Genomic DNA, 144179 nt, shown 5'->3' with positions numbered 1-144179 from the left:
AACAGTTTCCATCCGAAACACATCTATAGAGGATTAGTGAAGTCACAATTAATGAGATTTAAAAGGATTTGCACGAAGGACAAGGACTTTCGGGAAGCTGTAACCATTCTCTTCAGGGCTCTAAGGAGCAGGGGTTACTCAAGGCCCTTTTTGAGAGAATGTCTTAAAACCTTCCAGGTCTCTAAACAAAGAGAACAGAAGAATATTATTCCATTAGTCACTGATTTTGCAACTATGACTGGAAGGTTTCATCACAAATTTAAGAACAATTACCAATTGATCATCAAAAATTCGGGTCTATTACAGGATTATTCGGTTATTTCGGCATATAGGAGACATCAAAATTTGAAAGACATTCTGGTAAGAGCAAGATTACCATCTGTACAAGCATTTCAGAAAAGGAATACCCTTTCGGGAATGTTTGTGAGACTCAAATTTGTGCGAAATAGGGTGAAAAAGACTATTTTTGAAATCAAACAAGTTTTTTCACCGCACACAACCAATTGCATTTATCTCATATTTTGTGCGAGATGCGGTAAGCAATACATTGGACAAACCAAAAATTCAATCCTTCTTAGAATGACCCAACATAGATTTAATGTGAGAAACCAAAAGGATGTTCACATTCCGTTAGTTCATCATTTTGTTTTGCATGGCTTACAATCAGTCAGAGTGTCGGGAATCCAAAGCAACTCTTCCTGGACGGAAGTAGAGAGAAAGAAATTGGAAAGGCGTTGGATCTATTGGCTAGATACCAAACAGCCTCATGGATTAAATATTAAAAGCAATTGAAATCTGAAGGTAAATTAAGCCCCACCCAAACACTGAATCCTAACCCTAACCAATTTGGCCCTAATCCCACCCACTTGAATACTAATTTGTCCCAAAACCCTTAAAAAATGAGCCCCAACCCATATTCTGGCCCTAACCCTAACCACTCCATTAATCTGGCCCTAACCCTAACCTAATTAACCAAAACCCTTAAAAAATGAGCCCCAGCCCATATTCTGGCCCTAACCCTAACCACTCCATTAATCTGGCCCTAACCCTAACCTAATTAACCTTAATCTGGCCCCAACCCTATTCCTTACTTTAGCCCCAACCCACGTGACAAACCCTAACCACTTGATGTTCTGGCCTTAACCCTAATTAATTGGGTTCATAATTCATAATTAAATATTTTTTGATTTGGCCCTAACCCTAATTACTGGATAAAAATTACTTACAATTAATTAAAAACACTCAATTCATGACTTACAACAAAATACTACATACACAATAATAAAAAAATACAGTAGACATGGTTAAATGTGGTTAAAAAATTGTTTCTACGATTATAAATTATTTACATGGTTAAAAAGTTAAAATCTTTCTAAAAATATGTTTTTGCCAGTGAGGAGTGATTAAAAAATACATTTGTAAAAATTCTATTCGAAAAATTAAAAGCGAAAGGGTAAAAACACTAATTTGGCTTTCTAAAACTAAATTCAAACTGAAAAAAAGTGGGAGGGTATAAATAGAAGGGGATGGCACTCGCTGCTCATTTCATTCCAAACTACCGGACAGAGCAGACCTCTGAGAGCAAGCCTGTTTCCCATTTATTTTAGTGTGTGCCTGGCCTGAAGAAGACCTTCACAGGTCGAAACGTTGCCACATAGGCACACAAATTCATTTCTTTGGCCTATTACAATTTGATTTCTTTTTTCTTTAATAACTAAAAGGTTTTTTTCAAAACCAATTCATTTTTTTATTTTATTTCTTTAAAAATTTAAGTTAAAAATTACATATTTAAGTTAAAGCTTTAAAAATTTACTTTAAAAATTTAATTTAATCTTTGGTAGAAAAACCAATAAAAAAAACACTTGCCTCCATCCAACTCACCATGGTTGGGTGGACTTATGACTGGACCCTGGTGCGCCATGGCGGACGCCGTGGACAATCCAAGGTCCAGGCCCCTTACCGAGGGATGGCCCGTGCACCGCCCGCCTCCAATTGGAGGAGGGGCCCAAACACTCATCCTAACCGGCCTGCGCCTCCCTTCGGTACCTCAGCTAGATATCTGGGACCTCAATCACGGTCCTACGCTTCAGTGACCCGACACGGAACTTTTGGTTCGGTTGCCGGACCTCAGCGCTTGAACCAAGGCCGTCAACGGCAACCCACGGACCCAAAATTTGCCAAGTTGGTCAGACAACTTCATTCGGTCATCAAAGTGGTCCACCATTTACAGAACGTTTCCCAGGAACCAGGGAAACCTGAACCTGTCATGATCTCTCGCATGGTCGAGACCCTGTCCACCATGATTAAGCCTGCATGCCCCAATCGAACAACAAGGGACTTGATTGACGGCAATGCCAGGAATTGGGGACATACCACACTCATCATTCTTGAGGATCATTACACAACCATATTGGAAGACGTTTTGTTAGAACTCAGTGGGACTCTGCCATCTGACTGGCAAACGGCCTTTGAGGTGGCCACCAGATGGGCAAAGAAAAACTTGCCCCGAATCACCCAGGAGGTGATCGACCATGCGGAGGCATTGGTCGCAACATGTACCGAGGTGGAAATGGACCTCGAAACGCAACCAACACCAGTTCCCCTGGACACGGAACAACGGTCAGGAGACGTACATGAACCACCACAACGGGTACGCCCACAGAAACGACCACAAGTGCGTCCTCCACGGGCTAACTTTGTCACCATCGATGCCCCACATGTCCAGAAAAACCGGACAGTGGCAACTATGACTGGTGATGTGTCTGAGGGGACACCAGAGCCCCCCCAGGATGGACAGGCTGAACCAAGTGTTCAGGCTGCCCCACTTATGGAACATAGCGACCCCAGGCCCGAAAGACAGGGGAGGAGGGCCCGTCGGGGGGTAGTGGTACAGGACGACAGTTTTGACTTTGACATAGTGGACATGGAGGGGGAGATAGACGGACTGGGTGCCACTGGTGCACAACGTCCATTGCCACAGTTTGAGCCCCTGGATGGGGTGGAGGGCAATAGGCTAGGCGGCACTCCTCCATTGGTCCCCGCTGTCGCTGGCACACGTCCCCAACCGGGAAACCGAGATAGCATTCAAGTGTCGGCGATGGTGCACCTGGACCCCACTGCGCACCAGGATTCACCTGACCTGGAGTGGAGTCCATTGTTTGATAGAATAGAAGATGGCTCAGGGGAGGTGACGAGTACCCCACTGCAGTTCAAAAACAAAGTCACGCGACACATTAACACTGATAGGAAAATGGTCGACTGGACCTTGAGTGTCAACAAAAAATGGTTGATTGTAGGGGATTCGAACCTCGCCCGGATTCCCCCATTCACAATCCGTGACCTTCAGGTAGATAGTTATCCTGGGGGTAATTTCAGACACGCACAAGCCTTTATCTCGGCCGCAACATCCCAAGTGACAGTGGAAAAGGTGGTCCTCGCATTTGGGATCAACTGTAGGTTGCAGAAACCGAAACAGACTGCCATCAAACAGATGCAGGCGGCAGTAAGGGCAGCCAAACGGAAGTTCCCTTACTCTGAGATATGGGTTCCGGTCATCAACTTCTCCACTCTCTTGTCCAGTGAGGAGCGGACCAATCTCCGGATCTTGAATGGACACATTGAACGGAATATGCCATTCATTCCAGCCTTGGACTACAACCACTTCCGCACCGAAAGTGATTGTGTGCACTGGACTAGGGATACGGGCCGGGCAATGTTGGACCATTGGGCGGCTTATTTAAACTTGAACCCCCGTTAAGCCCCTTACAGGACGGGAATGAGGGAGTAATGCCCCTTCTCTCCCAAAATGTGATGGTCTTAGCCAAAAACTTTACCTTGTCGGACACGCAAAGGTCTCTCCTAAACAGGGGGTTGACCTTTGTTCCGACGATGGACTTTAATTGGAATCAGAGAACTAAATTTGAATTTGACATGCAAAATTACCACCGGAGACTCAAATTGGCTGCATACTTCAGGAATTCGACAAAACAGCATAAGGTCTCATTTCCCATGGCTACATCTCATTGGACACCACCTGCAGAGAAGCTGCCGCCAGAAATCAATTTCTTGGTTAAAAAAGATCAAAAGGATTTTAATAAACACTTTAAAAACTATACAGAGAAACCGAATTTGTTACCAGAGGAACAAGACGAATTACAACAATTGATGAAAAATACGCACATAGTGATCAAGCCCGCGGATAAGGGCAGTGTGGTGGTGATCCTCGATCGGGATCAGTACATAAGGGAAGTCGATCGCCAATTAAGTGATAAAATATATTACACCAAATTAAAAGAACCAATTTATTTAAAAACTGTTCCTGAAGTTCATAGGATAATTGATGATTTGTACAATAAAAAATACATTAATAACAGACAACGACAATATTTGAAGGGTGATTGTGAACCCCGGCCACGTAGATTTTACATCCTGCCCAAGATTCATAAGGATCCAATAAAGTGGACAGTGCCCTTCGAAATTCCTCCGGGTAGACCCATCGTCTCTGATTGCGGAAGCGAGACATATCAGACCGCCAAATTTATTGATTACTTTTTGACTCCACTGTCGATGAAGCATCCGGCATACCTCAAAGACACATATCATTTCATCAGCATAATTCATGGATTAAAAATTCCAGTGGAGTCCTTCTTTTTCACCATAGACATAGACAGTCTATACACGAATATAGACATCAGGTCAGGACTGTCTACTGTCAAAAAGGTGTTCTTGGAGTATCCAGATCCGGACAGACCGGACACGGAATTGTTACAGCTTCTAGAAATCAATTTGACCAAAAACGATTTTGAGTTTAATGGGGAGTATTTCTTACAAATTAAAGGCACGGCCATGGGCAAAACTTTTGCCCCGGCCTACGCAAACATCTTTATGGCGGACTGGGAGGGGAAAGCCCTAGACAAGTGCCATAAGAAACCTCTCCATTATCTCAGATATCTCGATGATATCTTTGGAATTTGGACTTATTCAAAAGAGGATTTTGCAGATTTTATCCAAATTTTAGATGCCCATGATCCGTCAATTCGGGTAAAGTACGAAATAGGTGAAAGATCTATCCATTTTCTGGATACGACGGTGTATAAAGGGGAATCCTTCAATTCGGACCAGAAATTGGACATCAAAGTTTATTTTAAAGACACTGATACACATGCATTATTATTTAAAAACAGTTTCCATCCGAAACACATCTATAGAGGATTAGTGAAGTCACAATTAATGAGATTTAAAAGGATTTGCACGAAGGACAAGGACTTTCGGGAAGCTGTAACCATTCTCTTCAGGGCTCTAAGGAGCAGGGGTTACTCAAGGCCCTTTTTGAGAGAATGTCTTAAAACCTTCCAGGTCTCTAAACAAAGAGAACAGAAGAATATTATTCCATTAGTCACTGATTTTGCAACTATGACTGGAAGGTTTCATCACAAATTTAAGAACAATTACCAATTGATCATCAAAAATTCGGGTCTATTACAGGATTATTCGGTTATTTCGGCATATAGGAGACATCAAAATTTGAAAGACATTCTGGTAAGAGCAAGATTACCATCTGTACAAGCATTTCAGAAAAGGAATACCCTTTCGGGAATGTTTGTGAGACTCAAATTTGTGCGAAATAGGGTGAAAAAGACTATTTTTGAAATCAAACAAGTTTTTTCACCGCACACAACCAATTGCATTTATCTCATATTTTGTGCGAGATGCGGTAAGCAATACATTGGACAAACCAAAAATTCAATCCTTCTTAGAATGACCCAACATAGATTTAATGTGAGAAACCAAAAGGATGTTCACATTCCGTTAGTTCATCATTTTGTTTTGCATGGCTTACAATCAGTCAGAGTGTCGGGAATCCAAAGCAACTCTTCCTGGACGGAAGTAGAGAGAAAGAAATTGGAAAGGCGTTGGATCTATTGGCTAGATACCAAACAGCCTCATGGATTAAATATTAAAAGCAATTGAAATCTGAAGGTAAATTAAGCCCCACCCAAACACTGAATCCTAACCCTAACCAATTTGGCCCTAATCCCACCCACTTGAATACTAATTTGTCCCAAAACCCTTAAAAAATGAGCCCCAACCCATATTCTGGCCCTAACCCTAACCACTCCATTAATCTGGCCCTAACCCTAACCTAATTAACCAAAACCCTTAAAAAATGAGCCCCAGCCCATATTCTGGCCCTAACCCTAACCACTCCATTAATCTGGCCCTAACCCTAACCTAATTAACCTTAATCTGGCCCCAACCCTATTCCTTACTTTAGCCCCAACCCACGTGACAAACCCTAACCACTTGATGTTCTGGCCTTAACCCTAATTAATTGGGTTCATAATTCATAATTAAATATTTTTTGATTTGGCCCTAACCCTAATTACTGGATAAAAATTACTTACAATTAATTAAAAACACTCAATTCATGACTTACAACAAAATACTACATACACAATAATAAAAAAATACAGTAGACATGGTTAAATGTGGTTAAAAAATTGTTTCTACGATTATAAATTATTTACATGGTTAAAAAGTTAAAATCTTTCTAAAAATATGTTTTTGCCAGTGAGGAGTGATTAAAAAATACATTTGTAAAAATTCTATTCGAAAAATTAAAAGCGAAAGGGTAAAAACACTAATTTGGCTTTCTAAAACTAAATTCAAACTGAAAAAAAGTGGGAGGGTATAAATAGAAGGGGATGGCACTCGCTGCTCATTTCATTCCAAACTACCGGACAGAGCAGACCTCTGAGAGCAAGCCTGTTTCCCATTTATTTTAGTGTGTGCCTGGCCTGAAGAAGACCTTCACAGGTCGAAACGTTGCCACATAGGCACACAAATTCATTTCTTTGGCCTATTACAATTTGATTTCTTTTTTCTTTAATAACTAAAAGGTTTTTTTCAAAACCAATTCATTTTTTTATTTTATTTCTTTAAAAATTTAAGTTAAAAATTACATATTTAAGTTAAAGCTTTAAAAATTTACTTTAAAAATTTAATTTAATCTTTGGTAGAAAAACCAATAAAAAAAACACTTGCCTCCATCCAACTCACCATGGTTGGGTGGACTTATGACTGGACCCTGGTGCGCCATGGCGGACGCCGTGGACAATCCAAGGTCCAGGCCCCTTACCGAGGGATGGCCCGTGCACCGCCCGCCTCCAATTGGAGGAGGGGCCCAAACACTCATCCTAACCGGCCTGCGCCTCCCTTCGGTACCTCAGCTAGATATCTGGGACCTCAATCACGGTCCTACGCTTCAGTGACCCGACACGGAACTTTTGGTTCGGTTGCCGGACCTCAGCGCTTGAACCAAGGCCGTCAACGGCAACCCACGGACCCAAAATTTGCCAAGTTGGTCAGACAACTTCATTCGGTCATCAAAGTGGTCCACCATTTACAGAACGTTTCCCAGGAACCAGGGAAACCTGAACCTGTCATGATCTCTCGCATGGTCGAGACCCTGTCCACCATGATTAAGCCTGCATGCCCCAATCGAACAACAAGGGACTTGATTGACGGCAATGCCAGGAATTGGGGACATACCACACTCATCATTCTTGAGGATCATTACACAACCATATTGGAAGACGTTTTGTTAGAACTCAGTGGGACTCTGCCATCTGACTGGCAAACGGCCTTTGAGGTGGCCACCAGATGGGCAAAGAAAAACTTGCCCCGAATCACCCAGGAGGTGATCGACCATGCGGAGGCATTGGTCGCAACATGTACCGAGGTGGAAATGGACCTCGAAACGCAACCAACACCAGTTCCCCTGGACACGGAACAACGGTCAGGAGACGTACATGAACCACCACAACGGGTACGCCCACAGAAACGACCACAAGTGCGTCCTCCACGGGCTAACTTTGTCACCATCGATGCCCCACATGTCCAGAAAAACCGGACAGTGGCAACTATGACTGGTGATGTGTCTGAGGGGACACCAGAGCCCCCCCAGGATGGACAGGCTGAACCAAGTGTTCAGGCTGCCCCACTTATGGAACATAGCGACCCCAGGCCCGAAAGACAGGGGAGGAGGGCCCGTCGGGGGGTAGTGGTACAGGACGACAGTTTTGACTTTGACATAGTGGACATGGAGGGGGAGATAGACGGACTGGGTGCCACTGGTGCACAACGTCCATTGCCACAGTTTGAGCCCCTGGATGGGGTGGAGGGCAATAGGCTAGGCGGCACTCCTCCATTGGTCCCCGCTGTCGCTGGCACACGTCCCCAACCGGGAAACCGAGATAGCATTCAAGTGTCGGCGATGGTGCACCTGGACCCCACTGCGCACCAGGATTCACCTGACCTGGAGTGGAGTCCATTGTTTGATAGAATAGAAGATGGCTCAGGGGAGGTGACGAGTACCCCACTGCAGTTCAAAAACAAAGTCACGCGACACATTAACACTGATAGGAAAATGGTCGACTGGACCTTGAGTGTCAACAAAAAATGGTTGATTGTAGGGGATTCGAACCTCGCCCGGATTCCCCCATTCACAATCCGTGACCTTCAGGTAGATAGTTATCCTGGGGGTAATTTCAGACACGCACAAGCCTTTATCTCGGCCGCAACATCCCAAGTGACAGTGGAAAAGGTGGTCCTCGCATTTGGGATCAACTGTAGGTTGCAGAAACCGAAACAGACTGCCATCAAACAGATGCAGGCGGCAGTAAGGGCAGCCAAACGGAAGTTCCCTTACTCTGAGATATGGGTTCCGGTCATCAACTTCTCCACTCTCTTGTCCAGTGAGGAGCGGACCAATCTCCGGATCTTGAATGGACACATTGAACGGAATATGCCATTCATTCCAGCCTTGGACTACAACCACTTCCGCACCGAAAGTGATTGTGTGCACTGGACTAGGGATACGGGCCGGGCAATGTTGGACCATTGGGCGGCTTATTTAAACTTGAACCCCCGTTAAGCCCCTTACAGGACGGGAATGAGGGAGTAATGCCCCTTCTCTCCCAAAATGTGATGGTCTTAGCCAAAAACTTTACCTTGTCGGACACGCAAAGGTCTCTCCTAAACAGGGGGTTGACCTTTGTTCCGACGATGGACTTTAATTGGAATCAGAGAACTAAATTTGAATTTGACATGCAAAATTACCACCGGAGACTCAAATTGGCTGCATACTTCAGGAATTCGACAAAACAGCATAAGGTCTCATTTCCCATGGCTACATCTCATTGGACACCACCTGCAGAGAAGCTGCCGCCAGAAATCAATTTCTTGGTTAAAAAAGATCAAAAGGATTTTAATAAACACTTTAAAAACTATACAGAGAAACCGAATTTGTTACCAGAGGAACAAGACGAATTACAACAATTGATGAAAAATACGCACATAGTGATCAAGCCCGCGGATAAGGGCAGTGTGGTGGTGATCCTCGATCGGGATCAGTACATAAGGGAAGTCGATCGCCAATTAAGTGATAAAATATATTACACCAAATTAAAAGAACCAATTTATTTAAAAACTGTTCCTGAAGTTCATAGGATAATTGATGATTTGTACAATAAAAAATACATTAATAACAGACAACGACAATATTTGAAGGGTGATTGTGAACCCCGGCCACGTAGATTTTACATCCTGCCCAAGATTCATAAGGATCCAATAAAGTGGACAGTGCCCTTCGAAATTCCTCCGGGTAGACCCATCGTCTCTGATTGCGGAAGCGAGACATATCAGACCGCCAAATTTATTGATTACTTTTTGACTCCACTGTCGATGAAGCATCCGGCATACCTCAAAGACACATATCATTTCATCAGCATAATTCATGGATTAAAAATTCCAGTGGAGTCCTTCTTTTTCACCATAGACATAGACAGTCTATACACGAATATAGACATCAGGTCAGGACTGTCTACTGTCAAAAAGGTGTTCTTGGAGTATCCAGATCCGGACAGACCGGACACGGAATTGTTACAGCTTCTAGAAATCAATTTGACCAAAAACGATTTTGAGTTTAATGGGGAGTATTTCTTACAAATTAAAGGCACGGCCATGGGCAAAACTTTTGCCCCGGCCTACGCAAACATCTTTATGGCGGACTGGGAGGGGAAAGCCCTAGACAAGTGCCATAAGAAACCTCTCCATTATCTCAGATATCTCGATGATATCTTTGGAATTTGGACTTATTCAAAAGAGGATTTTGCAGATTTTATCCAAATTTTAGATGCCCATGATCCGTCAATTCGGGTAAAGTACGAAATAGGTGAAAGATCTATCCATTTTCTGGATACGACGGTGTATAAAGGGGAATCCTTCAATTCGGACCAGAAATTGGACATCAAAGTTTATTTTAAAGACACTGATACACATGCATTATTATTTAAAAACAGTTTCCATCCGAAACACATCTATAGAGGATTAGTGAAGTCACAATTAATGAGATTTAAAAGGATTTGCACGAAGGACAAGGACTTTCGGGAAGCTGTAACCATTCTCTTCAGGGCTCTAAGGAGCAGGGGTTACTCAAGGCCCTTTTTGAGAGAATGTCTTAAAACCTTCCAGGTCTCTAAACAAAGAGAACAGAAGAATATTATTCCATTAGTCACTGATTTTGCAACTATGACTGGAAGGTTTCATCACAAATTTAAGAACAATTACCAATTGATCATCAAAAATTCGGGTCTATTACAGGATTATTCGGTTATTTCGGCATATAGGAGACATCAAAATTTGAAAGACATTCTGGTAAGAGCAAGATTACCATCTGTACAAGCATTTCAGAAAAGGAATACCCTTTCGGGAATGTTTGTGAGACTCAAATTTGTGCGAAATAGGGTGAAAAAGACTATTTTTGAAATCAAACAAGTTTTTTCACCGCACACAACCAATTGCATTTATCTCATATTTTGTGCGAGATGCGGTAAGCAATACATTGGACAAACCAAAAATTCAATCCTTCTTAGAATGACCCAACATAGATTTAATGTGAGAAACCAAAAGGATGTTCACATTCCGTTAGTTCATCATTTTGTTTTGCATGGCTTACAATCAGTCAGAGTGTCGGGAATCCAAAGCAACTCTTCCTGGACGGAAGTAGAGAGAAAGAAATTGGAAAGGCGTTGGATCTATTGGCTAGATACCAAACAGCCTCATGGATTAAATATTAAAAGCAATTGAAATCTGAAGGTAAATTAAGCCCCACCCAAACACTGAATCCTAACCCTAACCAATTTGGCCCTAATCCCACCCACTTGAATACTAATTTGTCCCAAAACCCTTAAAAAATGAGCCCCAACCCATATTCTGGCCCTAACCCTAACCACTCCATTAATCTGGCCCTAACCCTAACCTAATTAACCAAAACCCTTAAAAAATGAGCCCCAGCCCATATTCTGGCCCTAACCCTAACCACTCCATTAATCTGGCCCTAACCCTAACCTAATTAACCTTAATCTGGCCCCAACCCTATTCCTTACTTTAGCCCCAACCCACGTGACAAACCCTAACCACTTGATGTTCTGGCCTTAACCCTAATTAATTGGGTTCATAATTCATAATTAAATATTTTTTGATTTGGCCCTAACCCTAATTACTGGATAAAAATTACTTACAATTAATTAAAAACACTCAATTCATGACTTACAACAAAATACTACATACACAATAATAAAAAAATACAGTAGACATGGTTAAATGTGGTTAAAAAATTGTTTCTACGATTATAAATTATTTACATGGTTAAAAAGTTAAAATCTTTCTAAAAATATGTTTTTGCCAGTGAGGAGTGATTAAAAAATACATTTGTAAAAATTCTATTCGAAAAATTAAAAGCGAAAGGGTAAAAACACTAATTTGGCTTTCTAAAACTAAATTCAAACTGAAAAAAAGTGGGAGGGTATAAATAGAAGGGGATGGCACTCGCTGCTCATTTCATTCCAAACTACCGGACAGAGCAGACCTCTGAGAGCAAGCCTGTTTCCCATTTATTTTAGTGTGTGCCTGGCCTGAAGAAGACCTTCACAGGTCGAAACGTTGCCACATAGGCACACAAATTCATTTCTTTGGCCTATTACAATTTGATTTCTTTTTTCTTTAATAACTAAAAGGTTTTTTTCAAAACCAATTCATTTTTTTATTTTATTTCTTTAAAAATTTAAGTTAAAAATTACATATTTAAGTTAAAGCTTTAAAAATTTACTTTAAAAATTTAATTTAATCTTTGGTAGGAAAACCAATAAAAAAAACACTTGCCTCCATCCAACTCACCATGGTTGGGTGGACTTATGACTGGACCCTGGTGCGCCATGGCGGACGCCGTGGACAATCCAAGGTCCAGGCCCCTTACCGAGGGATGGCCCGTGCACCGCCCGCCTCCAATTGGAGGAGGGGCCCAAACACTCATCCTAACCCCTAACCCTAACCCTAACCCCTAACCCTAACCCTAACCCTAACCCTACCCTAACCCTAACCCTAACCCCCCAGAAAAACAGAAAAAAAGCCTAAAAAATGGAAAAACAGAAAAACAGAAAAAGAAGCCTAAATAGAGTGGTTACTAAAGATGGGGGTGCCAGAAATATAAAGATGAAAGAAAGAGTGGACTAAGGAATAGGGGGTGCCATGAATAAAAACAAGAGAATAAAAAGGAAAAATGGAAATAGATGACAAGAGAGTCACAAAGGGTACACAGAGAAGAAAAATAGAGAAAAACTAAGAAAAAAGTACAGAGAAAGCTAAGAAGAAAGCACATGAAAGAAAAGCTCCCCAAGTAGGGTTGAGACAAACAGGAAAATAGAACTCCCCAAGCAGGGTTGAGAAAAACAGAAAAAAGCACAGAAAAAGCTAAGAAAATGCAGAAAAAAACCTAAGTAAGAAGAAACAGAGAAATAGAAGACAAGAAAGTCACAAAGAAAACCTAAGTTAAGGGAAACATATAAATAGAGGACAAGACAGTCCCTACATCATTGAGCCCAGCCTGATGAAGGCGAAACAACGCCGAAACGTCGCGACGGGCTCAATCACAAACAGCTAGCAACTATAACCCAAGATGGGTAATTTTTTGATCAGGGGGCATCAATGCCCACTCCAGTCGAGTGAGAGTGCACCAACAGGGGACCAGCAATTGCTGGGACCCTGTTTCCTTTTCCACACCCTAACCAGCCAGGTCCCGGTGGAGTGGGTGATGCCCCTGCCCATATCTCCTACCCTAATCCTAACCTATCCCCCCTCCCTCCCCCCCACCCCCCAGAAAAACAGAAAAAAAGCCTAAAAAATGGAAAAACAGAAAAACAGAAAAAGAAGCCTAAATAGAGTGGTTACTAAAGATGGGGGTGCCAGAAATATAAAGATGAAAGAAAGAGTGGACTAAGGAATAGGGGGTGCCATGAATAAAAACAAGAGAATAAAAAGGAAAAATGGAAATAGATGACAAGAGAGTCACAAAGGGTACACAGAGAAGAAAAATAGAGAAAAACTAAGAAAAAAGTACAGAGAAAGCTAAGAAGAAAGCACATGAAAGAAAAGCTCCCCAAGTAGGGTTGAGACAAACAGGAAAATAGAACTCCCCAAGCAGGGTTGAGAAAAACAGAAAAAAGCACAGAAAAAGCTAAGAAAATGCAGAAAAAAACCTAAGTAAGAAGAAACAGAGAAATAGAAGACAAGAAAGTCACAAAGAAAACCTAAGTTAAGGGAAACATATAAATAGAGGACAAGACAGTCCCTACATCATTGAGCCCAGCCTGATGAAGGCGAAACAACGCCGAAACGTCGCGACGGGCTCAATCACAAACAGCTAGCAACTATAACCCAAGATGGGTAATTTTTTGATCAGGGGGCATCAATGCCCACTCCAGTCGAGTGAGAGTGCACCAACAGGGGACCAGCAATTGCTGGGACCCTGTTTCCTTTTCCACACCCTAACCAGCCAGGTCCCGGTGGAGTGGGTGATGCCCCTGCCCATATCTCCTACCCTAATCCTAACCTATCCCCCCTCCCTCCCCCCCACCCCCCAGAAAAACAGAAAAAAAGCCTAAAAAATGGAAAAACAGAAAAACAGAAAAAGAAGCCTAAATAGAGTGGTTACTAAAGATGGGGGTGCCAGAAATATAAAGATGAAAGAAAGAGTGGACTAAGGAATAGGGGGTGCCATGAATAAAAACAAGAGAATAAAAAGGAAAAATGGAAATAGATGACAAGAGAGTCACAAAGGGTACACAGAGAAGAAAAATAGAGAAAAACTAAGAAAAAAGTACAGAGAAAGCTAAGAAGAAAGCACATGAAAGAAAAGCTCCCCAAGTAGGGTTGAGACAAACAGGAAAATAGAACTCCCCAAGCAGGGTTGAGAAAAACAGAAAAAAGCACAGAAAAAGCTAAGAAAATGCAGAAAAAAACCTAAGTAAGAAGAAACAGAGAAATAGAAGACAAGAAAGTCACAAAGAAAACCTAAGTTAAGGGAAACATATAAATAGAGGACAAGACAGTCCCTACATCATTGAGCCCAGCCTGATGAAGGCGAAACAACGCCGAAACGTCGCGACGGGCTCAATCACAAACAGCTAGCAACTATAACCCAAGATGGGTAATTTTTTGATCAGGGGGCATCAATGCCCACTCCAGTCGAGTGAGAGTGCACCAACAGGGGACCAGCAATTGCTGGGACCCTGTTTCCTTTTCCACACCCTAACCAGCCAGGTCCCGGTGGAGTGGGTGATGCCCCTGCCCATATCTCCTACCCTAATCCTAACCTATCCCCCCTCCCTCCCCCCCACCCCCCAGAAAAACAGAAAAAAAGCCTAAAAAATGGAAAAACAGAAAAACAGAAAAAGAAGCCTAAATAGAGTGGTTACTAAAGATGGGGGTGCCAGAAATATAAAGATGAAAGAAAGAGTGGACTAAGGAATAGGGGGTGCCATGAATAAAAACAAGAGAATAAAAAGGAAAAATGGAAATAGATGACAAGAGAGTCACAAAGGGTACACAGAGAAGAAAAATAGAGAAAAACTAAGAAAAAAGTACAGAGAAAGCTAAGAAGAAAGCACATGAAAGAAAAGCTCCCCAAGTAGGGTTGAGACAAACAGGAAAATAGAACTCCCCAAGCAGGGTTGAGAAAAACAGAAAAAAGCACAGAAAAAGCTAAGAAAATGCAGAAAAAAACCTAAGTAAGAAGAAACAGAGAAATAGAAGACAAGAAAGTCACAAAGAAAACCTAAGTTAAGGGAAACATATAAATAGAGGACAAGACAGTCCCTACATCATTGAGCCCAGCCTGATGAAGGCGAAACAACGCCGAAACGTCGCGACGGGCTCAATCACAAACAGCTAGCAACTATAACCCAAGATGGGTAATTTTTTGATCAGGGGGCATCAATGCCCACTCCAGTCGAGTGAGAGTGCACCAACAGGGGACCAGCAATTGCTGGGACCCTGTTTCCTTTTCCACACCCTAACCAGCCAGGTCCCGGTGGAGTGGGTGATGCCCCTGCCCATATCTCCTACCCTAATCCTAACCTATCCCCCCTCCCTCCCCCCCACCCCCCAGAAAAACAGAAAAAAAGCCTAAAAAATGGAAAAACAGAAAAACAGAAAAAGAAGCCTAAATAGAGTGGTTACTAAAGATGGGGGTGCCAGAAATATAAAGATGAAAGAAAGAGTGGACTAAGGAATAGGGGGTGCCATGAATAAAAACAAGAGAATAAAAAGGAAAAATGGAAATAGATGACAAGAGAGTCACAAAGGGTACACAGAGAAGAAAAATAGAGAAAAACTAAGAAAAAAGTACAGAGAAAGCTAAGAAGAAAGCACATGAAAGAAAAGCTCCCCAAGTAGGGTTGAGACAAACAGGAAAATAGAACTCCCCAAGCAGGGTTGAGAAAAACAGAAAAAAGCACAGAAAAAGCTAAGAAAATGCAGAAAAAAACCTAAGTAAGAAGAAACAGAGAAATAGAAGACAAGAAAGTCACAAAGAAAACCTAAGTTAAGGGAAACATATAAATAGAGGACAAGACAGTCCCTACATCATTGAGCCCAGCCTGATGAAGGCGAAACAACGCCGAAACGTCGCGACGGGCTCAATCACAAACAGCTAGCAACTATAACCCAAGATGGGTAATTTTTTGATCAGGGGGCATCAATGCCCACTCCAGTCGAGTGAGAGTGCACCAACAGGGGACCAGCAATTGCTGGGACCCTGTTTCCTTTTCCACACCCTAACCAGCCAGGTCCCGGTGGAGTGGGTGATGCCCCTGCCCATATCTCCTACCCTAATCCTAACCTATCCCCCCTCCCTCCCCCCCACCCCCCAGAAAAACAGAAAAAAAGCCTAAAAAATGGAAAAACAGAAAAACAGAAAAAGAAGCCTAAATAGAGTGGTTACTAAAGATGGGGGTGCCAGAAATATAAAGATGAAAGAAAGAGTGGACTAAGGAATAGGGGGTGCCATGAATAAAAACAAGAGAATAAAAAGGAAAAATGGAAATAGATGACAAGAGAGTCACAAAGGGTACACAGAGAAGAAAAATAGAGAAAAACTAAGAAAAAAGTACAGAGAAAGCTAAGAAGAAAGCACATGAAAGAAAAGCTCCCCAAGTAGGGTTGAGACAAACAGGAAAATAGAACTCCCCAAGCAGGGTTGAGAAAAACAGAAAAAAGCACAGAAAAAGCTAAGAAAATGCAGAAAAAAACCTAAGTAAGAAGAAACAGAGAAATAGAAGACAAGAAAGTCACAAAGAAAACCTAAGTTAAGGGAAACATATAAATAGAGGACAAGACAGTCCCTACATCATTGAGCCCAGCCTGATGAAGGCGAAACAACGCCGAAACGTCGCGACGGGCTCAATCACAAACAGCTAGCAACTATAACCCAAGATGGGTAATTTTTTGATCAGGGGGCATCAATGCCCACTCCAGTCGAGTGAGAGTGCACCAACAGGGGACCAGCAATTGCTGGGACCCTGTTTCCTTTTCCACACCCTAACCAGCCAGGTCCCGGTGGAGTGGGTGATGCCCCTGCCCATATCTCCTACCCTAATCCTAACCTATCCCCCCTCCCTCCCCCCCACCCCCCAGAAAAACAGAAAAAAAGCCTAAAAAATGGAAAAACAGAAAAACAGAAAAAGAAGCCTAAATAGAGTGGTTACTAAAGATGGGGGTGCCAGAAATATAAAGATGAAAGAAAGAGTGGACTAAGGAATAGGGGGTGCCATGAATAAAAACAAGAGAATAAAAAGGAAAAATGGAAATAGATGACAAGAGAGTCACAAAGGGTACACAGAGAAGAAAAATAGAGAAAAACTAAGAAAAAAGTACAGAGAAAGCTAAGAAGAAAGCACATGAAAGAAAAGCTCCCCAAGTAGGGTTGAGACAAACAGGAAAATAGAACTCCCCAAGCAGGGTTGAGAAAAACAGAAAAAAGCACAGAAAAAGCTAAGAAAATGCAGAAAAAAACCTAAGTAAGAAGAAACAGAGAAATAGAAGACAAGAAAGTCACAAAGAAAACCTAAGTTAAGGGAAACATATAAATAGAGGACAAGACAGTCCCTACATCATTGAGCCCAGCCTGATGAAGGCGAAACAACGCCGAAACGTCGCGACGGGCTCAATCACAAACAGCTAGCAACTATAACCCAAGATGGGTAATTTTTTGATCAGGGGGCATCAATGCCCACTCCAGTCGAGTGAGAGTGCACCAACAGGGGACCAGCAATTGCTGGGACCCTGTTTCCTTTTCCACACCCTAACCAGCCAGGTCCCGGTGGAGTGGGTGATGCCCCTGCCCATATCTCCTACCCTAATCCTAACCTATCCCCCCTCCCTCCCCCCCACCCCCCAGAAAAACAGAAAAAAAGCCTAAAAAATGGAAAAACAGAAAAACAGAAAAAGAAGCCTAAATAGAGTGGTTACTAAAGATGGGGGTGCCAGAAATATAAAGATGAAAGAAAGAGTGGACTAAGGAATAGGGGGTGCCATGAATAAAAACAAGAGAATAAAAAGGAAAAATGGAAATAGATGACAAGAGAGTCACAAAGGGTACACAGAGAAGAAAAATAGAGAAAAACTAAGAAAAAAGTACAGAGAAAGCTAAGAAGAAAGCACATGAAAGAAAAGCTCCCCAAGTAGGGTTGAGACAAACAGGAAAATAGAACTCCCCAAGCAGGGTTGAGAAAAACAGAAAAAAGCACAGAAAAAGCTAAGAAAATGCAGAAAAAAACCTAAGTAAGAAGAAACAGAGAAATAGAAGACAAGAAAGTCACAAAGAAAACCTAAGTTAAGGGAAACATATAAATAGAGGACAAGACAGTCCCTACATCATTGAGCCCAGCCTGATGAAGGCGAAACAACGCCGAAACGTCGCGACGGGCTCAATCACAAACAGCTAGCAACTATAACCCAAGATGGGTAATTTTTTGATCAGGGGGCATCAATGCCCACTCCAGTCGAGTGAGAGTGCACCAACAGGGGACCAGCAATTGCTGGGACCCTGTTTCCTTTTCCACACCCTAACCAGCCAGGTCCCGGTGGAGTGGGTGATGCCCCTGCCCATATCTCCTACCCTAATCCTAACCTATCCCCCCTCCCTCCCCCCCACCCCCCAGAAAAACAGAAAAAAAGCCTAAAAAATGGAAAAACAGAAAAACAGAAAAAGAAGCCTAAATAGAGTGGTTACTAAAGATGGGGGTGCCAGAAATATAAAGATGAAAGAAAGAGTGGACTAAGGAATAGGGGGTGCCATGAATAAAAACAAGAGAATAAAAAGGAAAAATGGAAATAGATGACAAGAGAGTCACAAAGGGTACACAGAGAAGAAAAATAGAGAAAAACTAAGAAAAAAGTACAGAGAAAGCTAAGAAGAAAGCACATGAAAGAAAAGCTCCCCAAGTAGGGTTGAGACAAACAGGAAAATAGAACTCCCCAAGCAGGGTTGAGAAAAACAGAAAAAAGCACAGAAAAAGCTAAGAAAATGCAGAAAAAAACCTAAGTAAGAAGAAACAGAGAAATAGAAGACAAGAAAGTCACAAAGAAAACCTAAGTTAAGGGAAACATATAAATAGAGGACAAGACAGTCCCTACATCATTGAGCCCAGCCTGATGAAGGCGAAACAACGCCGAAACGTCGCGACGGGCTCAATCACAAACAGCTAGCAACTATAACCCAAGATGGGTAATTTTTTGATCAGGGGGCATCAATGCCCACTCCAGTCGAGTGAGAGTGCACCAACAGGGGACCAGCAATTGCTGGGACCCTGTTTCCTTTTCCACACCCTAACCAGCCAGGTCCCGGTGGAGTGGGTGATGCCCCTGCCCATATCTCCTACCCTAATCCTAACCTATCCCCCCTCCCTCCCCCCCACCCCCCAGAAAAACAGAAAAAAAGCCTAAAAAATGGAAAAACAGAAAAACAGAAAAAGAAGCCTAAATAGAGTGGTTACTAAAGATGGGGGTGCCAGAAATATAAAGATGAAAGAAAGAGTGGACTAAGGAATAGGGGGTGCCATGAATAAAAACAAGAGAATAAAAAGGAAAAATGGAAATAGATGACAAGAGAGTCACAAAGGGTACACAGAGAAGAAAAATAGAGAAAAACTAAGAAAAAAGTACAGAGAAAGCTAAGAAGAAAGCACATGAAAGAAAAGCTCCCCAAGTAGGGTTGAGACAAACAGGAAAATAGAACTCCCCAAGCAGGGTTGAGAAAAACAGAAAAAAGCACAGAAAAAGCTAAGAAAATGCAGAAAAAAACCTAAGTAAGAAGAAACAGAGAAATAGAAGACAAGAAAGTCACAAAGAAAACCTAAGTTAAGGGAAACATATAAATAGAGGACAAGACAGTCCCTACATCATTGAGCCCAGCCTGATGAAGGCGAAACAACGCCGAAACGTCGCGACGGGCTCAATCACAAACAGCTAGCAACTATAACCCAAGATGGGTAATTTTTTGATCAGGGGGCATCAATGCCCACTCCAGTCGAGTGAGAGTGCACCAACAGGGGACCAGCAATTGCTGGGACCCTGTTTCCTTTTCCACACCCTAACCAGCCAGGTCCCGGTGGAGTGGGTGATGCCCCTGCCCATATCTCCTACCCTAATCCTAACCTATCCCCCCTCCCTCCCCCCCACCCCCCAGAAAAACAGAAAAAAAGCCTAAAAAATGGAAAAACAGAAAAACAGAAAAAGAAGCCTAAATAGAGTGGTTACTAAAGATGGGGGTGCCAGAAATATAAAGATGAAAGAAAGAGTGGACTAAGGAATAGGGGGTGCCATGAATAAAAACAAGAGAATAAAAAGGAAAAATGGAAATAGATGACAAGAGAGTCACAAAGGGTACACAGAGAAGAAAAATAGAGAAAAACTAAGAAAAAAGTACAGAGAAAGCTAAGAAGAAAGCACATGAAAGAAAAGCTCCCCAAGTAGGGTTGAGACAAACAGGAAAATAGAACTCCCCAAGCAGGGTTGAGAAAAACAGAAAAAAGCACAGAAAAAGCTAAGAAAATGCAGAAAAAAACCTAAGTAAGAAGAAACAGAGAAATAGAAGACAAGAAAGTCACAAAGAAAACCTAAGTTAAGGGAAACATATAAATAGAGGACAAGACAGTCCCTACATCATTGAGCCCAGCCTGATGAAGGCGAAACAACGCCGAAACGTCGCGACGGGCTCAATCACAAACAGCTAGCAACTATAACCCAAGATGGGTAATTTTTTGATCAGGGGGCATCAATGCCCACTCCAGTCGAGTGAGAGTGCACCAACAGGGGACCAGCAATTGCTGGGACCCTGTTTCCTTTTCCACACCCTAACCAGCCAGGTCCCGGTGGAGTGGGTGATGCCCCTGCCCATATCTCCTACCCTAATCCTAACCTATCCCCCCTCCCTCCCCCCCACCCCCCAGAAAAACAGAAAAAAAGCCTAAAAAATGGAAAAACAGAAAAACAGAAAAAGAAGCCTAAATAGAGTGGTTACTAAAGATGGGGGTGCCAGAAATATAAAGATGAAAGAAAGAGTGGACTAAGGAATAGGGGGTGCCATGAATAAAAACAAGAGAATAAAAAGGAAAAATGGAAATAGATGACAAGAGAGTCACAAAGGGTACACAGAGAAGAAAAATAGAGAAAAACTAAGAAAAAAGTACAGAGAAAGCTAAGAAGAAAGCACATGAAAGAAAAGCTCCCCAAGTAGGGTTGAGACAAACAGGAAAATAGAACTCCCCAAGCAGGGTTGAGAAAAACAGAAAAAAGCACAGAAAAAGCTAAGAAAATGCAGAAAAAAACCTAAGTAAGAAGAAACAGAGAAATAGAAGACAAGAAAGTCACAAAGAAAACCTAAGTTAAGGGAAACATATAAATAGAGGACAAGACAGTCCCTACATCATTGAGCCCAGCCTGATGAAGGCGAAACAACGCCGAAACGTCGCGACGGGCTCAATCACAAACAGCTAGCAACTATAACCCAAGATGGGTAATTTTTTGATCAGGGGGCATCAATGCCCACTCCAGTCGAGTGAGAGTGCACCAACAGGGGACCAGCAATTGCTGGGACCCTGTTTCCTTTTCCACACCCTAACCAGCCAGGTCCCGGTGGAGTGGGTGATGCCCCTGCCCATATCTCCTACCCTAATCCTAACCTATCCCCCCTCCCTCCCCCCCACCCCCCAGAAAAACAGAAAAAAAGCCTAAAAAATGGAAAAACAGAAAAACAGAAAAAGAAGCCTAAATAGAGTGGTTACTAAAGATGGGGGTGCCAGAAATATAAAGATGAAAGAAAGAGTGGACTAAGGAATAGGGGGTGCCATGAATAAAAACAAGAGAATAAAAAGGAAAAATGGAAATAGATGACAAGAGAGTCACAAAGGGTACACAGAGAAGAAAAATAGAGAAAAACTAAGAAAAAAGTACAGAGAAAGCTAAGAAGAAAGCACATGAAAGAAAAGCTCCCCAAGTAGGGTTGAGACAAACAGGAAAATAGAACTCCCCAAGCAGGGTTGAGAAAAACAGAAAAAAGCACAGAAAAAGCTAAGAAAATGCAGAAAAAAACCTAAGTAAGAAGAAACAGAGAAATAGAAGACAAGAAAGTCACAAAGAAAACCTAAGTTAAGGGAAACATATAAATAGAGGACAAGACAGTCCCTACATCATTGAGCCCAGCCTGATGAAGGCGAAACAACGCCGAAACGTCGCGACGGGCTCAATCACAAACAGCTAGCAACTATAACCCAAGATGGGTAATTTTTTGATCAGGGGGCATCAATGCCCACTCCAGTCGAGTGAGAGTGCACCAACAGGGGACCAGCAATTGCTGGGACCCTGTTTCCTTTTCCACACCCTAACCAGCCAGGTCCCGGTGGAGTGGGTGATGCCCCTGCCCATATCTCCTACCCTAATCCTAACCTATCCCCCCTCCCTCCCCCCCACCCCCCAGAAAAACAGAAAAAAAGCCTAAAAAATGGAAAAACAGAAAAACAGAAAAAGAAGCCTAAATAGAGTGGTTACTAAAGATGGGGGTGCCAGAAATATAAAGATGAAAGAAAGAGTGGACTAAGGAATAGGGGGTGCCATGAATAAAAACAAGAGAATAAAAAGGAAAAATGGAAATAGATGACAAGAGAGTCACAAAGGGTACACAGAGAAGAAAAATAGAGAAAAACTAAGAAAAAAGTACAGAGAAAGCTAAGAAGAAAGCACATGAAAGAAAAGCTCCCCAAGTAGGGTTGAGACAAACAGGAAAATAGAACTCCCCAAGCAGGGTTGAGAAAAACAGAAAAAAGCACAGAAAAAGCTAAGAAAATGCAGAAAAAAACCTAAGTAAGAAGAAACAGAGAAATAGAAGACAAGAAAGTCACAAAGAAAACCTAAGTTAAGGGAAACATATAAATAGAGGACAAGACAGTCCCTACATCATTGAGCCCAGCCTGATGAAGGCGAAACAACGCCGAAACGTCGCGACGGGCTCAATCACAAACAGCTAGCAACTATAACCCAAGATGGGTAATTTTTTGATCAGGGGGCATCAATGCCCACTCCAGTCGAGTGAGAGTGCACCAACAGGGGACCAGCAATTGCTGGGACCCTGTTTCCTTTTCCACACCCTAACCAGCCAGGTCCCGGTGGAGTGGGTGATGCCCCTGCCCATATCTCCTACCCTAATCCTAACCTATCCCCCCTCCCTCCCCCCCACCCCCCAGAAAAACAGAAAAAAAGCCTAAAAAATGGAAAAACAGAAAAACAGAAAAAGAAGCCTAAATAGAGTGGTTACTAAAGATGGGGGTGCCAGAAATATAAAGATGAAAGAAAGAGTGGACTAAGGAATAGGGGGTGCCATGAATAAAAACAAGAGAATAAAAAGGAAAAATGGAAATAGATGACAAGAGAGTCACAAAGGGTACACAGAGAAGAAAAATAGAGAAAAACTAAGAAAAAAGTACAGAGAAAGCTAAGAAGAAAGCACATGAAAGAAAAGCTCCCCAAGTAGGGTTGAGACAAACAGGAAAATAGAACTCCCCAAGCAGGGTTGAGAAAAACAGAAAAAAGCACAGAAAAAGCTAAGAAAATGCAGAAAAAAACCTAAGTAAGAAGAAACAGAGAAATAGAAGACAAGAAAGTCACAAAGAAAACCTAAGTTAAGGGAAACATATAAATAGAGGACAAGACAGTCCCTACATCATTGAGCCCAGCCTGATGAAGGCGAAACAACGCCGAAACGTCACGACGGGCTCAATCACAAACAGCTAGCAACTATAACCCAAGATGGGTAATTTTTTGATCAGGGGGCATCAATGCCCACTCCAGTCGAGTGAGAGTGCACCAACAGGGGACCAGCAATTGCTGGGACCCTGTTTCCTTTTCCACACCCTAACCAGCCAGGTCCCGGTGGAGTGGGTGATGCCCCTGCCCATATCTCCTACCCTAATCCTAACCTATCCCCCCTCCCTCCCCCCCACCCCCCAGAAAAACAGAAAAAAAGCCTAAAAAATGGAAAAACAGAAAAACAGAAAAAGAAGCCTAAATAGAGTGGTTACTAAAGATGGGGGTGCCAGAAATATAAAGATGAAAGAAAGAGTGGACTAAGGAATAGGGGGTGCCATGAATAAAAACAAGAGAATAAAAAGGAAAAATGGAAATAGATGACAAGAGAGTCACAAAGGGTACACAGAGAAGAAAAATAGAGAAAAACTAAGAAAAAAGTACAGAGAAAGCTAAGAAGAAAGCACATGAAAGAAAAGCTCCCCAAGTAGGGTTGAGACAAACAGGAAAATAGAACTCCCCAAGCAGGGTTGAGAAAAACAGAAAAAAGCACAGAAAAAGCTAAGAAAATGCAGAAAAAAACCTAAGTAAGAAGAAACAGAGAAATAGAAGACAAGAAAGTCACAAAGAAAACCTAAGTTAAGGGAAACATATAAATAGAGGACAAGACAGTCCCTACATCATTGAGCCCAGCCTGATGAAGGCGAAACAACGCCGAAACGTCGCGACGGGCTCAATCACAAACAGCTAGCAACTATAACCCAAGATGGGTAATTTTTTGATCAGGGGGCATCAATGCCCACTCCAGTCGAGTGAGAGTGCACCAACAGGGGACCAGCAATTGCTGGGACCCTGTTTCCTTTTCCACACCCTAACCCCATCCACGGGATCCCACCTTACAGCTCCTTTGAGTGAGGTTGGGGTAATCCTGGACACCCGAGATGGGAACAGGTACGGTCTGTGCATTGGAGCCCGGCCCCCTTCGGGGTCCGTGCTCCCAATTTTGATCTCCCCTAACCCTAACCCTGCTCTTTCCCCACACCCTAACCAGCCAGTGCCTCATGGGATTGGTGGTGCCCCTGCCCATTGCCTCTCTCCCTCATTGTGGGGAGCCCCCCACCCACTACCTGGACATGCACTGGCTTCAGCAGCGGAACACGTCTGGCACTGCGGGATTTGATTCCCTGCCGTTGTAGTGTGTTACTGATGGTGACCTTTGTTACTTTGGTCCCAGCTCTCTGCAGGTCATTCACCAGGTCCCCCCGTGTGGTTCTGGGATCTTTGCTCACCGTTCTCATGATCATTTTGACCCCACGGGATGAGATCTTGCGTGGAGCCCCAGATCGAGGGAGATTATCAGTGGTCTTGTATGTCTTCCATTTTCTGATGATTGCTCCCACAGTTGATTTTTTCACACCAAGATGCTTGCCTATTGTAGATTCACTCTTCCCAGTCTGGTGCAGGTCTACAATACTTTTCCTGGTGTCCTTCGAAAGCTCTTTGGTCTTGGCCATGGCGGAGTTTGGAGTCTGACTGTTTGAGGCTGTGGACAGGTGTCTTTTATACAGATGATGAGTTCAAACAGGTGCCATTCATACAGGTAACGAGTGGGGGACAGAAAAGTTTCTTACAGAAGACGTTACAGGTCTGTGAGAGCCAGAGATTTTCCTTGTTTGAGGTGACCAAATACTTATTTTCCACCCTGATTTACGAATTAATTCTTTACAGATCCTACCATGTGAATTCATGGATTTTTTTTTTTCACATTCTGTCTCTCACAGTTGAAGTGTACCTCTGGTGCAAATTACTGACCTCTGTCATCATTTTAGGTGGGGGAACTTGCACAATCGGTGGCTGACTAAATACTTTTTTGCCCCACTTATGTGCAGCCCTGGTTATTTAGCTCGTCATATTGCAGCCACAGAAATTCTTTTGTCCATGAAACCATAAAGCTGCACTTTCTTTTTGCCTTATAGTCTGATTTGTCATAACTTCTCCGTTTTGTGGTAAGCTTTTCTTTGGCTGTCACTTCTTCACCCTGAGCTGTCTTATTTGGCTCAGCAGAACTAAAATATATATCTGTCTGTGAAGGTTCTCAGTCATCCAGGTCATCGTAGTCAAATATATATCCTGCTGCTTTTACACACGCACTCACATAAGCTCAGTGATTCTCTGCGCGATCAACCTCTCACATGTTTAAGCTTGCTGCGGGAGATTTCACTTGTCATGTTTGCATAGTAAGCTAACGATTAATAAGACGATGTCAGAGGAATTGGTGCACAAATTATCATCACTCACAGATCAGTGCTGTCGCTCTCTATACACAGTTTGCGCAATTGCAAAGTGAAAGCAAAAAAACAAGCGCAAATTCAAACGCGATTTCAATATGTCACATATTGACAGTGGCTCACCAATGCCAATGAAATAATTACCCAGCTACATTTCCGAAAGAATGCAAAAGCATTGACATATATTTTTCCTTCCTACAAAAGCCAGACGGGCAGGGCAGAGATAGATTTTGGTACCCCGACTGAAAAAATCGCTAGCCCCGGGACGTCGGGCTAGCGATATTGCGAGCCCTGTATCTGATTGAGGAATCACTCATCTTTGGAAAAGAGAGTTTATTACAGAGAAATGTCTCTTTCCAAAATAAAAGCTATACTATCCGCTTCTTCTGGGCTATATTCTCAGCAGCATATTAAACATATAAGGAGAATCATGTGCTAACAGCTGTCTAAATGACTCGGCTAAAGTTAGTAGCATGCGTGCTTGTTTTTTTTCTGCTTCCACTTGTCTTTGCACTAGGATGATGTCGGCGTAAATGTGCAGTCATATTCGTTGTGTTCCCACTAGTGCTTTCAGGTTAATCTCGTTGAAATGACCTTAACGCCACAACACGGCAAATCTCCGTTAACGAGCTACCGCCGATCGCCCCGTGCATGGGGCTAGACGGCCAACACGTTAACGAGCTAACTGCGCTAACACACTAGTTCCCACCCATGTAATTGAGCATTGCATGGCACATCCAACATACTGTTTTACTTTAGTCCATGACTCGCTTACCTTCAGGGTCATACGTCACATGGAAACCAAAATAATTCCAAACACCAGATCTGAATGAAAGTGGGGAACGTCCATGTTGTAAGGAGAGCTTAACTTCTGTCTCACTAGCTTGCCCTGCGCTCTTCCTTCTGACGATGCTGTCTGTGTTGAGCGCTCAGAGAATCTGCGTTCGACTACTCCGCCTAGGCTGCACTGTCGACCCTAGGCGGAGCAGTCGAACGCAGATCCACTGAGCGCTCAACACAGACAGCATCGTCAGAGGGAAAGTTGATAAAATAAATTACAAATTTTGTATTGTTCGATACATATGCGTACCGAACCGAAAGCACTGTATCGAACGGTTCAATATCGATACGAATATCGTTGCACCCCTAATATATATATATATATATATATATAATATATATATATATATATGTCCATAGGTCCCTCATCCTATTCATGTAGCCCCTTCCGCCAGGGTTACTTGCCATCTTCCCAATACATTGGGAAGATGGCCCCAACTGACCGAGTGCTCAGTGAATACCTCAGGCAGCAGAAACCCAAGAAAGAGGAGGGAGACGAGGAACCATCATGGAAGGACAGGCCCCTGCACGGTATGTACCACCGGCAGATAGAGGAGGTGGCTGATATCCAGAAATCCTACCAGTGGCTGGACAAAGCTGGACTGAAAGACAGCACAGAAGCACTAATCATGGCAGCACAAGAACAAGCTCTGAGCACAAGATCCATAGAGGCTGGGGTCTATCACACCAGGCAAGACCCCAGGTGCAGGCTGTGTAAAGATGCCCCAGAGACAATCCAGCACATAACAGCAGGGTGCAAGATGCTAGCAGGCAAGGCATACATGGAACGCCATAACCAAGTGGCCGGCATAGTGTACAGGAACATCTGTGCCGAGTATAACCTGGAAGTCCCGAGGTCAAAATGGGAGATGCCCCCAAGGGTGGTGGAGAATGACCGAGCTAAGATCCTGTGGGACTTCCAGATACAGACGGACAAAATGGTGGTGGCTAACCAACCGGACATAGTGGTGGTAGACAAACAGAAGAAGACGGCCGTAGTGATCGATGTAGCGGTTCCGAATGATAGCAATATCAGGAAGAAGGAACACGAGAAGCTGGAGAAATACCAAGGGCTCAGAGAAGAGCTCGAGAGGATGTGGAGGGTGAAGGTAACGGTGGTCCCCGTGGTAATCGGAGCACTAGGTGCGGTGACTCCCAAGCTAGGCGAGTGGCTCCAGCAGATCCCGGGAACAACATCGGAGATCTCTGTCCAGAAGAGTGCAGTCCTGGGAACAGCTAAGATACTGTGCAGGACCCTCAAGCTCCCAGGCCTCTGGTAGAGGACCCGAGCTTGAAGGATAAACCGCCCGCAGGGGCGTGCTGGGTGTTTTTTATGTTCTTCCTCTACACCCCCCCCCCTCCCCAATTTTTGCACATGTCGAGGAGCGTGTCAGGCTACATTTCACTGTGTGTTATACTTGTATAACTATGCATGTGACAAATAAAGAACCTTGAACCTTGAACCTCAAGACGGCGGACAATTCGCCACGCTTTTAGGGTGTTGATTGTTACAGGATTTGTACAAAGGGCCTTAATTCCGTTAAAATCATTACAAAATAATAGATCGCTCAGTTTGCATTGTGACAGAGCTGTCTCAATATCCGACCAGATTGAGGTTTTACCCCTAACCCAGTCGCTCACAAATCTTAAATGGGCAGAAAGCTGATACAATCTAATATTAGGTAGATCCAAGCCGCCCCTGGAGCTTGGCAGATGCAACACTGCCATCTTGAGCCTGGGTCTGCGCTTGTTCCAGATGAAAGAGGTAAACCAACCATTTATGTCCTTCAGTACTCTCTTAGAGAACAAGACGGGGATCATTTGGATAGGATACAATAGCCTGGGCAGCACATTCATTTTGATCAGGGCAATGCGTCCTAGCCAGGAGACAGAAAGTGACGCCCACCGCTCTAGGTCCTGTTTGAGTTTGCCAAATAAGGGTGTGAAGTTGGCTTTGTACAATTGGTCGAGAGACGGGGTAATAAAGATCCCCAAATACACAAATCCATTAGGAGACCATTTAAAAGGAAAAGAAGGAACAGTAGCCGGCATTGTGAAAAGAGTAGCGAGAGGCATGGCCTCTGACTTAGCCAAATTGATTCTATAGCCAGAGAAACGGCTAAACCTGTCAATCACCTCAATGAGACTGGGTACGGATTTTACAGGGTAAGTCAAAAGAATCAAGATGTCGTCCGCGTATAAGGTTATTTTATGACACAGCTGTCCAATCTCTAAACTACGTATTGTGGGCGTCGCCCTTATGGCCTCAGCAAGAGGCTCTATGGCCAGAGCGAATAGAAGGGGCGATAAGGGGCAGCTCTGCATAACTCCCCTATGAGTGTTGAAGTAATCAGACCTAAGTCCATTAGTCAGGACTGCTGCCTGTGGATTATTGTAGATAACTTTGACCCATTTTATAAAATTCTCCCCTAAGCCGAATTTGCCTAGAGTATACAACAAATAAGACCACTCAATTCTGTCAAATGCTTTCTCCGCATCGAGAGAAAGCACCAGGCCGTCAATAGATTTTTGCTTGAAAGCTACAATAGCGTTCAGTAAGCGTCTAACATTGGTGGCTGAGTTTCGGCCTTTTATAAAGCCTGTCTGGTCCTCCCTTATCAGCACAGGTAAAAAATTTTCTAAGCGGGAGGCCAGAATTTTAGAAAGCAGTTTCCTATCCACATTTAAGAGGGCTATAGGTCTGTAGGATCCGCACAAATCAGGACACTTCCCTTTCTTTAGAATTAGGGAAATGTTGGCTTCCTTCAGTGTCTGCGGGAATTCACCCGTAATGAAGGAGTGGTTGAACATATCAAGAAGCGGTTCCACAATAATATCTCGAAACTGTTTATAAAATTCACAACAGAAGCCGTCAGGCCCTGGCGACTTTCCACTTCGTAGTGATTTAATAGCCTTAAACACTTCGGTCTTAGTTATAGGGCTGTTAAGGGCAGTCTTCTGTTCCTCTGACAAATTTGGTAAGTCGAATTGGGTAAAGAAATTATGCATCAGCTGCTCCCCCTCCGGGACTTGTTGAGAAGAGTACAAGGCTTTGTAGAACTTCTTAACACAGTCGTTTATCAGTTTGTTTTCATATATCTTGTGGCCACCTTCATCAGATATCGCTGCAATGGTATTAGATTCTGCGCGCTTCTTAACATAGTACGCCAGACATTTACCGGCCTTATCTCCATGCTCGTAGAACCGCTGTCTGGTGTATTTAAGTTTCTTCTCTGCATCTCTGGTAAGAAGGCAATTCAGCGCTGACCTGAGTGCGGTTATTTCTTGCCATAATGGTGGTGATGGGGAGGCAATATATGTTTTCTCCTTATCCATCAATTCGCTCTCTAAAGATTTTTGTTCCTCCATCCGTTGTCGCTTCTTTGTCGCAGAATACGAAATAATTAGGCCCCTCGCATAAGCTTTGCATGTTTCCCACAAAACAGAGGCAGTACTAGCTGAGGAGGTGTTGATATCCAAAAACGCTTTAAATTCGGCAGAGAAGTGAGAGGTAAATTCCTCGTCCTTAAGAATAATGGTATTAAGCCTCCAGTGACGGGACCTATGAAGCGCAGCTTTAAGATCGAGATCCATGATTACTCTAGCGTGATCTGAGATGATTATACTTATGTCGCACGATACTACCGAACCCAAGTCAGTTTCCGGGAGAAAAAAGTAATCAATTCTAGTTTGGGACCTATGCGGAGCCGAAAAAAATGTGTATTGCTTATTGGAGGGGTGAGTATATCTCCAAGCATCAACAAGTCCAAACTCGTCGCATAGAGCGTGAAGCCCTTTGGCCTGGGGAGAGGGAGTTGCAATGCTATGTGGAAATCTGTCCATAAGCGGATTTAACATTAAGTTGAAATCACCACCAATAATAACGGTAGAGTTAGGAAGAAATGGGGCTAATTCCAGAAACATTTTGGTAAGAAAGGTAGTCGGGTGGGCAGGTGGAAAATAAACATTCAGTAATAAAATATTTTGGCCTTGCAAAATCCCTTTGACTATCACGTAGCGGCCCTTCAGAACTTTAACGCAATCAGTTACTACAAAAGGTACATTTTTCCTAATCAACACTGCCACTCCCCTACTTCTTGTAGTGAAGGATGAAAAAAACACTTGTCCATATAATCCTTGTTGCAACTTCAAGTGCTCATTATTATCAAGATGTGTCTCTTGTAACATAGCAACATCTACACCGTCCTTTCTTAGACAAGTAAATATCTTCCTCCTCTTAATAGGGCTGTGAACCCCTCGTACATTCCAGGTGCATATTCGCAGCCTACTCATTATTAGACTCATTCATGTATCATACAAAGCATATTGAGCCAAAGGGTTCACCACACCCTGGTTGAAAATAAAACAGGGAAAAAAACAAAAAAAAAACAACAAAAAAAGAGCTGTGTGACGGAACATTCAAAGAACAGTGATTTGGCAACAGCCCTACTAAACATGTAGGGAAAAACCAATCTCCTCCTGCCCGTCGGGGAAGCCGAAGGGCATTGCACGCGCGTAACTCACGCCTACCCATAGACGAAAACACAGTCCGTCCGGTGCCCGATGGGGTGGAAGATTTCACCTGGTCGCTTATAAGCAGCGAGGACGAAAAAAGAGAGTCACATATGCCTAGATTCGGCAAGTACTCACACCGGTTCATAAGGCATAGTGTGAAGAAAAGGAGTACTCCGGTGGTTACGGGGATTCAGGGCAGCGAGTCCGCGTAGGACGCAGCTGCCTCCGGTGTGTTAAATCTCTTCTCCTTGCCGTTGGCAAACAGCCTCAGTGTGGCGGGGTAGAGAAGCGCATAATCCACATTCTTCTTCCTCAGGCAGCTTTTCACCTCGTCGAAAGCCTTGCGTTTCTTGGCTACCGCCGCTGAATAATCATTAAAGAAGGAGACTTTGATCCGACCTGTTGGTTGGTTCGGCTGCGTAGCCAGGCGCCGAGCTGTGGCCATCACACGTTGTTTATCAGCAAAGTTGTGAAGCTTCATAATGATGGGTCTGGCGCGCTGGCTGGGGCCCGGCCTCGGTGCTAGAGAGCGGTGAGCGCGGTCTAGTTTGATCTTCCCATTTTTAGTTGTGAGCTCGAGATAGGAGGGGAGCCATGACTCCACGAAGGCGACAACATCATTTGCCTCCGTGCCCTCGGGAAGCCCGACCAGGCGAAGGTTACATCTGCGGCTGCGGTTCTCTAAATCGTCCATGTGGTCTGCCATGTCAGTTACTTGTTTTTCGAGTCGAGCCACTTTCGCCTGCAATACACCTGCCGTGTCTTCCACGCCTGAAATCCGTATCTCGGCGTGTCCCACCCGTGTCGCCAGAGCCTGGATCCGAGACGTCTGTTCACGGATTGCGGCCAGCACAGTATCAACTTTAACATCCAACAAAGTTGTAATGCTGTCAGTTATCTTACTCAAAGCCGCAAGGATATTCGGGTCGATATCACTCCCAGTTTCCTCAGCGTCAGCGGAGATTTCTGTGTCGCTGGCGTTAGCTTCTTCAGGCTCAGCCGCCATAGGACCCACAATGTCGCTAGCTTGCACAACCGGAGCTGTCTTTTTCTTAGACCTGACGTTAGGCATTTTAGAAAAATAGTCGTCCAGACTCATTATAGAGTTACTCCCACGCACATTTGTAACGTTTCACCAGGTGAACACGTATTTTAGACGGATAATCGAGGGACCTCACCGGAGCACAGCGAGACGGGTGTTCACACTACGACGCCATCTTGCCACAAGTTTCTCCATAATCAAACTTAACTTGATATTTTGAAATGACATTTTTATACTCAGTGCCCTGATTTAAGAAGCTCAAAACTAACAAGACAAACATATTTGAAATACAAGACAGTGTAGAGCTGTTCCTGACTGTCACCGGAGGCTCGCACCCTGTTGTTAACTCATTCACTGCCATTGACGTCTATAGCCGTCAATTGCAGTGAATGAGTCAATGGGTTTAACTCATTCACTGCCAATGGCTGGCAGTGAATGAGTTAACTTTCCATTTTGAAGACCTACAGTGATCCTCCTGACTTGGTTAGGTGTTGTTTTTCTGAGAATATATTTCTGTCGTCATGCTCTTCAGTTGTCTTTTATCATTTCTCAAGTCTCTAATATTCCTGCTGTGGCTCCGATTGCTTTCTTTTTCAATGTGCACTCACACTGAAATAATTTTTGGCCTTCATCTTTAAAATGACAGTGAAAAGCAATAAATTACAAATAAAAACTTTGAATCAATTTTTTTTGTAATTTATTTATTGAAAAAAGAAAACAACACAGTACTTGCACTTACCGAAATACAATTAACCAGGCAATACCTCTACACCAGTAAAATAAGAGATAAAGGGTTGCCACTTGTGGAAAAATTTGGCTGTGCAACCTCTCAACGTACATTTTATTTTTTTCAAGTTTTTAAAAAAAAAAAACATAACATCTTTAAGCCACCGGGAACTAGTTGGATACTTAACAGACTTCCACTGCAACAATATTAGACGTCTCGCTAACAGGGATGTGAAGGCTATGATATCTTTTTGTGTAGAGTCAAGTGTAAGTGAGCGATCAGGAATCCCAAATACAGCAATCAGGAATGAAGAGTTACCCCAAGAACAGCTGACATAATAGCAAAATACCTGTCCAGAAACCTTCCAGCTCAGGACACAGAAAAGACGTGGCTAAGGTGACAAGGAGAGCCGTGGCAGTTATCACATTTGTTTTCCACTTCTAGTTACAATTCAAAAAGTCTAGACTTAGAGAAATGCGCCCTGTGTATGACCTTAAATTGAATAGGTCCAAGACGAGCGCAGGAGGTGGAAGATCGTACCCTCGTGATAGCCTGTTCCCAAGACTCCTCATGTATTCGAATTCCTAGTTCCCCTTCCCATGGACACTTAAGCTTAACATTAGAGTGGTTACTAAAAGACAGGATAGTATCATAGAGTTTCGAAATGGTTCCTCTGTGATGAGGAATAAATGATAGCGTAGTTTCCCACTGCTGTTAAGTATTACCATGAAATAATGAGGGAACGGACCCCTGTCCAGCTGCGTTAGAGTCTCTAATAATGGAGGATTGTGCGTACAATCTAAAACGTCTCAAGCTTCAAGTCCGCACTTCTTCAGTTACACCTATAAAGTCTGTTGTGGTGGTGAGCAGTGAGGTTAAACTGCAAAAACTTTGTCCGGTAAACGCTGGCCGTGTCTGCACGGAGATGTGTTTGAAGCAGTCTCAGGCACCGACTTGTTGAACTCACACTTCGTATTGTTTCTGCAGACGGCCGCACGGAGGCGTGTCCACACTGAACGCTTCCACGAGACTGGAGCGTCTCCAGTCTTCTCCGTGACTTTCACACAAACTGAGGCCGGACATCATATCTGCTCAAACGCACAGATCACTTCAGGAGCGCACACGAGCTCGGACGCAGAACGAAACCGACTGTAAGGAGCAGCTAGTTAGCAGTCGAGTGTTTTAATGTTCCATTTTAAACCAACGGTGGTTAAAAAAATTCAGCTGATAACTGTCAGCGCTCTCCTGCTGTAGCGCCCTCCTCTGGTCCTCTGCGTCCAAACTGCTTCTGTTCCCCTGCCTTTTTAGAAGTGGTCTGTGGTTCAATATCTGGCCTGTGGACACCTGTGGACCAGAGCAGGCAGTCTTTGAAGTGGCAGCTGACCCGCTTTAACTTCTGAACCACAGCCACCTGCTGTCATTGCTCAGTATTCAGCCAATGAAAACCTGCCATACAACAGACTTCCATTGGTGTGCTGAGGTCAGCTGATCTGCCGCACCTCGCCCCGTTCTTCCTCAGCTTCCAGTTTACATTTCATTTTTCACGTTTTGTCATGTGACCTTTAGTTTGGTTTGTTTTGTGCCCGTCTGAATGACCCAAAGATTAAAAAAAAACAACAACAAAAAACCCCGTTGACAATGGGTTTAATACACATTGAAACTTTATTTAAAACTACTGTAATAAACAAATAGAAAAAAAACAAGGCGTTTCCCGCGTGCTCTGTCACTTCCTCCTGAACCTGGCAGATAGAGCAGAGTGTCAGCCATCTTTACCTCATTCAGGTCAGTGTGACACCAGAGAGAACAGGTGAAACTTACCTGGAACTGCCAGGTCGCTTCCTGTCCACACCCAGACGCTTCCTGTCTGCAAAGGACGGTCTGTAAGGGAGAGAGACAGTGAGACAGACGGGACAGATGGACAGACAGTGAAACAGCTGGCTACCTGTACGTACCCTGCTCGGTACTGCTTCAGGGCCTTACTGCTGGTGTTTGTCAGCTCTTTGTCAAACACCGACTTCTTGCCTCCTTTTCCTGCTTTCTGATTGGCTGCTGCACACAGAGGATTGGTGAGAGCGAGGACATTATCAGGGTTAGTGTGTTTGTTAGCGTGTTTACAGCATCATACCTTTAGTTGGCGCTTCATCCTCTGGCATCGCCCTCGCCCTCTTTGGTCGGCGCTCTCTTTTGGCTGCTCGCTCAGCAAACATCTGGGCCTTCAAAATCTCGAACTGAGCACGCTCCTCAGACTGACAGACAGGTAACAGGTAAGCAGGTGATTGATCGGAGGTGAGTACTGATTAATGCTGGATCGTTTTTTACCGTCAGCTCCTTTTTCCTGCCGTCCTTCAGGAACTTCTCTCTCTTCTTCTTCCCTCTAACGGCAAGATCAAACTCCTGCAGAGCCTTTGACACTGAACAAAGTACTACCGTTACACAAATGGTACTCCACTGTACTAATCAATACTCTGATATATTAACTATATGAACTGATACTGGGGCGATCGTGGCTCAGGGGGTTGGGAATCGCATCTGTAACCGGAAGGTTGCCGGTTCGATCCCTGGGCTCTCTGTCCTGGTCGTTGTGTCCTTGGGCAAGACACTTTACCCTACTTGCCTACTGGTGTTGGCCAGAGGGGCCGATGGCGCGATATGGCAGCCTGGCTTCTGTCAGTCTGCCCCAGGGCAGCTGTGGCTACACCTGTAGCTGCTTCCACCAGTGTGTGGATGTGAGAGTGAATGAATAGTGGCATTGTAAAGCGCTATATAAATCCAATCCATTATTATTATTATTATTATTATTGATCAGCAGGTGTTGATCAATGATCATAAACTGACCTCCCAGCCCGTTGTTAGTGGTGCTAGTTTCAGTATAGCTCTGGAGGAGTACTGTAGCTACTGTTAGCTCTCGCCCAGCAGACTGTCCTCAGCAGTCGTGGAAAAAATGCTGGCTGACAATTTCTGTTGTCTTAAGAACATAAACAACTGTTTGTCCGTGATTTGGAGCGCCCAGCGCGTGCTCCCGACGCAAACTAATCCTGCTGGGGAGGCCTACCTTGGCACCGTCGTAATGCAGGTGAAGCCAAAGGCGAGATCAACACGTTCTCATCCCAGCTCGTAACACACCGATGCTATGTGACGTCAGTGTGTTACGTGTTTGGCTCCATGAGAGCCATTTGGAATGAATCCATACATGTAAAGGTTTCATACAGTTAAGGTTAGGGCTGGAATACACGGCTGGAGTGTGTGTTACTGCTGTGAGTGGGATTCTGTTGGATTCAATGGAAAATCCGGAACATATAAGGACGCGGAAGCGTTACTATGAGATGCTTTAGGACAAATCGTCGGTATTACGCGTTGGGGATGAGAATGCTCTGCTTCATCTTCTGTTTTGCATTTGTGTGAGAGTCCAGTCATAAAAGCTTCTTAAATATGATCAACCTATCTCTAATAATCGGCTATGTACCACAGGCCTTCAAGCTGGCTGTAGTTAAACCTTTACTCAAAAAGCATCTCTAGACCCAGCAGTCTTAGCTAATTATAGGCCAATCTCCAACCTTCCTTTATATCAAACATCCTTGAAAGAGTAGTTGTCAAACAGCTAACAGATCATCTGCAGAGGTTTATTTGAAGAGTTTCAGTCAGGTTTCAGAGCTCATCACAGCACAGAAACAGCTTTAGTGAAGGTTACAAATGATCTTCTTATGGCCTCTGACAGTGGACTCATCTCTGTGCTTGTCCTGCTAGACCTCAGTGCAGCGTTCGATACTGTCGACCATAATATCCTATTAGAGCGATTAGAACATGCTGTAGGTATTACAGGTACTGCACTGCAGTGGTTTGTATCATATCTATCTAATAGACTCCAGTTTGTTCATGTAAATGGAGAGTCCTCTTCACACACTGAGGTTAATTATGGAGTTCCACAGGGTTCAGTGCTAGGACCAATTCTGTTTACATTATACATGCTTCCCTTAGGCAGCATCATTAGAAGACATAGCATACATTTACACTACTATGCAGATGACACCCAGCTCTATCTGTCCATGAAGCCAGATAGCACACACCAATGAGTTAAACTGCAGGAATGTCTTAAAGACATAAAGACCTGGATGGCCGCTAACTTTCTGCTTCTTAATTCAGATCAAACTGAGGTTATTGTACTCGGCCCTGAAAATCTTAGAAATACGGTATCTAAGCAGACTCTTACTCTGGATGGCATTACCTCGCCCTCCAGTAACACTGTGAGGAACCTTGGAGTCATTTTTGACCAGGACATGTCCTTCAACGCACATATTAAACAAATATGTAAGACTGCTTTCTTCCATTTGTGCAACATCTCTAAAATTAGAAATATCCTGTCTCAGAGTGACGCTGAAAAACTAGTTCATGCATTTATTACTTCCAGGCTGGACGACTGTAATTCATTATTATCAGGAAGTCCAAAAAACTCCCTGAAAAGCCTTCAGCTGATCCAAAATGCTGCAGCAAGAGTCCTGACAGGGACTAGAAAGAGAGAGCATATTTCTCCTGTTTTGGCTTCCTGTTAAATCCAGAATTCAAAATCCTGCTCCTCACATACAAGGTCTTAAATAATCAGGCCCCATCTTATCTTAATGACCTTGTAGTCCACTATTCATCCACACACTGGTGGAGGCAGCTACAGTTGTAGCCACAGCTGCCCTGGGGCAGACTGACAGAGGCGAGGCTGCCATATCACGCCATCGGGCCCTCTGGCCAACACCAGTAGGCGATAGGTGAAGTGTCTCGCCCAAGGACACAACGACTGAGACTGTCCGAGCCGGGGCTCGAACCGGCAACCTTCCGGTTACAAGACGAACACACAACTCTTGAGCCACGATCGCCCATTAGAGCACGTCACTCTCCTTTGATAACAGGATCGAGTTTAAAACCCGAGTACTGCGACAGCACTACTACACAGTACTTCCTGGTCAGCCGTCAACTTGAACGAAGGATTACGACATACTACAGAGTGTGAATCAGTACTTACTGCGGCTCTGTTTCCTTTCCTGTTGGGTCTGAAACCAAACCCGCTGTGACTGATCAGAGGAGGCGGAGTCAGTGAGACGCCTCTGAGCCACACTCAGCTACACACAGACAAACACACATGGTTTAAATAAAAATGCTGTTTGTTGCAGTTCAGCTCTTTTGCTTTTAAATTAAAAACAGGTATTTTAGTGACAGTTATGCAGGTATCCAGGTGTACCTTGGCCTCAGACGCAGCCAGCTCTCGTTCCTCTCTCTCCAGCTTCATCACAGCTTCCACGTCTTTCTCCAGTTTGGCAATCAGGTCTCTAAACTTCAGGATGACTTCTGAATGACACAAATACACATTTCAGTGACGGGTTCTCTCACCTGGAGGACACTCCTCACCTGGGCCACCTGCTCACAGTTTGGGATTGTTTACCTGGCGGCAGAACGCGAGCCTTCACGGTGCTCTTGGCTGATTTCACGACCTCTTTCAGCATCTTCCTCTCGGACTCTCCGACGAGAGACACCGAACGCCCCGATCGGCCCGCTCTCGCAGTCCGCCCCACGCGGTGCACGTAATGCTTGACCGTGCCAGGCATGGTGAAGTTTATCACCTGAGGGGCAGGCGAGCGAAACACGTTTTAAAAAGCAGCTTTAACGCTTCTGTTTACTCTGGTTACCATGGTAACAGACTATAATCCACTTTGAATCGTGTTTGAAGAACAAAGTCATGTGACTTTTCTTCTTTTATGACCATATTTCATTAAACATCGAATTCTGTCTTTATTCATCTTTCAGTGGTTGTAGGAACGTCACCATAGTAACCCTGCCATAACCTTACGGTTCTCCTGCAGAACACTCACTGTTTTGACTCCATCGATGTCCAAACCTCTGGCTGCCACATCTGTCGCCACCAAGATATCAATCTGTTCATCTTTGAAACGCCTGCAAAACAACAACAAGAGCAAAGTTCCTTATTCTAAACCCGAGTTTCTCCAACTTGTAGTTCTGAGCGTACCTCAGCTTCTTTTTTTATAGAGCACTTTAAAGTCAACACGGCTGACCAAAGGTTAGGGAAAGTCAATTGTGTGATATTGTGAGAACGAAGGCTGTATTGGTTGTGGTTTTTACACATATAAACACATAAATAAGAGGTAACGCGCCCAAGGTAAAAAATAAATAAAATTAGTAGTAAAACACGAATAAAACAGACGATAAATAAAATTAACAAAATAAAGAAGCGACCAAAAACTGACTACAGGCTGAGTCTGGTACTACTCCTAAAACACTTTGGAGAAAAAGTGTGTTCTTTAAAAATATCAAGTGCTGGGGCCATTCTAATATGGAGGGTAACTTATTCTCTAATCCCAGTTGTGCGTGCACCTGAGGTTCTCCAGTCGTTGGTTCTGACTCAGTTCTCCATGCAGTTCTCCAACCTTCAATCCCATTAGTCCCAACAAGATATGCAGTCTGTGGGCCTGTTTCCTCGTCTGAGTGAACAACATGACGTGATCCTGGAACGTCCGAGTCAGCAGAGCTGACAAAAACAAACACAGGAACAACTGTAGAACTGTCACTAGTACCTCTATGTTACTGCAGTATCACGAGTACCTACCAGCTACCACGGCCTCGCGGTCTCCTTCTCTGTGAGGTCGGATTCGGACAAACTCCTGCCGCAGGAACGGCGCCACGTCAGTGTTGCTGTTAACAAAGATCCTGACTGGCTGCTTCAATGACACCGCTGCCAAGTCTTTCACCTGAAAACACGTGTCACAGGACAGTCACTCGGTGGTCAAATGATACAGCAGCACACATGGTTAAGCATGCATACCTCCTCTGTCATGGTCGCAGAGAACAGCATGGTCTGTCTGTTGTAGGAACACAACCTGATGATCTCTTTCATCTGCTCCTCGAAGTACTCATCGAGCATCCTGAGGGAACCACACACAACCGTAAGTGTCTCGGCAGATTCTGGTTTCTGGTGTGACGGATTCCCCCGTCGCTCTTTACCTGTCGGCCTCGTCCAGGATCAGGATCTCGATGTGCGTCAGCTCAAAGCTCGGCGTGTTGTGAAGGTGATCGATCAGCCGACCAGGTGTTGCTATTAGGATGTCCGGGCCAGCCCGCAAAGCTGCCTCCTGAGACTTCAAGTCCAACCCACCTGAAGACAAATCAACACAGATGAGGCCCAGACCAAGTCTGAATCGGACCGGGTCCAGAGTCAGATCGAACACTGATTGAACCACGACAAAAAGACGCACCAACAGCCAGGCAGGTGGTGATAGACGTGAACTGGGCGAGTTGACGGGCAACAGAGTGAACCTGGATCCCCAGCTCTCTGGTGGGAACCAGAACCAAGACGCGGGTCACCTGGGATGTTCTGGGCTTGTAAACCAATCGCTCTAGCACAGGCAACATGAAGGCTGCCGTCTTCCCTGCACAGAAAGGAGGAATTCACGTGTCCAATTAAACTGAGATCAACTGGACCCAGTATGATAAATGGGACCCAGTGTTACCTGTCCCAGTAGCAGCACAGGCACAGAGGTCTTTGCCCAGCAGACCGACAGGGACGCAGGCCTTCTGGATCGGAGTGGGCTGCTTAAAGCCCAGAGCAGTGATGGCCTGCAGGAACACGAGTTTACTCAGACAACAACGAGTCACACAGCAGCAGGAGTCCAGGTCTGAGCAGACGTGCTGGTCTTACCTTCAAAATCGGCCTGGACAGATTCATGTCATCGAAAGTCAGTTGGTCATCGTACTGCGACGCGTCTTCATAGAACGACTCTGCTGCCTGGACACAAAGATGGCTGTTAACATGTAACCCTCAACATGAACACGTGAATTTACTCGGCTGTCTTCCTCACCTCCTCTGCCACCTTCCTCTTCTTCCCCCGTCGTTCCTTGTCTCTGAGCATGTCTGACAGGAAACGGGAAGTAAAAAAACAAAAAAAAAAAAACTTCCGCTGACAGTATTAACAACTGTATCAGAGCGCCACTCATCGGTCTCAGGCTCAAACAATAACGTCTGAAAGAATTCTTCCTGCTGGATTTAAAAATAATTTTCTTACCTGATTTGGTCAAAATTTCCTCGTCGCTCGAGCCAAACTCCTCATCTTCGTCCTTATCTTCGTCCTCATCACTAGCATCTGTCTCTCCAGCTGGAGGTTTCACATCCTCCTCCTCCTGGTGGTTCTCTGATGAAGCTTCAGCAGCGTCACTCTGAGATGATTTCTCCTGAAGGTAAAAAAAAAACAAAAACAACACCTGACGCACAGAAAACAGACTGATACAAGGGGCCAGTCAACTCACCTGTCCTTTTCTGCTTAACCTGTGCAAGATTTACTACTGCAAAGCACTGTGGGTATTTCTGTCATGTGACTTCATGCTGTCATATTCCACATGAAACAAGGTTTCATGTGGAATATGATGTCCATATAGAGCAGATTCATATAGAGCAGATTCTCTTTAGAACATGAAACAAGGTTTCATGTTCTAAAGAGAATCTGCTCCAATCTTCAGGCTCGTTAGCCTCACACTCACCTCAGCTTTCCTCTTTCGGCGGATTTTCTCTATTTTCTGGTCCAGAGTTGTCAAGGTTCTCTGCAGACAGAACGCAGAACGTGAGAACAAACACACAGGTGGAGAGCGTCATGCTCTTCCCGTTGTTCCATGTGTGCGATGAAGTAACTGTGCTGCTCCGCAGCAGGTTGTTCTCTACCTTCTTCTTGAGCTGCTTCATGACATCGGCCATCGCCCAGTCATCGTCGTGGCTCGGCCCGTCTCTCTCTCCAAACTCAAAGTCACAGTTAAAATCTCTCGACCCGCGACTCTTCTTCTTCTTCTTCAGCACGATCGGCTCCTCCTGGAACACAGACACAGCACAGGTGAGACAACCGACAGGTGAGTGACCCCTCCCAGTAACCCTTTAGCAATAAACCTCGCAGACGGTGGCATTTCCATAGAAAGTGCATACAGATGCAACATTAGGTAACTTCAGGTTTAATTCTGTAATTTCAGCATTATGAGAGGAGTTCACAACACGCTTCTTTATATCCCCACAGCAACTGATACTGCAGACACAGCCTTTAAGATCCAGACCTCCTGCTGAGCAGTCAGATCTGACGCTTGCCCAGAGGTCAAAACACGAACAGTGTACAGTCGAGTCTTAATAGCTTACTTACAGCTGGGCTGGTCAGCCTCTCTGTTTGGCTGCAGTGGTTATTATTATATTTACATGCTTCCAGCTCCCGTGACAGCTGTACTTTCCCTTTTTCTCCCTCCTTGCTCACAGACACATCACGGGTCCATCCTCCCTGCAGCATGGACTGCACTGCCCATCAGGCTGCATGCTTTAGGGCGATGCCTGTAACTCTCTTCCTGTTGCCTTCATATTAAATTATTTTTAAAAATATTTCTTCACGTCATTATGCTGCTGCAAGTAGAGGTGACATGGGCCGCGAGACAGAGACACAGACATCAGAGCCTCTTAGTGTTTTGTTTGGGTTTACACCGGCGTGGAAACCAAAAATAGAGAGAGCACAGCCGAACATGAAACAGGAAAAGACCGCCTGTAATCCATTTATTTCAACAAAGTAACTGTATTCTGAATACCACCTGTTTAAACGGTAACTGTAACGGAATACAGTTACTCATATTTTGTATTTTAAATACGTAACGGCGGTGCATGTATCCGTTACTCCCCAACACTGCCCGCAGCTGAAACCACCAAACATCAAAGAAAAGGGAGAAGCCCCCGTCCGGCCCGCAGCACAGAGACGCCGCTCACCTCTGACCTTTAACCTCCGTTTGGTTTTGGATTCATAGTTGGCTTCATTACTTATGTGTTTATGACTGACCGGGAGAGGTGATGCTGCATTAGTGGCCATTACTGCACTCAGCTCTCCTCAGTTTACGCGGAGCACCGGAGCTGTGCGATGCTCTGTGGTACCGGTCCAACACCAGGTCCCACGGGCCGATATTACGGTGAACGGTAACTAATTCCATTGATTTCACAGTGTCAGATAATGTTTGTTCTTCGGGACAGTCCGCAGGAAATGACAGCGAGCCGCTGAACCTCACCGAAAATTACTCACACCGATACCAGCGGATGGGCTCTGGTCCCGGATCCGACTCACCTCTTGCTCGGATTCGGTCTCCGCCTCGTCGGGAATCGGATCCTCGTCCCGGATCGTCCCGATCAGACCGAGCTGCTCCAACATGGTGGTCCGATGTCCGGGTCTGAACGGGTTCTGAAGACGTTGTCCACACAGTCACACACGTGTGTTGATGAAAACAGGAAACACAATCGTTTGTTTCCGGTTGACTTCTTCTTCCTTAGCCAGGCTTTCCGGCACTTCTGAGGCGCACTGCTGCCCCCGTCAGCTCGAGCGTAAAACTACAGCCAGCGTAATACATCTGACGGTGCTTCAGAAAGCACACGTCAGAGCGTCCCATTCAAACAATACGTAAATAAGGGTGTTAAAGCCATTTTCCAAACGAGCCTCCAACCATCACACTGGATTATTGTACCTTTGCACTCAAATGAATGGAATGTCTTGGATTATTTAAATCTGCCGCTGAGCAGTTTAACATCATCATTAACACCTGACTGTCTTGGATTCTGTGATGGATGGTTTGGAGATGGTGGTGGCAGAGCTGAAGATGATCCAGATGTTCACTGGAACTGAGAGGGGTTGGACAGAATTAGAAATGAGTCCATCAGAGAGACAGCTCAGAGTCAGAGAGGCTTAGCTGATTTGAACATGTGCAAAGTAGGGAGAGTGGCTATAAAGAATGTAGATATTATTGAACTCCATGGTTCTCTTTATAATTTAATTCTTTGGCCTTTGTGAATCCTTCAGTGTGCTCACATTAATCCCAAATTTTCTCTGATTTTGCTTTTTATGTCGCAGGTTATCCTCCATTAAATATTACACTTCATCTCATTGAAGCTGAAAATCTCAGTCACATTAGGAAAGCCTGACTGTTTTGATGATGCATGGGTTCTCTGCGAGTACTCCAGCTTCCGCCTGCAGTCCAAACACGTGTAGTTAGTGGAGTTAGGTTAACTGGTGACTCTAAATTGCCCATAGGTGTGAATGTGAATGGTTGTCTGCCTATGTGTTGGCAACCCAACAGATTGGTCAGTGGTCAATGGTAACTTTGTCCCCAGTGGGAAATTGATTTGCAGTTTGTCCACACACAGATAAAAGTAAACAAGCACAACTCACAGGAAACCCCCCCCCCCAGAGAGGACGGCCCAAATGTTATCATCAACAAAGTGCAATGGCAACAACACTCATGGTTTAGTGTTGTTAACCATGATAATAGCAGCAGGTACAAAGGACACTATGTCTCTTGGTCTTCACTGCAGGCACTTTATACCAACAACCTGAGGGAAGCAGCTGAAGATCATTAAAGGGAGGACAGTCTGAACATAACATGACCGAGGTTGCCTTCCTCAGCACCTGTCTGTTATAAAAGTCCACAAGCTGGACCTGAGACCTCCCTGAAATCTGACCAGCCACTTTAACCAGGTTAGCAAGTCTGGTCTTATTGGTCAAAGACACAGTACCATACCAATGATACAAAACATTTAAACAGATTCAATAAAACGTTTATAAAAAGGGTCATCATTTCAGATGAAACGTTAAAACCTCCCAGTTTCCTTACAAAGTGTCACACCTGGCGTAGCTGACGTGTGGAATGGAGATAAGGACCCAAGATAAGGACTGCTAAGTAGTGAGTGAGCTTTATTAACAAAAGGTGAAATACAGCACAACAGGAAGGGGGGGGCGAGGAACACAACAGAAAATACTCTAAACTGGGAAAACTAAAGCTTAACACAAAGCCAGAACACGAACGAGGGTACCTTGCAGGGAGAATCACCAGGAAGCCGGAAGAACAAACACAGAATAGCGGAGGGGAATAATGCAGACAAACCAGCAACTACTAAGAAAGAGGACACGACTAAAATACACTCAGAGAACACAGGGAGATTACACACAGGTGGGGAACACAGCTGGGAGTGATTAACGTGACGAGACAACGGAGGCAATCTGAAAACACTCACATAAGACGCAGACCTTCACAATAAAACATGAAACACATACACGCAATGACACAACACACAGACTTCACACAGACTGGGGAACACAGAACATAGGAACATGAAACGTGAACAGGGAAAGTACAAGAACCCCAAAATAACCAAAACCACAGAATAATAATAACATAAACACGGAGTCGCAGACTCCCGATCATGACACAAAGTACAGTCGTTGTTGGACCTTTTTTCACTGTAGCATCAAGATGTGACTGAAAGGACAGAGTCTTATCAAGAACAACCCCCAAATATTTACAACTGTCCACCAGTTCAATGGCTGCACCATTTACCACTGTTAGTGCAGGATGGGAGGATGTCTTCCTGAAGTCACCATGTCCTTAGTTTTCAAGGTGTTGATCTTTAAGAAGGAATGATCACACTAAGAAGAGAACTCATCCACAACAGGCCCACGGGAATCCTCTCCACCATGAAGGAGGTTTACAATAACTGTGTCATCTGCATATTTAAAGAAACGCCTGTTACTGGGACAGTCGTTAGTGTACAAAATATATAGTAAAGGGGAGAGACAAAAACCCTGTGGTGAGCCAGTAGAAGAATTCAGCTGTTTGGAAAGGTTTACTCTCACACACTAAGATCTGTCAGTTAAAAAGTCTAAAATTCAACCAACGAGATTAAAATCAAGTTTAATCTGGTTAAGAAGTTTATTATTGAAAGCTGAAGAAAGACATTCCCTTTAATAAAAGCTTGTTTCCTGGCAACCTGTCATTAGTGTACATCACCCTATGGTAGCTGGGATAGGCTCCAGCCCCTCTTCCATGACCCTGCTAAGAATAAGTGAACATCCTCCGTACATGTCCAAACCATCTCAGCCTCTCCCTCTGGCCTCTTTGACCCTGGACTGTCCCTTTAATGTGTGCATTTCTAATCGTGACCATCCTGCTTTGCGCTCAGTGAAGATTAAAACATTTTCAGCTTGGCCTCCTATATTTCTATATTAATCCCATAAAATCATAACCATTCAAATCTAACAAGTATTCTTAATATTATAATCTTTGCTGCAGTAACACTCAAAATGTCCCCACTGTGGGACAAATCAGAATCAGAATACTTTATTGATCCCTAGGGGAAATTATTTTTCGTTACAGTGCTCCATTATAAACAAACTGTCACGGCGAGTGAGATGAGCCGTGTGGAAAAATAAAGGAGGATCCAAATGCAGGCACTTGTAAAGGTGTGAGGGTGGTTTATTAAACACAAAATAAAAATGGACAAAAGGCGAACGGAACAAAGATTAAACTATACTGGGAACAAACAGACTACAGAACCTGAACACAAATGAGAGCGAGCTGAAACAGATGGCAGTTGACAGGAAAACACACAGATGAAGCAGGGTGGATACACAGACAGACCAGCAACTACAATGACAGAAGATGCGACTTAAATACACACAGAGAAACACAGGGAGATTACACACAGGTGGGGAACACAGCTGGGAGTAATCAACAAGACGAGACAGAGGTAAAACTGAACACACACTCACATGAGACGCAGACCTTCACAATAAAACAGGAAACAAGAACACTACACAAAGACGCAGACTCGACACTGAGAGACAGACAGAAAATGACACATTGAACTAAACCCACACAAAACATGAGAACACAAATCTTAAACACAAATAAACAGAAACATGGAGCTCTAATACTAATCATCATCATAGCACCCAAAACCACAACAATCATTCAAAACTAAACTAACAATCAAAACTGAAAATACTGGGTCGAAACTGACCCAGAACCGTGACACAAACAGTAAAAAGACAGACAATACACAACTAAGAATAGCACCATATATACATGCATACATATATATATATATACATAAAGTCACTTATTAATAAATAGCTGAAAAATAAATAAAAGATGATCTCATTTCATCTTAAACATTTAAGGCTAGGATGAGTGAATTGAAGACCTGTCTCTCCACACCTATAAAACCTATAGCTAACCAGGTCGCTGTAGTCGGTGCAGCCAAAGGTCGCGTAGCAGCCTTTAACTCTGCCCAAGCAGATTGTCCTGAGCAGTTGGGGGAAAAGGCCAGCTGGCTGATGATGAGGCGGAAGCAGAGTCCAAAATAGAGGCCTCTGGTACACCGCCAACCTGTTCGTATTTGTAATCATTTTTCAACACACCCACGACAGACTGCTGTTTTCTCTGGTCCCCTCCCCAATCAGACCAGGAGTGACATTCTCCTTAAAATGCTGGCTGGTCACTACAGTGGACAGCAATTCAAAGGCTGCCTTCTTGTATTTGTGTCAGTGTCGAAGGTATACTTGCACATAAACACAACACATTTGTATTTATTCATTTGTCAAATTCACAAATCAAAACGTATGTTGTCCACCTAAGCGGACATGTAAAAAACTATTTGAAAGTACATGTTTAAAAAAATGAAGTACAAAAATATTTTTTTCATGCCTAAAGGTGAATAAAAATCCTGACTGAGGTTGTAATAATTCATGGATGACAGGGTTAACAGTGTTCCCTCCCTTTGCCGATCATTTCCTGATAACATTTGGATTTACAATAAATGATTACACAGCAGTGGGGAGTTGACTTCATTACAGTAGATGTCCTTCTGAATGTTTAAGGATATAGATCATATACTAGACCTCAGTGCAGCGTTCGATACTGTCGACCATAATATCCTATTAGAGCGATTAGAACATGCTGTAGGTGTTACAGGTACTGCACTGCAGTGGTTTGTATCATATCTATCTAATAGACTCCAGTTTGTGCATGTAAATGGAGAGTCCTCTTCACACACTGAGGTTAGTTATGGAGTTCCACAGGGTTCAGTGCTAGGACCAATTCTGTTTACATTATACATGCTTCCCTTAGGCAGCATCATTAGAAGACATAGCATACATTTACACTGTTATGCAGATGACACCCAGCTCTATCTGTCCATGAAGCCAGATAACACACACCAATGAGTTAAACTGCAGGAATGTCTTAAAGACATAAAGACCTGGATGGCCGCTAACTTTCTGCTTCTTAATTCAGATCAAACTGAGGTTATTGTACTCGGCCCTGAAAAGCTTAGAAATATGGTATCTAAGCAGATTCTTACTCTGGATGGCATTACCTTGGCCTCCAGTAACGCTGTGAGGAACCTTGGAGTCATTTTTGACCAGGACATGTCCTTCAATGCACATATTAAACAAATATGTAAGACTGCTTTCTTCCATTTGTGCAACATCTCTAAAGTTAGAAATATTCTGTCTCAGAGTGACGCTGAAAAACTAGTTCATACATTTATTACTTCCAGGCTGGACTCCCATCCATCACACTCCCGTCTCCAAACTTTCTTAAAGAAAGTTGTCTGATTGTTGGGGCTTCTCTGGGGTTCTTTATAATACAAATGAAATAGAAGCATCTGCAGCATTTATTTAGTGCTATGTAAGTAAAATTAATTTGAATTGAATGTTAAGTTAAAGGTACAACAAAAGTATTTAATTTACTGCATTGTAATACTTTGATCATTTATTACTTACAGTTTTATAATCTGTAGATTGATGTGATGAGAAATTAATATTATTTTGTTATTTTATTTTTTTTCTTTTGCTCAAACTACCAGAACAGTACTGTTTTTAATATGGATTAAAATTATTATTACTTTTTTTATTTAGTTATTTTATGGTGTGGCTATGCCTCACACAGGAAAGCTCCCAGTTTGAGACCAGGAGGACTCAAGTAGCTTTGTATGTTCAAAATAATCCTTGAAATCTGAATAAGGAACTAAATTTATTTAAAATATTATGTAAAAAGAACATTAATAATAAATGTCCTGGTTTTTAAACACCTGATTATTTTATGCCAATATTATTGTTTTTACTGTGAGGCACATTCTGATTTTTTTAAAGTCAGTTTCTGTTAGATAAAACCACCAATGATGAGTGCATGACAGTATTTTTGTTTTGTTGTTGGTTTGAACCCTTACACAATAAAAAACCCTCAGCTCACTCAAGACCTCTCCAAAAGAAAATGAGAAAATGTATAGCTAAAACATGAAGAGAAACACAGAGGAGGGGGAGGGGGAGGAAGGGGAAGCATGAGGGGTAGGGGGAGGAGTCTGTGACTCCCTCGGGATAAAAGTCTCCACAGAGAGATCGGTGCTCAGAGTGAACAGGGACAGAAAACCAGAAACTTCGACGTGATCTCCTCCTCCTCCTCTTCATCCTCCAGCTGCTGATCTGTGAGTTTCATCACTCAGACATTCAGAGCAGAGTTCAGAGGCAGGAAAAACAGCTGACATCAGAGAGGGAGACACAAAAGGAAGAGTTCAACTCAGAGAAGAGACAGACAGACAGAGGTCAGCTGACACCAGACAGGCAGGTAAACAAACAGAGAGCGTGACATCATGGACAGGTGAGCCCCATCTGAGGTTTTTTTTTTTATTGTGATTGTTAGTTTGAATTTGCAGCTCAGTAGATGCAGGTCTGAGGATGTGGAGGTTTAAACTGTACCCCCCCACCACATAACCTCCTGCTCCAGTATAATCCTCATCCAGGCTTTCAGCTCACTGAGGAAAACGTTTCAAAACGGACCGTGTGTCTGGTGGAGAGATTTTATTGAGATGTGAGATCCTTAAAAAGCTTCTGACTCGTAGAGCAGGAGGAAGCTCGCCCGTCGCCACAGCGTCACTGAGAGACTGCAGGACAGGACAGGGTTAAACTGAAACTGCTGGACTTATTAGGCTGAATTAAAATGTTATGAGGTCACTGATTTAACTCTTTCATTGTTTGTTGGGGAAAATTTGCTGCTTTGTTTGCCTCTGAGACTGGGAGGTCAGAGGTTGGAGGTCAGCGTTTGGGTGTGGAGTCTGTGTTTGAGCTTCAGTAGCTGAATGAATGAGGACTCTGAAGGAGTGTAATTAAAGGTTAGCCCTTAGCAGTTAGTGGTGAGCCAGATGTTTAGATGTGGGTGCAGCAGCAGCTGGATGCTGATTGGCTCTTGGCACTGAGCTGTTATTAAACACACTGATTACAGACTGAGCTTGTGTCAATATTTGTGAGGATGCTCTGCTTTTTGGAAGTTTGCTGGAAGCTTCAAACCTGATGAGTAATGTGTGTGTGGTCTTTCAGGTATTGTTCTCTGTTCAAGGCTCATCATGACATCTAATCTTTTAAAATCTGTCAAGATGCACTACGAACTCATCAACAAAGTGTTTACACATGTCAGAGCATCTGTGGACTTTCTTTAGGACTGGAAGGGTCTTGGAAGCCACAGGCATCGCCCCCTGGTGGCCATTAAAGAGAATTTGGGTTTTAGGCACTGACACTTTGTGAGGTAGAAGATAGTTCCAAATAACCTACCTCAAACCATCTTTTTTTTTTTTTTTTTTTTTTTTCTTTTTGCCTGTCCCATTTGGTTAGCCGTCAGAATTGTTGTCTGAAGACCAACAAGGATACCCAATGGATTTATTTTGCCAAATGGATCATCGTGGCATTGCCGTATTGGTCCATTTGATCGACCTTTGTTTTTATTATTTATTTTATTTTCAGTTGTTACAGATGGGACAGACATGAGTGAGAGATAGGAAAGGGAGAAAGAAAGAGGACAAAAAAACCCATCTTCTTAACAACATTTACATTTACAATAGTGGATCATACAGCAGTGGGGAATACGTTTGAATACAGTAGATGTCTTTCTGAAAGTGCTGTAACTGCTGGGGCTGTTTGTACCATCAAACATTTTATATACTCATGTTTATATATATGAATTGACTGTAAGCCCACGATCACATGTTTGAGTGCATGAAGTCAGTGAGTCATCTCCACCTGCTTCCACCAGCCAGTATGGACTGTAGGAGACAAGCAGCTGCTTTTAAGGTTGAAGGTTTTCTTGTGTGTTAGCCAGTGAGCTGATGAGTCCATCTACCTTTAATATCAACACTTTGTCCATTCAGTTTGTTTTTATTGGCTCTGCATGTCACATTTCAGAGAGGGTTGGATCCTCCAAAGCCTGACAAAACAAACTGATGGGATTTTGGGAGCTCTATTTGCCATCCAGGTTTTCCTGTAGCACAACACTTTGTTTCCACCGATCGCTGCTGAGGAAACTCTTTGTCCTCTTAAAGTGCTCCTACAATTTCTCATGTCAGGAGCGCTTTTAAGGTCCAAGTTGCTCTGTTTACATCTTTGAGAGGATTTAGTCCACATTTTAAAGAAGGAAATCAACCCATGATAAGAACATCAGAATTTTGCAATTTATGGCAACTCTTTGTACAAGGAATCTGGAGACAGACCAACATCAGACCAGAACTCAAAAAAGTTCATTAATGTGAGTAGAGAGAGCTCAGGATGGTTCAGTGTTTTAGATTTAGAGGTGTTTATTTCTAACAGCTGTGGAGCTGTGACTTTGGTTTTATAGGCGGACATTTTAATGTGATTAGAGCGAACGTTTCAGCTTAAAGAGAAACCAAGAAGTGTTCTTTCATGCTAGGCCGGGGTGTAACAATGCTGAAGACCTTTGACTGCTTGACTGCAGTCTAAAAACAGTTTAAATCTAAAATAAAGTAAAAGAAGGAACCACAAAGTGGACATTTCTAATCAGAAAGTCAACAATTTCCCTTCCTGTCAGAAAAGCAGAGAAATCAGGTCAGGAGCTGCTGAGAGGCACTCGGAGCAGGGGGAGGGTTGTTGTTGCAACAGAGGAACAGAGGTTACTGCAGTTCAAGTTGAACTGTGTTTGTATGGAGAAATGTGTTCACTCCACAGATCTATGTGGCCATCATCATCTTTGACCCCCAACGCAGCTTCTTGTTTCAGGTTCATAAAACACTTTGTGCTATCTTTGAGCAGTTGGCTTGAGAAAAAAAACTGAGTGAGAAAAAAATAAAGTGAGGATGCCTGTAAGTCACAGCTCAGGGTACAAACACCTCCTCTGAACAGTCTATTAAAAAATCCCCAAAACCTCATAAATGACCTCCTGCCTCCTTTTCCTGATGACTCAACCCTGACTCGATGGTAGACGTTCTGCTGTGGAGAAACGATGGACCAGAAATACATGATCCTACAAATGTTGTTATAAAGCATGACTGTGACTCTTTAAAAAGGCCAGAAAACCACATTTAACAATGAAAACAACATCTGTGCACATCTAAACGCAATTACCAAACAGTCCAACCAAGAACCAGAATCAGAACCTTAGAAGCACTTTTCAGTGCACAGTTCTTATTTTAGGTTTCCCTCCACTGTAGGTCCAAACATTTTCTTTCAGCTCTATTTCAAGGGTTTAACATTAAAAATGGCATGTTCAGGACATCTTACAAAACCTGTATTATTGTCCTTACAGATGGAAATACAAAGGTGGGATTATTTTATGTGAACTCTTCTTTGTTTCAGGTTGGCATATTCAGGTTCAGGATGACTTCCTATTTCGTGCACTTCCTCTTCCTCTGGTCTTTGTCTGTCATGGCCTCTGCTGAACCTGCAGGCTGTAAAATACGTATCACTGACAGAGGACTGGACATGTGTGAGTATATGAGTCATTATAATCCTAAAACAATCATATGACCGCCTTTGAGCAAGCACTTGGCGACAGTGGGAAAGAAAAACTCCCTTTTAACAAGAGGAAACCTCCAGCAGAGCCAGAGATAAATAATGACTAATAATTCAATGCAGAGAGGTCTATTAACACATAGTGAGTGATAGGGATGGGTATCGTTTATGTTTTATCCGATACCGGTGCCAAATCGGTACTTTTGAAACGGTGCCGGTGCTCAAACGGTGCTCAAACCGGTGCTTAAAGAATGGAGAACACAAAATTGGTCCAAAAACCTCTCATGGTCAGCTGTTTTTTGTAAAAAGATAACAATGTTAGCCTTTTCTGCAGCTATGGGGCATATATGGTATCACTCTTGGCTGGAAGCAGTGCTTAAAGAATGGAGAACACAAACTTTGTCCAAAAACCTCTCATGTTTAACTGTTTTCCACTTTTTCTTTGGTCATTTTAGCCTTTTTGGCCAGGGTGAAGGGAGCATCTGCCATCAAACAAGAAGACAGACGCATGTAGCTATGATGATGTTTGCTAGTTCACCTTACATGCATTAATGTAATAACGTGGTTAGCCTACTCAACGTAAATTACACACGAACAACATGAAGCTACTCACGCAGAGAAGAACGGCTGCTGCTGCATCATCATCCGTCATCATTTCTGCTACACTGGCAGGGCTAGGGGCCAGGACTCTCCTCTTCGTGTTTTTGGGGGATGTTGCATAACAGGCAACCCACCTGCAGTAGATGCGCTCGGTGTGAGGTCTCGCAGCAAGCTATCAAATACGGCGCATTTCTGGGCTTTTAAAAAAAACGCTATGCGTCGCCAGGTGTTTCATCGGATTTGAGGTGTTACCTCCTTTGACAGTATCACAGTATCAGCTTAAAGCACTTGTTGCAGGCTGCTGAGTTTGCATATTTTGCTGTGAAGTACAGCCAGACTTTTGACCGCTTTGCCTTGGACATTTTTAATCTGTAGCTCTGCTCTAAAAGAACGCACATACCTGGACCCGCCTACTATCCTCGGAAACGTAAAATTATTGGCTAGAAGTGTATCACAGCTCAGGGAAAAAAAGCACCGAAAAAAAGCACCGAAATAAAGCACCAAAATGTGCACTGCTTTTCGGTCTGGTTACTACCGTTTATGTCAGAACCGGTGCCATCATGGCACCGGACACCGGTACCCATCCCTAGTGAGTGAATAAGAAACACCCAGTGCATCATGGGAATCCCCGGCAGCCTACACCTATTGCAGCATAACTAAGAGAGGATTCAGGGTCACCTGGTCCAGCCCTAACTATATGCTTTAGCAAAAAGGAAAGTTTGAAGCCTAATCTTAAAAGTAGAGATAGTGTCTGTCTCCTGAATCCAAATTGGAAGCTGGTTCCACAGAAGAGGGGCCTGAAAACTGAAGGCTCTGCCTCCCATTCTACTTTTAAATACTCTAGGAACAACAAGTAGGCCTGCAGAGCGAGAGCGAAGTGCTCTAATAGGGTGATATGGTACTACAAGGTCATTAAGATAAGATGGGGCCTGATTATTTAAGACCCATTTTAAGACCTAATCATTTAAGGCCAAGTTTGTGTCTCTTCCTGTAAGTCACATATTTAATAGATGTTTTCATGCAGCTTATTTTCACTCCAGTGAAAAGAATTGAAAATACACTCAACAAAAATATAAACGCAACGCCTTTGTTACTGCTCCCATTCCCCATGGGATGGACGTAGAGACCTAAAATTCATTCCAGATACACAATATAACCATCCCTCCCAAACAGTGGTCACAAATCAGTCCAAATGTGTGGTAGTGGGCACATCTGCTATATTGAGATAATCCATCCCACCTCACAGGTGTGCCACATCAGGATGCTGATCTGACATCATGAGTAGTGCACAGGTGTACCTCAGACTGCCCACAACAAAAGGCCACCCTGGAATGTGCAGTTTTTTGCGCTATTGGGGGTCTGGGGACCCAGAACCGGTCAGTATCTGGTGTGACCACCATTTGCCTCATGCAGTGCAACACATCGTCGCATGGAGTCTATCAGATTGTCAATTGTGGCCTGTGGAATGTTGGTCCACTCCACTTCAATGGCTGTGCGAGGTTGTTGGATATTCGTGGGAACTGGTACACGCTGTCGTATACGCCGGTCAAGCACATCCCGAACATGCTCAATGGGTGACATGTCCGGTGAGTATGCTGGCCATGCAAGAACTGGGACATTCTCAGCTGCCATCTGCCCTGAACAATGTGAACCATGATTCATCCGTGAAGCGCACACCTCTCCAACGTGCCAGACGCCATCGAATGTGAGCATTTGCCCACACAAGTCTGTTACGGCGACGAGCTGGAGTCAGGTCAAGACCCCGATGAGGACGACGGGCATGCAGTTGAGCGTCCCTGAGACGGTTTCTGACAGTTTGTGCAGAAATTGTTTGGTTGTGCAAACCAATTGTTCCAGCAGCTGTCTGGGTGGCTGGTCTCAGACGATCTTGGAGGTGAACCTGCTGGATGTGGAGGTCCTGGGCTGGTGTGGTTACACGAGGTCTGCGGTTGTGAGGCCGGTTGGATGTGCTGCCATATTCTCTGAAAGGCCTGTGGAGACGGCTTATGGTTGAGAAATGAACATTCAATGCACGGGCGACAGATCTGGTTGACATTCCTGCCAATTGCACGCTCCCTCATTGCTTGTGGCATCTGTGGCATTTTGCTGTGAGACAAAACTGCACATTCCAGGGTGGCCTTTTGTTGTGGGCAGTCTGAGGTACACCTGTGCACTACTCATGATGTCAGATCAGCATCCTGATGTGGCACACCTGTGAGGTGGGATGGATTATCTCAATATAGCAGATGTGCCCACTACCACACATTTGGACTGATTTGTGACCACTGTTTGGGAGGGATGGTTATATTGTGTATCTGGAATGAATTTTAGGTCTCTACATCCATCCCATGGGGAATGGGAGCAGTAACAAAGGTGTTGCGTTTATATTTTTGTTGAGTGTAATTCCCATTCCAAAAAATAAGAATGTTGGTTTTAATGGTGTCAATAGCAGACCCATTACTCCCTGTTTAAATGAAAGTCATGGAGAGAGTTGTTTATGGACAAATTCAGTATTATTTATTATTTATTGACTCACTAAGTTTCAACATGCTTACAAACCTGGTCACTCCACCAGCTCTTCATTCACATGACAGATAACTGGTATAAAGATCTAGATGATGGGAAAGGCTTCTGGGTAGTATTCTTGGACTTCAGTGCTGCATCTGATTTAATAAATTGTGATCTTTTGATTGATAAACTAAAATGTTATGGATTTTCAGCAGCTGCTTTGTACTGGATGAAAAGTTATTTGTGTGGAAGAAGGTAAAAGGTTTATTATAACAGTATTTTTCAGAGGGCTTCGTCATGAGCCGTGGTCTACCCCAGGGCAGCTGCCTCGACCCACTTCTCTGTTTTCATGAATGATCTGCCGTATGTCCTGGGTAAATCTCATCTTGTAATGTACACCGATGAGTCCACCATGTTTTATTCAGCTAGTGACAACTCTGAGTTGACTAGCATATTATGTCCAAGTAGACGAGGCCTTTGAGGAAGAGTTTTTGTTTTTGAAGCGCTTCAGTCTCAGATGCCATCTGATGGTTATGGGGCTGCAGTCGGCACCAGAAACGGCCTTAATTTGGGTCGAGGATTGTCAAGTGTCTTGATGGACAGCCAATCGGATCCTCCGGCTCAGTGCTGGTGACATTTTTTTGGGTCTTTCACTTTTTTGTTCCATAACCCTCAGGATCATTTAAGAAATTCCAAATGACTGTCTTACGGCGTCCCACCTCAGCAGTGACGGCGTGCTGTGACTGCTTATGCAGTTCAACAACCCGACCACGTTCAGAAAGGGAAAGCTTTTTTGTCTTTGCCATCAGAACGTCATGGACATCAGAGAGGGAGACACAAAAGTCAGAATGACATCATGACAGTCTGACTACCTGACAGAAAATGACAATGAATCCACATTTTTGCACAGATTTTGCCTTTTAAAGGCATCTTTTGATCGGGACTGTATCAAGTTTACAGTGTGCAGAACTTTAGAAAGGAGAGCAATCACAGAGGCCATCACTGACAGAAACAAGGAGCTGATGGATGACATGGAGGACATGTTGGTCAAAGTGCTCTTTCTGCCACTCCCAAACATCACTGGTCAGGTTGAAAAGTTCTTCTGATTAAATGAGTTTGGGAACCTTCAGGACATTTTTGAGCTCAGCTGCTAAGTCCTTCTAAACTCCAGAGAGTTACTGATGAGGTAGTTATCTATTTAGTTATTTATTTGGAAGTTTGAAGAACTTTCTCTGCCAAAGCTCTTTAAATGTCTACTTTAGAAATGTCATCATCAGGTTTGTTTTGTGTTTACAGTGAAGTATGAAACTCAAAAATTTGTTGAAGAGGAGCTAAGTAACATCAGCATGCCGGAGATGAAGGGGGAAGACGGACGATTCCAGTACACCATCACTGAGTACGTGACCCCACAAAATCTGAAGTGATCATTTAGACCCATCCACATGTGTTTTAGTAACATCACCTCTCTGTCGGCTATGTATTAGTGTGAAGATTACAGAGCTGAATCTGACTCACGCTGATCTGCAGTTCATCCCTGATGTTGGTTTGCTGTTCGACGTTCAGAACTCATCGATCTCACTGACTTTCAACAGACGGATCCTGTACTGGTTCTTGTGAGTTCTCCTCCAGAACACATGGTTCAACCCAAGCAGTTCCACCATAGAGAACCAAATCACTCCACTAGAGCTGCTGCTCACAGGAACACTAATTGCAGATGATGTTGTTGTTGATGATAATGTTATTGCCTCTCAGTTACGACACAGGAAACATCAACGCGTCGGCTGAGGGCGTGAACATCAACACAGCTCTGAACCTGATCAGAGATGAGGAGGGACGGCTGAAGATCAATAACATCACTTGTGATGCCAATATCAGCAAAATGAGTGCAAAGTTCAGTGGAACGCTGGGGTAATCAATTACAGTGATTCAATAAACAATAAACATTAAATGCATGATGTGACTTATGTGACAGTATCAGCCAACCAGGAAGCTCTGTGTCTTTTTTAAAGGAGAGTTTATGGCTTCCTGGCCAGATTTCTGACAACAGGCATGCGCTTCCTCCTCAACCAAAAGGTACCTGGTCACCTGTCGCTCTCTGACATGTCTGTCTTTCTCCTGTCTCTCCTCCCTCACCTGTCTCCCCATCCGTCTGTCTCACCTCCCTCACCCATCCCTCTCTCCCTCACCTCTTGCGCTCACCTGTGTCATCTCCCTCACCTGTCTCCTTTGTGTCACCTGTGTCACCTGTCCCATAACTCCCTCTCTCACCGGTCTCCTCTATCTCTTTCGCTCAGATCTGCCCGGCTCTGGATCATGCCGCTCTGGTTCTTGTGAACTCACTGTTGGAGACGATCCCAGTGAGGACAGAAGTTGATCAGTTTATTGGAATCGATTATTCGCTGATTGATGATCCCGTGGTGACGTCCCGGAGCCTCGACATGCACTTCAGGGTGAAGATTACCTGAGATTACCTGATGTAGTTTTTATAGAGGCCATAAATGAATTGTGTCTGTTGTTTCCATAGGGGATGTTCTTCGACCTTTCTCACCAGAACGTCTCGTTGGTGAACTATGCTGTGGAACCCGTCATCAAAGAGTATGACCGGATGGTATACTTGGCACTGTCCGAGTTCTTCTTCGACAGTGGCTTGTTCTCCTACTACACGGCCGGAGTCTTTCAGATGCACATAGTCAATGAAAAGGTCAACCAGCATAAACAAAACATTTAGACTTAACCCTAACCCAGAACCATAAAAACCAGAACATCTAAAACCATCACAGAAGTCACTAGTTTCCTGTTTGCTGTTTGTTTCTTGTACCTGCTCAGATGCCCAAAGATCTGGAGATGTTATTGAGAACCACCTACTTTGGACTCATCATGATGCTGGTGAGCAGACACAGCAGAAACATGACTGAAACACAAGAGCAACACAATAGAAACAGAACAGAGATGAAGTGCAAGAGTAAAGGCTCATTAAAAAAGAGGTTTGTTTAATGGGATGCACCACCAGATATTGGGTAAAGCAGAAATGTCAGAATCCCAGCTAAAAACTCACAAAAGCATTTCAACAACCACCAAACAGCTAAAACAACAAACAATTAAAGAACTGGTAAACAGATTCTGCAATTCAATTTAATTTTATTTATATAGTCGCCTCAAGGTGCTTCATATGGTAAGGTAGATACAGAGAAAAATCCAACAATCACATGACCCCCTACGAGCAAGCACTTTGGCAACAGTGGGAAGGAAAAACTCCCTTTTAACAGGAAGAAACCTCCGGCAGAACCAGGCTCAGGGAGGGGCGGGGCCATCTGCTGTGATTGGTTGGGGTGAGAGAAGGAAGACAGGATAAAGACATGCTGTGGAAGAGAGACAGAGGTTAATAACATATATGATTCAATGCAGAGAGGTCTGTTAACACATAGTGAGTGAGAAAGGTGACTGGAAAGGAAAAACTCTGAGTTTCTCTGATACACCGGCTACATAGGGGATGACAGTGTTGCTGCGTCTGTCCTTCTTATCCTCCCTCGCTGGTGTCTGGTCTTCTTTTCTGTGCCTCTTTGCTGACTTTAAGAACGCCCATTTAGGATAGCCGCACGTTTTGAGTGCTTCCTTTACATGTGTGTGTTCCTTCTTTTTTCCTTCAGGCTTAGAGGGAACATGTTCTGCCCGGTGGTGTAGGGTCCTAATTACTCCAAGTTTGTGTTCCAGAGGGTGATGGGAGTCAAAGAGGAGGTACTGGTCCGTGTGTGTGGGCTTCCCGTAAACTTCGATGTTGAGGTTGCCGTTCTCTTCAATGTGCACGGCGCAGTCCAGGAAAGGCAAACAGTCGTCCTTTGTGTCTTCCCTGGTGAACTTGATGTTTTTATCCACAGCGTTAATGTGCGCAGTGAAGGATTCCACTTCTTGTGTCTTGATTTTGACCCAGGTGTCGTCCACATATCTGTACCAGTGGCTGGGTACTCTTCCCTGAACAAAGATCACAACATCACTGTTTTACCAGCTGATAAGGGAAGATGCACCGTGGTCCTAAATACTACAGATTACCACACAAAGATCACTACTCTCCTCAGTGACAACAATACCTACGAAGCCTTAAAGCGAGACCCCACAAGCAGCTACAAAAAGAAAGTTATAGCTTGCATTCAAGACTTTCAAAAAGGACAAAATCACTGACCGCCTTACATATCACCGTCTTTACCCAGGGGATACCATACCCTGCATTTACGGACTTCCTAAAATCCACAAGGAAGCTGTCCCACTCAGACCCATAGTCAGTAGCATAAACTCAGCCACTTATAACATTGCAAAACACCTTGCTACCATCCTTGCACCTCTCGTGGAGAACACCCCACACCACATCAAGAACTCCACTGACTTCACCGACAAGGTCCAGAAACTTACCCTGGATCCAGATGAAACGATGGTGTCCTTTGATGTAGTCTCTCTCTTCACTTGCATACCCACCACAGAGGCCGTGGAGACTGTCAGAAGGATGGAAGTAGTCTGAACAGTTTATGGCTGGGGTGACTGGAGTCCTTGATGATCCTTCCCGCTTTACTGAGGCACCGCTTCCTGTAGATGTCTTGGAGGGAGGGAAGCTCACCTCCAATTATCCGTTCAGAGCACCGCACTACTCCCTGGAGAGCTTTGCGGTTGTAAGCAGTGCTGTTGCCGTACCAGGTGGTGATGCATCCAGTAGAAGGAAGCAATAGAACGTCCTGAGGATGCGGGCGCTTATGCCTAATCTTTTCAGTCTCCTGAGAAAGAAGAGGCGCTGCTGCGCCTTCTTCACTGTTTTGTTTATGTGTCCTGACCACGTAAGATCCTCAGCCAGATGTACACCAAGAAACCGGAAGCTGCTCACTCTCTCCACAGCAGCGCCGTTGATGGTGATGGGGGTGTGTACTTCTCTGCACCTCCAGAAGTCCACTATCAACTCCTTTGTCTTTGCGACGTTGAGGGTGAGATGGTTGTCTTGACACCAGTGGGTCAGGGCGCTGACCTCCTCCCTGTAAGCCGTCTCATCACCGTTGGTGATAAGACCCACCACTGTAGTGTCGTTCGCAAACTTGACAATGATGTTGGAGTTGTTAACCTCAGTGTGTGAAGAGGACTCTCCATTTACATGCACAAACTGGAGTCTATTAGATAGATATGATACAAACCACTGCAGCACAGTACCTGTAATACCTACAGCATGTTCTAATCGCTCTAATAGGATATTATGGTCGACAGTATCGAACGCTGCACTGAGGTCTAGCAGGACAAGCACAGAGATGAGTCCACTGTCAGAGGCCATAAGAAGATCATTTGTAACCTTCACTAAAGCTGTTTCTGTGCTGTGATGAGCTCTGAAACCTGACTGAAACTCTTCAAATAAGCCTCTGCAGATGATCTGTTAGCTGTTTGACAACTACTCTTTCAAGGATGTTTGATATAAAGGAAGGTTGGAGATCGGCCTATGGAAGTAAGACTGCTGGGTCTAGAGATGGTTTTTGAGTAAAGGTTTAACTACAGCCAGCTTGAAGGCCTGTGGTACATAGCTGATTATTAGAGATAGGTTGATCATATTTAAGATCGAAGCATTAATTAATGGCAGGACTTCTTTGAGCAGTTTTGTAGGAATGGGGTCTAAAAGACACGTTGATGGTTTGGAGGAAGTAATTATTGAAGTTAACTCAGAAAGATCAATTGGAGAAAAAGAGTCTAACTTAACATCAATGGTACTAAGAGTAGCTGTAGATAATATTACATCTGTGGGATGATTATTGGTCATTTTTTCTCTAATGATTAAAATTTTATTTGTGAAGAAGTTCATGAAGTCATTACTGGTTAACGTTAAAGGGATGGTTGGCTCAACAGAGCTCTGACTTTTTGTCAGCCTGGCTACAGAGCTGAAGAGAAACCTGGGGTTGTTCTTATTTTCTTCAATCAGTGATGAATAGTAAGATGTTCTGGCTTTGCGGAGGGCTTTCTTATAAAGCAGCAAACTATTTCTCCAGGCTAAATGATGATCCTCTAAATTTGTGACACGCCATTTCCTCTCCAGATTACGAGTCATCTGCTTTAGGGTACGTGTTTGAGAATTATACCACGAAGTCAGGTACTGTCATGGTCCTGGGCCATGTTGGCCCAGTATTCTTAGTTTTCTTGTATGTTTGTATTTTGTTCCCTATTTAGGCCATATTTCCTGAGTTGCCCTGTTGTGTTGTTCCCTAAGTGTTTTCCCTTCGTGGCTTTTACCCCCTGTGTATCTGTGAGCCCTCGTCTCTCCTTATATTTTATTCCATGTTTCCCCAGCCCGTTATGTCTGTGTTTTCCCCGTGCTCTCTCTCCTCCTGTCCGAACCTCTGTACTTCCTGTTTGACTCTGCCTGTCTCCCGTCAGTGTTATGTTCACCCCGCCCTGTCTCGTTATGGTTATCTGTGTCAGCTGTGTTCCCCGTGTGTTCCCACTTTCCTCGTTAACCCTCTGTGTATTTCTGTCTGCGTCTCCCTCTGTTCGGCGTCGCGTTCTCCCTCATGCTGTGTGTGATTCTCCCCGTGGTTCCTGGTTTACTTTATGTTTAGCTTTCCCAGTTTAGTTTAGTACTGTTTTCGTGTTCCACTTTTTGCCAGCATTAAAGCTGTGTTTTTGAGTTTATATTTTGTCTCCGTGAGTTTGCGTTTGGGTCCTCTCCTGCCTGCCACACAGCCGAATCATGACAGGTACTTCTGATTTGAGACCTTAGTTTTCACAGGAGCTACAGTATCCAGAGTCGTACGTAGTGAGGAGGTGAAATTATTAACAAGATAATCGACCTCTGTTGGGGTAGCGTTCAGATAGCTGCTCTGCTCTCTGTTGGTACAGGGCATTGAAGATGATAACAGTGGGTGGATTATATTCTTAAACTTAGTTACAGCGCTTTCAGAAAGACATCTACTGTGATAAAGTCTACTCTCCACCGCTGTGTAATCAATTATTGTAAATGTAAATGTTATCAGGAAATGATCAGACAGGAGAGGGTTTTCAGGAAACACTGTTAAATGTTCAGTTTCTATGCCATAAGTTAAAACAAGATCTAGAGTGTGATTAAAGTGGTGGGTGGGTTCTTTTACGTTTTGAGAGAAACCAACTGAGTCAAAAAGATGTAAACACAAAGCATGGAACCCATGTTCACCCAACGGTCACCATGACTAGAAACAGGTGAGATTACAGCTGAACTAAATCTAACTACTGACACAGATGAAGTAAAACATAATGCACACGGACAAAAAGGCTAACACAACAAAACAGGAAACATACATGGGAACTGAACAGTGACGAAGTCCAACTGAAACACTGGGTCAAGGAACCCTGACACACATGTGAAAAACATTGAAATCAATTCCCTCTTACTTTTGCTGTCTTGCTTCAGTCAAGTTAAAAACTTCCTGCCTAGCTGTATCTCTCAGTGTGCTTCATTTCCCAAATACTGCAAAATTCGGCAAAATTGCAAAATGCTTATGTGAAACTCCACGGCAGACCCGAAGCCATATTTGTGCTTTGCAGCATATTTTATTTGCACATACAGTTGCTGAATATACATATGAACGGCCGCAGCATCCTAATTCCAAACACCAGCAACAACAAACATAGGTACAATATTTGGCTTTATATTTTTGTGTTTTAATAATAATAATAATAATAATGATAATAATACATTTTATTTGAAAGCGCCTTTCAAAACACTCAAGGTCACTGTACATAGTAGAGTAAAAGCAACATAAAAGCAAGAAGTTTACAGAATCATAAAAGCATAAGACATAAACAAATAAAATAGCAGAGTGGAGAGGTTATGTGGGATAAGCTATTTTGTACAAGTGGGTTTTGAGTTTGGACTTAAAGAGAGAGAAGGAAGAGATGTTTCTTAAATCAGGAGGTCGGGAATTCCAGAGTCGTGGAGCAGCTGAAAGCCCTGCTCCCCATGGTTGCAAGACGGGGGGAAGGGACGGAGAGAGAAAGGGAAGAAGATCTGAGACAACGAGATGGGGCGGTGATCTTAACCAGATCAGAGAGATATGGAGGAGAGAGATGATGAATAGCCCTAAATGTATACAAGAGTATTTTGAAATTGATGCGATATTTGACCGGGAGCCAATGAAGCTGCTGCAAGACAGGAGTGATGTGGTGGACAGAAGGGGTCCTGGTGATGATAGGGGCAGCAGAGTTCTGGACGCGTTGGAGCTTGTGGATGGATTTTTGAGTAAGACCAAAAAGAAGTGAATCACAATAATCAATCTGGGAAGTAACAAGGCTATGGACAAGAAGGGCAGCGGCATGTGGGGAGAGAAAAGGACGGAGACGATTAATGTTGCGCAATTGAAAATATGCAGACCGAGTAATATTATTAATGTGTGAATTGAAAGAGAGTGCTGTGGAGGATGAGACCCAAGCTTTTCACAGAGGAAGAAACGAAGACCGGCGAGTTATTGATAGTAACAGAGAAACTGTTGGTTCTGGATAATGTAGATTTAGAGCCGACCAAGAGGAGCTCGGATTTATTACTGTTGAGTTTAAGAAAATTAGAAGAGAACCATGAATTTAGTTCAGCTAAACAGAGGGTGAGGGAGGATGGGGGAAGAGCAGAATCAGGTTTAGTGGACAGATAAAGCTGGGTGTCATCGGCATAACAGTGAAACTGGATATTGTATTTACGGAAAATATGTCCAAGCGGTAGATAATGAAAAGAAGGGGCCCAGGACAGATCCCTGGGGCACGTCAGAGGAAAGGGCTGAGAAGTAAAGGATTTGAGTTGAATGAACTGAGTGCGATCAGACAAGTATGATATGATGAAGATATGGTTTTATCCTCAATTACTTTGAAACAGTGGCCTCTGCTGTGATATCATTGTGTTTTTGATGAAGTCTCACAAGTGTCAGCTTTATTTTGATATCAAGATGATTTACACAGTTTGTAATTGCTGAGAAATAGTCAGTTAGCTCTGGGCACGTCATTTTCCAGCAGGAATGTTAGGAATAACCCTGGGGCTTAACAAGTTAATAAAGTTAAACTTTTCAGTGTGTAACACCAGCCTGATTTTCTGTTCTCCTTGTGTACTCTGGGTAGAACCCGGCACTGGTGGATGCTCCACTGTCTCTCCAGCTCGCCGTCAACTCTCCGCCCAAAACCTCCATCAAGACGTCTGGAGCCACGGTTGTCATGACTGCCATCGTCAATGTGATGGTGCTGCCTCCAGGTCAGCCTCCGGTTCAGCTGAGCAGCATGACCATGGTACGTACACACACACACACACACACACACACACACACACACTCTGTGGTCTGGTTTGATACTGCTGATCACTGCGTCATGATAACGTTCTTAAGGACTTGTTTAGGATTACTGGTGTTGTTTTAAAATGGGTCATGTCATATCTAACAGATCTTTTACTGTTTGTATGAGTCAGTGATATCTGAAATAACAGTTCTGCCTTTGATAGAAATTGTCTTAGCTGGGCTGGTCTGGTTGCCACGCTGGTGACCTGATAATCTGGTGAAGACTGGATGGCTGCACTGGTCCTTTTAAAAGGCTGATTATATGTGTTTGATGGCTTTTAATCTGAGGCAGAAAGACAAACTCCAAATCCACCCTAACCGGAGGGAGGATAACAGCTGTTCTTTAAAAACACACCGCAGGAACCTCTCATGACTTCCTTATCATCTAATGAATATTTCTAAACTCAGACTGCTGGTGTCAAAAGGCTGAACTGCTCTTACTGATTATTGTGACCGTCGTCTTTCTTCTGTTTTAACAAATTAGCTTTGACTTGTCTTCAGACTGTGCAAAATGCTGCGTCAAGACTTTTACCTGTCACCAGCTGAAGCTCACATGTCACTCCATGAAGTCACTCCATGGCTTCTCTTCATTGGCTGCCAATGTAAAATAAATGGCCTGCATTTGTATAGCGCTTTACTTAGTCCCTAAGGACTCCAAAGCGCTTTACACGTTCAGTCATCCACCCATTCACACACACATTCATACACTGGTGATGGCAGCTACATTGCAGCCATAGCTGCCCTGGGTACAAGGATATTTGGCATGCAGCCTGGAGCAGCCTGGGATCGAACCACCGACCTTCTGGTTAGTGGCTGATCTGCTCTGCCACCTGAGCTACAACCACCCCATTTTAAATGTATTTTAGGTTTCACCTTAAAATTCTAGTTTTAACTTGTAGCGCCCTACATGGTGAAGCTTCCCAGTATATCTCTGACCTGCTGAAACCCCATCATTCTTCCTGAGCTCCTAGGTCATTAAGTCAATGCCCCACACACTCAGTTCATGCTGTAAAGACTCCTTTGAATCCTTTTAAAAGTTACTAAGCTTTACTTATATAACATCATACAGAGAATATATCTGTCCCAGGCAAAGAAATGAAGACGAAGACCCTAAAGAAACTCTGAAATTGTCTGTGTCTAGGCAGGCAGGACTCGAGGAGGCGGAAGAAACTCAAAATACACAGCTTTATTGCTGGGATGAAGCAGAACAGAAAAACACTAACTAAACTGGGAGTACCGAATAACTAGACAGGTTGGAAAACAGAGCACACAGAGGGAGAGAGGGTGAACAGACGTTAAGGACGCGACAGTGACACAAAGGCACACTGGGCTTAAATACACTGAGGGAGTCATCAAGGAATTAGAGACAGAAGGGGAACACAGCTGGGAGAAATAAGACCTAACGAGACAGGGGGAGCAAAGCTGGAACACTGACATCAGACAGGAACAAGAACCTTCAAAGTAAAACAGGAAACAAAACACACTTTACTAAGACACGGACTAGACAGAGAGAGACAGACTTGACACTGACCAAAGCCTACTAAATAATAATCATAATCAAAACAGTATCACTGATAAATCAAACCATAAATCATAATCTAGAAAAACAGAAAGCTGGGTCAACATGACCCAGAACCGTGACAGAAATGTGGTTGAAGCATCCCTGTGGCTTCAGTGTTTGCGCCTTCTTGTCATTTATGATCTTTGAGCCTTTCAACAAGAAAAAACTCACAGACTTTGAGGTGGAAACTAAAAGCGTCTTTTTCCCTTCTTGCAGGAGACCAAGTTCAATGCCAAAGTTTCCATGAGAGGAAAACGTCTGTCTGTTCACACTGACCTACGCAGGTTTGCATGGTTCACTTCTTTGTTTCTGCAACATGTTCATTAAATATCAGATTGGCCTAACCCAGTCACCCCACACTCACTCGATTGTGTTTGCACATTGAAATCTGTAGCAAGATTTTTTTCCTGTAGCAATATTTGAATCTTGATCTTCCTTACTGTGAAAATCAATCAGTCTCAAGTTTCAAGTTTTATTTTATCCTATATATGTAAGAGTGGCACATCACTACCAGCAAAGAAATTCTTAGGCTCAGAGCCCCCTCAATATTTCATGTAGAAAAAAAGCAAAATTGCACACAAGGTAATACTAATACAAAACACAGTATATCCTTGTAACTCCTTGGCTCTTGAGGGAGGCGGCCGCACTTTCTCTCTCTCCCTTATCTTCCCTGCTGGGCTTCTCATGTCTTTTATATAGTCTCGATTATTCTCTAACCCAGGGGTCGGCAACCTTTCTGATGACGAGCGCATCTAAAATTTCCTCAGAAGTCAGTGTGCCATATGACTGCATTAGCAATAAATTTAATAACGCTCTACATGAACAGTTACACACTGTATAGAACAACTTTATAGGATTATATTTGTGTGCAGATGTTGGCAGCTGTCAGCGAATAGTTATCAGCTATTATGAAACAAAAAAAAGACTTTTTATCCATAACAGCAAATGAACTGTACAACAGAAAATACAAATGCTATTTATGGTCTCCTCACAACAATGATAAGAAAAACTGGGCCAATATGATGACATGTTTGTTAATACAGAGACACACATGTGAATGTGATCTCTGGTCTCCCACTCAGAGACACAGGTCTCCAAGTGTCCAGCATTCAGAGGCTGCCTGAGGACTCATGTGATAGAAAATCTGCTCACACAGACATGTAGAGCCAAATACTGTCAATAAGGCCTCTGCAATGTTCAGAAGACAGTTAAACTTGTCAGGCAGTGATGTCCAGCAGGTGAACATGCAGCTCCATGAACACGCACAGCTGTGGATTCCAGCTGTGTTCGTAGTTCTGCAAACTTTGACCCCACAGAGTCGAGCTTTTCTGTTCAATCAACTGCATTTCAATGTCGCATTAACTGGCATTAACTCAGCCAGTTAATGTGAGACAAACCCAGCTGCTCTTTAAAGCTTTCTGGTTTGATCAGAAAAGAAAATATTGGTCCATACGCCTGAAAGTCCTGAAAACACATTGTGAATTCTGTCTCGAGTACGGATGTATCCGTGTTTTTCCGTGGTGCTGATGCTGCGCTGAGCGGACAGCTGCTGAAGAATTTAAAGTGTCAGAATGTGGAAATTTAAACATCGCTTGAAAAAAACTGCCAGCTAGCAACATCCCTCTCACTGGTAGGCTAAGTTATTTTTAGCTAATTACAAGTTGAATCTGGTAGTTGGGGTTGTTAGCTAAGATACTGTCATTAAGAAGCGGCACAACTAATGTGTCTATGTGAGCTAATTTGCGATGTGCACCACTGGTGCGGCCATTTATTTTTTTAATGCACCTTCTGAGATTAATTCACTGCGTGTCGTGCCCAGGGCTGGACTGGGACAAAACATCAGCCCGGGCATTTTGACTAGAGACCGGCCCCCCAGGTATTAAAGCCATAAAGCCTTTGAATGAAAACAGACGCTGTGGTGACAGTGATGTACAGTCTTGTTGGTATATGTATGATTTCTATACATTTTACATCAGATAAAAACTTTGGTTGTTAGATTCAGATAATTATTTATTAAAAGCGAAACATTTCATACTGTACTAATGTATGCATATTTCATGTGTTTTTATTTGATGTAGGTTTGGGAGAGAGCAGGGATGGGAGGTGTGTGTGGGGGTGGTGTTCTTATTACTGCGGCATATTACTGTGAAAACAAACCTTTATATGCTGTTGCAAAAAGCAATAAAAAATATTGTTTAATAAAAAAAAATAAAAAAAATAAAAGCGAGACATTTTAACTGAAAATAAGAAAGAAAAGTATTTCCTTGTGCCCCCCTCTCCCTGTTAATGCCCTACCTGCCCTCTGGCAACACTTTGCTAGACACGCCCCTGCACAGTTACCAGCTGTCAGCTACTTAGAAAAGGATCCTGGTGTTATTTGTCTCTCAGAAACAGTTCATAACTTCAACTCATCCATGTCACCTAAAAGGTAAACCTGTTTCTCCATCACCTGTTCAGCTCTGATGATCCAGTAAGGACATCTCCTGGTTTCATCCTCATGTTTCCCTCTCACCACATATCCAAACCGACATCATGACCAGCAGCTTTACAGCTGTGGCTCCAGCAAACATCAGCTGATACTAGAAATTAATATTAAATAAATTCTAACAACAGCTGATCAAACGTGCTGCTGTTGTTTAGCGCGACATCTGCTGGTTTCCTCTTTCTGGTGCAAAGTGGGCGATAAATAAACAAGAGAGACGATCAGCTGATCATTGATCAGTTTCATGATTGAAGGAGCAACAGGAGAAGGAGGGGGGGAGAATGAGAGGAGAAGAGGCAGCTGTGCAGCGTAACGACGCAGAAAAACTGCAGCTTTGTGTTCCTTTTCACCTCAATAAGAAACACGTAATATTTTCACTGAATACGGGATGATTCCGTTTTTTATGGGACAGTTGGCAACTCTACTAACTGACCTTATGAATAAAATAAAGTTCATTATCAGTAACATCAATTACCCACCCAGCTGTATAGAAACTCCGTCATGCTAGCTACAATACAGTTACAATAACTCAACTGACGGTAAAAAGTCAGCATAACGAAAATAAACTCCACCTAAACTTGGTTTATATCTGACCCAGATAGACTGCAGGTCATAACTTCTTACCTGGAGTTCACCTGACACTCAGACCGGCGGCCGCCTCGGGTCTCTCCTCCTCCTGCCTCTCCTTCCCTCATCCACCTGCTGGGTTAGGGTTGAAGACACACAGACTAAATACACACAGGAGGATAATGAGGGAAATGGAAACACATGGGGAAACAGCTGACACACATGAACATAACGACGTCACGAGGGGAAAGTAAAACTAAAAACATTGAACATAGGAACACAGGACCCCTTCAAAATAAAACAGGAAACATAATGAGACGCAGACATGACTACATGAACTTGACAACGTAAGACAGACATGAAACACATGAAGGGCAAGGGAGACTTCACAGGGGTTGGAAGACACAAAGGGAATCTAAAAACAAATGAACTAGAAAAGCTAATGAGTTTAATCACATACTATAAACATCAAAATAAACTAAAACTCAAAACACCGGGTCATAAGACCCAGGATCGAGACAACATAACATAACATCTTGAAGAAGAACAACGGGAATTGAGACCTGGTGACCAGTGACGGACATTAGACCAACTCTTAAATTGGATGCAGTTTGTTCGCACTAACCAAAACAACTGCCATCTTCATCTCATGCGGCCCCCGGCGCCAGCTGGATGCTCAAGGCAAAAGCTAAGGGGAATAACAATTCTCCTTCAGATAACAAGACTGTGTTGTCACGTGTCTGTGAAGGTTCTCAGTCATCCAGGTCATCGTAGTCAAAGGAGCTTGCAAAGAAAAGCGTCTGGACTTCTTTAAGTTGCTTGAAGACGGGTAACCCTAACCCTAATCCAGTTTTGAGATCCCTTCCCAGACGCCTTAACGCCCACTCACATCCTGGGCCATCTGACCTCAGGAATTCGCATGATAAGGTGGGGCCAGGTTTCACAATGAACACACCCGAAACTCTGGCTGATTGGGACCCACGCCCAGTTTCACACCTTGGCTCAGGCGATTAGAGGATCATCAGGGGGTCCTTTTGTCTCTCTGTGGGGGGAAACTCCCACTAGGTTTATATCTGGGACTCTCCACCATTTGACCTTAGAACTGAAGAAGCTTCTCGGATGAGAGGTGAAACGTCTTCAAGCAACTTAAAGAAGTCCAGACGCTTTTCTTTGCAAACTCCTTTGACTGTGTTGTGACTTTCTCCCTCCTCGTTCAAGGTCACCCGCGTCGACTGAAGATTGTTGACTTTGCTTAACCGGGAGAAGGGACACTTTCTCTCGGCTGAATGAGGAACACACACACATACACACACATACGCATGTACACTGACACAGACCTACACTCACCCCCCCATCCCCTCCAAACGCCTCCGAAGCGTCTGTCTGCTATGTTGTGAGATGTGATGATTCATGTGCTAAGGGTTTTTTTTCTGTTGGATCTCCCTGTTGGAGCTCAGCCTGGAGGGAGTTCTTTGTTCTCCTCATCTTTCCTCATGTTGTGCATTTTCGATTGTTATACCTCTCTGACCTGTTTTGCAGTCCAGCAGCCTGATGGCCTGTGGGTAGAAACTGTCCCTGAATCTGGTCCTGTGAAGAGTGTTAGGCTGGGTGGGCTGGGAGCAGAGAGGATCATCTGGGCCTGTAGAGGTCCTGGATGACCGGCAGCTCAGACCTGGTGCTATGCTGTGCATAGAACTTCCAGTATGTTCTGGAAGCTGTTGAAGAACTTCTGGTATGATGGCGCCTGTGTTTGGCTCTGCCGCTGCCGGGTGCAGTTTGTCGCGCTCCACTTTTGTATAATTTTTTTCTGCTCTGCTGTTCTCAATTAGTTTTAACGATGTATTGGCTGCCTTGGTGTATGATCGTCTGGCTTTGCTATCCATCCGATCCTCTATGATGCCTCACGATGTCTCTTCGTCCTCCTTTCGGCATTTTCCACCCTCCTCCATCAGCTGGATCTTCGTCGGGCATTTTCGCCACGGAGAAGGAGAAGAGGAGGTATTCAGGTAAAGCTCAGGCTTTACTGGCGGTGGGGTTCGGCTGGTAAGCGACGCCGAGCGTGCCTTGTCTCCTGAGCTCAGAGAAGCTCCATGGAGGGGGACTTGTTTTCCACGTCCCTGTTTGGATACGCTGGGCCCGGCTCTTTGAGACCGGCCTGCCTGAGGAGGGTTTATCCAGACTCTTCTGCCGGCTGGCTTTTTCTTCCCACGGTGAGCGGATTCTACGAGCGTGATGGTTCAAACCCTGAGTTTCCTTTAACTCGAGCCTCCGCAAATACAGAGGCTTCTACTGAATATGGCGCTTTTTAACGCTCGATCTCTGTCTAATAAATCATTCTTGTTGAATGATTTTATATTATCTAAAAAACTGGATTTTTTAGGGAGACATTCAAAGGGGCTGGGGGGGGGGGGGGTATACATGTACATATATATACAAAAAACTTGAATCTTACAGTGTTTATTTATCGGATAAAATAAGTTAAATATCACCGTTATTATTGTCTGACCGGAAACAGGCCGGGGGTGTCCAAATTCAGAGGCTGCGTCCACCTGAGGACCCGGCCTTTGTGGTCTAAGTGGGCCGGGTCCTCCGGAAGCCAGGTAGACCGGAAATGTGAAATTGGACGGTCTAGCCTTCAGAATTACGTCACCTGCCGTCTGCTCCTTGCTGTCTAAAATATAACCGGAGTTCTCACACAGCTGTGTGAAAACCCGGAGGAATCCTCCCGAGGGATAAAGTTTTATTTAATCTAATAACTTTAATCTCAGCCAAAACGATTTACTCACCAACAAATAAAACACAATTAAAGCACTGAAAAAGGCCAAACAATAACATGTTTAAGTTATTTGACACACAGCTACATTCTCGCCTGAAAATGTGTTAAAAGTTTATTTTGCGACCCAGAAAGAGAAATAAGAGTAATATTAAAACTAAGTAGCTGCAGTACTAGTAGCCATTGTTGGAAACTGGAATTGGCTGGGCCAGTCTGGGATATGGTTTTCAGTTTTGTTGTCCGGGTGGAAAATCAGGAGAAATTGGGGAGAATGGTCGCCCCGGGAGATTTTCGGGAGGGGCACTGAAATTCGGGATTCCCCGGAAAAATCGGGAGTGTTGGCATGTATGTCCTAGCATAGCCTATAACGTTATTGTGACGGACACATTATATGAGTGAACTTGAGTTTAAGTGACTTACAGGTTTCTTTGAAAAACACTTTCTTATATCCAGGTTCTTCCTTTTTGCTGCCGTCCTCCTCTCCTCCTCGCAGCGCAGGCTTGCCGCTGCTAAAACTAAACAGTTCCCTGAAAGGCTCAGCCAATCACATTGGCCATATTTGTCACATGACGTAGGACTCCAGCAGAGAACGTAATTTAACTCTTTCTGCTCCGCTGGGTGAATGAGACGCTGACAGATCGTTTTTTTCTTGTTGTTCTTTACTCGAAGAGATCAAATTATTGGTGGGGACAATTCAATAATCGCTGGATATTGGTGGGGACACGTCCCTTCCGTCCATGCCAAATCTACGCCCTTGCCCTATTTTATCTCGCCCTGAACTGGAGATAGCTACACATGCATTTATTTCCTCACGCTTGGACTATAGTAACTCTTTATGTGTCTAAGCAAAGGTTCTCTGGATCGTCTGCAGGTTTTCCAAAACGCTGCAGCTACGCTGTTGACAAAATCCTCCAAGTATTCTCATGTGACACCATTGCTATCTCAGCACTTTGTGATTCTGTCTAGAAAGGTGCTATATAAAAAATGTAAATAAAATGTTATTATTATTTTATGGTGGGATCATCTGACCTCCTCCATAGATCTTTGTTTACAGAGCATTCCTGCCGTACCAGGTTGTGATGCAGCCAGACAGAATACTCTTAATGGTGCATTGATAGAAGCTGGTAAGTATTGTGGGGTCCAGAGTACAAACCTCCAAACCTCTTCAGCCGGCGCAGAAGGAAGTGCTCGCTGCTTTTATGATGACGTCCATGTGATGTGAGCAGCTCAGATCCATATGAGCTTTGTCATCCTCTAAAGAGTGACCTTTGAACTTTAGTTGCAGATGAACAGCCGAGTCTTGTCCCGAGGTGGCTCTTGTATTTGTGCCATGTATTTATGAGGTGGTTATTTGGTGTCTCCAGTGTAGAGGTCTGAGCACTCCTCGGTACACTGCACAGCTACACCACGTTGTGAAGTTTGTGTCTGAGTGTGTGGCTGGGTCTGAAGTACACTGGGATGTTGTGCTTGGAGTAGACTCTCCTGAGTTTGAGACGGCGTACTCTTTCCATTTCTGGGTTACCATGGCGATGAGTTCTGTCTGATGTGATATGGTGTGGGAGTGGCTTCTACAAGCATTTCATTGATGACGTCCACTGCCCACGTGACAGGGTTCCTGGGTCGTTGACTCAGAGTTTTCAGTTTGTCTCATGTCCGGTTTATTCTCTGTTTTCACTCCCTGTTCTTTGTGCCAGCCTTTCCCTGTGTGTTAGTTCAATTATCTTCAGCTGTTCACTCACCAGTCTCCACCTACCTGCGAGTCCTACACACACCCCTGACAGAATGACAAGACCTGTGCCACGAAGACATGTTTGTGACCCAGCGGACTCGGACCTTTTCAAGTAGCAGGAGGCAGTGCTTTCCCTTTGGGTGGAGAAGTTCCAGAGGAAACTGTTATTAATAATTGTTAATAATTTTACCTCCTCACTACGTACGACTCTGGATACTGTAGTTCCTGTGAAAACTAAGGTCTCTAATCAGAAGTACCTGACTCCGTGGTATAATTCTCAAACACGTAGCCTAAAGCAGATGACTCGTAAGCTGGAGAGGAAATGGTGTGTCACAAATTTAGAGGATCATCATTTAGCCTGGAGAAATAGTTTGCTGCTTTATAAGAAAGCCCTCCGCAAAGCCAGAACATCTTACTATTCATCACTGATTGAAGAAAATAAGAACAACCCCAGGTTTCTCTTCAGCTCTGTAGCCAGGCTGACAAACAGTCAGAGCTCTGTTGAGCCAACCATCCCTTTAACGTTAACCAGTAATGACTTCATGAACTTCTTCACAAATAAAATTTTAATCATTAGAGAAAAAATGACCAATAATCATCCCACAGATGTAATATTATCTACAGCTACTCTTAGTACCATTGATGTTAAATTAGACTCTTTTTCTCTAATTGATCTTTCTGAGTTAACTTCAATAATTACTTCCTCCAAACCATCAACGTGTCTTTTAGACCCCATTCCTACAAAACTGCTCAAAGAAGTCCTGTCATTAATTAATGCTTCGATCTTAAATATGATCAACCTATCTCTAATGATCAGCTATGTACCACAGGCCTTCAAGCTGGCTGTAGTTAAACCTTTACTCAAAAAGCATCTCTAGACCCAGCAGTCTTAGCTAATTATAGGCCAATCTCCAACCTTCCTTTATATCAAACATCCTTGAAAGAGTAGTTGTCAAACAGCTAACAGATCATCTGCAGAGGAATGGCTTATTTGAAGAGTTTCAGTCAGGTTTCAGAGCTCATCACAGCACAGAAACAGCTTTAGTGAAGGTTACAAATGATCTTCTTATGGCCTCTGACAGTGGACTCATCTCTGTGCTTGTCCTGCTAGACCTCAGTGCAGCGTTCGATACTGTCGACCATAATATCCTATTAGAGCGATTAGAACATGCTGTAGGTATTACAGGGACTGCGCTGCAGTGGTTTGTATCATATCTATCTAATAGACTCCAGTTTGTGCATGTAAATGGAGAGTCCTCTTCACACACTGAGGTTAATTATGGAGTTCCACAGGGTTCAGTGCTAGGACCAATTCTGTTTACATTATACATGCTTCCCTTAGGCAGCATCATTAGAAGACATAGCATACATTTTCACTGCTATGCAGATGACACCCAGCTCTATCTGTCCATGAAGCCAGATAACACACACCAATGAGTTAAACTGCAGGAATGTCTTAAAGACATAAAGACCTGGATGGCCGCTAACTTTCTGCTTCTTAATTCAGATCAAACTGAAGTTATTGTACTCGGCCCTGAAAACCTTAGAAATATGGTATCTAAGCAGACTCTTACTCTGGATGGCATTACCTCGCCCTCCAGTAACACTGTGAGGAACCTTGGAGTCATGTTTGACCAGGACATGTCCTTCAACGCACATATTAAACAAATATGTAAGACTGCTTTCTTCCATTTGTGCAACATCTCTAAAGTTAGAAATATCCTGTCTCAGAGTGACGCTGAAAAACTAGTTCATGCATTTATTACTTCCAGGCTGGACGACTGTAATTCATTATTATCAGGAAGTCCTAAAAACTCCCTGAAAAGCCTTCAGCTAATCCAAAATGCTGCCGCAAAAGTCCAGACAGGGACTAGAAAGAGAGAGCAGATTTCTCCTGTTTTGGCTTCCTGTTAAATCCAGAATTCAAAATCCTGCTCCTCACATACAAGGTCTTAAATAATCAGACCCCATCTTATCTTAATGACCTTGTAGTACCATATCACCCTATTAGAGCACTTCGCTCTCGCTCTGCAGGCCTACTTGTTGTTCCTAGAGTATTTAAAAGTAGAATGGGAGGCAGAGCCTTCAGTTTTCAGGCCCCTCTTCTGTGGAACCAGCTTCCAGTTTGGATTCAGGAGACAGACACTATCTCTACTTTCAAGATTAGGCTTCAAACTTTCCTTTTTGCTAAAGCATATAGTTAGGGCTGGACCAGGTGACCCTGAATCCTCCCTTAGTTATGCTGCAATAGACGTAGGCTGCTGGGGGATTTTTCCTTTCCAGTCACCTTTCTCACTCACTATGTATTAACAGACCTCTCTGCACTGAATCATATCTGTTATTAATCTCTGTCTCTCTTCCACAGCATGTCTTTATCCTGTTTTCCTTCTCTCACCCCAATCGGTCGCAGCAGATGGCCCCGCCCCTCCCTGAGCCTGGTTCTGCTGGAGGTTTCTTCCTGTTAAAAGGGAGTTTTTCCTTCCCACTGTCGCCAAAGTGCTTGCTCATAGGGGGTCATATGATTGTTGGGTTTTTCTCTGTACCTATGAAGCACCTTGAGGCGACTTTTGTTGTGATTTGGTGCTATATAAATAAAATTGAATTGAATTGAATTGAAAGACAGCACATCTTCGAGGGGTTTCGCCTGGCTCTGGGCAGCCCTCGGAGACCAGGATCTAACCTGACGTCCCTTGAGATTCAGCTGAGGCTCTCCAGGCATTGCCCTCGCGCTCTGGAGGATGGATTGGAAGAGCTAGCATGTTGACCTGCCTGTTCACCACCTCATCCACATCCTCATCCAGGTTTTCAGGCCCTAGCTCACTCCCTTAGTAAATTAGCAGATCTGTTTCCATCTCATGTTCCCGGTTTATTGTCTCAGGCTGCAGCACTGTCCCCATCCTCAGTTCAGTCACCTGTAGCTCAGTCTCCTGTCCTCCAGTCTGCAGTCCAGTCTCCTGCTGTTCAGCTTCCAAGTCAGTCTCCCAGTCCGTTTTTAGCTCTGTTCCCCAATCTGCAGTCACAGCACCCAGAGCCAGCTGTGAGCTCTCTCTCTCTCCTCAGCCAGAGGTTTCCACACCGCCTGATCAAGCGATTGCCACCGCCTTGTCCACATTGGGTTTGGCATCGGTGGCCACCTTCCAGGCCGCTGACTGACCTTCCTCGCCATTACCGGCCACCAGGCCGCCGTCTTCTTCGCGGCCAGCCTCCACACCTGCGGAGTGGCCACCGCTGTCTTCCTCGCAGCCAGCCTCTGGACTTGCTGAGTGGCCGCCGCCGCCTTCCGCCAGATCGACTCCAGCGTCACTGCTGGCCACGTGGCCGCCCACAAGATCGACTCCAATGCCACCCCTGGCCACACGGCCACCCACCAGGACTGATTCATTCTGGACTCTGTGTTCAGCTGTTCACTCACCAGTCTCCAATCAGTCACTATTCAGCCGGTGTATTTAAGCCCTCAGTTTCAACCTGGTCATTGTCTTGTCATTGATGTTGTCGTTCCTGTGTGTGCCCTATGCTCAGTCAGCCATTCAGCCAGTCTTTCAGTCGTCCAGGCAGTCAGCCATCTCATGGTCTGTTCATTTCTCCATTGTCTACAATAAATCACCAATCTTCACCTACCTGCTATTCCTGCGTTTGGGTCCTCTCTTCCTCTCATCCACACACACCCCTGACACCACGGACTACACCTGTCATCGCTCACCTTCTACAGGAATGAAAAACTCTAACCCACCACATTATGCTCTCACACCGGTTCTCCAACAGAACGAACTCATCACCAACACCATCGCCATGTTGGTTAAAACTGGCTTCGTAATGATCCACCATTTTATAGCACAACTTGATTATTGATTATTTATCGACTTTTTTTTCACCTTTCAGGTTTAAGATCTTCTCCAACCAGTCAGCTCTCGAGTCTCTGGCGGTAAGTTTGTTTTCATCTTACAGTAATTGGTTCAATGAGACAGCAAGGAGACTGTTAAGGGTTCAAATATTGAGGAGGGATATAGGAGGAAATCCAAAATAACAACACTGGTCCGGCCGGGTTAAGTCAAACGATGATTTTAATGAACACACGCGTGGAGAGATGAACACTGTACGCAGCATCGATCTCTCTCGAACAATACACAATCAGTTGTTTTATATCATCAGGGAAATTTATAACGCCCCCTCATGCGTCATCACATGCATAAGTTTCAAAACCACAATGACTTTTAACACAGTTTGAAAAAACAACATCGCCTCGTCTCCATGCCAGGTGTCTTCCTGTCGCTGCCGGACGCTCGCTTTTGGTCTGGAACATCAGGCACACATTCTGCAAGAAACTGTCACTCATGCAGGCACAATTTTGCAGTCACAAGCAAGGTTATTATCGTTAACGAAAACTAACGAAATAACGAAAACTAGAAGTGAAAAACATTTTCGTTAACGGAAATAAAAATAAAAACAAAAAAAGGAAAACTAACTAAAACTGTAATGAGTATTCACAAAACTAACTAAAATTAACTGAATTTATAGCAAAAATGTGTTTAGTTTCATTGATGTGTGCGTGTCCTGGGTGAAAATAAAGTTTCGTTTCCAGATTTTTCTCTTGCTGTGTCTCATTACGCCAGCAGGTGGCAGCACGTTAGTCGAGTCGTCTGTGTTGCTGCTCCGTCCACGCCAGAATCATGTCAGGAAAAGTCGGGAGAAAGCGCCAGAGTCCAATTTGGGATTACTTTGAATATGACTGTGTTTTGGATAAAGCAAGTGTCTTGTAGTGGAAAGAGACAAATTATGAGGGACATTTCTAAAGGGAAAAAAATCCCACAAACCTTAAAGTGCGCTTGAAAAGCTCACACAAGAAGGCTAACTTAGCTTACCTTGAGAAGGTAAGGGAGCACACTCGACCCTCATCCCCAGAAACAGAAGCTAACCCCAGGCAAGGCAGTGTGATGCATCCCGAGACAACAGGACGAGGACATCTACACAACTGTGTGAGTCAATTGGCTTCAAAAAGTTTATCAATTCACTTGAACCAAAATTATGAACACCCGGTGCTGCAAGAGTTAATAGTCTCATTGGGGCCAAGATATACATTTAGTTGCCTGGTATCAGTGGTTGTTCATCTGCCTTTATTTATTTAAAGAACCCATAGGTGGGAATGTGAGTTGTCTGTCTCTGCGTGTTAGCCCTGCGACAGACAGGCGACCTGTCCAGGGTGCAGGTAGCTGGAATAGCAACCTACCCAAGGATGAGCAGAAGAGCATGACTGACATGATGAAACTGGGATTTTGTTACACTTAATTATTGCAAACACAACTAAAACTATAACTGAAACTAATCAAAACTAAACTGAAACTAAGGATTTTCAAAAAAATAAAAACTAAACTAAACTAGCAAACAATTGGTAAAAACTAATTAAAACTGAGATAAAATTGAAAATCTGAAATCAAAACTGAATTAAAATAAAAACTAATGAAAACTGCAAAACTATTAAAACCCTGGTCACAAGCAAAATATAATTAAACTTTCACCTATGTCTGTGAAGGTTCTCAGTCATCCAGGTCATCGTAGTCAAAGGAGCTTGCAAAGAAAAGCATCTGGACTTCTTTAAGTTGCTTGAAGACGTTTCACTTCTCATCCGAGAAGCTTCTTCAGTTCTAAGGTCAAATGGTGGAGAACTTTCACCTATAAATGAGTCCATCTACTGTGTGTGTGTGGGTGTGTGTTTGTGTCAACCTGAAATGCACTCAGTTTCACCTCACCAGCTAAACCTTGTAACCTTTCCACCAGACAGAAGGCCAGCACGTACACAACTGAAACTATATGTGTAATATATCGAATAAATGTTTTAATCAAATGATACTACTTAAAACTTAATAAAAGAATATAAAAGAATAAAAGATAACAATGAATAACCTGGTTATTCAAATAGCCCCATCCAAACTGCTCTTCAAAGTAACTTACACTTAGACTCTGCTTTAGTTTCACTTTCACAAGCACGCTCTGCAAAAGCCTGCGCTTCCTGTCTACTTTGGCACAGAGTGTACTCAGAGTTAGGCCTTTCTTTTATAATGCAATATAATCTGCATATAAACATTTAAGATTATGAAAAGCATTCAAAAGCATTTAAGATTATAGATTTAACTCAACAGTTTAAAGGGGTTATAACTGCTCCTGTAATAAAGGCTGATTGGGTGCCAATATATTTAAACATCTGAATGCAATATCAATGCTGTAGATTATGTTATTAATGCAATGATAATGATGATGACCATGAACAATAGCAGTAAAAATATTTCTCTGATCTCCACAAGACACAAAACTACAGAACAAACACTTTCTCCCTGATTTTTACACGTTCTGACCAAAACATGAAGCGTATACACCCTAAAACCTCTCTGTGTGTCTGCAGTTGATTCCTCTGCAGGCTCCTCTAAAGACGATGCTGCAGATGTCTGTAGTTCCACTGATCAACAGTAAGAACCTAATTCATCAATCAAAAAACTCACAGACCCTGAACACACCGTGACAGTGTCGCTCTGTTTGTGTGTGCTCTCTTAGACTGGACAAAGAGAGGCGTTCGGATCCCGCTGGCTGATGGGGTGGATTTCATTGAGGAGGTGGTTGAATATCATAACGTGAGTGTGATTTTACCCCTCGACTATTTGAGGAGTTTTAGACTTTTTTCATATTTATGAAAATAAAACATAAAATTGATTTTGATTAGTTGTAACACATTGAGTGGATTACAAAAAAAATTGAATAAATTTTCAAATATTTTGAATGCAAACCTGTTGTGTAAATAGATGCACATCGAAAGTGCTTTTATGGAAAATTTGTCCCCAAAAATGCACTGACAAACACAGAGTACACGTGAAGTGATGATGATCCTGATGTTGCTAAGAAACAAAAGGAAGAAACAGAGAATCTGGGTCATCCGATTCCTCGGAATAGGCAACAGAATGTCCTGGATTGATCCAGGAGTTTTCGGTCATATTTCAGGATGTCAGTCGGGCAGTTTGAGCTCTTGTTCTCGAGTTGGGACCACAACCGAGGTGGCAGATAAATCATTTCAGTGAGCCGACTGACCCCGAAGAGCATCTAGCTGTGTGTGTCTGAGGTTAAATAGAATTATTTTACTGTTCCCATGTCACTGGATATTCAGTACTGGTGAACATTTTGACCCATGAGTGCACTTGTTGTATGCATGCATGTAAAGTGAACTAGCAAACATCATCATAGCTACATGCGGCTGTCTTCTTGTTTGATGGCAGATGCTCCCTTCACCCTGGCCAAAAAGGCTAAAATGACCAAAGAAAAAGTGGAAAACAGCTAAACATGAGAGGTTTTTGGACAAAGTTTGTGTTTTTTCCATTGTTTAAGCCCTGCTTCCAGCCAAGAGTGATACCATATATGCCCCATAGCTGCAGAAAAGGCTAACATTGTTATCTTTTTACAAAAAACAGCTGAACATGAGAGGTTTTTGGACCAATTTTGTGTTCTCCATTCTTTAAGCACCGGTTTGAGCACCGTTTGAGCACCGGCACCGTTTCAAAAGTACCGATTTGGCACCGGTATCGGATAAAACCTAAACGATACCCATCCCTAAATACCACCATCAAAAAAAACAATTTACAAAAAAATTACAATTGTGACCATACACTTGTGGGCGTCACACATTTTTTATAATAAAGTCTTGTATTATCATTTTATTTGTTTTAGGCTTTCTTTTTTTTAAAGTCAGATTTATGCAGAAATAAACTCAGTGCTGCCCCCTGGCTGACAGGAGCTGTTCCATCTCTGCAGGGTTTCATCGTGATCGGAGCAAATCTTCACTTCAGCAAAGGGCTGAGAGAAATGGTGGTAGGAAGCTCAGAGATGGAGCAACAGACTGCCAACTCCACCGCCACCACCAGCACTGCCTAAATGTTCATACGCAGGGTTTACATAGATCTACAATTAATGTGAATATATACAACACATCATTAAAAGGATGAGTATATGATGAACAGATCAGAAAAGAACTGACAGCAGCACAGTGAGCCTTACACCTTGCAATGAGTCCAAACTAACAAGGTTACAGTTACAGACACTATTACTCCTTCTCACAGTTTAATGTATTATTCGTAGATTATCTTCAAGATTACAGGTAATTATAGTTCAGACAGTGTTGTTCACCATAGGTCACATGCACGCTGACGCTGTGAAGGTCATACAATATAAATACGAAGGACTGAATTAAACATGAAGGGAAACACTTGTATCCATGACAACACTGTGTCAGAACAACTCGAAAGTTGCCCCTCCTCTGAGGGTGTTGTTCCAGTGGGCAGAAAAGTGATCACGTGGTAGCTGTCAAGGTTTATATCTTTAACCTTTTGTTAGTTTATTCTAAAGAACTGACGTTCTGCCCGAGAACATCAATTTATATTTCATGTTCTCTCTAAAACCTCTCACTTCATGTTGATTCATGTTGTTTCTATTTACACCTGAATGTCAGGTAGCTGGAAGCCTCCTCATTGGCTCAGTTTACACATGAAACACGATTCATCACTGTCAAGCCGATTGGGGAGAAAATGCTTCGCTGTCTGATGTACTTAGATGTCTTTGACCTGATGAATCTTTCGCTTTTTGTCTCATTAGGAAGTGTAAACAGGTTAAAACTACATGATAATACTGGAAACCACTCAGGAGATTTTATCTTTCATCTGTGCTGTTGCTGGCAAACCTGTCTCACCTGTACTTACCTGAACATTAAAGATTATGGACCTGTTCAAAATAAACTGAAAGCTAAACCTGACACCTGTCAGCAGTTTATTTTTGATTATTGTAGGGTCTACCTTACAATATAAAGTGCCTCTAGGTGACTTGTTTTGATTTGGAGCAGTATAAATAAAATTGAATTGAACTGAATTAAAACTTCCGCTCATAAAAAACAGCTGCCATTCTGTCATTACGGTGTGTTCACACCGAACGCGACAGACACGACCAAAACGTGCCAGCTTGACGCGTGCACATTCGCACCTCAACGTTTGTCCAACGCGAATTACTTGTGGAAATGTTGGAGGAAGTAGTGCCAGATGGTATGTTTGCAAGATGGCAGCTGTTGATCTAGCGTTTGAATAGAGAGTCTCCCTTTTCTATTTACTGTGGAGAGCAGAGCAGCGGCGTAAAGGACGTCCTCGCCGTACCTGGGTCCATCAAGTCCTCCAGAAGCGTGAGCAGTTTGGTGAGTTTCACCACTTGCTCCAGGAGCTGCGCCTGGATGACGGCCACTTTCAGCGATACCACTGTCTTTCCCTGGCCCAGTTTGAGGAGCTGCTGTCCCACGGCGGTCCAAGCATCGCCCGCCTAGACAACAACTACAGGCGCTCAATCCCACCTGCAGAGCGCCTGTCCATCTGCTTGAGGTTAGTAAAAGTGTTTAATACAGTAGTCCTTTATTGATACCTTTGCTAATATATGCTAAACCATCTGTTTATACACTGCTAACATGGATGTGGTTTGCTATCAGTGTTTACTGATAGCAAACTGTGGTATGGAGACGACTGTTTATAATATTTCTAGTGATACTCGAAAGGTCTCATCAAGTCCCGATTTAATTCGATTTATGCTGTTATCAGTGTTTGAATGATAGCATGGCTGTGGTGTCATATCAATGTATGCTCTCAGTGTTTGCTGATATCAAACTGTGGTATGAGGACCACTGTTGGTAATCTTTGTAGTGATACTCAGAAGGTCTATCTTATAAAGCCTTCTTTTAAAAATTTTTTTAGACCTGGTTAAACCCTAACCCCCAGTTGAATATTTGTATATAATCCCTGCAGCTGTCAGACTCTATAACAGGGGTCACTAGCCTTTCTTAAAACTGAGAGGCATATGGTCACCTGCTCATCCCAGTGAGCTGAACTGGTGCTCAGCAAGTTTTCTGCTATTGTTGTGGTTCTGATGACTCAATTTCCTTTCTCCATCGCTCTCACTCATGTGTATGTGTGCCAATTATGCCTTGTGTTTTAGAGGTGGCCCTTCCTGCTTGCCACTGCCAGTTGCACCTGGGATGTTTAACTCACCTGTGAGAAGCTGGAGTACAACAGTTGTTTGACGCCTGGTTGTTAAACTGGAAATCGTTAGTAGAATTGGGTCTTCAATAAAAACATGTTTGTCGTCTTTGGCTTTTTGTTCCTTTCTGCGCAGGAAACCAGACCTTGCGAGTGAGTACCCTGACAAGGTTATTTGTAGAGAGAATGAAAGGAAGCTGTGTCTGAGCATCGAGTGGTAATTGTTTTAATGAAAAACAAACTATCAGGACAAAAACAATCAACCCGATCACTGATCAGTGAGATTTAATTCCACCAAGTAAAAACACTCCAAAGAAACGTTTGCTTCTCTCACTTCAGTTAATCATTTATTGAACAATAATCCAGTTATTGATCTGTGAATGAATGAACTAATGGATGTTAAATGTCAGTTACTAATTGTAATTATGCAGATCCCTTATACCACAGATGATTTTCCTTAAACTGAAAATTAGATAAAATTTCAGTTGTGCCTTCAAACACTTTCACGTTAACACACATGTTTATGTTTACACATTGTTTTTCATGTGGTCATGTGCTTTTGTGGACTGGGTTTCCCTAAAACAAACTTTGTGGTTGCATGTCATTGAAGACTTTGCTGATGCTGTCATAACCATGGAAACCACACTTCCTGCCAGCAACCCTGCAGCCAAAGGTTAGGGCATCTTGCAAACTTCCACCTATAGACAGAAAACATTGATCTTTTAAATTAATCAGTCCTCAGGTGTTACTGATTTATTTTATTTAAAAGTAAAGGGGAATTAAAGGGCATTACTATGTGTTAACAGACCTCTCTGCATTGAATCATATCTGTTATTAACCTCTGTCTCTCTTCCACAGCATGTCTTTATCCTGTCTTCCTTCTCTCACCCCAACCAATCACAGCAGATGGCCCCGCCCCTCACTGAGCCTTGTTCTGCCGGAGGTTTCTTCCTGTTAAAAGGGAGTTTTTCCTTCCCACTGTCGCCAAAGTGCTTGCTCATAGGGGGTCATAGGGGGTTTTTCTCTGTATGTATTATTGTAGGGTCTACCTTACAATATAAAACACCTTGAGACTGTTGTTGTGATTTGGTGCTGTATAAATCAAAGTTAATTAAAGGGAAGTTTAATTAACAGTTTTAATTTAATTAACAGTCTTATTGTGATGGTCCTGTGTTGAAATGTTTCCATCTCATCTTTTCCTCCGTGGGGTCATGGGAGCAGGTCACCGACTAATCAGAACGGTCGTGATTGGGTTCCTGGCTGCTCCAGTCTGCATGCCAAAATAGGACCCCAAGTCGCATAGCTTGTGGATAGAAAACTGTCTGTCCATGGGTGGATGAGGCATGTTGTATAAAGTTTTGAGTGCTCAAGTAGCGTAGAAAAGGATTATATAAGAGCCAATCCATGTACACTTACAACAACGGATATATGTTAAAACAGGTTTTGTTCTGGCGTGTATCAGGATCAGCACTTTATTAATAAAGCTATTTGCTACAGAATACTGAGGTTTTGCTGGCTTCCTGCTACATAGATGTTTAAAAGTCTCACCCTTGGACAGTGTGTAGATGACAGCAGCGTTGAAGGTGTCCCCAGCTCCAAGCGTATCAACGAGACTTTCAGGAGGAAATGCATCAGAATGAATGATCACACCATCAGGACCCAAAGCATCAGCTCCTTTTTCTGCCCAGGCACAGATCAGGATGGCCCTGAGGAAGGATGGCGTCATATTTTTATTTCTATGGTTGTTACTAATGTTACACTGCTGACCTGTGACCACTCACCCCTGTTTGACTCGACTGTAAAGTCCTTTCAGGGCAGCTTCAGCTGACTCAAACCCAAAATCACGAGCAACGTCCTTACTGACAAACACCTAAAGACATGAAACCGCGATGAATTTGCAACACGTGACAGAAAACATGCAATAACATTTTGTCTGATAGAGTGGGCAGTTTATGTTCTCCTGGTTCTGGCACAGAAGCTCTCACCACATCGCCATGAGGAAACAGCTGGTACAGCGGCTCTCTGGTCTTCTCTATCTCCACGGAAATGGTGATCTTCTGTTGCTGTGGCAACATGCTGTTATATCGCTCTACCTGCTGGATCATCTTCACCTGCTCCTCTGCGTTTCGGCCCTACAGGAGTTAAAGTGTGACAGCAAACAAACAAGATTTATGAGACAAAACAGTTTCCAGTGGGTTAGAGTGCGCTTTTGTTTAATGAATTAATCATCATTGATCAATTTCAAATTAATGTTGTTTTTTAAGTCTTCTGGTGAAAATATTGTTTCTAAATGAGCACAAACCTCTGAGGAGTGCAGGCTGGAAAGGTGTTAAGATGGTGACAGGTGTTTTCTGATTGGTTACTCATCATTAACAGGTTGTGTTTATGATCTTAATTTAAAATTCTGATTACCAATGTCAGTTTAATACTAGGTTGGGTTGGCTCGTTTACTGGACTTTACTCACCTCCCAGTGGATCCACTTGAACTGATGAAGGTGAACTTTTGAAAAATCCTCTGCTGTGACATCTGGAAGGTTCCTGACAGACAGGAATTGAGGTCAGAGCTTATGGTCCTTTAAAACAACCACTTCCATCTCTTCAAAACTCAGGTCAAACCATTTTTTCTGGATTCTCCCTGCATTTAGCAGATTCATGTTAACCTTCCTATCACATCATTATGACACCAAACCAGCAGGACTGGTAAACTGCTCTGCTGTATAAAATTCATGGAACAACCACAGAGCAGGTGCAGCCTATCAGACAGCAAGCTACTATACAGGGAGTGCAGAATTATTAGGCAAATGAGTATTTTGTCCACATCATCCTCTTCATGCATGTTGTCTTACTCCAAGCTGTATAGGCTCGAAAGCCTACTACCAATTAAGCATATTAGGTGATGTGCATCTCTGTAATGAGAAGGGGTGTGGTCTAATGACATCAACACCCTATATCAGGTGTGCATAATTATTAGGCAACGTCCTTTCCTTTGGCAAAATGGGTCAAAAGAAGGACTTGACAGGCTCAGAAAAGTCAAAAATAGTGAGATATCTTGCAGAGGGATGCAGCAGTCTCAAAATTGCAAAGCTGATCATCGAACAATCAAGCGTTTCATTCAAAATAGTCAACAGGGTCGCAAGAAGTGTGTGGAAAAACCAAGGCACCAAATAACTGCCCATGAACTGAGAAAAGTCAAGCGTGCAGCTGCCAAGATGCCACTTGCCACCAGTTTGGCCATATTTCAGAGCTGCAACATCACTGGAGTGCCCAAAAGCACAAGGTGTGCAATACTCAGAGACATGGCCAAGGTAAGAAAGGCTGAAAGACGACCACCACTGAACAAGACACACAAGCTGAAACGTCAAGACTGGGCCAAGAAATATCTCAAGACTGATTTTTCTAAGGTTTTATGGACTGATGAAATGAGAGTGAGTCTTGATGGGCCAGATGGATGGGCCCGTGGCTGGATTGGTAAAGGGCAGAGAGCTCCAGTCCGACTCAGACGCCAGCAAGGTGGAGGTGGAGTACTGGTTTGGGCTGGTATCATCAAAGATGAGCTTGTGGGGCCTTTTCGGGTTGAGGATGGACTCAAGCTCAACTCCCAGTCCTACTGCCAGTTTCTGGAAGACACCTTCTTCAAGCAGTGGTACAGGAAGAAGTCTGCATCCTTCAAGAAAAACATGATTTTCATGCAGGACAATGCTCCATCACACGCGTCCAAGTACTCCACAGCGTGGCTGCAAGAAAGGGTATAAAAGAAGAAGAACTAATGACATGGCCTCCTTGTTCACCTGATCTGAACCCCATTGAGAACCTGTGGTCCATCATAAAATGTGAGATTTACAAGGAAGGAAAACAGTACACCTCTCTGAACAGTGTCTGGGAGGCTGTGGTTGCTGCTGCACGCAATGTTGATGGTGAACAGATCAAAACACTGACAGAATCCATGGATGGCAGGCTTTTGAGTGTCCTTGCAAAGAAAGGTGGCTATATTGGTCGCTGATTTGTTTTTGTTTTGTTTTTGAATGTCAGAAATGTATATTTGTGAATGTGGAGATGTTATATTGGTTTCACTGGTAAAAATAAATAATTGAAATGGGTATATATTTGTTTTTTGTTAAGTTGCCTAATAATTATGCACAGTAATAGTCACCTGCACACACAGATATCCCCCTAAAATAGCTAAAACTAAAAACAAACTAAAAACTACTTCCTTTTTTTTTTTTTTTTTTTCTGCCTGTCCCATTTGGTTCTTTAGCCATCAGAATTGTTGTCTGAAGACCAACAAGGATACCCAATGGATTTACTTTGCCAAATGGATCATCGTGGCATTGCCGTATTGGTCCATTTGGTCAATCTTTGTTTTTATTATTTATTATATTTTATTTTCAGATGTTACAGACGGGACAGACATGAGTGAGGGATAGGAGAGGGAGAAAGAAAGAGGAAGGAAAGGAAAAACAGAAGGGGAGAGGGACAGTGAGAAAGGGGGGGAGAAAAAAAATAAAAATCTCCTGGATCACCTGTTGAGAGAAGAATAGAAAACAAGCAAAAAAGACAAAAAAAACAACAACAAAGCAACATACTAAACACTACAAACTAAAAACTACTTCCAAAAACATTCAGCTTTGATATTAATGAGTTTTTTGGGTTCATTGAGAACATGGTTGTTGTTCAATAATACAATTATTCCTCAAAAATACAACTTGCCTAATAATTCTGCACTCCCTGTAAAGCTGACTGTGTTGCCATCCACCAGTCAGTCAGAGAGGCCCCACCTTTATAATGCAAACTTTTAGTCTTAATACAGTTGAAACAGGTGAATTATAGAAACATCCTCCTATAGAGACTTTCAATTCAGTTTTATTCACATAGCGTCAAATCACGACAACAGTCGCCTGAAGGCGCTTTATATTGTAAGGTACACCCTACAATAATACATACAGAGAAAAATCCAGCAATCATATGACCCCCTATGAGCAAGCACTTTGGCGACAGTGGGAAGGAAAAACTCCCTTTTAACAGGAAGAAACCTCTGGCAGAACAAGGCTCAGGGAGGGGCGGGGCCATCTGCTGTGACCGGTTGGGGTGAGAGAAGGAAGACAGGATAAAGACATGCTGTGGAGGACAGACGGAGATTAATAACAGCAGCCTATGTCTATTGCAGCATAACTAAGGGAGGATTCAGGGTCACCTGGTCCAGCCCTAACTATATGCTTTAGCAAAAAGGAAGGTTTGAAGCCTAATCTTGAAAGTAGAGATAGTGTCTGTCTCCTGAATCCAAACTGGAAGCTGGTTCCACAGAAGAGGGGCCTGAAAACTGAAGGCTCTGCCTCCCATTCTACTTTTAAATACTGTAGGATTCAAGATTCAAGATTTTTATTTGCCATTTGTGCACAGGACCAACAGTCCATGCACATTGGAATTCTTGTGCAGAGCTCTCCAGGTCAAGTTACACTTTTTATAAGATAAAGACAAGATGTTTTTTTTCTTTGTTTCTTTTTCTTTTTGAGTGGGCTCACTTTGCTACTCTGATGGACTTCTGCAGTTCGTAGTGGGCTCTCTTATACTCCATCTGATCTCCTGCCTTGAAGGCCTCCCTCCTCTCCCTTATTTCCAGTTTAATGTCTCCATTAAGCCAGGGTTTTTGGCCTTGGAACCTGCGCACAGTCCTGGGAGGGGTACAAATACACGTACACCAGTTTATGTAGTCGCTTACAGTCTCTGTGTATTCGTGGATATTGTTAGCTGTTCCTTTGAAGATGCTCCAGTCTGTAGTCTCTAAGCAGCTCTGCCCAGCAGACTGGCTTTTGCACTGTCAGTCCAGGTATTAATAGGCCTGACTGTGACTGGTTTTGTCTTGAGCTTTTTGTTATATATGGGTTTTAGCCAGATTGCCAGGTGATTAAACTTTCTGAAATTAGGTTTTGGTTCAGCTGAGAAGGCATTTCTGATCTTGCTGTAACAGTGATCCAGTATTTTATTTCCTGTGGTGGGGAAGGTTACAAACTGATGTAGTTTAGGCATGTACACTGCACACAATGATGCACTGCAGTTCTCTGGGCAAATAGCAAGGCCTTTATCAAAGTCAGAAATTCCACATTTTCAGAGCAGGATTTTGAAATGATCTTACAGTCAGTACACCACGATTGTTTGATGAGGGCGGCCATTCCTCCGCCGCGTATCTTGCCACTGCCCGGAGCACTTCGCCCGCTCTGAAGACCCCGTAGCCATCTGGTGTTATCGGGTGTTCTCTCCCCCAGCCAGTATTTTGCAAAAACACAGTATGGAGCACTCCTGACGTTTGCGTGGAAATTCGAGCATGGAGTTTGTCTATTTTATTTTCCAAAGACTGAACATTGGCAAGGAGTATGACCGGGAGGGTTAACCTTCTTTTGCTAACCAAGCGCCTTCGGTCAGCTCCTCCACGTCTGCTGCACCTCCGCTTCTGCTTGTTGTTCCCAGGAGAGTCCCGCTCTAATGGCTGCACTGAGGTCTAGCAGAGAGGCGTGTAAGACTACAACTCTGCTTCCTGGTCCCAACTCTGGATAGTCATATTTTGGGGGGTTTAATAAATTTGGGCAGATTTCCAGAAATGAGAGCTGCTCCATCCAAAGTGGGATGGATGCCGTCTCTCCTAACAAGACCAGGTTTCCTCCAGAAGGTTTGCCAATTATCTATGAAGCCCACATCGTTTCTGGGACACCACTCAGACAACCAGCAATTTAAGGAGAACATGTGGCTAAACATGTCACTCCTGGTCTGATTGGGGAGGGGACCAGAGAAAACTACAGAGTCTGACATTGTTTTGGCAAAGTTGCGCACCGATTCAACATTGATTTTGGTGACCTCGGAATTACGTAAACGGGTGTCATTACTGCTGAAGTGAATTACAATTTTACTGAATTCATGTTTACATTTAGCCAGCAGTTTTAAATTTCCCTCAATGTTGCCTGCTCTGACCCCTGGAAGACAAAATAGACCGAAACAATTTTTGTATTTGCTGTAAACGTGTTTATATCTGCTGAGGGGAATGCTGGATTACAGGCAGAGGTGGATGGTGTGATAAACTTTCACTCTTGTACATTTACAATAATTTAAAGAGCTTGGAAAGAAAACCGTGTGGACTTCTTTACGTTTCTCAACACGTCTCACCTCTCATCCGAGATGCCTCTTCAGTTCTAAGAGCAATTGGTGATTTTTAAGACCTATTGGTAGTGTCCCTAAGAGGGTGATGGACCCACTGTTGATCATCTACGCAATCACATGAGCCAAGATGAAAAATGAGCATGGGTCACCATCAGCCAAGGTCTTGGGTGAATCCATTGTGAGACCTTGCCCCACCCTATCATGTCACAATAATGAATTCATTAGTTTTGTTGCAGGTCAGTTTCAAAATGTTGTCAAAATAAAAATACACTGAGAACTCAGCCTCTTTAAAAAAAAAGAAAAAAAAAAAGGCCTGTTGCCCTTACTGTTGCAGGCCAGAGTGAAAATAATCCCTAGTGTTAAAAAGCTGAGGAAACTTGGAGGACAAAAAAAGAACTGTTCAGAGAAGATGAACAGTATCTGAAAGTCACGTCCTTAAGTAAGGGGAAAAAAGCAAAGACCTGACAGATAATCTGGAACTTCAGCTGATCATCTACTGTCATTAAAGTCTCATTAGAAATGGTCTCAGTGGAAGGGCAACTGTCAGGAAATTATTCTCAATGAAGGAACACAGGAGGAATGGCCAAGGCATGAAAATTACATAAGAGCTGGACTGAAAATCAGAGGAACAGGTCTGATGGAGCGATGGATCCACATCATGGTCAGTATGTACGAGGAGGTCAGGAGGTCAGACAGTCAGAGTCTGCAACCATCTGAGGCACGAAGGAGGCTCTGTCATGGTTTCAGCTGCAGGTTAGTCAGTGGTGTTTCAGATCTTTGATAAACTGATGAGTTATAAACTTAGAAAAGTTCCATCAGAGACAGATGGAAGATGGCGTGGCCACGTCCGGACGCCTTCCTGACTGCTCCACACAGACTATGCACTTTTTTAGCTGCTTAATTATTTATTGCTTTGTTTTACATTCCAAAATCTTATGGTTTTATAGTTTACGACAGCAGATCGCTCCTCAACATCTGTAACAAGTTTGCACATGTAGTCTTAGATACTTTTAAACCCGATCTGTCCTGGCTGACCGAGATACTAAGCGGCGCGTGAAACAACAAAGGACAGGATGCTCACCCGAGTCGAAGAACAAAGCAGCGCTGGAGGAAATGTGCTGGCTCCATACAGGCGGGACTAAAAAGCTGTTTCACACCCGGCCTTTGGAAAGTCTGACCACAACGCCATCTTCCTCATTCCTTAGTATAAACAAAATATATGGAGGGATGAAGTAACCACGAAGAAGGTGAAACGCTGGTCTGCCCAATCAGAAGCTATGCTACAGGACGCACTCAACGACGTAGACTGGAACATGTTCAGAGCATGTGCAGTCAACATCAACGAGTTAACGGAAGTAGCAGTTAGCTTCGCTAGCATATTAGCGGAGGAGATCATCCCCCACTGCAAGAGTTGTGTCATTCCCGAACCAGAGACCATGGGTGGGCAGATCGAACTGCACAACAGTAAACACCAGGACTGCCACCTACAACACCGGTCTTACCACTGGGGATATGAGCGCCTACAAAGCTGCTTCATATGGTGTGCGGCACGTGGTGAGGGATGCCAAATGCTGGTAGCGGGAGCACGTGGAGTCTCGCTTTCACCAGGGCAACACAAGAATCATGTGGCATGGACTACGCACCATCACGGACTACAAAGCCATAGATACTGCACTGATCAACGCTGATTCTGCATTCACCAACGAGCCGAATGAGTTCTACACTCGTTTCGAGGTTTGCCAGGTGGCTAATGCTAACTACTGCCTGACAACTGAGGACGGTGACATCATCAGAGAGAGAAAGAGAGAGACCAGTGATCAGCATTGCGGAGCATCTGAGTGGGGCTGAAGAGCATGAACACAAGGAAAGCAGCGGGGCCAGACGGCATCACCGGCCGTCTGCTGTGCTGACCAGCTAGTAGGTGTGTTCACTTCCATCTTCAACGAGTTCCTGGCTAAGTCTGTGGTCCCCACATGCTTCAAGAGATCCACCATCATCCCTGTGCCCAAGAACAACAAGCCCTCATTCCTGAATGACTACCGGCCAGTTGCACTGACTTCGGTGGTTATGAAGGTGATCGAGAGGCTGCTGAAGAACATCATCTCCTCCTCCATCGCAGACACCACAGATCCGCTCCAGTTCGCCTACCGACCCAACAGATCCACAGAGGACGCCATCGCCCACGTCCTGCACACCACACTCAGCCACGTGGACAAGAAACAGGGTAACTATGTGAGAATGCTGTTCGTAGATTACAGTTCAGTGTTTAACACAATAGTACCCTGCAGACTGTTCAAAAAGCTGAGGGATCTGGGACTCAACAGTCGTATGAGTGCATGGGTGTTGGACTTCCTCACTGGCAGAACTCAGGTGGTGAGGGTGGGTAGGTGTGTCTCTGACAACATCACCATCAACACCAGAGCGTCACAGGGGCGTGTCCTCTCGCCACTGCTCTACTCCCACTTCAGACTGTGTGGCCACCCATGGCTCCAACACCATTGCGAAGTTTGCTGACGACACAGTGGTGTTGGGCGCCGTCTCCAACAACGATGAGGCGGCCTACATGGATGAAGTGAAGAATCTGGCATCGTGGTGCCAGGACAACCACCTCTAGCTCAACCAAGGAGCTGGTGTTGGACTTCAGGAGTCAGCACAGAGACCACAAGCCCATTATCATCAGGAGCTCCAGTGGAGAGGGTGCAGTCCTTCAAGTATCTTGGTGTCCACATCTCCTCAGACCTGACATGGTCTGCACACATTCAGGTCCAGTCCAAAAAGGCTAGGCAGCGCCTGTACCACCTACGACAACTGAAGGAGTTCAGAGCGGGGAGAGCCTTGCTTTCCCCGCCTCCTAGAGCCCGCATTTTTGGTGTACTGTAAGTTATCTTTTTCGCTTTATTAATATTTATAATGTTTTAACCTTCAGCCTTTCGGGTTGTGCCTACTATGCCTGGTGTATTATTGGTTAGTTATGTCACCCGCCTGTTAGTATATTTTATTTGTATTTTGTATTTGTATTTATTATTGCTCTAACTCTGTGAAGCACTTTGGCATACCTGTGGGTTTTTTAAATGTGCTATATAAATAAAATTGTACTGTATTGTACACAGGCGCTGTGGAGAGCATCCTCACAGAGAACATCACATCCTGGTATGGGAACCGCTTTGTCAAGGCCAAAAAGCTCTTCAGAGAGTGAGCCGTACGGCAAAACACTGCTGCAGGGCTGCTGTCCCCTCCTTACAGGACATTTACATGAGGAGATGCTGGTCCAGAGCAGCTCAGATACTGAAGGACTCGTCCCATCCCAGGAACAGTTCCAACTTCTGCAATCAGGCAGAAGGTTCCACACCATCCAGGCAAAAACAGAGAGACTCAAGAGGAGCTTCTTTCCCCAGGCCATCCTGGTGTTAAATCAGGACATGCCCCCCCACTCACAGCATCCATAAGTGACTGAGACAGGACTTTTTCTTACCATATCCTCATATCATGCCTGATCTTTCTTGCCACACTACGGCACAAGACACATCAGCATCCCTCTCGCACAATGTACATTCTCAGTTTTTCAACTTAAATTTCCAGATTGTTTTATTTTATTTAAATTTACTTAATTATATAATTCACTCAATAATAATAGATTGGATTTATATAGCGCTTTTCAAGGCACCCAAAGCGCTTTACAATGCCACTATTCATTCACTCACTGGTGGAGGCAGCTACAGTTGTAGCCACAGCTGCCCTGGGGCAGACTGACAGAAGCGAGGCTGCCATATCGCACCATCGGCCCCTCTGGCCATCACCAGTAGGCAAGTAGGGTAAAGAGTCTTGCCCAAGGACACAACAACCAGGACAGAGAGCCCGGGGATCGAACCGGCGACCTTCCGGTTACAGAGACGCTTCCAAACCCCCTGAGCCATGGTCGCCCCATTTACTGCATGTAAGGTCTTCCTTGCACATATTTACTTACTGTGTATAATGTTTTCTTTTTGCACAGCCCAGGAGCGTTTTCAGGACACATTTCACTGTGTGTTGTACTTGTATAATTATGCATGTGACAAATAAAGAATCTTGAATCTTGATCCAGCATGCAGTAATATCTGCCCAAACACACTGGCAGTGCAATAAAATGGATACCTGGATAGGAAAACTCACAGTGGAATCGTGGCTATGTTTGCACAGTTTTCAATAAATCACTCCACTCATTTCGTATTTTCCTACAACAATGTAAAAAAATTTCACCATTAAACCATGAATATCTCTTATATTCAGGCCTTTGTCCCTCAGTGCCCACCAGTGTTGGTCGAGTTACTTGAAAAAAGTAATCAGTAACTAATTACTGATTACTTCCCCAAAAAAGTAATCCTGTTACTTTACTGATTACTTATTTTCAAAAGTAATTAATTACTTAGTTACTTTTTAAAAACACGATTTACAACCTGAATAGGTAATAAGGCGATAGATCTTTCAGCCCAATTCTACTTTCTGCCTAATCCATCATATAAAATGTAATCAAATGGAAAAGGCTCTTTTTAAAATTTGTTTTATTAGTTTTAATCTTTTAACTTTATGCATCAAGCAAAGATTTAATTATCTGCAACATTCTCTGACTGGAAGAAATTTGTTTAACATTTAAACCTATTTTCTGCACATTCCAGCACATAAAATAATTTTTTTTTTTGTGTTTACACTCAGTCTTTCAAATAGGTGCAAGTAAAAAGTGGGGTAGGCGGATGTTTGCCCTGGTGCAGGTGTGTCTCAGCGGTCAGTGGAAGAATCCGCGAGTTTGTCTGTGAATTTCCTTCCCATTCACTGGTAGCGTACTCAGTGCTTGCTCGGATGTTTAGGGTTTTTTTTCGCTGTAAAAAGAAGTTTCTTCCCACGCAGTGAACAGCAGAAGCTAATGTTTTTGTCACTTTTTACAGAATTAAACTCAAAGTAAGGTCAGTACTTCCACGCTTTAAATGCTGCGCGGTCATACTCGCTCCCAGACTCGATATATTATCCATTCTTGATCTGCACACAGCTGTTGCCACGAACGTCGCACTCGCTTACATCATTGTCATGAGACACCCTCGCAAAAAAATCACGGTTTTAGTAACACAGTAACGTGGGGTGCTTACGGGAAAGTAACGGTAATCTAATTACCTTTTTTGCAATAGTAATCCCTTACTTTACTCGTTACTTGAAAAAAGTAATCGAATTACAGTAACGCGCTACTGCCCATCTCTGGTGCCCACTGTAGAAAAGCATACTTTGGTGTTTATTGCAACAAGACGCCATATTAGGCTTCAAGTGTGATCAACAACACCTGCACAGTTTTGCTTATCTTTGCTTATTCTATTTATAGTGGAAGAAAACCCATACAGATTGACTTTTGATTAATAAACTTGTTTATACTTTGGGAGAAATTAAATAATTTATGATGAATTATCCCTAGAAACCACTGCAGAGCTAACAGAAAAGTTTGTGACAAGGCTCAGCGAGAAAAAGGAAGCTGCTTTATAAACAGTTTACCTGCCTGAAGGTTTTACTGACTGCTTCACGCTTTTCTTTTGCTCACCTAACATTCGATGTGGATATCTCAACCAGGACGTTTTTTAACAGAAACTGGAAATGAATGAGCTACAGTGGTTGTTGAGGTCAAAACGAAAAGAATACCAACATCATCAGTTTCCTCTACGCGACCTTCACACAAACTGCTCTAGTTAACTCCTTTAAAGAGTTTGGTCCACTTTTTCCAACTTCGCCTCTGACCTGATAAAAAGTCATCTGTTATTCACCTCATCTGATTGGTGGAGCCATTGCTCTGCAGTGGCTCATGTGCCCAGTTGTCATTAGACCAGATTTAGGCTGACATTTAGGTTTTCATGCTTCCTGATGACAGATTCTCTAAACTCATCAGTGTATTTGTTTCATCCACCTTCAGCAGCCAATGGATGGAGCTTAGAGTCTGAGAGGGCGTGGTGCAATCCAATCAGTAAAGCTTCACCTGAACCACTGATGGGTTTGTTCAGGTGACCAGAAAGAGAATCAAAAGAAACGGGAAAGATTCTGCAGAATTTTATTTAAAAATGTATTTTTGACAAAGGGAAGACTGATTATTTCACTGCGGTGCTGATTAGCCGGGCATAATGTCAGAAATAACACACTGATCAAACAGGCTGGAAGAAAACCTCGATCATTGTAATAATCATTATTAATTAATATCTAACGTGAGCTGTGAAAATCGCAGCTCTTCGACGACCTGATGCCTTACGTATCGGAGAGAACGACGGTTCGAGTTCCAGTGGATGGACAAACCACACAACAAGCACATGGAGTTTGACCTTCGACCTGCAAAACCACCGCTGACACATCGATGTCCCGCTGCGAGAAGTCAGCCATGATGAAACTGACAGAAAGACAGACAGGAAAGATCATGTCCCCTCGAAAATAAAACTCTGGCAGAAACCCGAACTCTGACTGGCAGAAGGGGAGGGGCGGAGCTCCTCTATGATGACCCTGAAACAGATGCCGTTAGTGACACAAACACACCTGTTCATGTGCAGGATAGTGCGACTTCCTGTGCTGGTGTTGCTGATGACCATGGAGGCTGGAAGGAAGCACTGAGGGTGCTCAGACAGCAGAGACACATCGATGCAGTACTTCTGAAAATCTTCCAAAATAAAACTACAGACAGGTAACTGTTTACACTGACTTGGCTTCCTGAAACACAGATCCTCCACATGGCAGACAGAAAAATTAAAGTCAGAGGTGGTAACAAGTATGTTAGTAATGCACTTTCTGACTGGATGTTAAATAAAGATGATAAATCTCCTGTTTTTAGTGCTCAGGTGAAACTGCTGGTGAACAAAGAGCTGCCTTTTTTTTACCCTTTGAAGAGCACTTTGTAAATGTGAGCACCAGAGGAGTTTCCCCCTTTGTACTTCACCACAGCTTCAAACATCAAGAACCATCTCCACACCTTTAACCTGCTCTGATGTGGTATTGCTGTCACCCTGCCAGGCTGGCAGCATGGACGCCTAGGTCTGTTAACGTGATAATTTCAGAATCAGGCATCGTAAGATTTTAAAATTCATATCTCGCGTGCATTTGCTAAAATTCTCTAACAAGTTTGAATCTCAGGTTAAGGTAAGAGGTCCAGTTTCCTCATGAATGTAAAAAGAAGGGAAGTCACTTTCAAACTGATGCCACTGGTGCAGTTATTAAACATTGTGAACACTTTCCAGTCTCACCGACTTGATATCGAGGTTAAAGTATGAGGTGAAGTTTAATGAATTTTGTCAATGCAATAAGAAGGAATCAACTTCGAATTTTTTAATTTTCATCACACAAACACCAAATTAAAGACTGGTGGCTGCCAGTATCATTTTTCTTTATACTGCTAAAAATTAAAGCAATACTTTTTAATCAGAATACAGTCAGTTAAACAACTGAGCAGATAAATATCCCAGATAAGTAGCAGAAAGTCTTTTATTTCAGTAGGTTGATAATGTTCATTTCTGTGTATGTGTGTGTAGAATCTCCAAAATACCACAGTTTCAGTAAAAAACTGTGGTATTAACAGTCTGGATTCTGCCCTCAAACATTGATGACTGTGTATTTCTTGTATTTCTGAACAAATGGATTTATTGATGAGCATTTGAAAAGGACTCACTTGGCCACAGGACCAGCTGACAAGGAGCCCATGAAGGCACAGGGCGCTCCGAGCAGCGACAGCACTGTGCATGAGTTTGAAGCATTTCCTCCCCGCTGCCAACGCTGCGACAGACATCTGTAGGTACAAAGTAATGACATCATCCATCAGAGGGGCAATCATTAATTTTCAATACTGATAGAATAGAATAAGAATAAGAATAGAATTCAACTTTGTTGTCATTGCACATGCACAGGTACAGGGCAACGAAATGCAGTTTGCATCCATCCAGAAGTGCTTTAGTGATATAGATATATTACAATATATATTAGCAATAATATAGATATGTAAGTATATTACAGAAATGGGTCTATTATGGTATGTTATAATGTACATGGTATGAAGTATGTTATGAATATTCTATAACTATAAGTATGTACAGGCTGTAGTGAGTACAAACTATGTACAGGCTATGAACAGGATATAAATATGAAAAACTATACAGAATATGAAATAAATAACTTTACAGAAATCTGAGATATACAGCTATACAGAAATGTGAACTATGTAAGTTATAAACAGTTGTAGGATTAAAAATTATCGTATGTACAGAATGATTATTTACACAGAGCTACACAGTAGTGCAGTTAAGGTAAGTGAGGGTGTGGATAATTTCTACAGAGGCTATATAAAGTGCTAGTGGTTGTGAGTGGTGGTTCAGTCCATGTTATTATTGTGTGTTTGAGGGTACAGTTGTCCATTGTGTGTGTATGTAGGTGGTTGTGTGTGTGTGTATGGTCAGTCCATGAGTTTAACGTGGGTCAGATGTCAGGAGGCAGAGTTCAGGAGTCTGACAGCTGTGGGGAAGAAGCTGTTCCGGTACCTGATGGTCTTAGTCTGATGGCAGGAGTGATGAAAGGCTTCATGGAGTCAAACATTACACACAGAAACAAAAAGAAGCTGCTAACGTTAAAGTCAAAGGAGTGTGTTTCTCATCGCCAATGAGAAACAAGCACCAGTGCATCACAAACAAAGTCATTGTGGCAGAGCAGTGGGTTCACAATGTCAGGGGAGCCTCACACACACAGCTGTTCCCCAAGGCCTAATCATGTCGTCCCTATGAGTAGGATCTCAGAGAAGTGAGGTGTGTGCTATACAGGAGAAGTGAGGAGCACTGAGCTGGAGAGAGTGGGGCTGAAAAGCCTGCCACTCAGTATGCTGTATGCTGTTTTACACATATAAAAACGTTCATGTGCTGGAGAAACTGTCAGCCTGCAATCCTTGCTACAGTTATCGACCACACTTAAAAGCAAAGGGTTGGGGGACAGCTGGGTCATAGTCAGGTTAGTGCCAGGGCCTCAGCCAGGAAAACTTAGATAATAGAAGATCAGTCCGCTTGGCCTCATTCACACGAGTGAAGAGAACAGGAGAACCAGTGATGCTAATGTCCTCATGTTAGGAGAGAGGTAAAAGATGAATTCTCTTCTTCAGATTAGTGACACCCCTGTTTGTGGGGTTAGGGCTTGTTGCAGCACCAAGGAGATGCATTTACATCATATTCTGGCTTTTTCATTTTTAAAATAAAAAAATAAATGGAGTATCAAATGTCGATAGTGTTGCACTGAAATCTGTTACGTAATGAAAGTGTGACCTTTGCCCACACGTTGACCTAAAAAAACTGCCAACCCCGACACCTAAACATCACCAAAACCTCTTACCCGTAAACCCCTAATCCTGACTGTATACAATGTCACAGTAAATCAATTTTTAGAGATCCACTTCTCTAAACAGCTGGTTCAACATAAGCTGTACCAACCTGGAGAGTTAGCTTGCATATTAACATATTAACCTGCTCTCAGCTTTAGCCTGCATACTAACCTGCTGTCAGAATTGGCCTGCAGGCTAACCTGCTATCAGCTTTAGCCTGCAGGCTAACCTGCTGTCAGAATTAGCCTTGATGCTAACCTGTCAGAGTTAGCGTGCATACTAACCTGCTGTCAGCTTTAGCCTGCAGGCTAACCTGCTGTCAGCTTTAGCCTGCAGCTTAACCTGCTGTGAGAGTTAGCCTGGATGCTAACCTGCTGTCAGTGTCTTCTTCAGGGTATTTGTTCACCACATTGATGATGTCGAGACACACCAACCCCACACACAGAATCTTCTTCTGCTGTTCCATGCTGGTCCACACAATGACAGACACACACACTCTCTGTGATCCGAGGGTGTTAGAAACGCACACTCAGGTGGACTTTGAAACACTTCCTCCCATGATTCCCTCAGAGTAGTGATGCGCGAATTATGAACGAATCGTTCAATACTCGAGAATCACTTTACTGACTCATGAATCATGATTCACAAGCCCAACTGACTCACTGACTCATCCCTGTTGCTGTTAGCAGCAATGTATCTAGCTTATAATTAAAACTGTGGAGAAAAACACAACATCCAGTATCTTAACAAAAAATTTTCTGCTCTGAACTGGAAGAAAAAACCCTGAGTAGAAGCTCACATCAAGAAAATAGCTCCTCGGTTCACAGTAGCATCGCTCTGCTAACATGCTAACAGCACATTTGAGCTACTCACCCCCTCCCTTCCTGTGCCGAATCGTAAGCGTAAGCGAATCACTCAGGACTCACTAACCCCCTCCCTCCTGGCTCACAGCTTCTTCTTCTTCTTGGTTGGCAACCAATGTTAAGGCGCATTAACGCCCCCTGGCTCACATTTCAGTGGACATTTAGATGAGAAAATATATATTTAACGCATTTAAGGAAAATACTAATAAAATAAAAATAAACAAAATAAATGTTTATTTAGCAATTTTGATAGGAAATTGCTTAATTTTAGAAATGTTTTTGCTCTTTTTTTCTCTATAAAATAGTTGTTTTCTTTTAGAATCATTCATCTTAGCAGTAGGATTTACATGAAAAGAGAAACAAATTAAGTTTGAGTGAAAATGTACATTTTTTGCACTCTCTGGTCAACTGACTCAGTGAATCAAATGACTCAAAAAACACGATTCACTTTGGTGAGTGACTCATTAAAACTCGATTCAGTAAAAAGAATCAAATTTACCATCACTACCTCAGAGTGAAGTCACAGCAACAAACTGCGGCTGTATCCCAATTCAGGGTCTGCAGCCTTAAAGTACGCAGCCTTAACGGTCCTCAAGGGGCGTACTCAAAGACCGCTAAGGCCGGAAGTGCGAGGCTTGTGAAATGGGACGGTCTAGCCTTTGTCGCGCTGCCCAGGTTGCCTAGCAACCATGATACAAACCACTGGAAACGTTTCATACAGCTTTGTTTGACAGAAATGAAGGAGAACACATTTTGTTCATTTGTTTCTACATGAACTCTGTGTGATTTATTGAGTATCTGAGGCTGAGACCACAGGACTGTAAAACATGATTGTTGGGCTTCATTTCTGTACTGAACAGTCATTTTAAACTTCACAATGGTGTTGGAGCCATGGGTGGCCACACAGTCTGAAGTGTAGAGGGAGTAGAGCTGAGGGATGAGGGTTTGCTGTTCTTGGGCACAGGGATGATGGTGGATCTTTTGAAGCATGTGGGGACCACAGACTTCGCCAGGGACTCGTTGAAGATGTAAGTGAACACACCTGCTAGCTGGTCAGCACAGCAGCGCAGCAGACGGCCGGTGATGCCGTCTGGCCCCGCCGCTTTCCTTGTGTTCACTCTCCTCAGTGCCGCTCGGACGTCATGCTCCGCGATGCTGGTCACCGGTCTCTCGCTGATGAGGTCACTGTCCTCGGTAGTCAGGCGGTAGATAGCATTAGCCGCCTGGCTAACCTCGAAACGGGCGTAGAACCGATTCAGCTCGTTGGTGAATGCAGAGTCGGCGTTGATCGGCGCAGTGTCCCTGGCTTTGTAGTCCGTAATGGTGCGTAGTCCGTGCCACATACTCCGTGTGTCGCCCTGGTGGAAGCGGGACTCCACGCGTTCCCGGTACCGGCGTTTGGCATCTCTCACCGCGCGCCGCACGCCGTATGAGGCCGCTTTGTAGGCGCTCATATCGCCAGCGGCGAGACCCGCGTTGTAGGAGGCGGTCCTGGCGTTTACTGCAGTGCGGATCGATCTGTCCATCCACGGTTTCTGGTTTGGGAATGTGGTGACTCTGGCAGTGGGGATAATCTCCTCCGCTAGCATATTGACGAAGCATACTGCTACTTCCGTACTCGTTGATGTCGACTGCGCATGCTCTGAACATGTCCCAGTCTACGTCGTTGAGTGCGTCCTGTAGCGTAGCTTCTGATTGGGCAGTCCACCGTTTTACCTCCCTCGTGGTTACTTCTTCCCTCCGTATGCTTTGTTTATACTGGGGGATGAGGAAGATGGCGTTGTGGTCAGACTTCCCAAAAGCCGGGTGTGAGACAGCTTTGTAGCCCTGCTTGTATGGCGTGTAGCAGTGATCCAAAATCCGATCCCCTCTCGTTGGACACGAGACATGCTGGTAAAAGTTTGGCATGACTTGTCTGAGGTTCGCTTTGTTAAAGTCTCCTGCTACAATGAGGGCTGCGCCCGGGTCCTTGTTTTGAAGCGAGCTCAGCACATCATGTAATTCGGACAAAGCCATACCTGTGTCCGTTTGGGGTGGGATGTAGACCACCGTGGCGATGACTGAGGTGAACTCACGGGGCAGATAGAAAGGGCGGCACTTAATGCTCAGGAACTCCAGATGTGGCGAGCAGCCGCTGGAGAGAGTAGAAATGCTCCTGGCATCACACCACTTTCTGTTTACCATGAAACACACTCCCCCACCTTTGGTTTTGTTCGACTCTGCCGTCCTGTCCGCGCGGAGCACAAAGAATGAATCCGACGGAGTTACGGCCTGGTCCGGCACGGTGGGGGTCAGCCATGTCTCCGTGAAGCACAGAATGTTGCAGTCCCTCATGTCACGTTGGAAGGTGACCCTTGCTCTTAGGTCATCAAGCTTGTTCTCCATGGATTGTACATTGGCCAGTAGGATACTGGGCAGTGGTGCGCGATGCGCCTGCTGTCTCAGTCTGTTCCTAATACCAGCGCGTTTTCCCCGGCGCTTCTTTGTTCTGCGCCTCGGATGAGCGGCCCGTCCTTTGTTGTTCTCCGCGCCGCGTAGAATCTCTGGCGGCCAGGAAGGGTCAGGTTTAAAAGTGTCCAAGATTAGATGTGCAACCTTGGCATCGATGTTTACAAATGATCCGCTGTCGTATACTATAAGACTAGAGGATTTTGGGATGTAAACCAGAGCAAAAAATAAGTAAAAAACACGAAAAGTGGATAGTCGGAGCGGCGCGGTCAGGAAGGCGTCTGGACGTGGCCGCGCCATCTTGTCATCGAGAAGATCGAGAATAACATCAACCTTTACCCCTATAATGAATAACCCTGCTTTCCCTCCGGGGTCCTCGGACGTGCAATCCCTCGGACCCCGGAGGGATTGCACGTATCCCCTCACCGCAGACACCTCTTCAACCGCTCTCTTTCCCCTGTGTGTCTTAAGTGCAAAACTGATGTAGGGACTTTAACTCACTGTTTTTGGTCCTGTTTCAAGCTTCAAGAATACTGGGCTGACATTACAGGTGAACTGGGGAAAATCTTCCACGTTGATATAGAGATGGACCCTTTATCCCTGATTCTAGGTCTTCCAAGTGACCGCCTAAAAGCGGCGGCCAACAAAAGATTGTATAACACTCTAACATTTGCAGCCAGGAAAAATATCCTCTTACAATGGATCAACGATAGGACTCCCACTGTCTGTGGCTGGCGCAAAAATAATTTTCGAACTGATTCCTCTGGAATACCTCACACACATTATACACCACAGTGTGGGTCAGTTCTACGGGATGTGGCACCCCTTTTTGGACTATATTGGACCGGACCTTTCCGCTATCTTATTCAAAGGACTACTACGCACGTGATCATCACCCGGGCGCTGTAAGACTGACTCACCACCTCTTGTATGTTATATTTTGTATCTTGTATTATGCCTTATTTAAGAGCTGTTGTGTACGTTTTGTGTTTGTACTGTTTTGTTGTTCTGTGTCTAATGTCGAGACACTGTGTTGTTAAAGGAAAATCTGCAATAAAAACAATGATGAAAAATTGATTATGGAACTGAACCTAGATGATAGTTGATGTCCAGCATTTACCTTCCTAACATTTACCTTCCTAACTGAACATTAACGAAGGACAAATCCAAAATTTATCATATCAAAAAATATTTCCTGGTTTTCAAACAGGAAACAAAGATGATGGGCTTAGCAGCGTCCACTTAAACAGCAAACAACGTTTTTACATTCAGTCCTCCATTTGTGTTAAAGCAGGTGACTTTTATCAACCAATCAGAGCAGAACAATTAGCTGATGCACTAAACTTTTTTCAAACTCTTCATCTAGCTGGAGCTCAGGCAAATAGAGAAGGGTCTGGCTGCAGCCACTGTGGAGCGCCATATTGCAACCTCCACAGTAGCCAGAAACACGTGGATACAGTGGAAACCTTGCAAGTGGATCGTAAAGGTTGGGACAGAGTCTTTCATATGTACATTTGCCGTTAGTAATTTCATAATTCTAGGAATCATCTAGTTTGCTTACACTGATCATGTTGGCACTCTGTTTGCGTTACAACAACACTCATTGTTAAATTGTGTTTTTTTTATCGTGCTTCGCAGAGAAACACAGATGTGTCCGTTTACTGGCCCTGGTTAAAGTAAGAGAGCTGGATTAAGGGCTTCTGTGGGCGACAAGCCAAAAAAATACACATTTTGCATTAGAATATGATTTTTTTGTTGGCTTCAGAGACGGAAAGTAACGAAGTACAAATACTTCATTACTTAAATAGAATTTTCTGGTATCTGTACTTTACCGCTGTACTTTTTTGTGCCTAATTTATACTTCTACTTCTTACATTTTAGCACAAGTACCTGCACTTTGTACTCCCGACATTTTCAAATCAGGGTCATTACATTATTCCCCCCCGCGCACTGTGGAAGCAAGATTACTTAGAATTTTTGTACTTAAAGTACAAAAGCCTGTACTTCTTACTTCCACTTGAGTAAAAAGTTGAGTGAATACTTCTACTTTTACTCGAGTATTTTTAAACAGAGGAATCTAAACTTTAGTAAGGAATGTGTGTACTTTTCTCTGTTTTAGATGCACATATCAATTTGGAGTTCTGCCTCCAAGCCAGAATTGCAGAAATGCACCACGTGTTGCCTGTTTCACTGCCCTCTGTGCCCCACTTTCAGCCCTGCTGTCAGGGCAAAGATTGAGGAGCAAATAAATGGACACATTAAAAATGCTTTGCCTTTAAAGGTATGTTGGTGTTAAATATACCTCATAGTTAAAGTTATAAATATGCCCTTCTTTTCAGCACTTCTGCAGTCTCTTTGTTGACTTACAAGTTGCTTTTCACATTGTACAGTTCAGTGCATCAGCAAGAGAATAAAGTGTGTTTTTATTAAGAATATTTTTATTTCCTGTTCACCACATTTCTTGACAGCTCTTGTGATCCACACCATTTTGCTTTCATTACTGAGGATGGCTTGGATGTTTTTCTTAATATGTACAATCTGATTGTTGGATAAACTGATTGCATTCTATACAACTGCATTTAAATTACATGTGGGGGTTTTCCTCTCTCACAGACAAAATGTTATGCTGATGCAGGACACTTTCACTGCCCTGTCTGTAACATGACCACCATACGGCGTGGGGATATGGCACGGCATTTATTGTCATGTCAGCATTCTTCAATGCCAAGTCAGCCACTACTATCAGGACTGCTCTCCGCTGCACTCTCCGAGGAGCCCCGCCTCCCTCCCGCTGCACTCTCCGAGGACCTCCGCCTCCCTCTTGATGTCTTGTCTCCAGCATCTAAACCATTTCCTGAATCTTCAGTAGAACATTCATGTGCTCCTCCCTCTGTGCTAAATGAAACTGCGGCTTATAGAAAGTCCATGAAAATGAAACGCCCTCACTGTGGTCTTAGTGTTCTTAAAAAAAACTTCAAGGCTCACATGATGAGGAGGCATTCAAACACATCAATGTTTGCCTGGCCTGTCATCTGCACTGTGTTTGTGTAGAGGGACTTCCTCCTCTTTGTTTTCCAGTTTGCAGAGGACATGGAGCTCTTTTTAAAAGCATGTGCTGATGAGCAGGGACTACGGGTCAATGCGATGTTTGACATTTAATGGGCAGATGAAGGCCCCGGCTGTTTGTTTTGTTTTGTTTTTTAATGTGTTGTTTGGGGGTTTTTTTGTTGCATTGTTTGCCATTTGTGACCATTTCTGCTGTGTTGTGCAAATGTAATGAAACTTGTAATGAAACCCATTATAACCACCTTTTTTAATTCCTTGCTGTTGATAGTACTAAATCATATAAATTAGGTAAAACTGCTTTCATTCTAAACTCAACACATGTAAATTGTATTTTTTTTTTTAATTACGTCATTTACCCATTTTTGGCCAAACAATCAATTTTATGTAATTCTGATTTTCAAATAAGGGTGTTTGATGGCTTACCGCACTGCAATGGACCAAAAGAATGACGTAGGTTTGATCTTAAGGGTCCAATAGTTTGTGCATGACATTGCAGCACAAATATGTGTTTGCAAGATGTAGCTTGCCATCACCAGTATGTGAATGTGTGTGTGAATGGGTGGATGACTGGATATGTAAAGCGCTTTGGGGTCCTTAGGGACTAGTAAAGCGCTATATAAATACAGGCCATTTATCATTTACCATTTAGTAGGCAGCAGCAGGGGGATTTTCCTGGTTTGATCCAGGAGCTGAAGCTTACAGACATATTTCAGGATGTCAGGGGGGCAATTTGAGCTCTCGCTGGCAGAGCTGGGACCACAACTGAGGAGGCAGAGGACTCAGCTCCGGACTTTTGAGGGACTGTGCAGATCAACTCTGTGAGGTTATCTTTAACCTCAGTCTCAGCCTGGAGAGGGTCTCCATTCTGTGGAAGACCTCTTGTTTGGTGCCTGTCCCAAAGACAACGCAACCCAAGGAGCCAAACCACTTCAGACTCGTTGCCCTGACTTCAAACCTGATAAAGACCATGGAGAGGATCATACTACACCACTTTCGCCCACCAGTTGGGAGAGATCTAGACCCGCTGCAGTTTGCCTACCAGCCTAACATCGGGGTGGATGACGCGGTTGTTAGATTTGTATTGTTGATTGTCATTTATGCTTAGAAATATTTACTTATATATGCTTAGAGTTTTGTAATTAGTTGTAGATTGGTAGAGGTTTTGATCCTTGATAGTCTGCAAACTTTGTGTGTATTAGACAGCACTTTGGGAGCATGAGAGGTCATACCGTGTCTTATTATTTTATGGTAGGATTAACGTAGTTGCGTCTGTTCTAGTCTAAGTGCTCTTTGTTTAGATGAACTGCAGGACTTCCTCACCGTGTTATCTAGGATGAACCATCTAGGGTGAGGGGGAGGCTACCCTCTTCCTGACCAAGGATGTTTGACCCTTTGATCAGCAGTCCACACACACACACACACACAGGCAAGGTACTCTTTGTGTATGTAGACGTCATATGTTAATGAACTTATGCATATTCATGTAACCTCAATAAAAGGACAGTGGTATGGAAGGGACGGACGAGACTAACTGGAGTCAAGCGGTTGTCCAGTTCTCTCCCGTGCACGAGAAACATGAAGAAGTTTGCCTACTTGTGTCTTGCTTGCAGTGTAATTATGTTGTCTTAACGTTCCAGCGAATAGGTTCAAGCTACAAACCTATCATTAATTGGTCCTTCGAGCCGGAGGGTCAGCGCTCGTTTGCATGTATTAGCTCTAGAATTGCCACAGTTATCCAAGTAACGGATGAGCGATCAAAGGAACCATAACTGGTTCCCTGACCGGGAATCGAACCCGGGCCGCGGCGGTGAGAGCGCCGAATCCTAACCACTAGACCACCAGGGAACCAGTTATGGTTCCTTTGATCGCTCATCCGTTACTTGGATAACTGTGGCAATTCTAGAGCTAATACATGCAAACGAGCGCTGACCCTCCGGCTCGAAGGACCAATTAATGATAGGTTTGTAGCTTGAACCTATTCGCTGGAACGTTAAGACAACATAATTACACTGCAAGCAAGACACAAGTAGGCAAACTTCTTCATGTTTCTCGTGCACGGGAGAGAACTGGACAACCGCTTGACTCCAGTTAGTCTCGTCCGTCCCTTCCATACCACTGTCCTTTTATTGAGGTTACATGAATATGCATAAGTTCATTAACATATGACGTCTACATACACACAAAGAGTACCTTGCCTGTGTGTGTGTGTGTGTGTGTGTGTGTGTGTGTGTGTGTGTGTGTGTGTGTGTGTGTGTGTGGACTGCTGATCAAAGGGTCAAACATCCTTGGTCAGGAAGAGGGTAGCCTCCCCCTCACCCTAGATGGTTCATCCTAGATAACACGGTGAGGAAGTCCTGCAGTTCATCTAAACAAAGAGCACTTAGACTAGAACAGACGCAACTACGTTAATCCTACCATAAAACAATAAGACACGGTATGACCTCTCATGCTCCCAAAGTGCTGTCTAATACACACAAAGTTTGCAGACTATCAAGGATCAAAACCTCTACCAATCTACAACTAATTACAAAACTCTAAGCATATATAAGTAAATATTTCTAAGCATAAATGACAATCAACAATACAAATCTAACAGCGGTCACCTGCCTTCAATACAATCCAACCCTCAGTGCTAAGGGAGAAGATGCAGGGATTGGTGGGAATGGACCATCAGCTGTCCTCGTGGATTATTGACTACCTCACCAGAAGACCCCAGTATGTGAGTGTCTGAGGTGGTAGTCTGTAGCACGGGGGCCCCATAAGGAACAGTACTCGCCCCTTTAATCTTCACCCTGTACACTGCGGACTTCAGTTATAACACAGACACTTGCCATATCCAGAAGTTCTCAGACAACACTGACATTGTGGACTGTCTGCTGGAGTACATCGAGCAGGTTGGGGAGGAGAAGATGTTGTCGAAGCTAACATCCATCATGGACAACAGCTCCCATCCCCTGCGTGAGACTGGACGAGCACCGAGCAGCTCGTTCAGCAGTAGACTTTTACACCCACAGCGTAGGAAGGAGCGCTACCGCAGGTCATTCTTACCAGCAGCTGTCAGACTCTATAACACTCATTTTATATAAAATCTTAATATAAATGAGTAACAGTAGGTGGACATTAGGTAAGACTGCACTTTTTGCAGCGATCTCGTATAAAAAACTATTCGGCGCGTATATAAAACAGGTCCGCGGCTCCGAACCGTAGTAAAGGGACCTCTGGCTAATACGCCTCTTAATGCGTGTTTTGTTTGGGTTTCCACCGGCATGGAATTACCAAAAATAGAGAGGACATAGCCGAACATATGAAACAGGAAAATACCGCTGTGTAACCCATTTATTTCAGCAAAGCATTCTGAATACTACCGTTTTAAACGGTAACTGTAACAGAATACAGTTACTCATATTTTGTATTTTAAATACGTAACACCGGCACATGTACTCCGTTACTCTCCAACACTGCCTGTAAAGCACTCACTAACAAAACAGGAAACTGAATATCTGCTGAAACAGATCAGAGCCCCTGGAGCTGTACCCAAACTGGAAAACCTTAAAGGTTACTAGCAAGTCTCCTTAACTGAACATGCTTCCAACATTTAAGCCATCATCAGATGACTTTTTATACTCTCATAGCATTTGATATCAGTAATGCTCATGTTACCTTTCAGAGGCTGATAAAGTTCTGAGTGGCCTCTCCAACTGCAGTGCCTATTTGGATGACCTGGTGGTTTATCCGGAAACTCGGCAAGATCATTTGACATGGGCAGGTACAGCCCATGAAGTCCAACTTTGTTGCGCTTAAAGATTATTCCACAACTAAAACAATGCGTGAGCTGCATAGGTTTCTGGGAATGGTTGGTTATTACAGCAAATCTGCAGAAATTTCTCCTCCACGGTCCAACCATTAACCATTAACTAGTCTTAATTGCCCCTTGGGAATAATAATATAAAAAATAAAGTCTTTCTGATTCTAATCTACTGTCCAAAGGTTGATTTTGTTTTGTCAGATGAGTGTCAGGGTGCTTTTGAAAGTGCTAAATCCCTCCTTTGCCACACCCCATGCTCGCTGCACCTGAGTTGACCTGACCTTTCAAATTGGAAGTTGGGGCTGGAGCAGTGCTGTTGCTGGAAGATGTGCAGGGTTTGGACCACCCCGTTTGCTATTTCTCCTGCAAGTTTAACAAAAATCAGCTCAATTATTCCACTATTGAAAAGGAAACTATGGGTTTGTTGTTGGCTCTTCAGCACCTCCAAGTTTACCTGCAGTCCAGTATTTTGCCTATCGTTGTGCACACTGATCGTTTTCCTTTCACGTATATTCAACGTGACAGGCTCTGCTGACGCAGGAATACACTCTAGACATTCAACATAAAAAGGGAACTGAAAATATTCTGGCCGATGACCTTTTCAGGTTGTATGATTTTTGTTTTTGTTTTTCATAAGCTGAAAAACGCTAAAATTTAAGTTTTCAGCAATGCTTACCATATTTAGAGAGCCCGATTGGCAACAAGCATTAAAAGTAATCTTCCCCTGATGTCTACTCTGAAATCACAGCAGCAGTAAATTTGCAGCAGGTCTGTGAAGCATGGAGTTACTGGAAGATTATGTCTTATTTATTATCTTTCAAAATACATAAGCATGTGTGTTAGCACTGACCTATCAAATCGTCCATACAGTCTTCCACAAACACCTGGGGAAAAAACAATAACCTGCTAAAGATTACATGTAGTAGATGAGCAGGTGCAAGCTGATAGTGTCACAGTAAGAAGATGCTCCAGTGACCGTGCAGAGTCACATTTAGTTAAATAACCAGAATATTAAAAAACATATAAACAGAGTTCATTGATACTGCTGCAGCCTCTAGAGAGCAGAATAAGATACAGATCCCATACATAGCCAAAGTTACCTGAAAGCTCGTGGTTCACCTGAAAGTTAAAACCCAGCAGCTCCGGATCTACTTCCTAAACTTTGGACAGGAAGTAGATAAACAAACAGCAGTCTGGTCCATCTTTCCAACTTTTCTTTGTTTAAACGATTAACAAATGTATTGGCGAGCTGAGATTATGTGATTATTTTATACATAGAAACAAGCAACCAATCAGGTGAAAGCGTGTCCCAGCAGTGTGCCAGTTGGTGACAGTGTGGACAGATGTTTGCCGTGCAGAATCTGTCACGTAAATCGTACCATCATGGGTGCGGCCGCTGAGCTCTGTACACAATAATCCTTTGCTGTGAGCCTCCAGCTGGTGGTTTAAATCTTTATGTTTACTTTTTATTCACATTTTGATGAATACTTTAAATGTTCTGCTGGTTGTGACTCTGGATTTCTCGCAGCTTCATTTGGTTCCAGTCCAGGCCCGGTCCGAGTGCGGCGACGGGGCACAGAGCTCGGAGTCGGAGTCTGACTCCCCCTCAGCGATGTAGGACCGGACGGCGGTGCAGCAGGCAGCTCCTCCCCCACCATGGCGATCTCCCAGGTTGTTGGAGGAGTAGAATCCATTGTTGAGGAAGTCCAGGTTGTCTCTGGACTGGGAGATGGAGAAGCCACTGAAAGAACGCTCCAGCTCCTCATGGTCCACCGATGGAATGGAGATAGAGGTGTCACTGTCAGGCTTCCCCTCCTCGCCTCCTCCTCCCATCCCATTGGACCCCTCTCCTGCCCTCTCCTGTTTCTCCGCCCCCCCTCGGTCTCCGGTGCTGTGACGGTTCGATCGGTTCCCACTGTGTCTCTCCCCAGATGGAGGAGGGGGCAGTCGAACCAATGACCCATCCCCCACCGGACTTGGAGTATTACCCTGGCTACGATGAGGAGGGGGCGGAGCCTGCTGGTGGAGCTGGGAGCTGATGGGCTGCCAGGAGGTGGAGGGAGGACATGTGGGGGCATTGTAGTTCCTGTGTCCGGTGGAACTGCTGGAGCGAACCATCTTCGTCACAACCCGAGCCTTCTCCACATGTTCAACTGGCAACCCTCTGTGTGTGCAAAATGTAAACACATTAGTAAGTAACCGCCATTTTATCAACAGGAAGTTCTGAGATTATCAAAAGGAAGTTGTTTATGAACAGCTAGATCTAAGGTCAAGTGGAAGATAACAGATTCCTTTTTGCTAAAGCATATAGTTAGGGCTGGACCAGGTGACCCTGAATCCTCCCTTAGTTATGCTGCAATAGACGTAGGCTGCCGGGGATTCCCATGATGCACTGGGTGTTTCTTCTTCACTCACTATGTATTAACAGACCTCTTTGCACTGAATCATATCTGTTATTAACCTCTGTCTCTCTTCCACAGCATGTCTTTATCCTGTCTTCCTTCTCTCACTCCAACCAATCACAGCAGATGGCCCCGCCCCTCCCTGAGCCTGGTTCTGCTGGAGGTTTCTTCCTGTTAAAAGGGAGTTTTTCCTTCCCACTGTCGCCAAAGTGCTGCTCATAGGGGGTCATATGATTGTTGGGTTTTTCTCTGTATGTATTATTGTAGGGTCTACTGTACAATATAAAGCACCTTGAGGCGACTGTTGTTGTGATTTGCCGTTGTATAAATAAATTGAATTTAATTGAATTGGATGGTCGGGCCTTTAGGTCAGGTTCAAGTTAGATTAAAATTGGGAAATATTTATTATATTTTTCTCATCACTACTGTGACTTTGATGACGCTACCCTTTACTTGTATTTTCATTTACATTAATGACATGATGAATGAATAAAAAGACACTGACTGCATGATCTTGGCGATGGATTGGCTCTTCTCCAGCTGATCCACTGGACTGTGATAGGGTGGTGCTGGGTCTGGCTCCTTGGATCCAAAGTAGGCGTCGGTCTCAGCCTGAGGGATTCCCATTCGCTGGATATAGATATTAACCAAAAAGTCGAGCTTTCTCTCCATGGACAGGACCTAAGTGAGAAAACACCAGCAAAACAGACTCATGTCTGAAACCATAGCAGAAAAGCCACCAGGTGTACTCTTTATAGTCTGTTGGTTACCTGCTTCTCCACCTTCCCCAGGCGTCCCATCATGCTCGGGTCTTCAGGTAGCTCCTCACTGGCTGCTTTGGGACGATCCTTATCTGCAATTGGTGTTCCTCTGCCAACGATCTGATCCACCCTGCCAGTCAGGAGACAGAGTGAGTCAAGCCATTCAAAACCTCATAAAGTCTTACTTCACGCAGTTTTACCTAGACTGGAGGTTCTTGATACGGGCGAGCATGTCCAGGTGTCCGGCTGAATACTGTTCAATCACATCCATGACATCATAGGGACGAAGACTTTCCTTAAACTTCCTCTTGGATACCATGAAGCGCATGATGCTAAGAGAGGAAACAAGACAGCCAGCAGTCACACCACTTGTCTGAAATCAAAAAACCGAATCTGAATACTTAGAAGATATTCTGGGGCTTTTCTGTACAGGGTGCTGTGTGGTTTCTTTATCCAAGTCCTGGTGACTAGTTTGAGTTTACCGGCATGCTTTGGCATGAGTGCCTGGATTGCTAATGAGGTCAATCAAGTCTTGACCACATCCATCTACAGTCTGTGGAATGGAGATAAGGAATGGTCCATATCTCTGCTTCAGTCCTGAAAACTGTGGCTCACAGTCCTGCTGGTAAGCTCTGGGCTCAGGGTCACCACAATGGAGAAACACGTTAAAAGTAACGGTTTGAGCTTGGCCCAAAGATGAAGACCAGATCAAATCTACAAAGAGCAGGCAAAGACTGTTTCGTTCTCTGACAGTCGAGTCAACCAGAACTTTGAATGGTTATCTTTAAAAACGTCAGCGATACCTGGGAAAGAACAGTAACGTTAGGGTAGGCCACATTGTGTTCATCCTTTTATCACACTTTATAGACATTTATATATTCCATCCATCCATTCGCTTCCGTTTATCCTTTTCAGGAGCCTATCCCAGCTGTCTTAGGGCGAGAGGCGGGGATACCCTGGACAGGTCGCCAGTCTGTCGCAGGGCTAACACACAGAGACAGACAACCATTCACACTCACATTCACTCCTGCATTCACACCTATGGGCAATTTAGTTTCCGAATAACCTATCCCCACTGACTGCATGTCTTTGGACTGTGGGAGAACCCACACAAACACGGGAAGAACATGCAAACTCCACACAGAAAGACCCCAGCCTGATGGTGGAATTGAAGTCAGGACCTTCTTGCTGTGAGGCAACAGTGCTAACCACCGTGCTGCTCCATGATATTTCTATATCTTACTACAATGTTGGTTTTATTCTGTGCCTTGTAGAAGGTGGGTCATGGAAGTCCCAGAGGTAGGGCCCCTCCATTCCCACATGCTTCAGGATCAAAACAAACATGGAAGCTAGCCCACAGCTTGTTTGTTTACATGCTGTTTCTTAGTCTCTGCTCTGAAGTGAGCTGAGGGGGGTAGCATACAGCATACAGCAAACTAAGGACAGCCAACACTTCTGGAGATTCAGCGTACGTCCTGAGGGAAGCTGGTTCTCTTTGAGGAGGTTTTATTTCTACTGGAGCTGCTGCATGTCTCAGAATTTAGTTCTGATCCAGATTCCAGAACCAGACAGCTGGACTGCTGGAGAGCTGCTGAGGCAAGACCTGAAACTTCAGATAACTGATATGCCTGAATACACCAACAAAAAACACATGAGAAATGATAATAACAATAATAATTGTAATGTCTTAGCAGAGGTGCTTTTACAACACAACAGAACACAGTGAAACAACATAAAGCAATGAAGCTAACTGAGGTCAGACTGACTGCTCTTACCCAACAGCTGATGGGGACCTTTGACCCTGGGGTGAGTAGAAATTTAAAAAAAAAATACAAAAAAAGAAATAAAAGTAATGTGAATAAAAACATGATTCAGTGCAGAATAAACAGCAAATAAAGGGTGAGCAAAGCGATGAATGGTGGCAGAAAAACGAATATTTGCAGGAAACTGTTCGTACCAGATGGCTCTAATGGTAACCTTTAACGCTGGGGTCAGGTCCTGAGGGACAAACTCACAGTGGCAGCTCTTGTTGTCATCAGCCATTTCTTCTCCAGGAAGGCTGGCCTCTAAAACGGCAACAAACACAATGGGTGTAATTGACCACACACACACGGGACTGCAGAACCTGTGGGACCCAACATGTCATTACAACCAGAGACCTCAAACTAGTTCACCTGATGTCTGGACAAAAAAAACAAACAAACAACTAAAACAAAACTAAAATGTTGTCACAAACATGACCTGCAGGTGGCAATACAGCCCCTCACGTCATAATGCCCAACAAGACGCCACTGCATGTAAACAAAGTAGGAAATGTGACTCACTTTTATCCTGCTGAAACGCTCATGGTAACCAAAGCTCTGCACACAGACTGAAACCCCATGTCCCTGTTTACCTCTGCCCTGATGGCCTCCCTCTGTGTATTCTGGTGTGTGTGAGTGTGTGCTGACCTGGGGAGCTCTTCTGTCTGAACTCTTCATCCTGCATCTCTATCAGCACTACAGGAGGAAGAGGAGAGAGGAAACACCTTCATCACGGAAGATCACACTCATCATCACAGTCACCCAGAAAACCAAACAATTACCAAATTTTATACCTGCAAGTGTTAGCCTAGATTAGCACACACCGAATGTGCTACCCTAGCTTAGCACATCGAATGCGTTAGCCTAGCTTAGCACACACAGAATGTGCTAGCCTAGTTTAGCACACACAGAATGTGCTAGCCTAGCTTAGCACACAGAATGTGTTAGCCTAGCTTAGCACACACAGAATGTGCTAGCCTAGCTTAGCACACACAGAATGTGCTAGCCTAGCTCAGTGTGACTGGAAGATGAGGAACGCTGTGATCTGAAATGGATGCAGAGCTTAAACTTGACAGTCAGGTTGTAAGATCTAGCTTTTTTTAATGTGAGGCACTTCATCTAAAATAGACCCTATTTTATCAAGGAAGCTTTTTGAGACGGTAATCCATGCCTTTGATACATCAAGGCTGGATTACTGTAACACACTTTATTGTGGGGTTAGTGATGCATCCATCAGGCATCTGCAGGTTGCGCCTAATCCTAACCCTGCAGTGCGACGTTTAACTGGCACATAAAAATCTGAGCACATTTTTAATTAACTCATTTCAGGATCCTTTATAAATCTCTTAATGGCCTGACTGCCCCCCTCCCCCAAACTACTACAGCCATATACACCTGCCCGCTCCCCTAGGTCTGCCAATCAGCAGCTCGTTAAGGTACCAAAGACTAACTATAAATTTAAAGGTGGCTGTGGTTGTGCTGTAGCTGCTCCAAAATTGTGGAATGATCTGCCCTCGCACGTTAGGCAGGCCTCTTCTCTTTCTGACTTTAAAACTCTTCTAAAAACACATTTTTTATTTCAAATTGCTTTATAAAGGTGGTATGGTAAATGGACCCAACAATGGACTATGGGAAGCGCTTCGGCTCCCTTAAGGCCAAAACAGAGAGCATGAGGAGGAGCTTCTTCCCTCAGGTATCTGGTCCCTCAACCAGGTGTAGGACTGGACTCTCTCTCATTCCTGTACATCAGCAACTGTTTATTCCCACACGGTTTATTTGCACAGTTTTATAACTTCTTAAATTTGTTTATCTGCACATTCTATTTGTTTTTATTTATAATTTTTTACCTTCAATTTTACTGTAAATTTTTACATTTTAAACGTGTATATTATGAAAATTTCTGGCTAGTTTAGTTTTATGTTTAGTTTTTTATGGTCGGGCATTGCACAGCAACAAGCATTTCACTGCATGTCGTACTGAGTATGATTGTGTATGTGATAAATAAAATTTGAATGTGTAAATATTAGAAGCAGAGGGAAGTTTATTTGAAGAGCAGAACCAAAGGGATCCCACGAGCTTTTCTATAACGCTGGAAATAGAGGGTTTGCGTGAACTTTACATGAACGCCTTGAACTTGAATGCTAGAAGTCTGATATCACGTCTCAGATTACAGTTCCTGAAACATCCTATCCGGTCGTTAAGTCTGACGTCACTAGCCGTGTCTGGACCTAAACTCCGCTGCAGGTCCATATATCAAACGATCACTATGGCATTACTGAGAGTTGAAAAACTGTCTAAAGTCTTTCATCTTTAATAAAATGATCAGCGTTCTGCTCTACCAGGTGTAACAATTGAGTTTAACATCCAGGCATCCATGAAAACGGAATTTATGACATTTAACAGAGTTAGAAGTTAGCAGGGAGTTAGCTCGCTAGCTTCTATCTAAATACAATATAGCATGTCCTGACTGCGGGGTTTTGGAAACAAATTAAAACGTACAGCTCTGTTATCACTTCCAGCATAAATAAAGACAGAAAATTAAACAGCAGTGACGTTTGTAGGGTTACTGAAGTTTGGCTAGCTGGTATATAATGATGTGCTACGTGACCGCTAGCGACACAGCTATGTTAGCATAATATAAACAAGCTAACTTTTTCCACTCGATAAAAGTTAACGTGAGTGTTCTCGGTGGTCAGGAACAAATGTAATCGCATGGCAGGATGCTGTAAAAGGACCAAACTTCAGCCAGGAGAACAACTGAGATAATCCATCCACAATACGAGGTTAGTCATTCATATACTGCTGCATGGGCTGGGCTGTAGTTACATCCTAAGGTTTTAAAAACTGAGCTTAAATAAATGATTAGTGGTAATAAAAGCCGAGGGAGGTCAACAGTGATCACTGACTGTTTTAGGAGCTTTTTGAGATTAAATAGAAGAAAATACAAAACATTAATTATGTTAACAACACAAAAGCCATATTAAACGCAGACTACTTTAGGCCCGGAAGTAGGATTCGTCGCGTCATCACTGAACAACCGGATAGCTAACTGCTCATTAAAGGGACGTGCACACAGGAAGAGGCTGCACAGCCAACGGAGAACATAAATATCAAAAGCATTCAGGTAAACAATGACACGTGAAATGACTTCGAGGTGGGCGGGTCCTTTTGTTAACCGCCTAAACCCAAACTCTTTCATGGCAGCATTTTTAATTTCTCTTTGCTATTTGGGCTGATTGGGACCTGATGAATGTAAAAACAAAGAATTACCTGATTTTTTTTTTTTACTGGATTTTTGTTTCTGAGAAACATGAGATCGACATAAGAGAACATTAGTTTCAAATTTCGATCGAGCAGTGGCAGTATAATGTCCTCGTAAGTGGATATCAGGCACTTGTAGAGCAACATTTAGTATTTTAGTCTAGACGACCCAAAATGTGATGTCCACATACAGTATGTGGACGCCAGGTCCTAGGAGGTTAAACTGATCTCAGCTTTGAGGACAGAGAGGAACCACTGACTGACACAGAAGAAGGGGGAAGTCCACCAGAGGATCATCCGACTGTCAGCTACAAATGCATCCACTGTGGGCAAGGTTTGAGAGTCTGCTCTAAATGCTGATATAAAAACCATTGAAACTGTAGCTAGAACCAGTTAAACCAGTCAGAATCATTCACACACCAAGACTCCACTGATGCTCAGATGATGAGCGTGGATCAGTCACACCTCCAGTTTCCTCTCACGACCTTCTCCTCTTCCCTCGTTCTTTGTTTTTCCCCTCTCTCATTTGTCCTGCATGTGTCACAGTGACCTCAGGTGATGTCTAATGAAAACAAAGAGCTGGGTTCCTCTTCCATTTTTGTAGAAGAAATTCTTTATTTGACACAAATGTTCGTCCCACAGCAGTGTGGAAACGGCTCCGGCCATGCTCACATCCACTGTGAAGCCTTGCACATTTGCACCTGTACCATTGTAGTGTTGTGAGCCCACACATGGCGCCATGGTACTTTTTTTATGTCCGATACCGATATCATAAATATGGATCTGCCGATACGATATGATTTGTTTTTTTAATGTCTCGCTGTTCATACTCACATTTTAAAAAACAAAACAAGCTGTTCTGTTACACTGTATGCAAAAAATACACCACACCCCAAACATTTCACAGTTCAGCAATAATGATCTTTGTATTTACATATTTAGGAGAACTTTAAATCTAAGTATTTAAAGTAAAATTCAAAAATAATTTAAATTGCAATTTTATGCAGATTTCAAAAAGGTCTTTGTTCTGAAAAAAGTGCAATATCAGCACAAAATAATCTTTATATTCAACAACTAAAAAAGTGGAGCCTTTTACACTTAAAGCTGAACATAAACAGACATCCAGAGTGGAAAACAGTGCAAATAAATGCAAACACTTCATGACACTCACCTTTGATCAGGATGGATGTCAGTGTGAGCTGTTTCTATCACTTTTAACCTGAGGCTAAATTTTGTGTCATTTACATACATATAAACACTTATTTTTAATAGTTTTTTTCTGAACCATGAAACTGTTTGGCCATGTGTCGTCCCTGCGTCGGGAGCACATGCTGGGCTCTCCAAATCACACACAAACAGTATCCCACATTCCTGATTTTTAGTTCACAGACACTTCTTATAACGACTAACTTCTCCTGAAACGTTGGAGGGTTTTATACAGTAAAGTCACAGGATAAAAATAATTATCACTCATTTGTTAAAATAATAATTTTCTGTTGTAACCCTCAAACTGAATGGTAATGTAACCACAAATATTTTTCACAAAACTAAAACACACTACTTCCACATCTAATGTCTTTACTCAGACTAAACTGGATCCGCACTCCGTGTCGGCGAATGCTCGCAGCATGGGGGCGGCGGGTTTGTCCCCGATATCCGATCCAGTAATTTAGGTCAGGATCGGATCGATACCGATGCTGTATATCGGATCGGTCCGGTCCAGAAGAGTTTGTTCACCCTGAGTCATCATCACTGGAGCTCAGATTCCTAATTTCACCTTTGATTTTAATCTGATGATCGAACTCTGACCGGACAGATCAGAGGAAGTTTGCTGATGGAGGTGAGACAGCAGCAGACTCTGGATCAGTTTGAATCCAATAAAAACTGTCCTGCCATGCAGGTGAACCCTGATTCGCTGATTCCTTCGGGTGGATTCGGTTCCAGGCTGACAAACACGATGATGATGATGAAGTCTTTTAAACCAAACATTTAATCTCAAAATAACAGCAGTTTAGTGACTAATGCTTAAGTAAAGACAGACCACATCTTACAGAGTGTCCTGGCAAACAGGACAAGCTGCTGATTTTTCTGAACATGTGATTTTAGTGTTTAGTGTGATTGGCCGGTCTTACCTTCAGAGTTCTGACGGGATGCTGCTCCCCGGATCCTGAAGGCCTGCCTAGTTCTGCTGCGTTCTCCAAAGCTCCAGCTCTTTGGAACCTTGCTGGGACTCTCTTCCAAATTGGGCTCTATGCTGGGGGACCGCCGCAAGGCCTGGACTCCCCCAGGACCTCCAGGTACTCCAGGACCAATGCCAGGAGCAGGACCCATTCCAGGTGCAACTCCTGGGCGAACGGGAGGAACCAGTAAGAAGGAAGGAAGACAGAGTGCTACTTCAGGTCCTGATTACAAGTAACGTTCTTTGCTTAAATGGCTCCTCCTGGATATGACTGCCAGTCCTTGATGTGCACAAACCAGTAACCACCAGCTCACAGGGGTGCAGTGGTTACCTATGTTGCCTCACAGCCTGAGAGTCCTGGGGTTCCACCCATCCTATGAAATAGGCCGACCCCCCCCCCCCATCACCACCAACGATCAGTGGATGGCGTGTTGTCTGACTCTGTGTTTAAAGACTCATTTATTTATTTATTTATTTTATTTTATTTTTTTTTTAAATGACATCAGAAACAGCAGTATGCGACATTACGTGATGGCAGAGCTTCAGTTCATCCTTTGTCATTTTTTTTTTTTTTTTTAATAAATAGGACAGGGGGAATGAATGAGAGAAAGAGGGGGAGAGAAAGAAAGAAAACCAAAGGGGAGAAGAGACGGTGAGAAGGGGGGGAAGAGAGAGAAAAAAAAAAAAAAAAAAGAACTCCTGGGTCACCTGTATGGAGAAAAAAAAAACAAACAAACAAAAAAAACAAACAGAGGAGACAGCAAACAACAAAGAGTAACATAATAATAGAGAAAACAAAGCACCATCACAATAAACTAGCTAGTCATAGATATCAATATTTACTAAATAATAAACGATATTGTGCAGCACGCAAGATAGACAGCGCACAGTGTGCTTTGAGGCAGCAGCCAAGAAAGCTTTAGTCCGCGTCTGTGAATACCCATGTGTGCATACCTGTGTGGATCAGCATGCTTGCATTCCAAAGGTTTCTCCATGTAATGATCTGCTAGGGAGTGTGGGGGGGCCACAGCCCCGTCCTCCAGGGTGTGAAGCGGGTATGGAGGAGATCAAAACTCCAGACATCCAGAGGCCCCCAGAACACAAGAGACCATGGAAGACCAACAGAGGGGCAGCCGCGCCACTGTCCCAGTAAGAGCTGAGGAGAGTCCCAGATGAGGGCTCGCCCAGCAGCCGCGGAGCAGAAGTCAGGGGGAGTTGCAGTGACGCGCCCGTGAGCTCCGCCGGCCCCCAGCTGTGCCTGAGTGACCGAGCCCCAGGCCGAGAGGCCGGGGGCACCCCACCTCCAAAGGGGCCCGAGCGAGCCCCAGGCCCCGACAAGCGGCCGCCAAGGAGTGAGCCGGTGTGTACCCGGACGCCCACCCCCAGACACAAAGAACCACCAACACACCGACACCTGAGGGAGTCCGCCACCGGCAGGGGAAGTGGTGGTGGGTGGAGATAGGCCTCCAAACCTTGGAGGGCCTGAGGTGTCCCCAGAGAGGTGGCGTCTGATACCCAACCTGACATATAGACACAGACATACAGGCACACACAGACACAAACATCCATTCCCACCCTCATGCTCTCATATGCACTCACTCCACACTCAACCAACGTGGAGACAGACATAAAGAGACGCTGTACACACAATCACACTCCCCAATCATACTCTACAAACCGGGTCTAGGTACCCTTGCCCCTGGAGGGGGGAATTGCACCCAGACCCAGGTGGTGTTACCCTTTTCCCTGCGGTGGGGAGAGGCAGACCACCCCGACTCTGCAGCAGCAGGGAGGCCCCACACCCCAGACCGCAGTCGGACGGCCAACTCCTCCTACTAGCCCTCCCGCTCCAGCAGGCCGCAGAGAATGGGGGTGAGAGAAGACTCCAAACCTCCCTCCACCCGCTCATTGTAGTGTTGATGCATATGTGTTCTAAGGTGCAATTAAAACCCAGGAGGGCATGGAGCTACCTGCCAAGGAGCAGCAGGTAAGCGCATAGTCCCTCCTGCTAGCCCTCAATGACTAAGTGTATTTAAAATTGAGAGGTGGGCAACGACGTCAGGGGTGAGGTATACACCCTGATGGTGATTTGGACTCCGTGATTGTGCCCACCCCCAAGATCCTATATGTATGTGTAATGAGAGTGTGAATAATGTGAATGTCTAAGTTGTGGGATAAAATTGAGGCAGAGGCAGCCAGAAGGGGACGGGGGGGGGGGGGGGGGGGGGTAGCCTCCTCTGCACCCTGGTGACATACCCCTACTCCAAGGCCCTGCATGTGTGGGTGGTTGTGGAGGAGCGGGAAGAGGGAGGCAGCTGGAGATGGGGAGGGAAGGAAGGGAGGGGCAGGTAACCCCTCCCTGGGGCCAGCTCCCCCGCTGACCCCAGTAGGCACTCCCACCCTCCGCGACCCGCCAGGGAAGGGGGGCCCAGGCCCATCAGACCGGGGCCCAGTGCAGCAGCGCCGCCCGGCTCCACAGAGCCCTGGACAGTCCACCCAACCCCACCACAGAGAAAACTGCACCCACCCCACCATCCACACATCTTCCAGACTACATAAGACGGTAAACGCCCAGGCTGAGATCTTCCTCCACCTCTCCTGTATCTCCCCCTCCTGCAGAGAGTTCCTGAAGAGAAGAAAGCTCCTGCAAGATGTGACCATCCCCCCCACCAGTTGAAGAGCCCCCCAGGCGGCTCGACGCACCGGCGGCACCCTGCTCCAGGGCCGGGCCCCCATGCACCCACCCGCCCACAACCCCGGCAACACACCAACCAGGACCCAAGCCCCCGAGGCCCGGCCCGGGCCCCAGCCCAGAGACGGAGCGCCCCCAGAACCTCACGCCCATCCCGGACCCACCCAGGGGCAGCCAGGTTGCCAGGTCAGTAACCCACGTCCGTCAGCACAGACCCTCCCCTAGCCCCGCTGCACGCAGCCGCAAGGAAACAGTCACCTGAGAGCCAACAGAGCCCCCAACTGGACGTGACCGCTACCCCGGGTTGAGCTCCCCAAGGAAGATGCCTCCGGGGAACCTCATTTAGCACGTAGATGACATCAGTATCAGGATTACTCCCAGACCAAAAACATGAACGTTAAAAAATATCAACACCCACCGTGCTGAGGAGAACCTTTGCCTTTGGTTCCTGAACTCCGAGGAGACGAGAAGACCCTCTCCTTTAGACTCACCTTCTGACTGTGGGAGGGAGGAGAAAGACCAGGAGATTTTAGTCACATCTGGAAAATGATCAGCTCTTAAATCCCTTTGGGTTATGGTCATATAATTACATAACTAACCAAACAGATACACTTTAGTCCTCATAGGTGATAAAAACTAAGGAGCTTGGAAAGACAAAGACTGGAAGACATTTCACGTCTCATTCAACAGTGTTATTCAGATGTGAGACCTCACCCCATCAGGTTTGGTCTTACAGTGGTTTCACCCGAAACCTCTGGTGATAACGACCGACACCTTTTTTCACTCCTTGGCTCATGAGATGAGGAACGTGATTAATAATGGGTCAACGAATCTCAACCAAGACACCTCTTTGATAAGAGGTGCATGGTCATCACAAACATGTAAGAATTCCAGGTGCTTTCTTTCCAAGCTCCTCATAGTACCATGACAGACACTCAGGTGTTAAACCTGGAAATATTTCTTTGTTCCCTGATTGCAGAGACTCAGAGGAACCATTTAAAACAAATTTAGGGTGATTGCTGCTGATGACTTAGACAACAGAGGGTTCACCTCTTGAACTTCACCAAAGGAAATATTCAAATAGAAGGATGTAAGGCAACATGGATCTAAAAGGCTTTTTGTGACAGCTGAACGTTTCTAAAGCAATGGTTGAATAAGATGTTGGGAAATCTGATGTGAGTCCTTGGAGAAGAGACCACGGACCTGGGAGAAGGTTCAGGCTGAACATCCTTCCTGCAGGGAGATAAAGATTGCCATTAATCACTGACTTTAAAGACGATTATTCATCAGATTATTAAAGATTATTATTGTTCTTCAGTTAAACACCAATGAGCCAAACAGTGACATGGTCAGCATGACATCACCCTTTGGTTTTGGATGTTCTAAATTCAATTCAGTTTAGTTTTATTTAGTTAGCTCCAAATCACAGCACCAGTCGCCTCAAAGCGCTTTGTATCGTAAGGTCAAGACTCTAGAATCATATGACCCCCTATGAGCAGCACTTTGGCGACAGTGGGAAGGAAAAACTCCCTTTTAACAGGAAGAAACCTCCAGCAGAACCAGGCTCAGGGAGGGGCGGGGCCATCTGCTGTGATTGGTTGGGGTGAGAGAAGGAAGACAGGATAAAGACATGCTGTGGAAGAGAGACAGAGGTTAATAATAACTATTAAATGCAAAGTGTCTGTTAGCATTTTAGCTCCTGAAATGTTCTCAGGTGTTCTCAGGTTAGTTCGAGGAGGGTTTTTGGCTCACTGGTGCAGTTATGGTGCAGTCGTTGTGTGGAAACTTTCAGACCTGAATGAGAGTCCGGATTTGTTCTTGAGGTTCCTTAGTAAGTCCAACTGATTGAGAGGAGGGATCAACCTGCAGACACAAATTTTACAATCACACAGTTTCAGAATCCCTGAGGAGTGATTGGCTGCAGGTGCACAGGTGCAGTCTTACCTATACATGGGGACAGACACTGTCCTCTCGTAATAATCCCAGGTAGATGTCAGATCGGTTCGGCTCAGATTTGTGGCGTAAACCCTCCAGGCCGCCTGTCGACACAGGAAGGAAGCAGCTGACTCCTAAAAGGTCTCACGTGAGGGTGCCAGTGTAGATTCTCACCGCACAAAGTCAGTGTGATGTCAGAGCATGGGCTCACCTGTACGAGTCCTGCTGCGGGATTTCGTCTCTTCTCAAAGTGTTTCTGTCTGTGCTGCTCCTGAACCTTCAGAGCAAAGCCAGAACCCAGAATCCCCTGAAGAGAAACACAGACAGGTGAGCTGGTACGAACAGGTGTCTCAGGTAAACCCAGGTAGATAAAAAACTGACTCACAGCCGGCAGAGCAAAGAATGAAACTCCAATCAGAGTGAAGGTTGCAGCCAGCAGACGTCCATTCCAGGTGATGGGGAACTTGTCTCCATAACCGATGGTTGTCAAGGTGATCTGAGACACAAACAAACAGACTACATCGTCCCATCACGGAGGAGGAAACACCAGTTGTTTCAGCTCAGGTGTACACACCTGTACCACACCTGTGCTGGATGTTCTGTCTGTACTGATTAGGTGAACGTGTTTTTTACTGCCATGCTTTTAGTTCATGTATTTTGTTTTGCACTATGCATATTTTATATGTCATTCGGTCATTTATTGCGGGAATTCTCATGTAGGAACTTTTGTACTGCATTGGTTCTGCTGGTGCACCTGAGTGAGGTGCACGGCCATGTTGAAGCAGGAGAGGCCAATTTAAGTTGGAGGAAGTTCAAATGTTCTTAAAAGTATGTGTGACGTGCTCAAAGCATGGGTCAGCCAGCGAGGTATGTTGTAGTACAGCGGTCCCCGACCTTTTTTGCTCCACGGACGGTTTAATGTCAGACAATATTTTCACGGACCGGCCTTTAAGGTGTGGCGGATAAATACAACAAAATAAAATAATACAACCGAGACAAAAGCAGTGGGATTTTGTAACAATAAGCGTGAATTCACTGTGTAATTGTGTAACTTTATTAGCAGCGTCCTCCTGAAATGCACCAACAACACAGAGTAACATCCTCCTCTCTGCCCCTTAATGCTCTCCGGTTGCTATGGTAATGGATAAATATTTATTTCAAAATAAGACACACAACTATAACACGGGAAAGATCCAGGGAAACAGTTAACGATAAAAACCCTGAAAACCATAAATTTCACACCCGCTGCTGTAGATCATTTATGTCTCTGTTTCACCCGTCTTACTATTTCATTGAATTTTATGCTGTGTTTGAGTTCGACGGTGGCGTCATTTGTGATCAAGGTGATGCTGTAACAACATCAATCCCGAGATTTTACAGCTCAGTAAAGCCAACCTCATGCCATCAGCAAGTGATGCTGTTTATACCTGCTGCTTTGCAGCTCAGATAACTAATCACAGGCAAACAGCACCTCACCTGATCTCAGGTGAGGTGTGGGTGTGTATGTGCATTCATCTTACCAGTCCCCACCAGAGGGCGTCAGCATATGTCTCAAACTGTTCATTATCTTCTTTTTCTGCCAGGTAAACGAGGAAACTTGCCAGAATGAGACACAAGAAGCCGATATACCAGGCTGTGATCAGCTCCTGCAGTGGGCGAGAGACTAGAGGGTAAAGTCAGGACAGAGGAGAGCCCGGGAGGCATCCTGCTCATGTGCTGAAACGCCTCAACTGGCTTCTAGTAGCACAGCAGCTACTTTAAGCTCCTCCACAGCTCGAGGTTCAGAATCTATGACACACTGAAAGTTAAGGATATTCCCTTAAGACTAATTTCCTCGTCCGTTAAGAGAAAAAAACAACTACACCTGTGAACTAGTCTAAAAGTAAGAAAAAAGTTTCGACTACATGACCTGACCGTTTATGACATCGAGTTTTGGAGGTGCCGGTCAGAGAGTGCACCCTGAATTTCTAAAAGTTTGTGGACTTGATGAATTTGAAGGGTGAGCCCTGCGTTTATGAGCTCTCCACCATGGACATGAAGCTGGTGCATGGTGACCTCTGCAGCACCAACTTGAATAGAATAAAATAGAATAGATCTTTATTGTCCTGTTACGAGAACAATAAAAGACAGTTTGGAATCTCTGTGTTAGCAGCCTGTAGATTTTTACATTGAAATTCCTTCAGAGAAACCAAAAAAGAGACTTAACGATGTTCCTGCACAGATCTGTACAAGTTATATACGCCATATAAAGGAGCAGCGTGATGATCGGTGGTAGTGCACACAGGGAGAGACCAGAGGTAGGAATGTTGGTTCCATTATAATAAATACAGTGAAAATGTCCGTACACGTTAACAGCACAGTCGACGTTAAATCAGGGTGGAGGCAGGACATGATGGGCTGGAGGTAGCTGGGCTCTGCTGGTTGGCAGTGTAAAGGTTTCACTGGAAGAAGGTTTCTGGATTGTTTTCCACAAACCTTTTCTCCGTACATATTGCAGTTGATTGTGTTGGTCCTTCTCCAATTGTTGCGTCTGAGGTGGACAACTTCATCCCCAGATGTAACTAACCCAGATGCTCCTTAGTTGACTGGCTAGTTGAGGGTTAATGTTTTTCAAAATCATTTTAACAGCATCACCTCAAATCAAATCAAATCAAATCACTTTTATTGTCACATCACATGTGCAGGTACATTGGTACAGCACATGTGAGTGAAATTCTTGTGTGCGAGCTTCACAAGCAACAGAGTTGTGCAAAATACAATAATGTAAACAAGCAAAATACAAGAATGGCTACATCTGAAACTAATAAATATATGTACAATATATTAGAGATGGCACGATACCACTTTTTTATGTCCGATACCGATACCGATATCATGAATTTGGATATCTGCCGATACCGATATGAATCCGATATAGTGTGTTTTTTAATCAATAAAACTGTTTTTTAATATCTTGCTGCATTTTGTATAAGTTCATAGTCAAGTTTAAATAAACAACAGCACTAAAGCTATTCTGTTATACCTGTGTGTAAAAAGTACACTGCGCCCAAAATATTTCATAGTTCAGCAACACTGATCAATCTAATAAACTTAAACCTGCTCCATCCTCCCTATTCTGGTGTTTTAAAGAGTACTTAGCAGAAATATTAAGCAACCTAACTAATAGGGTTGCAAACTACCAGCAAAAAAAAATAAAAAATAGGGAACCACCCTCCACCCTCCACTTTGTGATGCTTAATCGATGTAATCAACTTTAATTTGATGCAGTGTGAAAAAAAAATGCACAGAAATAAATTATTTTTTCAAGAATAATTAAATAGATTCAACATCTTTCTTCAACAGAATTGCAGACTGCACAGATGGTACTTTCCCAAAGGAAAAAGTACTATAGCTTACTAGGGTATATTAGACTTAACAGTTACTATATGCAGTAATGGACTTCTATACATTTTACATCAGATTAAAACTTTGGGTGTAAGATTCAGATAATTATTTATTAAAAGCTAGACATTTTAAATGAGAATAAGAAAGAAAAGTGTGTCTTTGTGCCCCCTTTTCCCTGTTCATGCCCTATCGGCCCCCCTGGCTAAACCCTGCACAGTTACCAGCCGTCAGCTGCGTAGAAAAAGATCCTGGAGTAGAAAGTAATATTAAATAAATTCTAACAACAGCTTATCAAGCTTAAACGTGCTGCTGTTGTTCAGCCGCTGGTTTCCTCTTTCTGGTGCAAAGTGGGCCAAAAACAAACCAGAGAGACGTACTCCCGACAGAAAAGCCGATCAGCTGATCATTAAGCAGTTTCATGAAGTAGCGGCAGGAGAGAGAGAGAGAGAGAGAGAGAGAGAGAGAGAGAGAGAGAGAGAGAGAGAGAGGCACTTGCTCCATATATCAGTTGTTAAGCTTAACGTGGGAATGCTTTACAAACATTCAGAGGGGAACTTACACACTTGCTTTACTTCTCTCTGGGATCACTTCCTCGGAGATGAAATGCTGGTTTGGTAGCGAGACTACAAATACACACAGCCGCTGTATCACGTGACCACACTGCTCCGACGTGCTACGGTTATGAGACGAGTTACGCCATGTCGCAAGTTTTGTGAGGTGCTTTTTTGATATTTAATGGATCGATTACATTTTTTATTTCTCGCCGATATCCGATCCAGTAATTTAGGTCAGTATCGGACCGATACCGATACGTAATATCGGATCGGTCCATCTCTACAATATATAATAGTATATGCATTTCTGGATGTGTATACTAAATATTTTTCTACGTGTGTGTGTGTGTGTGTGTGTACACATATTTTACAAATTAAATAGAGTAAACAATAAATAACTTATAGTTGGCTTCCAGCGTTTGCAGAGTGATTGATACGTGTAGGCAAAGTCTCTGATGCTCTCAGCCTCTTTTTGGACTGTGCTCCGCACTCTCTCAGCCAGCTCATCCTCATAGTCTCCTGACAGGAACGCATTATTTCCAGGTTTGGATTTTATGGGATCCCTTGAAGTTCCAGGTAGAACATTACAAAGAGTAGCCATAAGCCCCTCGTCAGTGAGTGGGTTGAGGCCCAAGAAGTCTTCCCCCCTCTCTACGTACTGAAGAGGATCAGACTCATCAGCTTTTCCAAATGTTGGAAAAGGCACTTTGATAGGCCTCTTCCCCCCATTCTACTCCTCGTTTCACCTCGGACGGTTAGCTGGTTACAACCTGGGTTGGCCAGCCACTCTTAGATGTTTCTCTCCAAATATGTCGTCTGAATAGGTTTGCAACCCTGCATGTCCAGGTGCCGGGACAGAGAGAAGGATCCTCTTTTATCGGTTGGATGACATCAGGTATGAGTTTTGTGGTTATTTGAGTGTACTGGTCCTTTAAACTTCACTCGTTTGACAAGTTGTTTTCTGTGAGATTTGTGTTCATTTGTTCCATTTGAAAAACTGTTTTTTTTGTGTGTTCAGTGCTCGTTTTTAGCTCCTCCTCCTAGTCGTGTTGGTTCTCCACAGTTATTTAGGCCGTTCCAGAATATCCTGATCAGCAATATTTGATGACGTGAACAGATTCACTTCCTGTGTTCTTTAATCGATTTTCCAGGAGGAGAGTTGGACAAGTTTAAAGGAGCACCGAGCTCACTCAGATCCATAGCCCGCAGTGAATTATGGGAGGAGAGTTTCATTTGCTGATACCGTCTGGATTTCCAAGGGTGACCCAGCACTGGGAGCAGTTTTGTGTTTCTGTTGGGTTGTTTCAAATAAAGTTTTTTCTGTCTTTATTTAATGGGTTTATAATTAATGAATGAGTCCCATCCGAGGTGTCATTTTTCTATTTGTCAGTTTATATAATGAAGGTGTGGGGGTAGCAGTCAGGTACAGCAAACCTCACAAAGGATGTAAACATGTAACAGAGCTTACCACCCTCAGCATGAAACAAACCACGGTTTCTCTCATAAAACTCAAACGGATTCACACACTGAAAATACTCATCCTTTAACCTAAGTGTAGTTCACGGCTCATGTTTGGTCCACGTTTTATCGCTCACCAGTCCACTGCAGTGACAAACGAAAGGCGTCTCAAACCAGCTGTGCACAGCTGCACACAAAGTACAGCCTGGAGCAGCGCCTCACTGCCACCTCCATCCACAAAGAAATCCTCCTGCGTCAGAGCCAGACGATCCCCGGTGCTTTCCACTGGCGTGCTTCTTTTGAAGGCTGTCAGTGGGGCCTTCCACCCAGAAACACTGGGCTGGTCCGCTCCGTGTCGAGGATCACTCCAAAAGGAATTGGGGGTGTGGCAGTGAGTTTGCATGAGGCGATCAGAGTTCAGAGCAGCAGACAAGTGAGCACTGGCCATACGTTCATCCTTTGATGAACACGCATACGAAGTCAGATTCCTTTGCAGAACGTAGATAATTCAGCATCGTCAGCAGGTTCCATTCCACACAGGTTCTGGTCCGCACAATCACGCATTCGGATCCACACATGGCTGAACGTCTTCATGCGTTCTTAAGTCCTTTGTCAGTTCTCCCAGTCACAGCTCGCACTTTCGCTATACACCTAATGGCTCATAACAGCAGCCCCACTGTCCTGCGTCCCCACATGTCTACAAACCAAATCCAAAAGACTGGATGGTCAAACCCCCACGATCACTCCAAAGTCCAAGGTCCAACGATCACTCTGAGCCTGCTTCCTAACACTGGAGACCACAGGTGTCGAACTCCAGGCCTCAAGGGCCGGTGTCCTGCAGGTTTTAGATGTAACCTTGATACAACACAGCTGATTTGAAGGCTAAATGACCTCCTCAACATGTCCTGAAGTTCTCCAGAGGCCTGGTAATGAACTAATAATGTGATTCAGGTGTGTTGACCCAGGGTGAGATCTAAAACCTGCAGGACACCGGCCCTCGAGGCCTGGAGTTGGACACCCCTGCTGTAGACCAAACTTTCCTGAGATCTGGTCATCTTCCAGGATACTCTGACAGGTAAACAGTAGGGGCGCAGCGAAACACATAATTCACGGTTCAATATTTTTTTGATACAAAAAAAAATGTTCATGCTTTTTGAATTTATCATTTATTAAAATTATAAATATATATTTTAACTCAAACGTACAGTTTTTAAATTTAATGTTGCTGAAACAACAAAGGGATAAAATAATAAATCTATCTGATCGAGAAATCACTCACTGTTAACGAGCGTTAACGAGCTAACTGCGCTAATGCAGTAGTTCCCACCCATGTAATTGAGCATTGCGTGGCACATCCGACATACTGTTTTACTTTAGTCCATGACTCGCTTACCTTCAGGGTCATACGTCACATGAAAACCAAAATAGTTCCAAACGCCAGATCTGAATGAGGGTGGGGGAGGTTCAGTTTGCCATGTTGCAATGAGCTTAGCTTCTGTCTGCTAGCTTGCGCTGCGCTCAGTGAATCTGTGCTCGACAGTGCAGCCTAGGCGGAGTAGTCGAACGCAGATCCACTGAGCACTCAACACAGACAGCATCGTCAGAAGAAAAGTTGATAAAATAAATTACAAATTTTGTATTGTTCGATACGTATGCGTACCGAACCGAAAGCACTGTATCGAACGGTTCAATATCGGTACGAGTATCGTTACACCCCTAGTAAACAGGTAACCAACAAAAATAGACTGACTCTAAATTTTATTTATACTCTTTTCTATTTTGAGGTATATGTGAAACATTGATCTAATCAATAACTCCGATCAATACAGATGAAAGTAATAAACCAATACTGCAGCTCAGTGTTGTGGTTTCTCTAATACTGTAGACCTGGTGGGGTTAAGCACAAGCTTTGACCTTTGACATCCATCAGTCTGGGTGCCAGCTGAGCTCAGTGGGTGAGCGGGCGACCACACAACTGCAGAGCAGCAGCTCGGGTTCGAGCCCGACCCGTGGCCCTTTGCTGCGTGCCATCTCCTCCCTTTCTATTCAACCTTCACTTTCAACATCCAATAAAGTCATAAATACTTTAAATAGTGGACCAATCTTAGATCTGTAAATATTCTGATTCTTTGATTTCAGTCAGTTTTTAAACTTTCGTGTCCTGTTCCAGATTCTCAGTGTTTCATCACAGTGAGCATTAGCTGATCTGTAACCACCGACAAGTCAGCGCCACGTCAGCTGGCGTCACTCAGACATACGAGTTTTACCTTGCTGTGAGCGTAGACCACCGATCCCAGCAGCTTCCAGGTTCCTCCTCGGCGATCCATACGGATCATTCGGAGAATCTGAAGGAACCGCAGTGACCTGATGGCCGACGTAGCGAAGACGTTTCCCTGAGTCCCTGCAGCCAGGACTGATATGGATGCTATGAGCACCATGATGTCTGCAGACAGACAGGTAACAGGTAGGTCAGAGATGGCTTTTCTAATTGTACCATCATGAACTGGTCCTTTCCATTAGCACTGGTAGTTATTCTTCTAACATTGCCCCACTGGCACAAACCCACGGGGTTTTCTGTTTTCATTACAGACGCTGCAGCTTGGGTCTGTCTTTGAAATCATCATGTTACTTATCACTTTTAATAATAATGATGATAATACATTTTCTTTTATGTACCTTTCAAAACACTCAACGTCACCTTACGCAGAAGAAAAGACAATGCAGTGTCTCAAAAATGAGTTAATAAAACAAGATTGGACCATTGTATATAAACACAAGGATGTCAATAAAGCCTATGAGGCATTCTTAAGCATATTCATGGCTTTTTTAGAGGAAAACAGCCTACTTATTGAAGTCAACAGGAAAGATAAGTATGCAGGAAGACCATGGATGACAAAGGGACTGCAAAATGCCTGTAAAAAAAGAACACCTTATATAGAGAATTCATTAAAAAGAGAACTACAGAATCGGAAAAGAAATATAAAAAGTATAAAAATAAATTAAGAGAACTTGTAAAAAAGAATACTTCATCAAAAAGTTAGAAGATAATAAAGAAAGCATGAAAGGGATATGGAAGGTATTAAATAGTATAATAAAAAATGGACCAAGGACTAATGACTACCCTGGGTAGTTTATGGAAGGGACAAATACTATTAGTAAAATGAACGAAATAGTAAATGGATTCAATAAATTTTTTGTAAATATAGAGCCAAAACTGGCTGCAGAAATAAAGGTTGGTATGATAGGAAGGGAGGAAACATTGAAAGGAATGCAAGTTCAATGTTTCTAAGAGCAGTGGAAGAGAAGGAGATATATGATACTGTCAGTGGACTTAAGAACAAAACGAGTACTGACTGTCATGATATTGATATGGTAACGGTAAAGAGAGTAATTGATGGTATTGTAAAACCACTACAATATATTTTTAATTTGTCTTTCCAGGACGGGGTTTTTCTACAAAAAATGAAAGTTGCAAAAATTATTCCCATTTATAAATCAGGTGAAAAGCATTGTTTTACAAATTATAGGCCAGTGTCGGTACTCTCCCAGTTTTCTAAGATACTGGAAAAACTATTTCTAAAAAGATTTGATAGCTTTGTGGATAAACATGATTTGTTGGCAAATTGCCAGTATGGGTTTAGAAATAATAGATCAACAGTTTTGGCATTGATGGATTTAATGGAAGAAATAACAGAATGTATGGATAACAAGAAGTATGCACTAGGAGTCTTTCTAGATCTAAAAAAAGCATTTGATACTGTTGACCAGGAAATTCTAAAAATCAAACTGGAAAAATATGGGTTCAGGGGTGTGCTACTGGATTGGATAAACAGCTATGTGATGAATCGACAGCAATATGTACAAATAAATGAGATTAAATCTAAAATGATGGATATTGAATGTGGAGTAAAACATTGTATATGTTATATTGTGCTTTGCTATTACCATACATGAGTTATTGTGTAGAGGTTTGGGGAAATACATATAAAAGTAATATTCAGACTATAATCATAATGCAGAAAAGGGCCATTAGACTAATAAATCAGGAGGGGTATAGGGCTCACACAAACGCACTCTTTATTAGGACGCAAGCTATAAAATTCCAGGATCTGGTGAAGTTTAAAACTATATAAGGTAAGGAAAGGGATGCTCCCAATCGAAATAAGTAAATGGTTCTTAGAAAGAGAAGGGAGGTATAATTTTAGAGGGAAGTGGAATTTAAAATTACAAAGAGTAAGAACAACGTTGAAAAGGATGTCTATTTCAATAGCGGGAGTTAAATTCTGGAATGAGTTAAAAGAAGAAATAAAGGTCAGCAGTGATATAAACCAGTTTAAAATAAAACTCAAAAAAGAAATTTTAAATAAGTATAAGAATGAAGAAAATGCAATTAACCCAAGACAGCAGTCAAACTCATGTTTATTTTCTTCTGCAAATTAACAAATCTAAATATAGTTTCAGTTGAACATGTGAAAATATTTTTTTGAGATGTTATGTTCTAAGTTGAAGGCATTGTATACGTTTTTGTTGTTCAAATTTAGATGATGAGGATGTAAACCTGTAAACCTCCTTTTCAAACAACTGTATGGAATGATTTTATGAAACGTTGGTGAATGTATATGTTTGAAATAAAAAAGAACTGAACTGAATAAAACAACAACAGACATAAATACCAATTTGATAGGGTTTGATTTGTTTGTGGAGGACGAGTCGAGATCTTTTATAGATTTTATGTTCCAGGCAACAACCTTTAGCTTTAAGCTGACTGAAATAAACCATGGTGCAACACAGAAGGAGCCAAGGCGTCTAAAATGTCATCAAGTCCATCATTAAATGAGCGTTTAATCAGGGAAGGACAGAGGATTTATACTCGGGAGGCAGTCAGTACGACTCAAAAGAGTGTTCAAATTAATGCCCCTGATGTTGCAAAATGAGATGACAAATGAAGTTAAATTAACATTAAAGATATTCACATGTGGTCAGAGGTGGGGAGATAAGCTGTTGTACAGCAGGGGTGGGGAACTCCAGGTGTCCTCCGGGTGTTAGATATCACTCTGTGTCACCCAGGATTAGTTCATTAGCAGGCCTCTGGAGAACTACAAGACATGTTGTTGACTGGATCCTACCCAGGCTACCATGTGGCAAGAGGCAGGGCTAACACAGACAGCCATTTACATTCACACCTACGGCCAATGTAGACTCCCCAGTTTACCTAACCCCACTAACTGTGTGTCTTTGGACTGGGAGGAAGTCGGAGTACCTGGAGAGAACCCACACAGACCAATGACATCCAGACAGCAACAGAACGCTGGCAGAGAGTCGGAGAGGGCGACTGTGGCCAGTGGACTACGTAGGAAAAGCAGGGTAGTCCAGATGAGCACAGACCCCCAAAACAACACGTTAATCCACAAAGCTGCTGAAGATGAACCACGGGAGGGCTTCGGACCAGTGAGAACACAGGTTATGGGTGGGAGTTAACAAACATTAACAACAGGTAATACAAGGCTCACCAACATGCCAGCAGCAGCTAGTCGCACCAGCGTTCACTCCCACGAAGAAGCTGTTATGAAGACAACACCCAGATTTCCTTCCCTCTTAAACCCGCCTCCTGCTCTCTAACCTGCTGTTGAGCTGATGTTAAAACCTGGCTCTCACAAAAAGTCCTCAAACTCAATGAAAGCAATGTTTTAGTGATTTATCCCACTCACTGACAGACCATGACATTTCCCACTGTCCCTCCATACCTACATGTTGTATAAAAAACATCCGTAACACGACTGCAGCAGCTGGACTCCTGGCACATGCATGTTTAGCTCAGTCTTAAACTTCCAGCTTAGTTCTGTTGATCAGCACCTTCTAATAATTCCAGACTGACTGCTTGACTCATACAAGCAACCGTGAATTCCCAGCCCCGAAACTCTGGAATCATCTTCCCAACTGCAAACATACTTCCTCTCATCAGCTGTTTCAGCTTCAGACTAACTTAAACTATAACTCTAACTTTAATTATTCAAATTTTTATTATTCATTTATTTTGTTGTACTTTTACTCCTGAGGGGGGGCTAACACACAGACAACCATTCACACTCACATTCACACCTATGGGCGAATGACCAGTTACCCCAACCCTATGATAACTCCTACATCATTTGTGTTGCATTGTGTACTCGCTGTGCAGCACTTGGTGAACATCTGTTGTGTTTAGATGTGCTGTATAAAAGTGTGCTGTGCAGTGCTGTCCCTGCCAACAGAGGCCTTAGCTGTGAGGCAGAGCTCTGGGGTTTGTTGTACGCTCTGACCTTGAGGTCCCCTCCTGTCTCTAATGTTTTTCACCTGTGGATAATCTCTTTCTCTGTACAACGATGGACAACGATGGAGTTTGTTTGGCAATACTGTTAAAACCCTTCTGAGACTGATGGGCAACATTTGCTTCTCTAAGATCACTTTGATGTCTTTCCTCCTGTGTTAACACGCCTGAATGCTGCAGAGCAGCTGATTTCATCAGCAGCTCATGAGTTCATCAGCAGTAAGGCTGGATGGTCCAGCTCCACCCTAAACACAGTTGGAGATGCTGAGCTGAAGGGAGTGAAGTGAAACCACAGCCTCCGCCTCCACAGGTCCTTCTCACCACCAACTGAACTGTCTCTAGTTGAGGGTGAAGAAGAGGAACAGAGTAGCAGAGGCTACACAGCAAACAAGCGGTGGGATCGACTTCGGCGTGACTTTTAAACTCTACAAACCTTCTGCAGAGGAAGTAAAGACCTTTAGAAGGTCCTCGGGGACATTTGTGGATGAAGCTCAGAGATAATGAAGCAGACGTGACACAGATTGAACGTGACCAACAAACACACTCAGCTCTGACCCACCGATGACGCAGAAGGGCTTCCTGGCGAATTTCAGTCGACCTCGCCACCCTCTGTACCGACAGCAACACCCGGCAGCCCAGATCCTCACCATGTACTCCACCCCGAACACCACGATGGTCACCACCTCCTGTTACACCACAACAACACGCTGTTAAAGATCAGAGCAGCACGTATGTGCTCAGAAGAATATATCCAGCTTTATGTGAAGAATGAAACACTGCAGCTGAACAGAACCATCAATAACTTTATTTTATATTTGTTTCATCTCCGCTTCAAGCACCATCACGTGTGCGATCAGCTCCACGCTGAGCCAAACCTTAGACACTAGCTAAGCAGGGGTGTCCAACTCCAGGCCTCGAGGACCTGCATGTTCTAGATCTCACCCTGGGTCAACACACCTGAATCACATGATGAGTTCATTACCAGGCCTCTGAAGAACTTCAGGACATGTTGAGGAGGTCATTAAATCAGCTGACATGTCTAAACCTGCAACACCGGCCCCTGAGGCCTGGAGTTGGACACCACTGAGCTAAGCCTTCTGCTCTGCTTTCTGTGATTTGCATAAAAAATATGGTACAAAATTTGAAAACATATTGTTTTGGGGTTTTTTCACTTCTTATATCTTCACAAGTTTTTAAGCTGTATTTTTTTGAAAGATGGTGCGTCTCTCTCAGACGTTTTTTTAACAGTGAAATCTGCATCAGTGTTTGAACATGACGGTCTTAAAAAAGATGGAAGTGTGACCCTTTCCCTGCCTGGATCTCTAATCTGGGACCGACACATTCAAACTATCTGCAGTTCAAATATGACAAAAACTTTATATATGTGCTGCTGAGGACTCGGGGGGCAGGGTGTCAATGTTACTAGTTGTCTTTTGCATCATACTGCAAAAGACAACTAGTAACATTTGTGATTTTTATATAAATATTTCACAATACTAAAAACAAAGTGTGTAGAATGATTTTCATCAAGAACTTGTTGGTCATAAAGAAAATGACATTTTCATTCAGGTTTCATGCTGTGTATCAGTAAATACGACTTTGTTGTACCACAAAAACAAAAATATATTATTAGATCGTCCAAATTCTGGAGTTTAACCGTGTTAAATATGTAGACTGACTCTACCAGCCTACTTTGTTGAGTCTAATATTTCAGTTTAAAGTATTACTGTAAACTAAAAACAGAACACATATTTAACACACAGCACAGTCTGATGCTACATGAAGTTTTATTATTATAATATCATTATATATATTATAATTAGCATCACTCTGACATTTCCTGTCTGTTCCAAAGATCCTGGTTCAGTTTCATTCCGAGTGGAAATTTCAGGCTTTTGTCTTTGGAAATATCCATGTTCAAACATTGCCTCGAGTTTCAGTGTTTGAGAAAAAGGCCTGAAAGTTGGTCGATCTAAAATATTCACATGGACATATGTGGACACAAATGTAAGCACACTGGCGACGGTCGAGCGTGATGTTTGCGTGGTTACCAGGATGTAGAGCGCGTCCTCGGAGCTCTTCTCGTACTCTCTGATGGTGGAGAACACAGACAGAACCAGGCAGGAGAACACCAGCAGGAACCTGAACACAGAACAGGAAAGATCTGCATTTCAGGGAAAATAAACATTAGTGAGGTGACCTCACTCTGAGAGACGGCTGTGGGGAAGAGAGGGCGGGAATATTAAGGACCGCCCAGCTGTCCCCACCTGCTAAATCCCACTTTTCTCCTGCTCGTTACATTGGTGCGCGCACGCAGGTGTGCGGACAGGTACGTACACATAGGCGTGGTAGATAAAGGCCCATCCTCGGGGTCTCTCCAAGACGTTGTACAGGAAGTTCTGCAGGCGTCTGTAGAGGGCGTTTCGTTTGGGAGGTTTCTTCCCCCCGGAGACGCTGCTGCGCTGCCGCCGAGGCCCCTCGTCTCCACCTAGACACAGAAACATGTCAGACAGGCACACGGACGCTTACATGTGCTGCTGAGGACTGGGGGGCAGTATGGGAGTGATGTGGGAGTAAACCCTCTGTCTGTGATGGGCAGCCAATCAGAGGAAAGCAGAATCAGAAATACTTAATTATTAATCCCAGCATGTGGTCACAGTAAGAACAGTAACGAACAAGGAAAAACAATCCAGTTATTATTTACTAATTAATAATATAATTACAGAAAAGCTCTTAAAGGGGGAGGAGCTAAAACAGCCTGTTTCAGACTGAGGATGATCTGAGGTGTCCAGAGCAAGATACAGAAGGATTATTCTGAGCTGTGAATCATGCAAAGCTGCTCCGGTGCATCAGCCAATCGCATTCAAGCCTCCTCTCAGTAAACACCTGCACCATGAAGCTGATTGGTCCTAACCTTCAAGAGAAAGGTTTGCAGGTTTTCGTGACAGAGTGACCACGTGACATGTCCTGTATACGTTTAAGTGAAATCAGCTGCTTTGGTTATTAAAGGTAACACACACAGCTGCTCACCCGCTATGAGCAGAGCACCGTCCCTACTGGAGTCCGTCCCTCCGGCCTCCAAACCCACGAAGCCGACCTTCAGCTTCTTCTGGTCGGCCTGCGCTCCGGGGAACACCCCGCCGTTGCGAGATTTCTGCACCATGACGGACCGACGATGTGCACCGATTCACCGAGCTACAGCCAGCCCGCGGACCGAGCATCGAGGCCGGGCAGGGCCGGCGGGAGCATCGGGGCCGAGGAGGAGGAGAAACGGAGAGGAGGAAGCGGAGGATGCAGCACAGACGAACCGCAGATTGGCTGATCAGCAGGTTTTTGACTTCCCGCACGAGGAAGGAAACAGAATGACGTCACCGCGTCAGAAACATTGATCACTTCGATCAGCTGCAAAAAAAAAAGAAAAAGAAAAAAAAAGCGTGATCGCTTATCACCGTCTCCACGGTAACGTGATGTCAACGGCGGTCACCATAGCAGCACGAGGTGTGGGCGGATAGAGATTGTGGCGACAACATCATTAACCAAAGAACCAATCAGGTTGGTGATGACGACAGACCCTGCAGCGTCAGCAGAGCCTGGTGACAGTGGGAATGAAGAACCCTTCTCTGTCCTCAGTAAACTGAAGCCATTTTCCTGCTTCAGAATCAGAATACTTTATTGATCCCTGGGGGAAATAATTTTTTATTACAGTGCTCCATTATAAACAAACATTAACAAGACAGACAACACACTAACTAAGAATAGCACAATATATACATATACATAAAAGTCACTTATTAATAAATAGCTGAAAGCGATGTCCGCCCTCTACATTGATGAAGAGGAGGTAGAAAGGGTATTTATTTATTTATTTATTAACCTTTATTGACCCTGTGCACGAGAAAATGCTAACTTCCTGGTTTGAGACCGGATGTGGGGTTGTACATTTCCGGTAGCTTTACTTTGCGGTCAATCGCTACTGTGAAGATATCCTCCAAAACCATGTCCAAAACTCGAAAACAGAAAGATGGCGTTAAGTTACAAAGAGCAGAAGGTGGGAACACTCACCGCTGCTGTGTCATAAAAAATCCAATGATCAATTTTGACGTTTAAAGCGTTTAGATCGATCAGTTGTTTACATCACTCAACACAAGCTGAACTGCATCACTGCAGCAGAAGACACATCGTCCACATGCAGAAGCACATCTCTGTGTAGTGACTGGTCTGATGATTTAAACAGGCAAATGTTCAGCATTCAAACTACAGGTGAAGAACAGTCAAACCAGATGTTTCCCGTTATGTCGAGATCAGCTCGTCAAGTACACACCTACACAGCATGTTAACAAACCGTGAGAAAAAGCCACACAAAAAATGAATGATTGCTGGTAACGGTTTCTATACATTAGTATGTACGAAGGGTATGTTGTGACTTACCTTCAAAATTACAGCGGTCCCTCGCTATAACGCGGTTCACCTTTCACCTCGCTGTTTCGCAGATTTTTTAGCGCAAGTTTACGCTTTTTATTTTTTTACGTCACATTGTGTCCTGCGTCCTGTACAGTACAGAATCGCTGCATCGATGCTAGCAGTGTGACTCTGAAGTGCAGTACTGTATGTCCACGATGTCCACGAAACGTTTTGCACCGTCAAAAAATAAAATTGGCTACTTGATTTCACCTCTCGCTGGTTATTTTTAGAACATAACACCTGCGATAAACGAGGGACAGCTGAGAAATATAACATCTGAATCCATTTTCTCTTTTGCTCTGAGGCGCGGGGGAAAGATATCGACAAGTCGATGAACATCATTTACAGATATGTTGGGTAAATGCCTGAGACATCTATAGAAATGTAAATCGCCGCTTGATTCATTCATTTGCTTAACTTGTTTTGGACCGTAAACCAGGCGCGAATAGGACACCGGAAACAAAGCTCCCCACAGGAGTTTCCGCGCCGGAAGTAACATATGCTAACGTGCACATAGTCAATTTAACCAGGAAGATCCCATTGAGATTAAAAACCTCTTTTTCGAGGAAGACCTGGCCAAGATAGGCAGCAGCAAGTGTCTCACAGTTACAGAAATTACTCAATTAAAGACAGGCAGCAAAAACACACCTGCAAAAATTAATGAAAAAATAAATAAATAAAATAAAATTCAATAAAATTCTAATAAAAATTTAAAATTCTGTTTAAATGAAAATTACTCTAATTGAAACAGTTGCATGTTATGGACTTGCCCTCAAGGATTCTTAGTTTAGATTTAAAAGCACTTAATGAAATGAATTCAGTCATTTTCCTGTCGTTCTGCAGTTTGTTCCAAGCCGAGGGTGCTAAATGGACAAAAGGTCTTTTACCAAATTCAGTTCGGACAAATGGAACAGAAAGCAACAAGTAACCATGCGGACGAAGAGGATACCGACCAGCACGTTTCATTGCAAGCAGAGAACATATATAAGAAGGCAGCAACCCTTTTATATTCTCATATATATATATATATATATGTATATGTGTATATATATATATATATATATATATATATATATATATATATATATATATATATATATGTATATATAACCGCACTTTATGACCAACAAACAAAAACCCAAAGAAAGAAAGAAAGAAAGAAAGAAAGCAAGCAACATTTTACAACTTCAACCTAAAGCGCTCTATCTATGCAAGATAGCATGGGTGCTGTGTAGGAGGTGCGGTGACTCCCAAGCTAGGCGAGTGGCTCCAGCAGATCCCGGGAACAACATCGGAGATCTCTGTCCAGAAGAGCGCAGTCCTGGGAACAGCTAAGATACTGCGCAGGACCCTCAAGCTCCCAGGCCTCTGGTAGAGGACCCGAGCTTGAAGGATAAACCGTCTGCAGGGGCGTGCTGGGTGTTATATATATATAGTTCCTCTGACTTTCCAGAGCAGGCCGTCCTACCTGAGAGTATAACTCACAGTGATGAGTCTGAGATTCAGGGTTAGTGATAAACCTCAGAGAAGCGCGATACACAGTATCAACCGTTTGAAGACACTGAGCAGAAGCATTCATATATAGAATATCTCCATAATCCACCACAGGCAAAAATGTTGCAGCAACAAGCCGCTTCTTTGTATTAAAAGAGAAACACAACTCATTTTGAAAATGCAATCTCAGTTTTAACTTCAGATTCTCCACATGTGGTTTGAAGTTGAGCGAGTCATGATTTAAGATTCCCAGATATTTATACGTGTGAACCAACATTGTTTTATTACCCTCAAGAGTTTTTACTGATGGGATTGTTTGGGCCCATTTCCTTGATTTAGAAAACAACATGAGCTTTGTTTTGTCTGCGCTGAGAACACGTTTAAGCTGAAGTAATGAGTGCTGGACAGAAAACAAGGCTTTCTGCAAGGAGTTAATGGCTTGGACAAGAGTTGAACCACAGCTGTAAATAACTGTGTCATCAGCATGGAAGTGCAAGTTTGCATCTGGCACATTTAGCCCTAGATTGTTTATGTAAA

At 43.7% G+C, this 144179-nt stretch overlaps 4 protein-coding genes and 1 non-coding gene across 12 annotated transcripts; 1 reads left to right on the top strand and 4 right to left on the bottom strand.

Annotated features, from left to right (window-relative positions):
* Window positions 1–33218: 33218 nt before the first annotated feature.
* On the bottom strand, window positions 33219–43411 carry ddx27 (DEAD (Asp-Glu-Ala-Asp) box polypeptide 27). Of its 2 annotated transcripts, none has more exons than XM_085407765.1 (21): window positions 43231–43411; window positions 41814–41957; window positions 41636–41695; window positions 41164–41329; window positions 40960–41012; window positions 40800–40886; window positions 40612–40717; window positions 40357–40530; window positions 40106–40256; window positions 39927–40026; window positions 39711–39852; window positions 39479–39632; window positions 38959–39040; window positions 38532–38709; window positions 38331–38437; window positions 38115–38211; window positions 35426–35517; window positions 35232–35352; window positions 35059–35155; window positions 34925–34984; window positions 33219–34845 (listed from the first exon to the last, which is right to left on the bottom strand). In XM_085407765.1, exons 1-21 carry the CDS (start codon window positions 43312–43314, stop codon window positions 34830–34832), a joined length of 2271 nt encoding a protein of 756 aa, XP_085263891.1. In that variant the 5' UTR covers window positions 43315–43411; the 3' UTR covers window positions 33219–34829. The 2 variants fall into 2 exon arrangements, with proteins under 2 accessions (XP_085263891.1, XP_085263892.1); XM_085407766.1 differs by having other exon boundaries at window positions 35059–35152.
* Window positions 43412–49313: 5902 nt separating this feature from the next.
* Window positions 49314–84543, top strand: pltp (phospholipid transfer protein). 4 transcript variants are annotated; one of them, XR_014911836.1, is made up of 16 exons: window positions 49314–49418; window positions 52570–52699; window positions 57130–57229; window positions 57318–57446; window positions 57586–57741; window positions 57843–57906; window positions 58128–58283; window positions 58358–58534; window positions 58660–58719; window positions 64924–65088; window positions 66910–66977; window positions 78124–78166; window positions 80639–80702; window positions 80788–80864; window positions 82033–83636; window positions 84244–84543. XR_014911836.1 is itself a non-coding variant. In XM_085407761.1 (15 exons), exons 2-15 carry the CDS (start codon window positions 52591–52593, stop codon window positions 82150–82152), a joined length of 1488 nt encoding a protein of 495 aa, XP_085263887.1. In that variant the 5' UTR covers window positions 49345–49591; window positions 52570–52590; the 3' UTR covers window positions 82153–83840. The 4 variants fall into 4 exon arrangements, 1 of the variants encoding a protein (XP_085263887.1); XR_014911837.1 differs by having other exon boundaries at window positions 49345–49558; XR_014911835.1 differs by having other exon boundaries at window positions 49345–49591.
* Window positions 84416–102164, bottom strand: khk (ketohexokinase). Of its 3 annotated transcripts, XM_085407762.1 has the most exons (9): window positions 101142–102164; window positions 99085–99201; window positions 97962–98096; window positions 97684–97818; window positions 86750–86822; window positions 86270–86416; window positions 86066–86154; window positions 85833–85990; window positions 84416–84982 (listed from the first exon to the last, which is right to left on the bottom strand). In XM_085407762.1, exons 1-9 carry the CDS (start codon window positions 101234–101236, stop codon window positions 84861–84863), a joined length of 1071 nt encoding a protein of 356 aa, XP_085263888.1. In that variant the 5' UTR covers window positions 101237–102164; the 3' UTR covers window positions 84416–84860. The 3 variants fall into 3 exon arrangements, with proteins under 3 accessions (XP_085263888.1, XP_085263890.1, XP_085263889.1); XM_085407764.1 differs by lacking the exon at window positions 97962–98096 and having other exon boundaries at window positions 101142–102161; XM_085407763.1 differs by lacking the exon at window positions 97684–97818 and having other exon boundaries at window positions 101142–102160.
* A 6756-nt stretch (window positions 102165–108920) lies between these two features.
* Window positions 108921–108992, bottom strand: trnae-cuc (transfer RNA glutamic acid (anticodon CUC)). The gene has a single exon. It is a non-coding gene; the product is annotated as a tRNA-Glu (tRNA).
* Window positions 108993–109257: 265 nt separating this feature from the next.
* kcnq2b (potassium voltage-gated channel, KQT-like subfamily, member 2b) lies at window positions 109258–141145 on the bottom strand. Of its 2 annotated transcripts, none has more exons than XM_085407760.1 (19): window positions 140718–141145; window positions 140025–140175; window positions 139739–139829; window positions 138247–138373; window positions 133648–133823; window positions 127505–127630; window positions 126370–126480; window positions 126196–126291; window positions 125994–126088; window positions 125844–125912; window positions 125253–125282; window positions 124468–124547; window positions 121311–121568; window positions 116566–116613; window positions 116073–116181; window positions 114316–114447; window positions 114125–114245; window positions 113860–114035; window positions 109258–113116 (listed from the first exon to the last, which is right to left on the bottom strand). In XM_085407760.1, the coding sequence occupies exons 1-19, from the start codon at window positions 140848–140850 to the stop codon at window positions 112483–112485; spliced, it is 2763 nt and encodes a 920-aa protein (XP_085263886.1). In that variant the 5' UTR covers window positions 140851–141145; the 3' UTR covers window positions 109258–112482. The 2 variants fall into 2 exon arrangements, with proteins under 2 accessions (XP_085263886.1, XP_085263885.1); XM_085407759.1 differs by having other exon boundaries at window positions 121311–121523.
* Window positions 141146–144179: the final 3034 nt, after the last annotated feature.

This window comes from Rhamphochromis longiceps, linkage group LG5 (genome assembly GCF_057381845.1).
Source record: "Rhamphochromis longiceps isolate RC_006_pf linkage group LG5, R_longiceps_female_GT1.1, whole genome shotgun sequence".
In the NCBI taxonomy this organism is placed as follows: Eukaryota; Metazoa; Chordata; class Actinopteri; order Cichliformes; family Cichlidae; genus Rhamphochromis; species Rhamphochromis longiceps.
The sequence above is the reverse complement of the archived record's forward strand: the minus strand, read 5'-3'. Positions and strand labels throughout refer to the sequence as shown.

What these genes read in the sequence shown, in the direction of transcription:
- ddx27 (XM_085407765.1), bottom strand. Translation starts at nt 43,314, where the DNA reads ATGTTGGAGCAGCTCGGTCTGATCGGGACGATCCGGGACGAGGATCCG. An exon ending in TGAAGCAGCTCAAGAAGAAG is followed by an intron (nt 41,696 to 41,813) that starts GTAGAGAACAAC and finishes TTCTGTCTGCAG; the next exon opens with AGAACCTTGACAACTCTGGA. An exon ending in CCGCGAGGCCGTGGTAGCTG is followed by an intron (nt 39,633 to 39,710) that starts GTAGGTACTCGT and finishes TGTTTTTGTCAG; the next exon opens with CTCTGCTGACTCGGACGTTC.
- pltp (XM_085407761.1), top strand. Translation starts at nt 52,591, where the DNA reads ATGACTTCCTATTTCGTGCACTTCCTCTTCCTCTGGTCTTTGTCTGTC. An exon ending in TTCCAGTACACCATCACTGA is followed by an intron (nt 57,230 to 57,317) that starts GTACGTGACCCC and finishes GCTATGTATTAG; the next exon opens with TGTGAAGATTACAGAGCTGA. An exon ending in GTTCACACTGACCTACGCAG is followed by an intron (nt 66,978 to 78,123) that starts GTTTGCATGGTT and finishes TTCACCTTTCAG; the next exon opens with GTTTAAGATCTTCTCCAACC.
- khk (XM_085407762.1), bottom strand. Translation starts at nt 101,236, where the DNA reads ATGGAACAGCAGAAGAAGATTCTGTGTGTGGGGTTGGTGTGTCTCGAC. An exon ending in ACCGTCGTTCTCTCCGATAC is followed by an intron (nt 86,823 to 97,683) that starts GTAAGGCATCAG and finishes CCTGTCTGTCAG; the next exon opens with GAACCTTCCAGATGTCACAG. An exon ending in TACAGTCGAGTCAAACAGGG is followed by an intron (nt 85,991 to 86,065) that starts GTGAGTGGTCAC and finishes ATCCTTCCTCAG; the next exon opens with GGCCATCCTGATCTGTGCCT.
- kcnq2b (XM_085407760.1), bottom strand. Translation starts at nt 140,850, where the DNA reads ATGGTGCAGAAATCTCGCAACGGCGGGGTGTTCCCCGGAGCGCAGGCC. An exon ending in CAGACAGAAGAGCTCCCCAG is followed by an intron (nt 116,182 to 116,565) that starts GTCAGCACACAC and finishes TTGCCGTTTTAG; the next exon opens with AGGCCAGCCTTCCTGGAGAA. An exon ending in ATCAAGAACCTCCAGTCTAG is followed by an intron (nt 114,246 to 114,315) that starts GTAAAACTGCGT and finishes CCTGACTGGCAG; the next exon opens with GGTGGATCAGATCGTTGGCA.